Source organism: Procambarus clarkii, chromosome 78, assembly GCF_040958095.1.
Source record: "Procambarus clarkii isolate CNS0578487 chromosome 78, FALCON_Pclarkii_2.0, whole genome shotgun sequence".
Classification (NCBI taxonomy): Eukaryota; Metazoa; Arthropoda; class Malacostraca; order Decapoda; family Cambaridae; genus Procambarus; species Procambarus clarkii.
Genome location: NC_091227.1, coordinates 3,735,224 through 3,879,402, shown reverse-complemented (window position 1 = coordinate 3,879,402; position 144,179 = coordinate 3,735,224). Strand labels below are relative to the sequence as shown.

At 42.1% G+C, this 144,179-nt stretch overlaps 1 protein-coding gene across 1 annotated transcript; it reads right to left on the bottom strand.

The window, feature by feature from the left end:
- Positions 1-49,513: 49,513 nt before the first annotated feature.
- On the bottom strand, positions 49,514-140,835 carry LOC138357425 (caldesmon-like). The gene is made up of 2 exons (XM_069314275.1): positions 139,951-140,835; positions 49,514-49,702 (listed from the first exon to the last, which is right to left on the bottom strand). The coding sequence occupies exons 1-2, from the start codon at positions 140,833-140,835 to the stop codon at positions 49,514-49,516; spliced, it is 1,074 nt and encodes a 357-aa protein (XP_069170376.1).
- Positions 140,836-144,179: the final 3,344 nt, after the last annotated feature.

The following is a 144,179-nucleotide window of genomic DNA, read 5'->3' as shown; positions in this document are numbered from 1 at the left end:
ACACCGAACCTGTCCCCAGAGGCCCACATCAAAAGGATATCATCAGCGGCATATGCTAGACTGGCCAACATAAGAACTGCCTTTAGAAACTTCTGTAAGGAATCGTTCAGGACCCTGTATATTACTTATGTCATACCAATCCTGGAATATGCAGCTCCAGCCTGGAGTACATACCTAGTTAAACACAAGACAAAGTTAGAAAAGATTCAGCGGTTTGCCACCAGGCTCGTCCCGGAACTGAGAGGAATGAGCTACGAGGAAAGGCTAAAGGAGCTGAACCTCACACACACACACACATAGAGCCTAGGGGAGCCGGTGGCCGAGCAGACAGCACGCTGGACATGTGATCCTGTGGTCCCGGGTTTGATCCCAGGCGCCGGCGAGAAACGATGGGTAGAGTTTCTTTCACCCTATGCCCCTGTTACCTAGCAGAAAATAGGTACCTGGGAGTTAGTAAGCTGTCACAGGCTGCTCTCTGGTGTGTGTGTGTGTGTGGTGTGGGGAGAAAAACATAGTAGTAGAAACAGTTGATTGACAGTTGAGAGGCAGACCGAAAGAGCAGAGCTCAACCCCCGCAAGCACAACTAGGTGAATACACACACACTGAGGAGGTGTGTGTGGAAGGGGAGGGGTGAGAGAGAGAGAAGGTCCAAAGGTATACTACTAGACAAGTCCCAGAACTAAGAAGCATGAGTTATGAAGAATGGCTATGGGAATTGCACCTCATGTCGCTGGAAGACAGACGAGTTTGAGGAGACATGATCATCACATACAAAATTCTCATGGGAACTGATAGGTTGGATAAAGAAAGACTATTTAGCACGGATGGTACACACACAAGGGAGACGCAGGTGGAAGATGAGTACCCAAATGAGCCAGAGACATTAGACTTTTTCTGTGTCAGAGTAGTTAGTAAATGGAATGTGTTATGATCCCAGGTAGCTGAGAAACGAGTCTACCTTGAGAGTTATTCTGCAAGACCTGACCTAAATAGGAGGTCACAGAAATATAGAAATGAAGATACATACGTAAAACAATTGGGTAAATTTAACAGACAGTTTAAGGGTATGGGCAGTGATCAAGAATAGAAATGAAGGACTTGACATGAGATGTCGAGAGTTTGTGAAGAAGGTAGGAGGCTCAAGGCAGGGGTCCTGACCTCACTCGAGCAGCTGATGTTGTGGGAGCAAGATGCAGTGTCTGTGAGCTCCTGGTAACAGAGGAAGAATCTCATGTTACGTGCTCCGCCAAGAGAAGAATTAGCCAGGCATTCTTGTATGAAGCCTGGGGACGACTTAGTGCTCGAACCAGCAGGGAAAGAAACCCAGTAAAGGAGTTTAAATAGCGATTTTGTGGGCTGAGCAGCGCGCTAACGTCCGACGCTGGGGTCAGGGCGTGCCCCTATACATCTAACTCTGTGGTAAGCTCATTTTAAGCCAGTTTACAGTGATTACCTATAGTTGGTCATGTGCCCAGCGATTGTAATAAGTGTCTGTTGATATGTTAGGCATGTTTTGATAAGGTAGAAGGCCTAAATAAGAGAGTAAAGATGGAGGAACTATCTGGAGGGGGGAGCGACGTCCATCCACTCCGACTACTGGTGGGCGACTGAGCGAGAGGGCCGCCTGCAGGGTTGCCAGATCCAAATTGCTAAAAGTAGCGAGCTGACGGTCTAAAAGTAGCGAATTTGTAATAAGAGTAGCCCAATTTTTTGTTTAGTGACTGATACGGATTTCAAAGTAATCTATTTTGATATATAGAGTCAACCCGTTCACACACAAGACAGCACATATATGACTTAATGCTTAAAGTCAATATGTTGAATATGAATTAGTAAATATGTGATATATTCCCAGTTACTTTTTTTACCAAGGCCCAAACTCTTCCTCACGTACCAATTTACGTCTCACAGTACCCGTCCGTCAACATAGATAGCAGAAAATTAGTGATTGGTTCAATTATAAGGACAATTGTAGTTTTCAGGTCCCACATGGGTTGTGAAATTTACCTACTATTGTCCATGCTCTTAGAATATTACAGATCAGCTACTTCCTATTGAAGGCTCGTAGTTTTGTCTTGAGAAATATTAGTTGTTCTTAGTAAATTATAATAAGCACTAAAAATTATTACATAGAATAACAGTCCTTCACCAATCAATATTATATACCATAGTTTGTGCTTTACAAATCTTTAAAGGATGTTTTGTAGGAACGCTAACAGAAAACGATGTTACATTTGAATGTCTATAGGGTAAACTACTGCAAACAGGACGGTATTGTGTCTACTATACCAACTATAGCTAGGATGGGTATATTGTCACCTACCGCCTGTTAGGTGGGAAAGGGGTTCAATACCACCCACAAGATGGGTATGAGGGTCACATCCACCCACAGGATGAGTATGGGGATCACATCCACCCACAGGAAGGGTATGGGATCCAATACCACCCACAGGATGAGTATGGCGTCCACTACAACCCACAGGATGGGTATGGGGCTCCAACCACCCATAGAATGGGTATGGGGCTCCAACCACCCATAGAATGGGTATGGGGCACCAACCACCCATAAAATGGGTATAGGGTCCAATAACACCCACTGGATGTGTATGGCGTCCATTGCCGCGCATCGAGCTCGAAAACCGCAGCATTCATCTCAGAACCATGCCTATTTCGCACAGATTCCTTAATAAACGTAAGAGTTTTATATGTCACAAGAAAGATAGAAATATGAGCTTCATTCTAAATACCTTACCATGGGCATATTTAAATTTAAAGCGAAGATACGTGTACTTTTATAATAGCCGAGCTTTAACCCCGGACAGATTGATCGACCGAGCAACTCTCTCTCAGAACAATGTTTATTTCACGTGAATTCGTTAATAAACATATATGTTTTATATGTCTCAAGAAAGGCAGACATATAAGCTTCACTTTAAACACTTTACCATAGACATATTTAAAGTTCTAATGAAGATACATGTATTTTAAAAATAACGGAGCTCCCACCTCGTACAGACTGAACGACAGAGCAACTCGCTGTTAGATCAATGTTTATTTCACGTAAATTCGTTAATAAACACAAATGTTTTATATGTCTTAAGCAAGATAGAAATAAGAGCTTCATTTTAAATACATTACAATAGACATATTTATAGCTCAAGTGAAGATACATATGTTTTTATAGTAGCGCTCAGTAGCTTGTCGGGCATGGAGTGCAGACGCCTACGCATTTGCCGATATATTGTATAATTAACAAAGATACGCTAATAAAGCCTAAAATCTTATATGCCTCCAGAAAGTCCGAGATATGAACATTATTATGATTGCACCAAATGAAATATATCATGTTCGAGAACAAAGATATATCAATTTTAAATTAAGTTTCGACTCTCTCTCGGGTGAGACAGATGGGGCGACTCTCGCCCCATCTATTGGAGATTCTGTGCACTAAAGACCCAAAGCTACTCAAACCCTCCTAGCATTATTTAAGTAATGACGTAATATGGTATATTTACTCACTATAATGTGGGTGCTGAATGCAGAACATGAAAAAACATATATTTACTCCAAACTAATATAATTTATTATGAAATAAGTAAATAAGTAGCATCAAAGGAAGTCGACGGTCCAAGCGTCAATGTTGTGGAACGACTTATCCAAGATATATCGTTGTTTGGAAAGTGTTTGTTGGCATATCCAGTTGTCGCACTTCTCTGCACAAATTATCACAAATTTAAATTATAATGTTAACAAGTAGAATACGTATTTTTAATAAAATCTAACATAACTAGCCAGAAAACATTTAACATTTATTAAAAAAATATATGTTTGGAAGTTAAATCAACTTCATAGGACAATATATGCCCGAAACGCTTTGCGTAATAGTGGCTTTAGGCATTGTATGTACTAGCTCTACCTATAAGTCAACCAATCCTTGTAAAAATTTATTGTATGTATGTACCTTACCTAAATAAAATTGTATTGTATAAAATTGTATTGTATTGTATAGTTTTGTTATATATACTCGTTATTCGTTGACATGCGTTCGCTACCTAAACTACCATGTACTGTACTTATGTAAAATCTCCCATGTCTCTTCGCTCATCTCACCGAACCCTACAGGCTCTGTGATATATTGTTTAATTAATTGAGATTCACAAATAAAGCTAATAATTGTATATGTTATCAAAAAGGCAGAGCTTATTTTAGTTCATTTATTATGCACCCCATACCCATCCTATGAGCGATAGTGGAGTGTTACAGAGGCACATAATGGGCTCAGGGACTGAGCCCCACAATTCATATAGCCAAGCAAGTTATAATCTTGATAAGCTAGTTACAAAAGTCAATGCACATTGTCACATCAACAATGGGCTCGAGTCCGACCACAAGTACAGTTTATAATTTAAGCAACTGACATATATGGAGGGCTAGTGTCACAATTGATATGTTTATCCTACACATAACCCCCTCTCCCCCATCCAATGGGCAGCGGTGGATAGGTTACAATCAAGTCGTTTTTTGCGTTTTATTCAGAGATTAGATCTTATTGGGTGAGGAAAGATATTCATATTTTAAAGAAGGCTTCTTGGCTGATGCTCTCCATTGATGGAAAATATACAACCTTTTGAAAATCAATGTTAGTTTGATCTAGATATTGTAATAAACGAAAGTATTTATGTCATCTGAAAGGTAGAAATATAGGCTACATTTAAAATCCTTTGTCATAAATATAACTGAAGTGAAAACGAAGATATATGCGTTTTGATAGTTACTTGATGGCTAGCTCTGAGAGTGTGAAGCCCTGCACACCAGCCAATAAATTGTATAATTAGTTTCCATATATTTTAATTAATCTTAAAAATCTATATGTCAGAAGAAAGGAAGATGTAGCCGTTAATGTGACAACATTTAAAAAAATATATATCTCTTAAGTTAAATAAATAATACCACCTTATCGCCGGTGTCCGGACACATGAAAACTACCTAGGTATCAGTATCCAGCCAGGCGGGGATCACAGGCTGCACAATACTGATAAATTATGTAATGCACTACTTGTGGTCGATCTCGAACCCATTTATGATGTGACGACTTATAGTGAATTTTGTAACAAGCTCACCAAGATTGTAACTTGATTAGCTAAATGAATTGTGGGGTTCGGTCCATTCATTTTCTTTCTTTATTATGCACCCCATAATACACATCCCGTGGGCGGTGGTGTAAAGGATTACAGAGGCACATAATCGGTTCAGGAACTGAACCCTCTAGTTCGTTTAGCTAAGCAAATAACAATCTTTTGACGCTAGTTACAAAATTATTAATGTACACATACTTATGCATACATGTACATATTCATACGTATACATATATACATACACATACATATTTAATCACCCCCACAAATACACACATCAGTAATCTTTTGTGTCACAAGTAATTCAACAAGAGGCTCACAACAGTCACTATACAAGGCACTTTACATTTATGAGGAGTCGCACAGTTACTAGTCTTGCTCCACACCCACCCAACTGGGCGGCAGCTTTACAGTCATGTGCTCCACACCCACCCAACTGGGCGGCAGCTTTACAGTCATGTGCTCCACACCCACCCAACTGGGCGGCAGCTTTACAGTCATGTGCTCCACACCCACCCAACTGGGCGGCTGCTTTACAGTCATGTGCTCCATACCCACCCAACTGGGCGGCAGCTTTACAGTCATGTGCATGCATTACCTACAGTAAGCAAATTTTGGATACTTCGCTAAGATTTCGGGCAGCACATCATTATGAATGACGTACTTACACATTTCATGGACACTATTGATGTTGTTATCTTTAAATTCAGCGATTTTTCACATTCCATTATATAATGACGCAAAGTATGCAAATAGTTCTGCTGACAGAGTTTACATTTAGTCAAATCTACATCATCAGATGTTACAAACTTCCAGAGGTACTTGTAGCCGAGCCTAAACCTAGCAGTGGTAACATCTAGAAGTCTTTTGCCTCAAGAGCTTTGCCTCAAGACGAAGCTTGGGCTGATCTCTAATTTCTTAAGCCATATTGATGCTCTGTCCACAGAGCATTCTCTCTCTCAAATTATATACACTGATGGTTCCCTACACCGCACCACGGGTGCAGCTGGAAGTGCAGTTGTCCTGACAATGGGCGATGGCCTATACTTTGAGTGGGGAGTCCGTATAAACAACTGGGCCTCTACCCTTCAGACTGAACTATTTGCCTTGATCCTTGCACTGAAATGTGTACAAGTCTCAAAACTTGATACATTAATTGTAAGTGACTCCTTATCATCCTTAAATGCTCTCAACTCTTTAAGACATAACTGTAACATGCTCGTGTCCGAAGCTAGACACAAATACAACAAAATTATTAAGGATGGTAACAGAGTCCATTTCATGTGGTCTCCATCTCATGTTGGCCTCCGAATGCATGATAGAGCTGATAAGATAGCCAAAGAATCTGCCTTTAAAGGAGCCGTTGAGTGTAACCTTGGATTGTCAATGAGCAATCTGAGAGCAGCAGTACACCGAGAACTTCAACAAGATCTTGTAGATCTGAGGCAAAGTGAAATTGACACCAGTAATTCCATCTATCATCATACTATCATGCAAGAGGAGCCACACATCTATGGATCATCCAATAAAATCAGCAGACTTCTAGATGTTACTACTGCTCGGCTTAGACTCGGTTACAAGTATCTCTGGGAATTCTCATTATCTGCTGATGTAGACCTGACCAAATGTAAACTGTGTCAACAAAATTATTCGCACACCCTCCTTCACTATGTGATGGAGTGCGAAAAGATACGTGAATTTAGAGACAATTCTATAACCAATGTTCCAGCGATGTGTCAATATTTCATTCAAAATGATCTGCTACCAGAAATTTTAGCCAAATATCCCCAGTTTGCTAACTGTAGGTAGTAACTAAGTGATTGTAACCTATCCACCGCTGCCCACTGGATGGGGGGCGGTGTGCAGGACAAACATATAAATTTTGACACTAGCTCTCCACATATGTCAGTTGCTTAATTTAGAACCTGTACTTGAGGTCGATCTCGAACCCATTGTTGATGTGATGACTTATATTGAATTTTGTAACTAGCTCATCAAGATTGTAACTTGCTTAGCTAAATGAATTGTGGGGTTCAGTCCCTGAGCCCATTATGTGCCTCTGTAACCCTTTCCAATACCGCCCACAAGATGGGTATGGGGTGCATAATAAATGAACTAAACTAACTAACCCATAGACGAGCGATTCATCAAAGTTTATACAATATTGTGAAATTGAGAGTCAGTGTAGTAACATAAATTGGTAAATCATAAATATTGTAAGTTAAGAATCTGATGCATGTGTGTGTGTTGGGGAGGGGGAGGGGGTTATACCCTTGGTAAGCGAGAGTGGAACGTAACCTTAGACGTACTGCGGTCAATGTGGGGGGGAGGGAGGGTGGTAGAGTCAAATTCACCCTCCAACATCTGGGCATAGTACCACCAGCCTCCACAACACTCCATCAGCCTCCAGCTGATGCTTGTAGATGCTTCATCTAACCTCACCTATGTCACACATTAACCTACAGTTCCTGTGATATTTAAACTCCTCATCACAGTGGCGTCTCACCAATATAAATTGTATTGGATTTTGTCCCGAAATAGCTATATGCTGACTGGACGTGTATGTATGTATGTATGTATGTATGCATGTATGTATGTATGTATGTATGTATGTATGTATGTATGTATGTATGTACGTATGTATGTATGTATGTATGGATGGATGGATGGATGTATGTATGTACGCATGCATGTATGTATGGATGTATGCATGTATGCATGTATGTATGTATGTATGTATGTATGTATGTATGTATGGATGGATGGATGGATGTATGTATGTACGCATGCATGTATGTATATTGACAATCGACTTGAGAATTGTCCAGGACGGACCGAAACGTCGTCGTCCCTTCAATTTCTAGTGTGTGGTCTGGTCAACATACTTCAGCCACGTTATTGTGACTCATCGCCTGCATATGTATGTATAGATGTATGTATGTATGCATGTATGCATGTATGTATGTATGTATGGATGGATGGATGGATGTATGTATGTACGCATGCTTGTATGTATGGATGTATGTATGTATGCATGTATGCATGTATGTATGTATGTATGTATGTATGTATGTATGTATGTATGTATGTATGTATGTATGTATGTATGTATGTATGTATGTATGTATGTATGTATGTATATACGCATGTATATACGCATGTATGTATGTATGTATGTATGTATGTATGTATGTATGTATGTATGTATGTATGTATGTATGTATGTATGTATGTATGTATGTATGCATGCATGCATGTATGCATGTATGTATGTATGCATGCATGTATGCATGTATGTATGTATGTATGTATGTATGTATGTATGTATGTATGTATGTATGTATGTATGTATGTATGTATGGATGGATGGATGGATGGATGTATGTATGTACGCATGCATGTATGTATATTGACAATCGACTTGAGAATTGTCCAGGACGGACCGAAACGTCGTCGTCCCTTCAATTTCTAGTGTGTGGTCTGGTCAACATACTTCAGCCACGTTATTGTGACTCATCGCCTGCATATGTATGTATAGATGTATGTATGTATGTATGTATGCATGTATGTATGTATGTATGGATGGATGGATGGATGTATGTATGTACGCATGCTTGTATGTATGGATGTATGTATGTATGCATGTATGCATGTATGTATGTATGTATGTATGTATGTATGTATGTATGTATGTATGTATGTATGTATGTATGTATGTATGTATGTATGTATGTATGTATGTATATACGCATGTATATACGCATGTATGTATGTATGTATGTATGTATGTATGTATGTATGTATGTATGTATGTATGTATGTATGTATGTATGTATGTATGTATGTATGTATGCATGCATGCATGTATGCATGTATGTATGTATGCATGCATGTATGCATGTATGTATGTATGTATGTATGTATGTATGTATGTATGTATGTATGTATGTATGTATGTATGTATGTATGTATGTATGTATGTATGGATGGATGGATGGATGGATGTATGTATGTACGCATGCATGTATGTATGGATGTATGTATGTATGTACGCATGTATGTATGTATGTATGTATGTATGTATGTATGTATGTATGTATGTATGTATGTATGTATGTATGTATGTACGTATTTATGTATGTATGTACGTATTTATGTATGTATGTATGTATGTATGTATGTATGTATGTATGTATGTATGTATGTATGTATGTATGTATGTATGTATGTATGTATGTATGTATGTGTGTATGTATGTATTCCCAATCACGTTAAAGACTCCCCCTCTATCATCCAATTAAAGAGAAAAACAACTATGTACTAAATAATCAACTCCTTGTAACTTTAATTATGCTGACCTTCCTATCTGTATTCAGACTGTGCCTACCATCATTATAGGTGATTATAACGCTAGACATAGGAATATGGGTAATTCGCAGTTCAATAATCGTAACGGCAACCAACTGGTGTCACTATTAGGTAGTCACGTGATGCACAGATTGTGGGTGACCTTGAACCGACGAATATCTACGGAGGTATTCTTGATCTATGTCTGGGTGTCAACGTCTCCCACACCGTGTGCGCCTAGTCAATAGTGCCAGATATGGCGTCTGATCATCTGGGCATATTAGCCACTGTAAGCATTGGAAGCTCTCTCCTCCCCGGTGGAGTGTTCAAGCGGAAGAGGCTGGTTGTGCCCATCGATTAACGAGACAATTTTGTTGCTCATGTGTCAGATTGGTACAGTTCATCTGAGCCTTCATCAGTTGAAGATTTTAACAATGAGCTCACAGATACTATCAAGCAGTTTATAGAATCACTTGATCCATCGTCCAGGCCACGTAACCCAAATTACACTGGTCATAGCACTTATGCTTATTATAATGATTCTAAATTGCATACACTAAAACGCACTGCCAGAATAATTGGACTAGCTTATAGAAGGACCCGCACTGCTGAAATGCTTCGGCTCTTTCAAGCGGCTCTGGCTAAGGCCAGGGACCGTATGGTGGAGCTGAGGCAGACAGACTGGGAAACTTTTGTCTGTGGTCTCACTCTCACACGCCACTAAGTCGGGCATGGAAGGATATCAACAAGATCAAAGGAAAAAATGCAGAGATCGCGCACCCTAATCCTCTGCACAGAGCAAATGAGCTTGTTGGTGCTTGGGCCACGACTTCCAGCTTTGACAGTCTTCCTCTACCCTCAAAGAATGAATTAAATGATAGATATACTGATAGGGCAAGGCTCCTTGACTTCATGCGTCATCAAGAGGATGACTAAAACATGCTTTTTACTGAATACAAACTAGATTCTGCTCTACATAAAGGCAAAGCTACATCACCCGGGGAGGATGGAGTTACTGACGGCATACTGCATATGCTTCTGTTAGTTCCAGGGAATACCTTTCTTCAATTGTATAATATGAGCTATGTAACTGGGGAGCTTCCTAAGTCATGGACCAACAGTGTTATTATTCCCATTCCTAAACCTCACCAGCCGAGTGCTTTTCGCCCAATCTCCCTCACTAGTTGTCTCTATAAGTGTCTTGAGAGGATGGTTCTCAACCGTCTCCTTTACAAAATTAATAATATGTTGTCTCCCCAGATATATGGCTTTATGCATGAAAAGAGTGTACATCACTGTATTACCACATTCCTCACCCTGCATACTGATAGGTCATATACCACTTTCCTAGATCTTAAGTCAGCCTTTGACAATGCTAACCCACACGTCATTCTGAGAGAACTTGCTAAAATGAATGTTGGAATGTTAATGTTAAAAATTGTTCAAACTGAAATAAATATATAACACTGTATGGTACAGTTGTGTTTAATTATGTTTTGCGATTCCTTTGGAAAAGGTATTTGTGCACCAAGTACTACTAGGTCATTATGAGATATGCTGAATGTTGTCAATATACCATCTGAATACGCTTCACTTTGCGTTAATCATTGGACGTCCTAATGATTAAGGTCCCCAAAAGGACTTAAACAGACCTCAGTGGATATTTTTACTCTCCCTCTCTCTCTCTCTCTCAGAGCATCCCTTTATGTGTTGTATGTGGGTGCTGAAGTTCAGTCTCTTGTCTATGTATAGGTGAAGGAACTTTCCATAATTGTTATTGCTAATGTTTACTTGTAATACTGGGTATACATCCGGTGTTCTTACCCTCGACGGCGGCGAGGGTAAGCCTCGGTCGTATGGTCTGAAACCCACAAATATTTACAAAGTGGGGGGGGGGGGGGGGGATAAAATTTCCTCTTCAAGCACGCGCACACAAATGAACTATGTTACTTAACTGGAAGCACTCGTACAACATAATTTACACGATTTTTCAGGATTATTATACTTCTTACCAGTATATATACAGTATAGTACCTAGGAGGTTCTCTTCAATGATATCTAAGATAATTAAAAGAACCCAAGCAAACTACTGTGGAAATGTGCAGGACAAACATATCAATTGTGACACTAGCTCTCCACATATGGCATTTGCTTAATTTAGAAACTGTACTTGTGGTCGATCTCGAACACATGTTGTTGATGTGACGATGTGTTATGAATTTTGTGCCTAGCTCCTCAAGATTGTAACTTGCTTAGATAAATAAATTGTGTGTTCAGTCCCTGAACCCATTATGTGATAAATTAACTAAACTAAAAACTATAGTATGGCGACGAAACCTGAACTGCATAATGTAAATAGGGATTAACCAGAAAAAGATATAGGTGAAGAATAACACCAGTTAACTGTAAAGCTGCCGCCCAGTTGGGTGGGTGTGGAGCAATTAGACTAGTAACTGTGCGACTCCTCATGGATGTAAAGTGCCTTGTATAGTGACTGTTGTGAGCCTCTTGTTGAATCACTTGTGACACAAAAGATTACTGATGTGTGTATTTGTGTGGGTGATTAAATATGTATGTGTATTTATATATGTATACGTATGTATATGTACATGTATGCATAAGTATGTGTACATTAATAATTTTGTAACTAGCGTCAAAAGATTGTTATTTGCTTAGCTAAACGAACTAGAGGGTTCACTTCCTGAACCAATTATGTGCCTCTGTAATCCTTTACACCACCGCCCACGGGATGTGTATTATGGGGTGCATAATAAAGAAAGAAAATGAATGGACCGAACCCCACAATTCATTTAGCTAAGCAAGTTACAATCTTGGTGAGCTTGTTACAAAATTCACTATAAGTCGTCACATCATAAATGGGTTCGAGATCGACCACAAGTAGTGCATTACATAATTTATCAGTATTGTGCAGCCTGTGATCCCCGCCTGGCTGGATACTGATACCTAGGTAGTTTTCATGTGTCCGGACACCAGCGATAAGGTGGTATTATTTATTTAACTTAAGAGATATATATTTTTAAATGTTGTCACATTAACGACTACATCTTCCTTTCTTCGGACATATAGATTTTTAAGATTAATTAAAATATATGGAAACTAATTATACAATTTATTGGCTGGTGTGCAGGGCTTCACACTCTCAGAGCAAGCCATCAAGTAACTATCAAAAACGCATATATCTTCGTTTTCACTTCAGTTATATTTATGACAAAGGATTTTAAATGTAGCCTATATTTCTACCTTTCTGATGACAAATACTTTCGTTAATTACAATATCTAGATCAAACTAATATTGATTTTCAAAAGGTTGTATATTTTCCATCAATGGAGAGCATCAGCCAAGAAGCCTTCTTTAAAATATGAATATCTTTCCTCACCTAATAAGACCTAATCTCTGAATAAAACGCAAAAAAAAATGACTTGATTGTAACCTATCCACCGCTGCCTATTGGATGGGGGAGAGGGGGTTATGTGTAGGATAAACATATCAATTGTGACACTAGCCCTCCATATAAATCAGTTGCTTAAATTATAAACTGTACTTGTGGTCGGACTCGAGCCCATTGTTGATGTGGCAATGTGTATTGACTTTTGTAACTAGCCTATCAAGATTAAAACTTGCTTGGCTATATGAATTGTGGGGCTCAGTCCCTGAGCCCATTATGTGCCTCTGTAACACTCCACTATCGTCCATAGGATGGGTATGGGGTGCATAATAAATGAACTAAACTAAGCTCTGCCTTTTTGATAACATATACAATTATTAGCTTTATTTGTGAATCTCAATTAATTAAACAATATATCACAGAGCCTGTAGGGTTCGGTGAGATGAGTGAAGAGACATGGGAGATTTTACATAAGTACAGTACATGGTAGTTTAAGTAGCGAACGCATGTCAACGAATAACGAGTATATATAACAAAACCATTGTCCTATGAAGTCGATTTAACTTCCAAACATATATTTTTTAATAAATGTTAAATGTTTTCTAGCTAGTTATGTTAGATTTTATTAAAAATACGTATTCTACTTGTTAACATTATAATTTAAATTTGTGATAATTTGTGCAGAGAAGTGCGACAACTGGATATGCCAACAAACACTTACCAAACAACGATATATCTTGGATAAGTCGCTCCACAACATTGCCGCTTGGACCATCGACTTCCTTTGATGCTACTTATTTCATAATGAAATTATATTAGTGTGGAGTAAATATATGTTTTCTCATGTTCTGCATTCAGCACCCACATTATAGTGAGTAAATATACCATATTACGTCATTACTTAAATAATGCTAGGAGGGTTTGAGTAGCTTTGGGTCTTTAGTGCACAGAATCTCCAATAGATGGGGCGAGAGTGGCCCCATCTGTCTCAACCAAGAGAGAGTCGAAACTTAAATTAAAATTGATATATCTTTGTTCTCGAACATGATATATTTCATTTGGTGCAATTATAATAATGTTCATATCTCGGTCTTTCTGGAGGCATATAAGATTTTAGGCTTTATTAACGTATCTTTGTTAATTATACAATATATCTGCAAGTGCGTAGGCGTCTGCACTCCATGCCCGACAAGCTACTGAGCGCTACTATAAAAACATATGCATCTTCACTTGAGCTATAAATATGTCTATTGTAATGTATTTAAAATGAAGCTCTTATTTCTATCTTGCTTAAGACATATAAAACATTTGTGTTTATTAACGAATTTACGTGATATAAACATTGATCTGAGAGAGAGTTGCTCTGTAGTTCAGTCTGTACGGGGTGGGAGCTCCGTAATTTTTAAAATACATGAATCTTCATTAGAACTTTAAATATGTCTATAGTAAAGTGTTTAAAGTGAAGCTTATATGTCTGCCTTTCTTGAGACATATAAAACATATATGTTTACTAAAGAATTCACGTGAAATAAACATTTTTCTGAGAGAGAGTTGCTCGGTCGATCGATCTGTCCGGGGTCGGAGCTCGGCTATTATAAAAGTACACGTATCTTCGCTTTAAATTTAAATATGCCCATGGTAAGGTATTTAGAATGAAGCTTATATTTCTATCTTTCTTGTGACATATAAAACTCTTACGTTTATTATGGAATCTGTGTGAAATAGGCATGGTTCTGAGATGAATGCTGCGGTTTTCGAGCTCGACGCGCGGCAATGGACGCCATACACATCCAGTGGGTGTTATTGGACCCCATACCCATTTTATGGGTGGTTGGAGCCCCATACCCATTCTATGGGTGGTTGGAGCCCCATACCCATCCTGTGGATTGTAGTGGACGCCATGCTCATCCTGTGGGTGGTATTGGACCCCATACCCTTCCTGTGGGTGGATGTGATCCCCATACTCATCCTCTGGGTGGATGTGACCCTCATACCCATCCTGTGGGTGGTATTGCACCCCTTACTCACCTAACAGGTGGTAGTGGACAATATACCGATCCTGTAGTTGGTATAGTAGACACAATACCATCCTGCTACAGTAGTTTACCCCATAGACATTCCAATGTACCATCGTTTTCTGTTAGCGTTCCTACAAAACATCCTTTAAAGATTTGTAAAGCACAAACTATGGTATATAATAATATTAATTGGTGAAGGACTGTTATTCTATGTAATCTTTTTTAGTGCTTATTATAATTTACTAAGAACAACTAATATTTCTCAAAACAAAACTACGAGCCTTCAATAGGAAGTAGCTGATCTATAATATTCTAAGAGTATGGACAATAGTAGGTAAATTTCACAACCCATGTGGGACCTGAAAACTACAATTTTCCTTATAATTGAACCAATCACGACTATTCTGCTATCTAGGTTGACGGACGGGTACTGTGAGACGTAAATTGGTACACGAGGAAGAGTTTGGGCCTTGAAAAAAAAGTAACTGGGAATATATCACATATTTACTAATTCATATTCAACATATTGACTTAAAGCATTAAGTCATATATGTGCTGTCTTGTGTGAGAACGGGTTGATAGAGTACATTAAACGATTTTAATTGTTTTGTTAATATTATCTCTGCATATATATATATATATATATATATATATATATATATATATATATATATATATATATATATATATATATATATATATATATATTTAACCAATATGATAATAGGATAACTTACCAATATTTACTGTTTGAAGCTTAATGGGTGTGGAGTCCTTCCACGTCTTTACAGTTGAAGATTACCAAGATCTTGATCTGCATCCACAACCTCGTTCTTGTATATTGCAGACTCATATTTAAGCATTGACATGAGTGGTTCAGATGACTTGCAACAAGTTACATTGTCTTCAGGGTATGTTTTGATTCTCAAGACTGATGTCAAAAGCTCAAGTCCCATTCCCATTCAAGATTTCTCAGTTTAGTTTTCACAGATGTTACTCTCGAAATATCCGTTCAACCAGGGCATTACTGATTGGCAAGCTGTATATTTTCAATGCAAACTCAGCGAGGTCGATCAGTATGGGATCGTCAGCAGTGTTCTTGACAGTTATTGTCTTGGTCTAAAATGACGATTCAGATATAGGAATTTTTCCCTTACAAATGTTGTACTAGTCAATGGTTAACATTAGGCGCCACTGACTTTCAATTTCACTAAGCTTAGATTGGTCAGCTAATACTAATGGAAGTTCTGAAAATGGTGGCCATGTGTGCCTAAGGTATATGACTGGTAACAGATTTTTCACCTTTTTTAAAGTTTCAACATTACTAAGAATACGAGAAAGAAGCTATTTGCAAGCTTTCATTAAAAAATTATCGCATCTTTCTTGAATATTTTGAAACTTTTCCTGGGTTATAAAATTGTTTTGTCTGTTAGTGGCCCGAAGTGTTGAAAATTCGTAACCAAAGTCAACTTTTTCCAGGGGCAGATACATAGAATTGTATTCCAAATTAACATGAAGCTTTCATGATGAGGACGAATGATTCTTCTGAGTATTCCAAGAGTGAAGTTTTCTAAGACAGTGTGAGGGCTATACTGATCTGCTTCATCTTTTTGATAAAGTCAATTCATACTTTCAAAATAATTTAGGATTTGTTTGAGACATGTGAAATATAGCTGATTGGAGGGATCAGCGTACATTGAAAATAGTTGCTTTGCAACATATTTATCACAAGAGGAAAAGGCTAGTTGGTAATGAGTTGTTAGAGAATCCCACTGATCTAACAGCCGCTCTACATTACCACTCCTTACCAACCGTCGTCTTCCTGATGAAGGTACTAACTGTAAGGGATCTTTCCCATCATTTATCAATCTGGAAATTTCTAGATAACTTTCTCCCCTTAATGAAGATCTGTGGAACCAGGTGTAGCTTTTGGGATGATTAATGACGTATTAATGAAGTATTATTATTGAAGTATAATTAATGAAGTATTAATGACAATTAAGGTTGGGAAATCTATGGCCCCTGGGGAGGATTACCTTGCCTTGCGGTTACTTTTTCTTTCAAAGGTTCCTAGGATCAACGTCCCCCGGGGCCGGTCTCTGACCAGGGCTCCTGCGGTAAGTGGTCTAGTCAATCAAGGCTGTTGGACGCGGCTGTGATTTGTACAGATTATATTATTAAAGCATAAATATTCATCATTGAGTTTCTTAATATTAATAGCCCAAAGTAGCCCAACTTGCTTTTAAACTAGCCCAAAAAGTCGCAAGTAGCGAAATTAAACAGTTGGGAGCGTGGGGCTCTCAAAAGTAGCCAAATTCGCTACTTGTAGCCCAATCTGGCAACCCTGGACCTAGATTCTGGAAGCTCTGTGTATTTCTTCGTAAGTGGGTTTGCTACGAAGGTTCCTAAGTATGCCCTAAGAAGATGCTTAGGTGCAATTCAATAAGGTCCACTTAGGAAGAAATTTGTTGGTTCACCTGCGTGCCGATAGAGGTCACTACTGTGTTTCGTTTGGCCAATCAGAGAGCAGCAACATTCTTCATATTGAAGATTTAGCGCTGGTTTATCGGAGCTCTACTGCCTCCTATTTACGTCGAATTTTCTTATAAAGTTAGTATATTTCGAAGTAAAACAATGTTTTTTCAACTTCTACAGCCAGCACCGACATTGTAGTAAACAAATATGTTACATATGTTGTTTACCTACGTAATTCTAAGAGATACTGTGTAGCTGTCCTTGTTGCTCGGAAGATGCGCTGACAATTATTGTATACATTTACTGAATTTACCCAAGGGCCACTAACTATCTGGTGGCCTCGAAGAGGACAGAAAGCTGGCGGCTTGTTAAAGGGCCCGCCAATTGTCTTAATGATATTTTTTACCTGGAATTTGGCATTTACGGCTTCAGCGGGTAGGCGGTTCCATGGGGTTATAGCCCTATTGGTGGAAAAAAACATCTGTTTTCAGTCCTACTTGAGAGAACATACTCTCCAACACTATATCTGTGATTGTCCTGTTATCAGTGACTTCATACCAAATGGTATGAGGTATTTTGAGCTCTGTAATTACTTCATACACTCAGGAATATTGGAAGATATTCTTGTGCTGCACCCAGATTTTGCCAGTGGAGGCTAATAGATCAGCATTAAGTATTTTGTTCTCTCCTAATTCCATGTATGACTGGCCATCCTGTGAGGTGAGGATGTTGGATGAGCTTGTAGCTGGTTTTTGATCTACACTGAGTGGTCCTTTATACAGAATAGGGAAGCAGCACATTGCTGTGTATACCTAAACATGTTTAACCCTTAAATGGCGCATGGCTATATACTGATTGACACCCACAGGCGCAAACAAAAAAAAAAACAAAAAACAAAAAAATTTTTCTTCCTAACCTGTTAAGTCGTGTTCCCTGATCACGGGAAAAAAATTCATTTGTACTTACCGGCGATGTAATTGAGCCGAGAATATTGATGATGACGTCATAGTTTGCATGTTCGCTCATGCACGGTGCGTCCCGGAGGCATTGCGTGCGGTCTTCAAGCAGCCACAGTTGCCACGAATTTATTTTCGCGTCATTATTTACGGTGTTTACGCATGTATTCTTTGCAATATTAGTCACTAATTATGTTGCACATAATGTCACTTGACAGTTATTGTCAATATATGTTGCACACATCGAGTATACACATGCGCACACAATCGTTTTCCATTATGGCATTGTATTATGTACAGTAATCACAATGTTCATTATTTTATATATACTTCTTATTTGTGCATAAATGGTTTCGTAGTTCGATACCCACTTACCAGTTTCTTTCCTTGGCCTGTTCTTTTATATATACACACTAGCACGCACTATGTACAGGTTTTTGCACTATTATTGCACATTTAGAAGTCTTGGAGTGAGTGGTAGTCGTTGAAGCAGTCGACAGCACACAATGCAACTCCACCCTTCACACCATGTTTGCACCATTTTACGTTTTTGCTCTCTTCGTTTTATTGTTTTACATACTACGCATGCACGTTGGCCTATTGCATGCTTTCCACCTGCTGGCAAATTCTTTAGTCTGTGTTGCTGAAAGGCATCTATGTGAGCGAGCCTGGGTGTTGCAGCATGCTGCAACACTGGGTTCATGATTGGTCTTCGTATGCCAGGGACTTCTTGACCAAACTTTGCTAATAACTGTGTTGCAAGTGTAAAGCAAATGAACGCAACACAGGTTTACGTCCAGTTTTCACCAGGTACAAATTATAGCAGTTCAACATGCTCATGTCAACAAGATGGAAAAACACTTTTTTCGTCCACCTCAATGTTTTCCGCACACACTCGATAGTGCCAATCATCATGTCAGCCTTATCAATCAAACGCATGTTGATGTTGTAGTCAAAAACACAATCTGGCTTATATACTGGTTCTCTCTTTACACGGTGCACCTTGCCACTGTTCAACATTGTACCTTCATGAACGGTTGTCAGCAGGTTCACTTCTCTCTTGTCTTTCCACCGTACTGAGATAATTTCATCACATTTCCGTACCTGGCACTCACCAACTGCAAGTCTACCGACAAACACTGGCATTTCCCTTCTTAGTGGCTTTACTGTGCCAACCAACCCGGTTCTATTTTCAATCAAGAACTTAGCTAGCAATGGACTTGTATAGTAATTATCTGTGTATAGGATGTGGCCCTTGTTCATCCATGGTGCCATCAGTGACTTCACCACACTACCCGAGAATCCATGTTCGTCGTTACCGGGAATGTCTACATCGCTAGCTGAATACAGAATCATGTGTAACACGTATCCTGTTTCACAGTCACACAGTACAAAGAATTTCAAGCCAAATCTGTTTCGTTTTGAGGGAATATACTATTTGAATGAAACACGTCCTTTGAATAGAATAAGGGATTCGTCAATAACCAGCTTCTGTGCTGGTACGTAAAATCTCTGAAAATCCAATCACCTCATTCATATAGTGCCTCACTCGCCAAAGTCTATCCTCCTCAGTTCGGTCCTCATTAGTTGCAAAATGCACACACTTGAGGAGTATCTGAAATCTGTCTCTGGACATATATTTCCCAAAGAAAGGTGTTGGAATAGATCTTTGCTCCAGTAATTTGTGATAGCGTGTTTGACAGTGTTTCATCAATATACATATTGCAAGAAACAAATACATTTCACCTATATTGGTGTTTTTCCAACGTTGCAAGCGTGAAAATTCTGTTATATCTTTTCTAATGAGATGAGCCGCATGAAGGTTCGTTTGGTGTACAATATATTCCATGAGCGGCTCATCATAGAATGCGGTAAAATAATCACATTCACTCATATCATCACCATTATCAGGGAAAAGATCTGTAATCCCAATGTCTTTATCGTCAAAGGCAGGAATTCGGGGAAAAAAACCAGCACCATCACTCCACACTAGTACACCTGGTGTCCTGCGAGACGCAGGGGACGCAGCAGGGGACGCAGCAGAGGCACTATGGCGAGGAAGCGATGCACCCCGTGGACCAGGAGCTGAAGCCGGTCTACGCACAGTATGGCCGCTACCTGCACGTGAGGTAGAGGCACGTGCACGTGAGGTAAAGGCACGTGCACGTGAGGTAGAGGCACGTGAACATGAGGCTCTTGGTGCCACATGTTGTTCCATGCGGTGGCGCTTGGCAGGGCGAGATGCTGCTGACGCGACAAAATCTCGCCCAGTAACACCACTGGTACTGGCACCAGGCTCGGTAACACTATATTCTGATTCCACTTCACTAAAATCAGAAAAAGTCACCTTCCTCTGACTCGTCACCAAAAATATCCTCAGACTCTAAATAATCACAAGAACTGTGTGGCCGAGGGAGAATTGGGGTAGAGGCTGGCCGAGGCGGCATCGGTGAGCGTATAGGCCTCGCCATGGGAGGCGGCTGTATCTTATATTCACTGTCCGTGCTATCAACATCGGTCAATTGTGTGTAGTCTTTATCAAGATCAGAGTCATCAAAGTCACTTTCCTCACCATTGGAAAATAATTCACTGGTTATTTACTCTTAGGTGAGTGATTACGTGGGGCGTGCCCGGGAAGCGTTCGGCCGTGCGCTCGACATGGTGGCTGCTGGGTAACTGAGGCCTCCCAAGCGATGGTAGCGTGAGCTGGATTTTTTTCAAAATGGCAGCTATTAACTACAGCCCCTGGGCAGCGTATGGGGACCCCCTCTACCCCACAGGCCTTTCAAATCATGCTCGGTACGCCCGCACATCATATGATGCGATGCGCAATTTACTGCAAAATGGGCAAAGCATCATATGATGCGATGCGCAATTGAAGGGTTAAAAATACATTGTTTGAGAGAAGTCTTGTAGAAACTGGTAAGAGTAATTATAATATAATGTTTCCATGATTCAGTGCTTACCTCGTGTGAAAATTGCTTAGAGTTGTTTAGTCAGAGTTGATTTGTTTTTTGTATTGAGGCTGGTATTTTCTAAATTGATTCCATGTACAGTATGTCTAACCATCCTGTGAGATGGGAGTATTAGGTAAACATATAGCTAGTTTTTTATCTACACTGTGTAATATTCCATATAGAATAGGGTAGTAGTACATTGCTGTGTATATCTAATCTTCTTAATAAAAAAATTCAGTAATAAAGATTTTATATTATAGTTTGTATTATTACAAATTCAGTACTGTATTATCCTTATTAAATCATGTTGAACATGGATCATTAAGATCTCATGTTGATATGTAATAGTCATATTTCTTTTGAACTGCTAATCCATGCTAATCATTCATTAAATTGTGCATTATGTCTCAATTTTTCACTTCCTTGGATATACTATACAGTACAAAAAGATAGGATAAAAATAAACCAGTAATATTTCTTTCATTATATTTTTCATTTAAATAACTGCATCAATATTTTTACAGCTGGCAGGATTTGTTTTACCATACAGGTGAATTATTTGTTAAAAAAAAATTTGGTTTATTGTTACACACAATGGTGCTACATAGCCTTCCCAGCTTGGTGCCTTCTTTTAATACTTACTGATTAAAAAATATTTAATATATACATTTTATTCAGGAAAAGTACATACAGTTGATTTACAAACATAATGTTGGATTTATAGACAGAGCTAGTACATACAATACCTAAAGCCACTAATATTCATAGCATTTCTGGCAAGGTGTGGGGGAATGTTACGAACCCGGATTCAACGTCCGAGCCTGGAGCAGTGACAAACACGCCATCTGTGGGTCAGCTCCCGAAACCCCCGCCAAACGAACGACGACACCTAGTGAGGACAGCGTGTACTGGCCTCAAGGACCAGTTTCCAGTCTGGTTCAGCGCTCAACACCGCCGCTCCTGACCTCTGGTGAAGTGGTGCTCCGACGACAGCGCCATCTATGGAGTGGATATGTCGGGCGTTTGTATCTGAGCCTGTGAGTGTGGTGTATTAGTGTCCCGGTTATTAATGACGTGTCTGCTTACAGAGCCGACCTGGGACCACTGTGTTGAAGGTGTAGTCAGTCTACCCGAGGCAGCCAGTCTCCATACAGTGAAGTTTGCTGCAGCTGTCTTGACGTCGTCCCCCCGGAAGAACACTGTGGTGTGTTAAGCCTGCCAGTGGAGTGGCAGTGGAAGGATTTACCCGGGACCGACGGTTGGAGACGATAATCCACTGGGGTATTGAGGACAGGAGGGTGATTGGTGATATCACACGAGACTCCTGTCTAGGGCGTACCCCTTTTATCGTTCGTGGAGTGGCCGTACCAGCCTTGGTGGCTCAGTACCTGCCAGCAGACCTGCTGGACGTGTGGTTGACGGCCTCCACGACGGTGCCCCCAGTGGACCTGTGTTGTGGCTGACCTGTGGCCAGGGTAGACTCGGCGTTCTCAGAGGACACGTCTTGAGGCCACGAAGGAAGCACCGCGGACTCAGCACCTAGCTTCGAGGATCCATAGTCTCCAGCAGAAGACTACAGTGTTGATCCCCCTTGTATAGTGTTAATACCCTCCCCCTGTGCACGTTTGATTTTTATATATTTAAATGGTGAAGGTTATATTATATTATATTAAGTTCTTACCTTTCTTTCCCTACTCCCTTTAAGTTACTTGCGTCACGGATCGCATCCCTTGATAGCCTCTACTGGCTTGGGGCCGGATATATATATCTTCCTCTAACTACATCAGAGTAAGAACCCCGTTGCGTCCCGAGAGGGCCGTAACAGGGAAAAAAAAAACAGACTAAAACTTAATAGTAATCGGGATTAGGTATAAATTGTGTTGAAAGAAGGAATAAAAAATACAAAAAGGGGGGGTTAACATAGCATAAATCAGCAATTGCACATGTTGGTGAACAGCGTTGTTTAAAAAATAGCAAGACATGGGTTGACATTTAGGAGGTAAGTTAGGTTACATGGAGTTAATTAGGCAGTACTTGGTTTAACTCTTAAACTGGTTGAGAGAGGTACAACCTTTGACATGATTCGGGAGGTCATTCCACATTCTGGGTCCCTTGATTTGTAGAGCACTTCTAGTTTGGTTACACACAGCCAAATTGAGTAACAGGAAGAGGTCTTGGACACAAATTTGTTCCATGCTAAATGTAGAAGAATCAGCTGAGTATTCCTCAAATAAAATAAGTTGCCTCAGCTTATAAGGTAAATAAAATAAGCATTTCTCAAATAAGTAGCTGCCTCACCTCACTGCCTTACTGCTACATAGCCTTCCCGGCATGGTGCCTTCTTTTGATAATTACTTGTTCCAAGACCAAACTGTATAACAGGGGTCTTGGACCCCTACTTCCCTCTCTCTTTTTTAATAATCTATATAGTCATAATTATAGCTTTAAGTATTCAATGAATAAAGTTTTTGACATTTTTACCCTTCTCCTTACCTAACATCATTTGTGCAGCATATTTTTATTTTATGTCTCACCCAGATTTAATTTCAAAATAAAACCAAACTAAATAAATTAGAAATGGGTTTGTATAGCTAAGGTACACCCTTACTACTAGGTGAACAGGGGCATTTGGTGATAGTAAATGATCCCACCAGCTATAATATTTTGGTCATGTTCCAATATAATAAATCGATCCCAGTGTTATGTAGTAGAGAAAAAATGACTTATATCCAGTTTACGTAAAGCTATGAGTGGTCGAAACCACACTTAAATCCCGGAATGAACTTACGAAGGTTTTTCCACTTAGTGTAGCTACTTGAATACGGACGTAGCCGCCACGAAGGCGCTAAGAGGGAAAACGTTCTTAGCTAAGAGGAAAAACCTTCGTAAGTACCTTCCTGAATCCGGCTCCTGGCCGCCTGGGAAGCGGAGGGCTCCCAGGGAGGGCAGAAAACGGACCAGCCCAAACATGGGGGAAGTCACCTCACAGCATGTAGAAAGCAGGAAGATGTCAAGTGAAACATTTATTGTGTGTGATTCATTTTGTTTATGTGTTTATAGAGGAACATTTTTATTGGCGTGTCGATGGGTTGCAGGTTTGTCTAGGGAAGGAGTTGGTGTGAACTTATAGCCAGCAGAGGAGGAGTAGTTGATGAGACTCCAAGGTTGTGGAAGGTACTAAGCTCTGTGGAAGAGCAGGCATATAGTGAGGAAAAGAACCTCAAGCTGTGAGAAGAGGAGCAGTGGAATGAAGTTTCACATGCTTCTGTGATACCAGTGGTGAAGCACCCTTGTTGCTCAAGGAAAACTTCATGGTGTAGCAGCCTGGAGAACTGTGGAGGACCCTGGTAGACGGGTACCAAAGCTCCTCTTGGTCGTGGAACATAAGCAGGTATCAATGCTCCTTAACATCACGGAGCGTCGGCAGGTGTTCGTGTTATTGTTACGTTACATTTCTTTATAAACAGGTAGTGCCCTGGAATCCGGGCCTGAGGCCGAATGCATGGCCATATTGTACATTTTTTTAACAAAAGTCTCCCGTGTTTCAATATATATCCATTATTCTCTCTATGTTGTGTCTCAATCTTCCACCTTCTAGTTCCCTAGACAATATTTAAAAATTTCATCCCCACCCCCCTAACAGAAATGGGTGGCCTGTCCAAAAGCAGCCAGATAAAACTGGGTTGCCTGTATGGGAAACCTGACATAAAAATTGTGTAGCCTATTTCTTCACTTTGACTTGTGTAGAAATTTAGATTATTTGTAATATTGGTATAATACGAGTTTATGTATTTTATTACTTATTTATGTACATTTTATTAATCTTTATGAAGAGTGTCCCCCTCCCCGCTCAGCTCGTTGTCGCCGTGTGGGGGCTTGGTGGGCGGCTGCCGGAGTGTGATGCTCCTTGGGACAGTCCTGTCCTTTTCTAGCCTTGTGCTCCTGCTGCCGTCCTCTCCAATTCTGCTGGGCATCTTTTCCTTTTCCTTCTGTTTCGTTTTTCTCCCCCCTCTTCTCCTATCTGCTTGCCGTTTCCTGCCGACCTTTTGCTCGTTCTGGTTCTTCCCTTGGACTTCTTCTATTTTGACGCCCGGGTGCTTGAGGAGGCATACTCTTGCACCCGTAGAACTGCAGTACCCGACGTCGAGAGCGAGGGGAACCTTTTATTGTCAATCCCCACTTCGTCACTGAACCCGATCTCGATGGACTGTCGGTTTCTTAAGGTGGCGTTTGTGGGGCGTATACTCACGACGCACCCCTAGGAGGCCCCGACAAGATCGGCGATAGCTTCTTGTTGGGTGTCCTGCCTCTAATTGTGGCTCCATGGTGGGTGTGGGGGCACATTCGTGAGTGAATTCTTCTTTCGTCAAGATGATTACCCCTGCTTCGGCTTCTTCTGGTTTACCTTCTCAGGCTCGTGGGGTGGGCGACCAAGCCCCCGAGTCGGTCCGTATTGGAAGACCGGGCTCTGTAGCCTCCGCTGCATTGGGCCCCGACCTTGCTCCTCCTTTGGCCTCTCTGACTCCTTCCCCTGGCTCCCCTCCCTCCTCTGTGGTTGGGTCGAGCCCCAAGCCCCCAGTGGTGACTACCTCGTCCCCTGGCGCGGCTCCTTCTCTCGTTGTTACTACTGCGCCTTTTAACCCCTCTCTCTCTGGGGGTTCTCACCGCCGTTCTCGTCACGGCCGCCCTCGCTCGATTCCTTCCAGTTCTGCTACCTATCAAGCCTTGTTTGGTCCCGCTTCGTGGGCCAAATATTTTGATCTCCTCCCTCTTGATTCTGCACCTCCTGACGATTTCTCCCTTCATCGACATCTCATTGATTCCGTGGATGCCTCCATTACTTTTAACCCCACTCGTCTCGGTACGCGTGTCGTTGCTGCTCCTTCTCAGGATGCTGCTTCCCGCTTGGCTGCCTTATCCTGCCTTGGCGAGACCCCCGTTCGGGTCTCGAAGAACGTCCAGTTGAATGCCAGTGTTGGCACTATTTTGCTCCCGCCCCATGTTGCGACCGGTGTTCGGGACCTACGCGACTGCCACGACGATATTCGACATATCCTCGCTGCCCAGGGCCATTCTATTCTCCAGGTGGACACGTTTACTCGTCCCCCTCGTGGTAGTCGCCGTCAACCCCTCCGGGTTGTGAAGATTACCTTTGATGGTAGGACCCTTCCACCCTCTGTCATTCTTGCTGGTGCCAGGTGCTCTGTCCAGGAGTACATTCCTTCTCCTCGGCTCTGCAACAAGTGCTGGAGGTTTGGGCATGGTGCCCTCCGCTGCTCCGGGACTGTCTCTCTCTGTCCTTTGTGTGGTGGCGAAGGTCACTCTAAGTCGGAGTGCGCTTCTCCCCAGGCTCGTTGCCTCAACTGCGGTGAGGCCCATCCTACCTTCTCCCGTGCGTGTGTCCATTACAAGCTTGAGGCAGCCGTCCTCAACTTGAAGCACCGGGAGCGTTTATCTTTTCCTGAGGCGAGGCGCCAGGTTCGCCGGCTCCCGCCTTATGCTAATATCTCTTATGCTCGCGTGTTGCGCTCTTCCTCTCCTCGTCCTTCCCGCCTTCCTCAGACTCACAACCGTTTCCGGGCCTTGGACCCTGATGCGCCCACTGCCCCCTCCTCTGTCCCTTTGGGTTCTCTCCCGAAGGATCCTCCTCCTGGTCCTCTGTCTGGGGTTCCCCTTCCTTCTACCCGGTCTGTCGTGTCTTCTGTGTCTCCTTCCTCGTCCCCCTCCGATCCTCCTTCCCATCCTCTTCCTCCATCTATCGGCTCTCCCCGCCGCCTGTCGGTGCGGGCGGATGTCCATCGCTCTCCTAACGGCCGTCGTGTGTGCTCTCGTTCGGCTTCTCCTGTTGAGACACTGGAATCCGTTGCCCGGTACGTAGTTGCTGGGACACCGGTCTCTTTAAGTCAGAAGCGTAAGCCTGGCTCCTCTCCTTCCTCTTCCCCGGCGGGTAAGAAGGCTTCGCTTTCTTCCTCAGCTCCTCCTTCTGGCTCTGTTGCTCCTTCCACTCCCGTTTCAGTGCTTGCGCCCCCTGTTCCTGCTATGGAGGTTTCTTTGGCCCCTGCTTCCCTTTCGGTTGCTGCTCTTGCTGGGGTGCTCTCCTCTCTTTCTACTCCCCCTCTTCCTGCTGCTGTCCTTGACTGCTCCTCTCCGTTGTCTCCTCCTCCTCCTCCTCCTCCTCCGGACCCTGCCCGCCCACCTCTGATCTGTTCTCCCGTTTCCTTCCCTCCGTCTTTGCTCAGTTTACCCATGCCCCCTAACCCTGACTTTGCTGACCCTGATCCCGACCCTGATATTCTTTAACGTGCTCTGTTGGTCTTTCGCCTTTGTTTCTTCCTTGTTCTCTGTTTTTGTCCTTTCTCTTCTCGTCGTTGTCCATTCTTCAATGGAACGTTCGAGGTTATTACGCCAATTTCCTCGAACTCCAACTTCTGGTTTCGCGGTTTTCGCCCCTTTGTGTCTGTCTCCAGGAGCCGATGCTTGGTGCTCGTCCTGGTCGTTTTCGTGGCTATTCCTTTCTCTCCCCCCCCCCAGCCATTGCTGGGGCTTCTAATTCTTCTGCTCTCTTGATTCGGGCTGATGTTCCCTTTGTTCCTTTACTTTTTCCTTCGCCTCTCCATTGTTCTGCTGCTCGTATCTTTGTGGGGAAATGGTACACAGTTTGTTCCATTTATCTCCCCCCGAGTGTCCCGCTCTCTCTTCCTGATTTGAAACACCTCCTAGACTCCTTGCCGGAGCCTGTGCTCCTGCTGGGTGACTTCAATTGTCGTCATTCTCTTTGGGGTGACGTTCTGACGAATACCCGGGGTCGCCTCCTTGAGCCGTTTCTCCTCTCTTCTTCCCTGTCTCTTCTGAATTCTGGTGAGCCCACTCATTTGGACTCTCGAACTCGCACCCTTTCTTGTCTTGATCTTTCTCTCTGCTCTTCTTCTCTTTACTTAGATTTCACATGGCAGGTTCTTGATGACCTCCATGGAAGTGATCATTTCCCCATCCTTGTTTCCTTTTTCTCTTTTCGCCCTTCCCTCTCTTTCCCTAGATGGCAGTTTGCTAAGGCGGACTGGACCCTGTTTTCCCTCAGTGCTACTCTCTCTGACCTCTCCCTTCTGCCCCTCTCTCGCGCTCTCCTCCTTTTTCATGACACTGTCTTCGACGCTGCCCTCCGCTCTATTCCTCGCTCTTCCTCTCGGGGTCCACGGAAGTGCGTTCCCTGGTGGAATGCGGACTGTGCTCGGGCTGTCCGCTGTAAGCGTGCAGCCTGGAAGAAGCACCGCCGTAGGCAGACGACCGATTCTTTTCTTTTCTTTCGGAAAGCGAGTGCGGTGGCCCGTAGGGCCATCCGTACGGCTAAACGTGAATGTTGGGCTTCTTATGTCTCGACAATTACGTCCGAAACCCCTCTGGCCCAGATCTGGAAGCGTATCCGCAAGATAGCGGGTAAGTTCGTTCCCGATGTTTCACCGGTCCTTCACCTCCATGATACTCTTGTGGCGGACCCGTTGCAGGTCGCTTCCGAACTGGGTTCCCACTTTTCTTCTGTTAGCTCTGGTCTTCATCTTCCCCAATCTTTCCTTCTTCGTAAACCTGTCCTTGAGTCTCGTCCTTTAGATTTCTGCACTCATCTTCAGCTTCCCTATAATGATCCCTTCTCTCTCTCTGAACTTCGTTCTGCCCTGGCCCTCTGCGGTTCTACGGCGGCGGGCTCCGATGGTATTCATTATGAGATGCTTCGCCATCTCCCTCCGAGCACGTCTCAGTATTTACTGAGTCTGTATAATCGGATCTGGGAGTCGTCGTCAGTCCCTGAGGACTGGCTCGATGCCGTTGTCCTCCCTGTTCGCAAACCAGGGTCTCTGGGTACTTCCCCTAAGGACTTTCGCCCTATTGCTCTCACAAGTTGTGTCTGCAAACTCTTTGAACGTATGGTTAACGTTCGTCTGATGTGGTTCCTGGAACACCATCACCTCCTCTCCCCTTCTCAATTTGGTTTCCGCAAGTGCCGCAGCACGACAGATGTCCTGGTGAACTTGGAGGTCTATATACGTACTGCTTTTGCTGCGAAGACCTCCGTTGTTGCCGTCCTTTTTGACCTAGAAAAGGCTTACGGCACCACTTGGCGTTATCATATCCTATCTCAACTTCATTCTTTTGGCCTTCGTGGTCATCTCCCTCTCTTTCTCCGCAGCTTCCTCTCTCGTCGTTCCTTTCGGGTGCGCCTTGGTACCGCTCTCTCTCCCCCTTTTCAGCAATACGAAGGTGTGCCCCAGGGTAGTGTTCTGAGCACTACTCTTTTTCTGGTTGCCCTCAATGGTCTTCTTTCCTCTCTTCCTTCTGGTGTCTTCTCCGCTCTCTATGTCGATGATCTTACCCTTTGTTGTCAGGGTGATGATTCGCCTCTCCTTCAACGCCGGCTTCAACTTGCGATTGATGCCGTGTCGTCTTGGGCCACAGGTCATGGCTTCAAGTTCTCTACTTCTAAGACTTGTGCCATGACTTTTACGCGGAAACGGGTTGTTCTTCGTCCCTCTTTGTCACTTTATGGTCATCCCCTTGAATACAAAGATTCCGCGAAGCTTTTGGGGTTATTCCTTGACACTCGTTTGTCTTGGTCTCCCCATGTCTCTTACCTCCGTGTTGAGTGCTCTAAGTCCCTTACCCTCCTTCGGGTCTTGTCCCATACTTCTTGGGGGGCAGATAGGCGCACTCTCCTTGCTTTACATTCCTCTCTCGTCCTGTCTAAGCTCGATTATGGTTGCCCTGCTTACTCGTCTGCTTCTCCTTCTACTCTTCGCCGTCTTGATGCTTTGCACCATACTGGGTTGCGCCTCAGTTCTGGTGCCTTTCGTTCGACTCCCGTCCTTAGCTTGTATGTTGACACTGGCTTCCTGTCTCTCCAGGACCGCCGTGATCGCTACTGTCTTCGGTATCTTGCGCGGTCCTTGCAACATCCTTCCTCTCGTCTCTGTCGTGCTTTAACTTTTACCCCTCCTGCGGTTCCTGTTCCTCTTCACCACCTCCCTCTTTCTGTCCGGTTATCTCGCCTGCAGGATTCTCTTTCCGTTCGTATTTCTGATGTTTCTCCTCATGTTGTTCCTTCTTTGCCCCCGTGGAGGGTCCCTCTTCCGCGGTTTTGTACATCCTTGACTCGCATCACTAAAGCTTTTACCCCTCCTACAGTTCTCAAACGCCTTTTCCTCGAGCACTTTTCTTCTCACTCCCGCTCCGTTTCTGTCTTCACCGATGGGTCTAAGTCAGCGGACGGTGTTGGCTACTCTGTTGTTTTTCCTGATCGCACTTATATGTGTCGCTTGCCTCCGGAGACTAGCATCTTTACAGCGGAACTTTATGCTATTCTCTATGCTCTTCGTCTCCTGCTTTCTCGTTGTCAGTCTTCCTTTGTGGTTGTTGTTGACTCTCGTAGTGCCCTCATGGCTCTCGGGTGCTTTAATCCAGTTCATCCGGTAGTTGTCGAGATCCAGCATTGGCTGTTTCTCGTTCACAGTAAATTTAAGTCGGTTGAGTTTTGTTGGGTTCCCAGCCATATTGGCGTGTCTTTAAATGAGCGTGCGGATGCTGCCGCTAAGGAAGCTGTCCGCTCTTGTCCCATCTCTCGTAAAGGCATTCCGTATTCCGACTTTTACCCGGTTATCCATTCCTCAGTCCTTACCCGTTGGCAGGCTTCTTGGTTGTCTGTTACTGGTAACAAGCTACGTACTCTTAAATGTTGTGTTTCCTCGTGGCCGTCCTCCTTCCACCGTAACCGGCGGTGGGAAACAGCTCTAGCGAGGTTGCGTATTGGCCATACTCGCTTAACCCATGGTCACTTGATGGAGCGCCGCCCTGCTCCTTATTGTCCTAGTTGCATTGTCCCTCTTACGGTCGTGCATGTCCTTCTTGAATGTCCTGACTTCCAGGACGAGCGTGTGTCTTGCTTTCCGACCGCCCCTCGCGGTCACCTGTCCCTCGATAGGATTCTTGGTGACTCGGATACTTTTGATATCGTTCGCCTTATGCGTTTTTGTTCTCGTATTGGCATCCTTGGTGATATTTAGCGCCCTCTGATTATTTTGCGTATTTGATGGTGCTACATAGCCTTCCCGGTTTGGTGCCTTCTTTTGATAATTACTTACTTACTTATGAAGAGTGTTTTAAATTTTGTTGTTCTCGAGTGCAAAAATTTTCCAGTTGACAGGGCAGTCGAATAAACTAAGCACTGTCCTTATCAGTTTTCCTAAATAATTCTCAGCCTAAAAGTGAAAGTGTTGGAGTCTGCTGTATCTTAGCACACTAAAAATGGATTTGGTAGCACAACAATTTGTCGACAATCCAAGTGTTGAGGCTTTAAAAGCGGCAAAAAAGTCTTATCCTAGTGGCTGTTGGCATGCACTATGGACTATCATTGCACATGGGAATAGTGAAGACGGAACTGTTAAGAGAGATAATGATGCACTGGGTAGATGAGCAAATTCTCCCACCGGAAATATTAGAGCAGTACCCGTCCACCAGTGGTGCAAAAGTTGTAACTACAGGAAAGGTGGAGACTCAGATGGTGCAGGCAGAATTGGGACTAAAGAAGTTGCAGTTGTAGGCTGAACAAGCTCAGAAGAAGCTGGAGACAGAGCAAGGTCAGAAGAAATTAGAAATAGAACTAGCAATGAAGAGGTTAGAAGTGGAGCAAGCTCAGAAAAAAATTGAGTCAGAGACTAGGCTAACAGTATTGGGAATTCGATTAGTAAACACTGGTGTTGTTGACTTAGGAACACCTGGGCAGTTAAAGGTTAACAAAAAATGTCAACTTTCTTCTATTCTGTGAGACAGACTCAGACCAGTTCTTCAATCATTTTGAAAAGTTGGCACAGAGTATGGAGTGGCATGAAACACAATGGGTATCTCTTCTGCAGGGTCAGTTGGTGGGAAAGGCACAGAGGATATTTGCAGCTGTGTCTTTGAGTGACAGTTTTGACTATGACAAGGTAAAGACAGCCATCCTTACTGCTTATCAACTTGTTTCTGAGGCTTATAGGCAAAAGTTTAGACAACTGAGACGAGACCCAAGTCAAACTTTGGTAGAATTTGTACAAGAGAAATATAATATGTTTAATAAATGGATAGATGCTGAAAATTTGGGATCTAGACTCTCTTAAAAATTTATTCTTAGTAGAAGAATTTTTATCTTGTATACCTTCTAATGTGGCTTTATATTTGGCAGAGAAAAAACCCAGAGATATTTATGAGTTGGCTAAATTAGCAGATGAATATGAGTTGATGCATAAAGTAACTTTAAAAAAAAAATAATTCAAATAGACAAGGTCGAACACTAAACTCCTCCGTTAGATTTGGGACCCAAATGTACCCAACAGCAGGTCAAGGAAACACTTTTTCAAAGGTGCCAGGTGGTAAAGAGAGTAATGTAAAACCCAAAGAGGATCACACTAGTAATAAGCCTCACCCAGAGTTGAAACAGTGTTCCTACTGCCATAGGAAGGGTCATGTTGTTAAGAGTTGTTGGTTTCTCCACCCAGAAAAGAGGCCTATGGCACTCACAGTGTGTGATGGGATGAAAACCAAATGTGTAACAAAAATAATGGGAAAAAAGCTCCTGCTATTAATCATTTTGGAGAATTTATATCAAATAGGAAATTATAGTGTGCAAATGGTTTGTGGCATGATGATAAAATTTTGAGGGATACAGGAGCATCCCAATCTTTACTTGTAGAGAGTGTTTTACAATATATGCAGACTATAGAGACTGGGGAGGTAATAATTATACAGGGAATCACTGGAGAAAGATGTCATCCAGGATTGTGTTGAATGTCCTGTGTGTGTAAAAACTGGCAAACCAAACCAGGTAATACCAAAAGCCCCTTTACAGCCATTGTGGTGGCTAAGGAACCCCTTTATACATATTATAGTTGATGTAGTAGGCCCATTGCCTAGAACGAAGAGTGGTAATATGTATAACATCACCATGATGTGTCAGACTACACACTTTCCTGAGGCATTCCCTGTGAGAAATACTAGAACGAAAGTGGTAGTAAGGCACATAATGATTTTTTTTTATTTTTGGTTCACCAAAAGTAATACAGACAGATAATGGGGGGTAATTTTACTTCCAAAGATTTTCAGCAGTTGTGTGGGGAGTTTGAAATCCTCCATAAGACATCCACTACTTACCATCCTGAGAGCCAAGGTGCTATGGAAAGGATGCACCAAACCCTTAAACAAATGCTGAGAACCAGTTGCATGGAGACTGGGATGATGGTCTTTCACTGATGCCAAGTTTTTGGCCATGAGGTTAGAAACACACTAACCATCTTAAGATATAAGTTGCACATATGCAGCTCCTTTGACAAACTTGCAATGTAAAAATGAGAGGTTTAGATGGTCTCAGGAATGTCAGGATGCATTTAGTAAATTAAAAGGAATGTTGTCATCTGGTCCAGTGTTAGCTACATTGGAGATCAGAACTCCTGACTACTCTAAGCCATTCAAACAATTTATAGATGCTTCGAATTGAGGTGCTGGTTCTGTACCAATGCATGAGGATAATGATAGTATTAATTATCCGATACATTGTTATTCTAAAAAGTTTATCAAATGTTAACAGAATTACTCCACAGTAGAGAAAGAGGCATTGTCATTATTACTAGCTGTTAAAAAAGTTGACATTTATGTATCAGCCAATAATGTTCAAGTATTTACTGACCACAACCCCTTAACATTTATTGCTAGCATAAAGAATTCCAATCAGAGTATATTAAGGTGGTCTTTACTGTTACAGAAGTCATCTGGTCATCTAACATATTCCAGGTAAATTAAATGTAGTAGCAGATGCACTTTCTAGATTGCGAAAACCTGGGGTCACTTAGGGTTGTACCACTGCACTGAATTGTATATATTATTGTGTAAATGTGTTCATTAGTTGTAATATACCATAAACTGTTTATTGACAATGTTGAAATAAATGTGCAGGGGGAGGGGGCCACGAGTGACTATTATTACACTGCCAGTAGAGTTGTATCCTTCAGCTGGAGATTGTTTAGGAATAACTTGTATTGGAATAGCAAAACTATGTGAAAGAAAAATGGACTCAATCAAACAACCTGTATGAAGAATATGATAAATGAAGTCAATAAAGGAAATTATTGGAAATGTTAAAGAATAGAGTATTAAGGGACAATGACGCAACAGAGACGGATGCCATTTTTGACCTGACATTGAGCACCATCTGTCTGACTGGTCCTTGTTTCCTGAGGGTTTTCTCCGGCCTTACAATCAGATAAGCCACAGGGTTGTATTCACAGGGTTTCAAGGAAGGGTAGAGTATGCTGACAGTCGTCTGAACAGTTTTTTTTTTTTTAGAGAGAGTCCAGGTTTCCTAGTGATTTATATATGTGTGTCTACGGCTAACAGGTGTGGTGGCTGAGTGCCCAGCTCCTGTTTTGGACTAAGAGCCATAGGGAAACCAGGGCCCATTTGGGACATTATTATTCAATGTTGTTACCTTCAGAATGACCTTGAATTGTAAGGAGAGAATTTATGCCATGTAATATGTAGTGTGTCTTATACATATAAATCTTTGTCCTTTATCTACTCAGCTGTTTTCCCTACTCCTTGAATTCCCCTTGGTTCAAGAAAAATCATTATTTCTCTAGACAACATTAAAATACATGACACCCTCACCCACCCGTGACAGGCTTCTCCCCAAACAAAGGGTTCATCTTTTCTTTGTAACCTGTAAAGTGGAGCGGCTATGATAGAAAAGCCAGCAATAAATGAACGATAAAATCCTACAAGACCTGTAAACTGCCTCACGGCTTGTACTGTACGAAAATCACGGGCAGCAATAATGTTATTCATTCAAGGTGATGCTTGAAGGGGTGACTGTATGACCTAAGAAATTGATCTTTTCCTTTAAAAATTAGCACTTTGAGGGTTTTATTTGTAAATTTGCTTCTGCAAACTTTGCAAGTACTTTCTCAAGGTTGTGCAAGTGAGTCTGAACATCTTACAACATGATTATGAGATCATTAAGGTACACCAGAAGAGTACTACCTATCAGTCTATGAAATTGGATTGTCATGAGCCTTGAAAAGGTTATTCGCCTACTCCGCAGTTCAAATGCCATTCTTTTGAAATGAAAATGACCATAGGGAGTAAGGCTGTCAACTGTTCACTTTCCTCATCAAGGGGGATTTGCCAGGTTCCCTGCAACAAATCTAAAGTTGAGAGTACTTTGTTACGACCTATGCTTTGCAACAAAACTTTTAAGACTGAAAGTGGGGAAACTGTCAGGTATAGTTTGTCTGTTAAGCTTCCGGTAGTCGATTACCGGTCTCCATGTTCCATCTCGCTTTGGTACAAGAATCAATGGAGCGTTCCATGCAAAATATTTGACTCAATCACATCACTCTGTAACATTTTCTCTATAATTGTATCATCTTCTGCTCTCTGCGAATGCAGTAAATGGTAAGTTTTTACATTAATTGGTGTAGTTTCTTGCTCAAGGGGAATTTTATACATAATAAGTGGAGTGAGACTTAACTTTTCTCCTGGTAGAGCTACAACTTTTCTCCTGGTAGAGCAATAAAATACACATTCTATTTTTATTCAAAATTTTAAAAAGTTGAGCCAAGTGGACAGGGAAATCAGTAGGACTAAGGTGTTGCGCTTACACCTGTCTGTGATCCACATTTTCCTGTGGGGACATTTGAGTGCACATTTAAGTGCACACACACAGTGTGTTCCATGGAGACATCATCCACCATTCGCATTGGTAATGAGTAATGAGCTAAATCTACAACGAAGGTGCAAGACTGGAGATGGATGTCAGCACTGCTAGTGTTTGCAACATACAATGTGAGGGTACCATCCTGCACTGTGTGCCAGGAGGGTTCAACAAATGTACCGTTCACTTTACACGTTTCACTTTCCGCAATGACATCCAATAACTTAGGCACTACCTGAACCTAAACTCTTTTTCTGGTGAGAGAATGAATGTGCAGCACAGTGTCAGTGGCTGTGGAACCACTGTCTTCAGAGATGGAAGCTGCTAGGCGAGCAAGACAACGAGAATCCGTAAGGGCGTCACCGTCCAGAAAGTCTCGATTCTCATTCTCCTGAACAACTGCACAACTACGATGCTTCAAGTGAGTACCTGTTTTCTCGGGTATGCTACTGCAGCAAGGAACTGACAAACCAATGCTAGCAAGTCGGCTGTCGACAAAATGAGCATAATCCCTCTGACGGTTGAACTCATGACCCATTCTAAACATACTACATAAAGGTATGACCGTGTCCTTAACACTGATATTCCAACGATGGGGGAAACAATGCAATATTTTCATCCATCATGGTGTACAAACCCAGTAATATATCACCTGGAAAGTGGATACTGTCGACAACTAAGCATGTTACAAAAATCGTGATGTCCTTTAACTTGAGTGGGAGGTCGATTTCCCCCATGACTGTAACTTTATTTCCAGAAACACCACTCAGAAAAGATATGGGGTGACTTTCTTACTGTGACATAGTGCTTACTTGCAATATCTATAAGAGCTGCCGGCTTGACAATATTTATTTCAGCACCTAAATCTATGAAGAGTTTTAAAACGCTACCATGCACTAGGGGCCGATACTAAAGGACCATGTGCCGACGAGGAGTCACAATAACATGGCTGAAATTATTTGACCAAACCACACACTAGAAAGTGAAGGAACGATGACGTTTCGGTCTGTCCTGGACCATACTCAATCAACTCAATCGACCTTTCCAGGTGGTTAGTCTTACCACAATGCCAACAGGAGGCAGTGGTTGGTCGTGGACTATAGCGTCTCGGCAACTTATGAGAAGGGGTATTTGACAGCAGGCGATGACTATTCTGCGACTGTTACGGTATCGGCACCATTGTCTGAGTGTGGCATGGCAATTCCAGGGCCATCTATGAGTCTGCATTCAAACTCCCCTGGTATTGGATGCTATGTGGACAATGCCATCTATTGGTGGTGGCGTGGCAGCGATTAATGGCTCCTGTTTCCTGCCCTAGTCAGAAAGAGAGGTCGACGTGGACGACATCTGGTGGATGGCTTGTCACGATCAGCGCCATCTGTTGTGCTACAGAGCATAATGTCAACTCCCAGGTGAATGAGTAGTACCTCATGGTTTTCCCAGTGTACAGTTGCCGTAGTGTTCTGCGTGAAAGCGACACTACTGTATATACGAGTAGTCATAGTCTATTTATTCTAATATATATTTTTTAATGGTGAAAGTATAAATATATTGGTGAAGGGAACAGTGTATTGTTCATCCCCCTTTCTCTTTATTACACTATACAAAAATTTCTTGCAAGCATACTACCGACTTGGGGTCGGATACTATAAGAGGTTACAACATCATGAACCCGGTTACTAGTCCTAAGTGGCCGTAACATAATTGGCATCCCCAGCGGGATCCGACCTCTTGTCAAGTGAGTTTGATAGGAGTGATAAAGTATTGCAACCCCTGTGACATTCCGAACACAGCGATTACACAACACATAACACCTTGCCTCAGCAACCGTTACTACCACCGTGTACTCCTACACACACCAGACCCTTGAGGCGTACCACTAGGTTTGTACTGGAACACAATGAGTGAACATATGGAAGGTATTTAAAGGCCGTCGGGTTTTGTCATTTAATTACAAAGAATAGGCTCTGACAAATAATAACATATTAACATACTCTATTAGGTCAATACACTTCCAATACCCATAGACCACTTGACCTCCGCGGTCACCACCCACACTCGTAACTTCCGCCTAAGTCCCTAATACGAAATGATTACTACAACGCTCCACACCCGGTTAGTCTTTCATTCAATACTCACATACTGCAGACTTAACTTGGTCCCTAAGATCACATCAGGTTCTCGCATAGCTGTCTGCTACACTTCGCTGCTGCCACAAACGGGGATCCAGAGGACTTCTCAGTTCAACTCCCACAATCAGACTGGCTCCAATCAGCCATCTACCTCAACCATTTCACCGTGCCTCTCAAGGAAGGTATAATCCGATTAACCTTATCTCTAGAAGCGGTAATCTTGTTCCTAGAAGCCTGAAGAAGAATAATTCCTCTTTCCAGGAATTATTAATTTGGCTAAACAGCTTCGGTCTTAATCCATTGATCTTTCTTAGATATGTGATTCATAGTCTGTCTACTTAACATGTACTTCCAATCATCATTCGTTAAGTGTTGTAATAATGATCCTCTAGCTAATAATTCCTACTAACTTGTGGATTACAACAAACTCCCCCTTTCCGTTTTTGTGTGTGTTAGGAAGTGGAATGTTAAGTGCAGTGTTGTGTGCTCGTGCTCAACATAAAGTGTAAAATGGCAGAGAAAAAGACCATCGACATCCTGGATGATGTTCAGGAATTGCTGAACCAGGAAGACTCCCCGTCAGAACTGAAGTACCTGGGAAAGCCTGAACTCGTGTTGATAAGTGCTTATTTAGGGATCAAGGTGAGTGATCGGGATTCCCGCGTTGAGATCCTCTCGATGGTCCTTAAGCTTTTAAAGACCGACAAAAAGCAGGAAAGCGAGGTACAGAGTAAAATGAAAAGTAGTATGGCTACCACTGTAAAGGAAGACCAAGGAAGTGACGGTAAGAGTGACACGAGTGAACTGAATATAAGTATACCTCTGTAAAAATGCGTGAGTTGGAAATCCATCGGGAAATAGAATGGGAAAGCTAGAACTAGATAGAGAGAGAGAAGAGAAAGCAAGGGAGAGAGAAGAGAAAAAGCTGCACTTTGAAAGAGAGAGATGAAAAAAAAGTTAGTACTAGAAAGAGAAAGACAGGAGAAGAAATTGGAAATGAAGCGTTTAGAATTACAAGAAAAGGAGAAGGAAAGACAATAAAGAGAAGGAAAGAGTAGAAAGGAAAGAAAGGGAAAAGCGAGAAAGACAAGAAAAAGAGCAAGATTGACAACATGAATTGGAAGTGCTAAGATTAGGTGGTAGGAGGGAAATAAGTAGTTACGACCCAGTGAGGAACATTAAATTGGTTCCTAAGTTTCATGAAAAGGAAGTCTCAAAGTTCTTTGCCGCTTTCGAGAAAGTAGCAGCATCATTGGATTGGCCAAGAGAAAATTGGGCTATTATGATCCAATCCGTTCCGACGGGAAAGGCCCAAATCGCATACTCCATATCGTCGGTGGATGATTCCAGTGATTACGACGCTGTTAAGAAGGTGGTGCTGATGGTTTACCAGTTGGTGCTAATCAGCAATCAGTGCCAATAAGCAGCCGTAACAACGACCAATAATTTTGTGAGTTTTGGGAGGTCGCTGAGGGCTTGTTACTACATTTACATTGTCAGAGGGTGTCAAAAGTTGAGCAGTTCGGGGACATAATTTATCTGCAGCATTATTCATAGCCTCAAACACTTCCACAATTTCGTGTTGAGACCACCAATTTTGCTGTTCAAGGATAGGTTTGGTGTGTTCCAGGACAAAATGCATTAATGTCTCAAAAGCTTTCATTTTAGTCATTGCCACCGGGGTCAGAGATTAATTTTTATCCACCTATGATGAACTCAACATCGCAGTCTCTAAAGCGTACAAATACTGTTCTAGACGGCTAGTAAATGCATTATACAATTCACCACGTTGCATGGTGGCAATAGCAATTTTCTTAACTAATCCCTATGGGTCCAGGTCTCCTTTGTTAACAAAATGATGGGGAATTTTTTTTAAATTCTGTCCATGACTGGAGGCTAACAATGGCTTCCTCATCGACAACAACACGTACATCACCTTTAGTGTTGCTCATAGAAGACCAGCAAATGCTAAATAATCATCATTAGAAGCCTCGGAAAAATGAGCTTTGGCTTTCTCTTCAACTTTGCTAAACCATGATTCCATTAAGTGAGATTCTCCAGCAAAAGTGCAATAGCCATCTCCTGCACTGAACGCTGGACATTATTACGAGCAACTGCTCCATTTGAGTCAGAAGGAGCTGCAACAGGGTTAGACATTGTCACTATAGTGGAATTTACTTGTGAATGTAGATTTTAATTAGCCACACTAGGCATGAGAAGAACAATTACAAAATACAGTATAACACAACACTCATAAATGGCAAAACTAGGCTCGAGTAAGTAAATGGCAAAAATAAAAATTTAAAATGTACTTAGGAAAACACACTATTGGAAATTAAACTAAATTGTAAATTAAATTTTCAAAATGGTATGAATATGACCAGTAAAAGTTTGAATCAAATGGACTGTTGAAAAGAATGAATTACTTTGCAATATTATAACTGTTGTAATTAGCAAGCAAAAATACTAGAACACAAGTAATTTGTGGAACACTTAAATTGGTAACATATTCAAGTCACATTTAATGTAAAATACTGAAAGAATTAATTTCAAATTAAGGTCTGGGGAGAGTATAAAAAATTATATAGTACACTTCCTACTGCTGGAAAACAATTATGTTTTACTTAATGGACTTAATCAGAATTTTCTTGAAATACTGTATATCGCTAATAATATACAATGGAATTGTTGGGAGAAGAAATGTTGAAAAACACCACAGAAAAGCTGTGTGAGGTGGGCAGCCAACTCCTCTGTTATCAAGTCACTTAAGGTGGCAATACATTCTATACAGGGTTATTTCCCTCTTAAAACACTGTTATTGTATTCCAAACTAAGTACCAGCTATCATCTACTTAACTCGGGGGTGCAGGATATGCAGTTCAACAGTAGCGAATTAGGAGAACGGCGTCGAAGTGTGTAGAGTAGATACTCGGATGGTTTTTTATATGTGGAGCGACAGTAGCGCACCTTGCGGTAGTGATACGAAGCTTCGATTGATGACACAGGAGTGGAGATGAAGTTGACAAGGATTGACGATGTTGCAGAGACGATGATGTTACAATGATAACGGCAAAGAGAAGCACAGGTGACACTCACTAGATAGGCAAAGTTCACTAATGGGTGATGGAGAAGTAGCGATGGTAATGGCGGGGCTGGTGACGTAGCTGTTCAAGCCGCAGGTTAACACAGAATTGTTCTTAATTAAAAAACTGGACAACACATCCGGAGATGAGTTGGAGCCGGAGGCGATGGTTGATGACGATGACACTAGCTGGAGCAGTACAGACGAGCACACACAAGGCGTGTGGTGGGTGGCCCAGGAGGTTCGAGAATGGCACTTGAAATTCAAAATGGCTGGCGCAGGAATTCTCCTCTCCCCTCACTGATGAGAAATTGTGCTTGCTGCAAAATATCGTGCCTAACTTTATGAGAACGTTGACCTACAGCAGTGGATGATGGTAGGACCCCGGACTGGTACAATATGATGAATATTGACGATGCATGAGTTTAGCTGTGGCGGGTGGCGGCTTTAGCTGTGATGAGATAGGTGGGCATTTGAGTTTCTGGCTCAGAAAAAAAATTCTGATATCCCAGTGCTGCTACCAGTATTTGTACCAGTATTCGTTCCTGCTTGGTTGTTAAAGAGGTACACACTGTAGATCCCTACAAGGACTTTATTGAGTAAGGTAACTAAGATAGATCCCTCCACGCCGGCACATCTGGAGAGTGTTTTGGGAGTGCTTCTATTCCCTGAGCCTGGCATGGAGCCCGGCTCAACTTACGATAACTAGTTCAACAGGCTGTTGTTTGAACGGCCCACAGGCCTACATAACCACTACAGCCTGGTTAGTCTGGCACGTCTTGTAAGAATCTGTCCAAATTCTTTTGAATACATCCACCTTTGTTCCGGCAAAATTCCTAATGCTTGCTAAAAGGGTTTTGAACAGCCGTGGCCCCCTGATGATAAGACAGTCCTCTCTGATTGTGCCTAATGCACCTCTATTCCTCAATGGCTCTATTTTAAATTTCCTACCGTATCTTTCGCTTTAGTACGTTTTAATTCTACTGTTCATATTTGGTACCTGTCTATTCAATATCTTCCACGTATATATTATTTAACATCTTTCTCGTCTCGTTTACAGAGAGTACATTTTGAGAGCTTTGAGAGGGTTTCGGTAATTCAGATGTTTTATCGTTTCTATGTGTGCCATATATATGTTCTCGGTAGTTCCTCAAATTCAGAGATCTCTACTGCTCTGAAAAAGGGGAAAGTGAATACCGAGCATTACTCAAGATAGGACAGCACCAGTGATTTAAATAATGCTTGCATTGTTGTGGAATCCCTGGATTTGAACGTTCTCCTAATCCATCCATTCATTTTCCTACCCACCGCTATATTTGTTCGGTTATGTTCACTAAATGACAGGTCGTCATGCGTCATAATTCCCAGATCTTTTACATGTTGCTTTCCTTCTATGAGTAGGCATGATTGTGTCTTGTACCCTGTGTTTCATTTAACCCTTAAACTGTGCACATTATATATATATAATCTGAGAAACTGTCACCAAATCGCACACATTGTATAGATACGATTATGGGTGCCGCACATGATTTAAAAGTCCCATGCAGTAAAGAGAGCACCCATACACTAGCCAGAGGCAGTAGTAAACAGACGTAATCTTGGAACAAAATCCAGCGTAGGCCGCCATTGTGTGGAAGCCTCAGTTACCCAACAGAAATCATGGCGAGCACATTACGTTCCAGCAGCCGACGTGCGTCAGACGCATCAGCAGCATCTCGCCCAGCCAAGCACCGCCGCATGGCACCACGTGGTGACAATGAAGAACTCTTATCTACAAGTAAATTTCCATCATCGCCGGTTCCCACCCCTACTGGACATAGATCACCTTCAGTTCGTGGTCCATGGATTCCTCACCGTCGTGCCAGTGTTGGGTCTCGCAAGACACCAGGTATATTTGTCTGGAGTGATAGTCAAGATTTTGTACTCCGGCCTTAGATAATGCAGATGTTGGGATTACAGACGTTTCCCGGGATACAGGTGACGACATCAGTAAAATGTAATTCTTTACTGCTTATTTTGATGAGGCGCTCATGAAACATATTGTTTAATAATTATTGTTTATATATAATTATGTTTATTATTGTTCATGTCAATAATAATGACATGATGGTGGGTGCTGTAGAGTGTGTACGTAAAACAATAAAGCAGGCCAAGATTTTTTCCACCTTGACGTAACAATGCTGAATAGTTACAATATGTATCTTGTCAAAACAGGTACTAAACCAAATTACCGTGCGTTCAGTTTTGTTGTAGTGACACAATTACTAGAAAAGTTTGGCAATCCAGTTCCTGACATACAGAGGTCCATTGTGAACCCATTATTGCTTCATGCTCCTTACATGCTGACTTTCAGACAGACAAATGCAATTCCTCGAAAAGGACGACGATCCTGATGGTACCAAACTACCGAGGTGGCTCTGTTCAGATATAAAGCGTCGCTTTGCATATTACACTGCAACCTAGCGACTAAGCGTCCTGCGGGCCATAAACTGCGAGCCACCATGAAGACCCCATCCATCCACAGATCTCTGGTATCAGCTGTTGATACTGGTAATAGCTCCAAAAGGCTTCCACTTACGGGCTATTCATGCCGTGCCACCTTTTGGGTGGTTTAATCTTTATCAATCAATCAATCTGCTGACATTCAGGTACATGCAGTAAGGAATTTACTACCAACTGGAAAGCGTGCAGTTGGCCAGCGTGAGTACATTGTGTGTACTTCATTTTCTCATGAAGCTGTGACCAGTATTTTTTGTAATTATCACAGATACAAATGGGAAGTACCAGTGTTGCAAGGACTGTGCCCTGGTGTACAGAGCTTTTCACTGCACTTGGGCTTGATCATATTTGATTCACCATCACTCTCTGCATTGTGTTTGAGAGAAAGTTTAAAATGCAATACCCCACTTTACCCGTTTTTACTATTGAGCTCATTTTATGGACTATCATTCCATGGTCCTATATGTCGTATGCCTTTACAATATTTGTGTATTCTACAATATCTGTGTATTCAACATTTGCATTTTGCTTTTCCTCTAAGGCTTTTGAGATTCTGTCATGGTGGTTGAGTAGCTGTGGCAGACAGGATCTTCTCGCTCTAAATCCATCTTGTCCTAGGTTGTGAAGTTCATTATTTTTCATAAAACTGGAAATTTTATTCTTAATCTCTCCTTCAAAAACTTTGATGTGTGATGTTAGTGCAACTGGGATATAATTTTTGCCAAAGCTTTTCTACCTCCCTTGTGCAGAAAAGCTGTCTACTGATTGAAGTGCTGCTGGTATCTCCCCAGTATCCAGGCTCGTTCACCATATTACACTGAATTACTACTGGTATTTTACATTTCTTTATGAAAATTGAATTCCACGAGTCAAGACATGGGGCTGAGGGCATATTGTTAATTTCTCTTTCAAAGTTTTCTGAGTTCTTGTTAATATCGGTTATATTATCTGCATCTTGGAAGTCATTTATAAAGAAACTATCCAGATCCTCAACTTTCATGTTGTTTATGGGGGGTGCGAAACATAGCCTCATACTGGCCTTTCAGAATTTCAAAAATATCTTTGTTGTCCTCTTTGTATGAACCTTCATTTGTAAGTAAAGGTCCAATACTGTTGGAGGGGATATTTTATTTTTATTTATCTCTTGTATAGATTATCCCCAATAAGATTCCCTGTCACCCCTCCCCACCCCCCCAAGGAGAGGCATGGCCCCAAACAGGACCCCTCTGGGGCCCCCGTGTGTTGCATGATAACACCGCAGGAAGATGTGTGTGTTGCCATCGCTTGTGTTGCAGTGAGTGATATGAAGGGTGACAGGGACGCTGGTTTCTTACGGCGCTGCTTCGTCACGGATACCAGATGACGCCCAGGACTCTCTCTCTCTATCATGTGTTTGTGTGTGTATTCACTTAATTGTTCTTGCGGGGGTTGAGCTTTACTCTTTCGGCCCGCCTCTCAACTGTCAATCAATCAACTATAACAAACTACTAACTAACTAATTAGTTTTTCCCGCACACACACACACACACACACCCGGGAAGGAGCTCCGTAACACCTGTCTAACTCCCAAGTATCTATTTACTGCTAGGTAACAGGAGCATTAGGGTGAAAGAAACTTTGCCCATTGGTTCTGAGGGAATCGAACCCGGGTCACAGAATTACGAGTCCTGCGCGCTGTCCACTCAGCTACCAGACACCTGTCAGTTAGCGTGTGTGTGTACTCACCTAATTGTGCTTGTGGGGCATTGAGCTCTGGCTCTTTGGTCCCGCCTCTCAACTGTCAATCAACTGATGTACAGATTCCTGAACCTACTGGGCCCTATCATATCTACATTTGAAAATATGTATGAAGTCAGCCTCCACCACATCACTGCCTAATGCATTCCATCTGTTAGTACCCTGACACTGAAAAAGTTCTTTCTAACGTCCCTGTGGCTCACTTGGGTACTAAGTTTCCACCTGTGTCCCCTTGTTCGTGTTCCACCCGTGTTAAACAGTTTATCTTTATGTACCTTGTCAATTCCTCTGAGAATTTTGTAGGTAGTGATTATGCCTCCCCTTACTCTTGTGTCTTCGAGTGTCGTGAGGTACATTCCCGCAGCCTTTCTTCGTAACTCATGCCTCTTAGTTCTCGGACTAGCCTTGTTGCATATCTCTGAACTTATTAAAGCTTCGCCTTGTGATGGACAAGCTGGGACCGAATACTCCAGGATTGGTCTGACAAATGTGGTATACAAGGTTTTGAATGATTCCTTACACAGGTTCCTGAAAGCAGTTCTGATGTTAGCCAGCCTCGCACACGCCGCCGATGTTATACTTTTGACGTGGGCATTAGGAGACAGGTTTGGTGTGATATCAACTCCTAGATCCTTCTCCCTGTCCGTTTGATGAAAGACTTCATCTCCAATTCTGTATCCTGCGTCTGGCCTCCTGTTTCCACTGCCTAATTTCATTACCTTACATTTTCTCGGGTTGAACTTTAGTAGACATTTGTTGGGCCGTTCATTCAGTCTGTCTAGGTCATCTTACGGCCTCATACTGTCTTCCTCCATCTTAATCCTCCTCATAATTTTGGCATCATCAGCAAACAATGAGAGGAATGATTCTATACCATTTGGAAAATCATTTACACATATAAAAAAAGTATGGGGTCAAAGGACTTAATTCTGCTGGACCCCACTGGTGACGTCTCGCCAATCTGAGACCTCACCCCTCACAGTGACTCGCTGTCTTCTGTTACTTAGGTACTCCCTTATCCAATGGAGTACCTTCCCTTTCTCTTCTGTCTGCATCTCCAGCTTTCGCACTAGTCTCTGGTGTGGCACTGTGTCAAAGGCTTTCTGGCAATCCAAAAATATGCAGTCTGCCCACCCCTCTCTTTCTTGTCTGATTCTTGTTGCCTGATCGTAGAATTTAATTAATCCTGTGAGGCATAACTTGCCATCCCTGAAACCATGTTGATGTTGTGTCACAAAGTTCCTTCGCTCCAGATGTTCCACTAACTTTTTTCGCATAATTTTCTCCATGAGCTTGCAAGGTATGCAAGTTAGGGACATTCGCCTGTAGTTCAGTGCCTCCTGTCTATCCCCCTTCTTGTATATCGGGACTACCTATGCTGTCTTCCAAATTTTTGGCAGTTAACCTGTTACCAGTGATTTGTAATACACCATGGAGAGTGGCAGGTACAGTGCGTCCACTCCTTCCTTTAGTATCCAACTCTAGCAAAAGCTTCCTTACATCCCCACTGGTAATCTCAAATTCTTCTAGTGGTGCCTGATTAACTATTCCTGCTCTTATCTCTGGAACTTCTTCTTGCTCTAATGTTAAAACTTCCTGGAATTTCTGATTGAGTTCCTCGCACACTTCTTTGTCGTCAGTAGCGAATCTATCTGCCCCATCCTCAGCTTCATTACCTGTTTCTTCATGGTTGTCTTTCTCCTGATGTGACTGTGCAGGAATTTGAGTTGAGTCTTAGCCTTGCTTGCTATGTCATTTTCATATTGCCCTTCTGCCTCTATTCTCATCCTGACGTATTCATTCCTGGCTCTCTAGTATCCTTCTCTGTTCTCAAGTGCCCTGTTATTTCTATAGTTTCTCCATGCTCTTTTACTTTGTTGTTTAGCTAGCCTACATCTCTGATTAAACCATGGATTTCTCATCTGCAATTAATTTTTTACCTTTAGGGCCAAGATAAACTTTTCTGCGGTCTCCTTGCACTTCTGCATGATGTATTCCATCATATCGTGGTCTGTCTTTCCCCTTAGCTCTGTTTCCTATGTTATAATTATTATAAATTTTCTCATCTCCTCGTAATTTCCCTTATGGAATTCTAGCCTTTTCCTTTCAGTTCCCTTTCTCAAGTACTTTAACCCTTCTTCGACCAGATACTCGAAGAAGAGTTATACCATAGTACACGGTGGTCGTAGTACATAGTACACTACACTCGACCATAGTACACTGTGGTCGTTCATTCCTACCGGGGCCTTGAAGTTATTTTCCCTTATGTCGGAGTCATTCAGATTGAAGACTAGGTTGAGTGTCGCTGGCTCATCATTTCCCTTCATTTTTGTGGGTTCCCTGACATGCTGGCTTAAAACGTTTTTAGTTGCCACATCCAGTACTTTAGCTCTCCACATTTCCTCTCCTCCATGCAGTTCCTTGTTCTCCCAGTCTATCCTTCCGTAATTGAAGTCCCCCATGAAGAGCAGATGGGATCGATTTCTACAGGCAGCAGAGGCTGCCCTCTTAATTATGTTGTTAACTGCCATATTGTTTCTGCCATACTTTTGCCTGGGTCTTCTGTCATTAGGTGGAGGATTATATATCACTGTTACTGCTACTCTTGGTTCTCCATTCGTTATGGTGCCTATTATGTAGTCTCTAAACCGTTCACAGCCTGGGATAACCATCTCCTTGAAACTCCATTCCTTTCTCATGAGTAGGGCCACTCTGCCTCCTCTACTACCCTCTCTCTCTTTCCTTATTACAGTGTAATCCTGGGAACACCACATTCTTTATGATTCCTGAGAGTTTTGTTTTCGTGAGTCCAATTACATCTGGGTTTACTTCTTGTGCTCTTTCGCTAAGTTCACTTGCCTTGCTTATAATCCCGTCTATGTTCGAGTACATCACCTTGAAGCTGACTCTTTTCTGTCCATCCTCCGCTTCTCTTGATTCCACAGGAGTAGGTAAACATGGAGGGTCTGGGATGGGGAGGGGGAAGGGGGGCCCTAGGTTGTGAGGGAGGGCTGAGGGTGAGGGGGACCTGGGATTGAGGGGACTGGGAGGATCCAGTTTGGAGAGGGAAGGGGCGAAGTGAGGGCTTGTAGGGGTGGGGGAGAAGGGAGGGCTTGGGTGGTTGGGAAAAGAGGGGGGTTTGGGGGGAAGAGCTGGAGGGAGGGCTTGGGGAGGTGGGGGAGAAATGAGGGCTTGGGAAGAGGGGAAGAAAAGAGGGCTTGTGGGGGCAGAAGAGGAGGGAGAGCTTGGGGAGGGTTAGGGAGAAGGAAGGGATTAGGGTGGTGGGGGAGCGTAGGGGCTTCCTGGTCATATCTCTCTGCAGGAATACCTTTTTGAACTTCAGTACATTGAGTAGGCTGCTCTTCTTTGCTAAAATTTCTTCTTTTGTGTCCTTGCTTTTGAAAACCACTTTTATCAATCGATCTTTGTTCTTGTTGTACCGGCCAAGCCTGAAAACCTTTTCTATATTCTGTTCTTCTCTCTCCATCTGCACCCCTTCAAGGATCTCTTTGACTGTGGCTTTGTCCATATCTCCCTTCTCCTCTGGCGTGGCCCCTATTTGCTCCTTAATACCTACTACGATTACTGCTCTTTTCCTCTCTATCAGTCAGCTAGTGCATCTTGCTGCTTCCTGAGAATCTTCTCGAGTTTATCTTGAGTTGATTTCGGGGCTTTGATTTTAGTGTCCCCGCGGCCCGGTCCTTGACCAGGCCTCCATCCCCAGGAAGCAGCTCGTGACAGCTGACTAACTCCCAGGTACCTATTTACTGCTAGGTAACAGGGGCATAGGGTGAAAGAAACTCAGCCCATCGTTTCTCGCTGGCGCCCTTGATCGAACCTGGGACCGTAGGATCACAAGTCCAGTGTACTGTCCTCTCGGCCGACCAGCTCCCCAGAAGCAACTAGCAGAAGTAGCAACTTTCATGACAATTTCCTGTTCTGCAGAGACAACTTCCGGGGTCCTTCTAAGTATGTCTGCAAATGAGAGTTGTAATGTAGAAGTCCCTTCTATAGATACCTTACCATCTTCCTGAGGGATGGTTCATGTCTGATATTCGGGATTCTCTTTCAGGATTTTAATCTCCTCCCTTGCCTCAATCAGCTCATCCTGCAGGTTGGCTACCTTTTCCCTCATTACCTGTAGTTCCACCCTGATTTCACTCAACATTTGAAGGAGTGCATCCTCAAGCGAGACATCGTGTCCTCCTCCTCCCTCTGTGTTATGTCTGCTCTGTGCCATGTTTATTTTCAATTCCAGTTCTCCAATCCAATGTGTGTGTGTGTGTGCTCACCTAATTGTACTCACCTAATTGTGCTTGCGGGGGCTGAGCTTTGGCTCTTTGGTCCCGCCTCTCAACCGTCAATCAACTGGTGTACAGATTCCTGAGCCTACTGGGCTCTATCATATCTACATTTGAAACTGTGCATGGAGTCAGCCTCCACCACATCACTTCCTAGTGCATTCCATTTACTAACTACTCTGACACTGAAAAAGTTCTTTCTAATGTATCTGTGGCTCATTTGGGTACTCAGTTTCCACCTGTGTCCCCTTGTTCGCGTCCCTCCAGTGTTGAATAGTTCATCTTTGTTTACCCGGTCGATTCCCCTGAGAATTTTGTAGGTTGTGATCATGTCCCCCCTTACTCTTCTGTCTTCCAGTGTCGTAAGGTGCATTTCCCGCAGCCTTTCCTCATAACTCATGCCTCTTAGTTCTGGGACTAGTCTAGTAGCATACCTTTGGACTTTTTCCAGCTTCGTCTTGTGCTTGACAAGGTACGGGCTTCATGCTGGGGCCGCATACTCCAGGATTGGTCTTACATATGTGGTGTACAAGATTCTGAATGATTCCTTACACAGGTTCCTGAACGCCGTTCTGATGTTAGCCAGTCGTGTGTGTGTGTGTGTGTGTGTGTGTGTGTGTGTGTGTGTGTATTCACCTAGTTGTGTTTGCGGGGGTTGAGCTTTGCTCTTTCGGCCTGCCTCTGAACTGTCAATCAACTGTTTACTAACTGCTACTTTTATTTTTTTTCACACTACACTCACACACACCCCAGGAAGCAGCCCATGACAGCTGACTAACTCCCAGGTACCTATTTACTCCTAGGTAACAGGGGGCATTGAGGGTGAAAGAAACTTTGCCCATTTGTTTCTGCCTAGTGCAGGAATCGAACCCGCGCCACAGAATTACGAGTCCTGCGCGCTGTCCACCCCTCTACCAGGACCCCCCTGGTAGGGGGGGGGCTGGTAAGGGGGAATTGTGTGTGTGTGTGTGCGTGCATGCGTGTGTGCATGTGTGCGTGTGTACTCACCGATTTGTACTCAGCTATTTGTGCTTGCAGGGATTGAGCTCTGGCTCTTTAGTCCCGCCTCTCAACTGTCAATCTGTACAGATTCCTGAGCCTACTGGGCTCTATCATATCTACATTTAAAACTGTGTATAGAGTCAGCCTCCACCACATCACTGCCTAATGCATTCCATCTGTTAACTACTCAGACACTGAAAAAGTTCTTTCTAACGTCCCTGTGGCTCATTTGGGTACTAAGTTTCCACCTGTTTCCCCGTGTTCATGTACCACAAGTGTTGAATAGTTTATCCTTGTCCACCCTGTCAATACCCCTGAGGATTTTGTAGGGTTGTGATCATGTCTCCCCTTACTCTTCTGTCTTCCAGTGGCGTCAGGTGCAACTCTCTCCCCTCCGTGGTGCCTCCTTGCCTTGGTGAGGGGCTCACGTACACTTCCCTGGGACCAGTGTGGGTTGCCTTTGCCCCCTCTTTGGTTGGTGTACGTGCTGAAGGGCACCATATAGGGGCCTTGTGAGCCATCGGACCACCCGCTGGAGGGGTCGCCTGTGAGGGGGCCGCCCTGAGTGGATGGTTGGGTGACCAGGCTGGGGCGATAGGGGGGGATGGGGTCTTAGCAATAGTGTGGGAAAATGGACGATGTAGTAGGACTCCCCTGATGAAAAGGGGAAGCACCGCTGGGGACGACGCACCCTTCCTTCACTGGCCTGTGCTTGGCCTCCCTGGCTGCCCTGGTAGGTGGTATCCCTTGGTTCCAGGTCCCAAACTTTTGATATTGTTTGCTGCATGTAAGACGACACGACTTCTCTTACCCAGGCTCATGGGGTGGGCGACCAGGCCCCTGAGTCGGACCATCCTGGAAGACCGGGATCTGTAGTCCCCACTACAGAGGCCCGGTTTAGGCCCAGACCGGACTCTTCCTCCATGCTCCCCTCCCTCTTCTGTGGTTGGGTCGAGCCCCAAGCCTGCTGTGGTGACCGCCTAGTCCCCTTGCACGGCTCCATCTCTTATTGTGACTACTGCGCCTTTTGACCTGTCTCTCTCTAAAGGTTCTCATAGCTGTCCCCGCCACGGCTGCTCTCGTATGCTCTTGGTCCTGCTATGTGGACTAAGTACTTTGACCTCCATCCTTTAGATTCAACTCCTGACGATTTTTCCCTTCATAAGCATCTTGTAGATTCCGTAGATGCCTCTGTTACCTTCAACCCCACCTGTCTCAGTACCTGTGTAGTTGCTGCTCCTTCTCAGGATGCAGTCACCCGCTTGGCTGCCTTATCCTACCTTGGCGAGACCCCTGCTCGGGTCTCAAAGAACGCTCGGTTAAATGCTAGTGTTGGCACTGTTCTCCTTTTGCACCATGTTGCAATCGGTGTTAGGAATCTAAAAGACTGCCACCAGGATATCAAGCATATCCTCGAGGCCCAGGGTCATTCTGTCCTCCAGGTGGATACGTTTACTCTTCACCCTCGTGGTCATTGCATCTGCTCCTTCGGGTTGTGAAGATTACCTTTAATGGTAGGACCCTTCCACCCTCCGTCATTCTTGCTGGTGCCAGATGCTCCATTCTGGAGTATATTCCGTCTCCTCGGCTCTGCAATAAGTGCTGGAGGTTTGGGCATGGTACCCTCAAATGCTCAAGTCCTGTCTCTCTCTTTCCCATGTGTGTAGGCGAGGGTCACTTTTAGTTGGAGTGCACTTCTCCCCCAGTTCGCTGCCTCAATTGTGGTGAGGGTCCACCCTACCTTCTCCCGTGCGTGTATACGTTACAAACTTGAGGCGGCTGTCCTCTACTTGAAGCACCGGGACCGTTTGTCTTTTCATGGTCCCCCCTCCTGGTTCTCTGTCTAGGGTTCCCTTTCTTTCTACCCAGACTGTCATGTCTCCTGTGTCTTCTTTCTCCTCTCCCTCTGGTCCCCTTCCCGTCATTCGCCTCCGTCTCTTGGCTCTCCACGCCGCCTGACTGTGCGGGCCGATGTCCATCGCTCTCCTGGTGGTCGTGTTGTTCGCTCTCGCTCTTCTCCTATTATGACGCTGGAGTCTGTTGCCCAGTACATTGCTGCTAAGACACCTGTCTCTTTGAGTCAGAAGCGAAAACCTGGCTCCTCTCCTTCCTCCTCCTCCTCGGTAGGTAAGAAGGCTTCTCTTTCTGCTTCACCCCCTATCTCTGATTCTATCGTTCCTTCCCCTCCCGCTTCGGTGGTAGAGCCCCCCTGTTCCTACTGTGGGTGTTCTTTAGCCCCCAGTTCCGTCTCATTTACTGCTCATGCTGAGGTGTGCTCCCCTCTCTCTGCCCCTCCTCCTCCTCCTCTTCCTTCTCCTACTCTAGACCCTGCTCATCCACCTCTGGTCCGTCCTCCCGCTTCTTTCCCTCCTTCTTTACTCAGTTTACCCATGCCCCCTAACCCTGACTTCGCTGACCCTGATCCTGATCCTGACCCTGTGCTTCTTTAACGTATTGTGTTACTTTTTCACCTCTGTTTCTTCTTTGCTCTCTGAAGCTATCCTTTCTCTTTTTGCAGATGTCTATTCTTCAATGGAACACCCATGGATATCATGCCAAATTCCTTGACCTCCAACTTCTAATTTCACAGTTTTCGCCCCTTTGTGTCTGTCTCCAGGAGCCGATGCTTGGTGCTTGTCCCAGTTGCTTCCGTGGCTATTCTTTTCTCTCCCCCTCCCCCCCTCTCACAGCTGTTGCTGGGGCCCATAACTCTTCTGCTCTCTTGATTCGCTCAGACGTTCCCTTCATCCCCTTACTTTTTTCCTCGCCTCTACACTGTTTTGCTGCCCGTGTCTTTGTGCGTAAAGGTACATGGTTTGTTCCATTTATCTCCCCCCCCCCCCACTGTCCCACTTTCTCTTCCCGATCTTAAACACCTCCTAGACTCCTTGTCTGAGCCTGTGCTCCTGCTGGGTGATTTCAATTGTCATAATGCCCTTCGGGGTAATGTGCTGACAAACACCCGGAGTTGCCTCCTTGAACCTTTCATCCTCTCTTCTTCCCTGTCCTTTCTTAATTCTGGTGAGCCCACTCATTTGGACTCTTGGACTCGCTCCCTTTCCTGTCTCGATCTTTCTCTGTGCTCCTCACCACTTTCGTTAGATTTCGGGTGGCGGGTCCTTGATGACCTCCATGGCAGTGACCATTTTCCTATCCTTGTTTCTTTTTCTCTCTTTTCACCCTCCTCTCTCCTTCCCTAGGTGGTGGTTTGCCAAGGCTGACTGGCGCCTCTTTTCTCTCCGTGCTACTATTTCCGACCTCTCCATTCTGACTCTCCCTCGCACTCTCCTTCTTTTTCATGACACTGTCTTCGACGTTGCCCTCCTCTCTATTCCTCGCTCTTCCTCTCTTGGGACGTGGAAGTGCGTTCCCTGGTGGAATGTGGACTGTGCTCGGGCTGTCTGCTGTAAGCGTGCAGTCTGGAAGAGACATCGCCACCGGCAGACTGTTGGGTCTTTTCATTTTTTTCGGAAGGCAAGTGCGGTGGCCCGTAGGACCATCCGTGCGGCTAAACGTTCTTGCTGGATATCTTATGTCTCCACCGTTACGTCCGAGACTCCTCTACCACTGATCTGGAAACGTATCCACAACATTGCAGGTAAGTTCGTTCCCGATGTCTCGCCGGTCCTTTGCCTCCGTGGTGCTCTTGTGGCAGACCCGTTGCAGGTCGCGACTGAACTGGATTCCCACTTTTCATCTGTGAGTTCTGGTTCTCATCTTCTCCAATCCTTCCTTCTTTGTAAGCCTATTCTTGAATCTCGTCCTTTAAATTTCTGTACTCATCTTCGCCTTCCCTATAATGATCCCTTCTCTCTTTCTCTGAGCTTCAGTCTGCGGTTCTATAGCGGTGGGCTTCGCTGGCATTCATTATGAAATGCTTCGCCATTTCCCTCTGTGCACGTCTCAGTATTTACTGAGTCTGTACAATCGGGTGTGGGAGTCGTCGTCAGTCCCTGAAGACTGGCTCGATGCTGTTGTCCTCCCTGTTCGGAAACCATGGTCTCTCGGGTCATCTCCCAAGGATTTCCATCCTATTGCCCTCACGAGTTGTGTCTGCAAGCTTTTTGAACGTATGGTTAACGCTCTTTTGATGTGGTTGTTAGAACTCTATCACCACCTCTCCCATTCTTATTTGGTTTTCGCAAGTGCCGCAGCACAACGGATGTCCTGGTGAACTTGGAGGTCTATATTCGTACTGCTTTTGCTGTGAAGACCTCCGTAGTTGCCGTCCTTTTTGACCTGGAAAAGGCTTACGACACTATCTGGCGGTATCATATTCTGTCTTAACTTCATTCTTTTGGCCTTCGTGGGAATCTCCCTATCTTCCTCCAGAGTTTCCTCTTGTGTCGTTCCTTTCGTGTGCGGCTTGGTACCACTCTCTCTGCCCCTTTTAGGCGGTATGAGGGTGTACCCCAGAGTAGTGTTCTGAGTACTACTCTTTTTCTAGTGGCCCCTCAACGGTCTTCTTTCCTCTCTGCCTTCTGGTGTCTTCTCCGCTCTCTATCTTGACAATCTTACCCTTTGCTGTCAGGGTGATGATTCGCCTCTCCTTCAACGGCGGCTTCAACTTGCGATTGATGCCATGTCATCTTGGGCCACCGATCATGGCTTCAAGTTCTCTGCGCCTAAGACTTGTGCTATGACTTTTACTCGGAAGCATGTCGTTCTTCGTCCCTCTTTGTCGCTTTATGGTCATTCCCTTGTGTACAGGAATTCTGCTAACCTTTTGGGGTTAGTCTTTGACACTTATTTGTCTTGGTCAGCCCATATCTCTTACCTCCAAGTTGAATGCTCTAAGGCCCTTAACCTACTTAAGGTTTTGTCCCATACTTCTTGGGGAGCAGATAGACGCAAACTCCTCTATTTGCAGTCCTCTCTCATCCTGTCTAAACTCGATTATGGTTGCCCTGCATACTCTTCTGCTTCTCCTTCTTCTGTTCACTATCTTGATGCTCTGCACCATGCTGGATTGCGTCTCAGCTCTGGTGCATTTCGTTCGATTCCCACCCTCAGTTTGTATGTTGACACTGGCTTCCTCTCTCTCCAGGACTGCCGTGATCGCTATTGTCTTCGCTATCTTGCGCGGTCCTTACAACATCCTTCCTCTCGCTTCTGTCGTGCTTTAACTATTACCCCTCCTGCGGTTCCTGTTCCTCTTCATCGTCTCCCTCTTTCTGTCCCGTTATCTCGCTTACAGGTTTCTCTTTCTGTTCATATTTCTAATGTTTCTCCTCGTATTGTTCCTTCCTTGCCTCCGTGGAGATTCCCCTTCCAAAGTTTTGTACGTCCTTGACTCGCTTCAATAAAGCTTTTATCCCTCCTACGGTTCTGAAACGCCTTTTCCTTGAGCACTTTTCTTCGCACTCCCACTCTATTTCCGTCTTCACCGATGGGTCTAAGTCTGCGGAAGGTGTGGGCGACTCTGTTGTTTTTCCTGACCACACTTATGTGTCGCCTCCCTTCGGAGGCTAGCATCTTCACAGCAGAACTTTATGCTATTATCTATGCTCTCTGTCTCTTGCTTTCTCATTGTCGTTCCTCCTTTGTGGTTGTAGTTGACTCTTGTAGTACCCTCATCGCTCTAGGGTCCTTTAATCCTGTCCATCCGGTGATCATCGAAATTCATCATTGGTTGTTTCTTATTTCTAGTAAATTTAAATCAGTAGAGTCTTGCTGGGTTCCCAGCCATATTGGCGTTTCTTTAAATAAGCGTGCAGATGCTGCCGTTAGGAAAGCTATCCGTTCTTGTCCCATCTCCTGTAAATGTATTCGTTATTCCGGCTATTATCCTGTTATTCATTCCTCCACCCTTGCCCGTAGGCAGGATTGTTGATCCTCTGTAGTTAGTAACAAGCTGCGTACTCTCAAACGCAGTGTGTGCCCGTGGCATTCCTCCTACCACCATAACCGGCGGTGGGAAACTGTTTTGGCAAGGCTGCAGATTGGCTATACTCGCTTAACCCACAGTCACTTAATGGAGCACCACCCTGTTCCTTATTGTCAAAATTGCGTTGTCCCTCTTACAGTTGTGCATATCCTTGTTGAATGTTCTGACTTCCAGGACGAGCGTATGTCTTGCTTTTCAACCGTCACTCGGGGTCACTTGTCCCTTGATAGAATTCTTGGTGAATCGGATACTTTTCATATTGTTCACCTTATGAGTTTCTGTTCTCATAATGGCATTCGTGGTGATATTTAGCGCCCTCTGATTATTTCGCACTTTGATGGTGCTACATAGCCTTCCTGCTTTGGTGCCTTCTTTTGATAATTACCTTAGGTGCATCTCTCATATCCTTTCCTCGTAACTCATGCCTCTTCGTTCTGGGAAGGTATGCACCTGGCATACCTCTGAAACTTTTCCAACTTTGTCTTGTGCTTAACAATGTACGGGCTCCATGCTGGGGCTGCATACTCCAGGATTGGTCTTACATATGTGGTATACAAGATTCTAAATGATTCCTTACACAGGTTCCTGATTGCTGATCTGATGTTAGCCAGCCTCGCACGTAGTTCTTTTTATGTGGGCTTCAGGAGACAGGTTTGGTGTGATATCAATCCCTAGATCTTTTACTCTGTCCGTTTCATTGAGTACTTCCTTTCCTATTCTGTATCCTGTGTCTGGCCTTCTGTTTCCGCCGCCTAGATCCATTACTTTGCATTTACTCGGGTTGAACTTGAGCAGCCATTTGTTTGACCATTCATTCAATCTGATCAGGTCATGATAGCCTCCTACTACCATCCTCTGTTTCAATCCTCTTTATAATTTTTGCATCAGCAAACATTGAGAAAAACGAGTCTATACCCTCTGGGAGATCATTTACATATATCAGAAAAGTATAGGTCCAAGGACTGACCCCTGTGGGACTCCACTCGTAACGTCTCAAAAATCTGAGACCTCACCCCTCACAGTGACTCATTGTCTTCTGTTGCATAGGTACTCCCTTATCCAATGGAGTACCTTCCCTTTCACTCCAGCCTGCATCTCCATCTTTTTCACTAGCCTCTTGCGTGTGGTACTGTATCAAAGGCTTTCTGGCAATCCCAAAATATGCAGTCTGTCCATCCCTCTCTTTCTTGCCTGATTTTTGTTGCCTGGTCGTAGAATTTAGTTAACCCTGTGAGGCAGGACTTGCCATCCCTGAACCCATGTTGATGCTGTGTTACAAAGTCGACTTCACTCCAAATGTTCCATTAGCTTCCTTCGCACAATCTTCTCCATCAGCTTGCATGGTATGCAGGTTAGGGACACTGGCCTGTAGTTCAGTGTCTCCTGTCTATCCCCTTTCTTGTATATCCGGTCTACATTAGCTGTTTTCCAAATTTCTCGCAGCTTCCCTGTTGCCAGTGATTTGTTACACACTATGGAGAGTGGCAAGCACAGTGCTTCTGCTCCTTCCTTTAGTATCCAAGGGGAGATTCCATCTGGGCCTATAGCCTTTGTCACATCCAACTCTAGTAACAACTTCCTTACTTCTCCACTGGTAATCTCAAACTCTTCTTGTGGTTCCTGGTTAACTATTCCCTCTCTTATCTCTGGAAATTCTCCTTGTTCTGAGGTGAAGACCTCCTGGAATTTCTTATTCAGGTCCTCACACACTTCCTTGTCGTTTGTAGTGAAACCTTCTGCCCCTATCCTTATTTTCTTTACCTGTTCCTTTACTGTTGTTTTTCTCCTTATGTGGCTGTGCAGCAATTTAGGCAGAGTCTTTGCCTTGCACGTGATGTTATTTTCATATTTTCTTTCTGCCTCTCTTCTCATCCTGATATATTCATTCCTGGCACTCTGGTATCTTTCTCGGCTCTCAAGTGTCCTGTTATTCCTGTAGTGTCTCCATGCCCTTTTACTTTGGTGCTTAGCTAGTCTACATCTCTGATTAAACCATGGGTTTCTCATCTTCATGTCGTTGTTTTCCTTTTGGACTGGGACAAACTTGTTTGCTGCCTCCTTGCACTTCTGCGTGATGTGGTCCAGTCTGATGTAGTCTTGGGCCGTCATACCCCTGAGCTCTGTTTCCCATGTAATATCTGTTAGAAATCTTCTTAGCTCCTCATAGTTTCCCTTACAGAAAGCCAGCCTTTTGTTTTCAGTGCTGCTCCTCAAGTTCATTAACCCTTCTTCAACCAGATACTCAAACACCAGTGTACTGTGGTCGCTCATTCCTACTGGGGCCTCAGAACCGATTTCCCTTATGGGGGCATTAGGGTGGTGTTGGAAAAGTTGTTCAATATCAATCAATATTATTTGACTAGTTGTATATGAAAAGTGCTGAAATTGTCCCAAGTTTCAGTACTGCAGCGTAAATAGAAAGGGAGATTTTTTTGTTTTTTCAACGTTTTTTACACATTTTCAAGTCTACACTTCAGAACACACGTTTCAGATATAATTATTCTGTGACACTTTTCTAACACATTAGCATATAATAAAGGATTGTGTGCTTTAGAATTTCCAAAACATCTTTAGTTTTCCTAATACAAATGTTCAAAGTTCCCCCCAAAAATTATGCAAATATGGCATGTTTATTTCTATTATAAAATCAATAAATGAACTTAGAGAAAAATGAAAACAAACAAATGTAGAGACATGCCCTCCACATATACTGTGTAAGTTTCATGTAAACTGAATAAAAAATGAATCAGTTTTGTAAACGTTTGTGTCAATTGAAAAAAAAAAAGAATAAAGTCTAAGGTTCTAAAATCTGTGGCTGAGGTTAACATCAACCAATTTTCTCCAAAATTGGCATCCTTACAGATAGGCTTACGTACAGTCAGGTGTGTAAGTTTGATGCAAATCGCCCAAAAAAAAAATGAAAAAAAAATACATTTTTTTTCTTAAATTTTTTTTACAATTAAACTAATTATAATATTTGTTTAATATATGCTATTGTGATAGCAAAGAATCATAGCTATGATTTCAGTTGACACTTTTGATTGATAATCGATTTTGACCATTTTGGCATAATTTTCACAACTACTTCAATATTTTTTTCCCCTTCCTATTTATGCTACGGTGCTGCACCTTGGACCAGATGAAACACTTTTCATATAGAACGTATCAAAAAAGTTTGATTGAAATTGAACGAGTTTTCATTTCGTGTTTTCATTTCGGTGTGCGTGCGTGTGCTTGTCCGTGCATGTGCGTGCTTGTTTGTGTGTGTGTGTGTGTGTGTGTGTGTGTGTGTGTGTGTGTGTGTACGTGCTTGTATATGAGTTCGTGTGTGTGTGTGTGTATGTGTGCTCACCTAATTGTGCTTGCGGGGGTTGAGCTTTGGCTCTTTGGTTCCGCCTCTCAACTGTCAATCAACTGGTGTACAGATTCCTGAGTTTACTGGGCTCCATGTACTCACCTAGTTGTACTCACCTAGTTGTGTTTGCGGGGGTTGAGCTCTGGCTCTTTGGTCCCGCCTCTCAACCGTCAATCAACAGGTGTACAGGTTCCTGAGCCTATTGGGCTCTATCATATTTACACTTGAAACTGTGTATGGAGTAAGCCTCCACCACATTACTTCCTAATGCATTCCATTTGTCAACCACTCTGACACTAAAAACGTTCTTTCTATTATCTGTGTGTGTGTGTGTGTGTGTGTGTGTGTGTGTGTGTGTGTGTGTGTGCGTGTGCGTGCGTGTGCTTGTCCGTGCATGTGCGTGCTTGTTTGTGTGTGTGTGTGTGTGTGTGTGTGTGTACGTGCTTGTATGAGTTCGTGTGTGTGTGTGTGTTTGTGTGCTCACCTAATTGTGCTTGCAGGGGTTGAGCTTTGGCTCTTTGGTCCCGCCTCTCAACTGTCAATCAACTGGTGTACAGATTCCTGGGCCTACTGGGCTCCATGTACTCACCTAGTTGTACTCACCTAGTTGTGTTTGCGGGGGTTGAGCTCTGGCACTTTGGTCCCGCCTCTCAACCGTCAATCAACAGGTGTACAGATTCCTGAGCCTATTGGGCTCTATCATATCTTCCTTTGAAACGGTGTATGGAGTCAGCCTCCACCACATCACTTCCTAGTGCATTCCATTTGTCAACCACTCTGACACTAAAAAAGTTCTTTCTAATATCTCTGTGGCTCATTTGGGCACTCAGTTTCCACCTGTGTCCCCTTGTGCGTGTTCCCCCTTGTGTTAAATAGACTGTCTCCATCTAACCTATCAATTCCCTTCAGAATCTTGAAAGTGGTGACCATGTCTCCCCTAACTCTTCTGTCTTCCAGCGAAGTGAGGTTTAATTCCCGTAGTCTCTCCTCGTAGCTCATACCTCTCAGCTCGGGTACTAGTCCTAGTGTGTATGTGTGTGTGTGTGTGTGTGTGTGTGTGTGTGTGTGTGTGTGTGTGTGTGTGTGTGTGTGTGTGTGTGTGTGTGTGTGTGTGTGTGTACTCACCTATTTGTGTTTGCGGGGATTGAGCTTTGGCTCTTTGGTCCCGCCTCTCAACTGTCAATCAACTGGTGTACAGATTCCTGAGCCTACTGGGCTCTATCATATCTACATTTGAAACTGTGTATGGAGTCAGCCTCCACCACATTACTGCCTAATGCCTTCCATCCGTTAACTACTCTGACACTGTAAAAGTTCCTTCTTACGTCCCTGTGGCTCATGTGGGTACTCAGTTTCCACCTGTGTCCCCTTGTTCGCGTACCACTAGTGTTGAATAGTTTATCCTTGCTTACCCGGTCGATTCCTCTGAGGATTTTGTAGGTTGTGATCATGTCTCCCCTTACTCTTCTGTCTTCCAGTGTCGTAAGGTGCATTTCCCGCAGCCTTTCCTCGTAACTCCTGCCTCTTAGTTCTGAGACTGGCCTAGTGGCATATCTTTGGACTTTTTCCAGCTTCGTCTTGTGCTTGACAAGGTACGGGCTCCATGCTGGGGCCGCATACTCCAGGATTGGTCTTACATATGTGGTGTACAAGATTCTGAATGATTCCTTACTCAGGTTCCTGAACGCTGTTCTGATGTTAGCCAGCCTCGCATATGCCGCAGACGTTATTCTTTTAATGTGGGCTTCAGGAGACAGGTTTGGTGTGATATCAACTCCTAGATCTTTCTCTCTGTCCGTTTCAATAAGTACTTCATCTCCTATTCTGTATCCTGTGTCTGGCCTCCTGTTTCCGCTGCCTAGTTTCATTACTTTGCATTTACTCGGGTTGAACTTGAGCAGCCATTTGTTTGACCATTCACTCAGTCTGTCTAGATCGTCCTGTAGCCTACTACTATCCTCCTCTCTTTCAATCCTCCTCATAATTTTTTCATCATCGGCAAACATTGAGGGAAACGAGTTTATACCCTCTGGGAGATCATTTACATATATCAGAAACTGTATAGGTTCAAGGACTGACCCCTGCGGGACTCCACTGGTGACGTCTCGCCAATCTGAGACCTCACCTCTCACACTGACTCGTTGTCTCCTGTTGCTTAGGCACTCCTTAATCCAATGGAGTACCTTACCTTTCATTCCAGTGTGTGTGTGTACTCACCTAGTTGTGTTTGCGGGGGTTGAGCTCTGGCTCTTTGGTCCCGCCTCTCAAGCGTCAATCAACAGGTGTACAGATTCCTGAGCCTATTGGGTTCTATCATATCTACACTTGAACCTGTGTATAGAGTCAGCCTCCACCACATCACTTCCTAATGCATTCCATTTGTCAACCACTCTGACACTAAAAAAGTTCTTTCTAATATCTCTGTGGCTCATTTGGGCACTCAGTTTCCACCTGTGTCCCCTTGTGCGTGTTCCCCTTGTTTTAAATAGACTGTCTTTATCTACTCTATCAATTCCCTTCAGAATCTTGAATGTGGTGATCATGTCCCCCCTAACTCTTCTGTCTTCCAGCGAAGTGAGGTTTAATTCCCGTAGTCTCTCCTCGTAGATTTCCCATGGTTGTGTGAGACGCTATCGTTGTGTGCGTCACCTGGGTATGAACGCTTCACTTCACCGGTGGGTCGAGGGTGCGAACCGAGCCGTGTTTTGAGTGGGAGGGGTTCGAGTGTGCGCCAATTGTACGTAAAATACCACGTGAGGTACTATCACCGTCTACGCCACCTACTACTGCCGTGAGCGAGCCAGCCACCCGTAGCGGGGTGCCTGATGTATGGGAATGGTGTGTAAGCCGGCAGTATGAATGAGTAAGTACCTATGTGTGTATTTCTGGTGATCAGTTGGTCTCTAAAAGCTTGAATTCGAGGTCAAGTGTTCCGTCACATTGTCACGCAGCACCTGTGAGGTGAAGTGAAGTGTGGACGAGGAGATAATCACCCTTTATTGTCATCTTGTCAGTCCAGAGGGACTTACGTCTTGTGTACACAGACGTACAGAGTGTGTGTGTGTGTGGGTACACACGGGAACAGAGTATACATAGATTAGCCAAGGACTGTGAGGATGTCCATGTAATAATTATATTATTCCATTGTGGTAATTAAATAATTTTTGATTGTGTGTGGGATGGAGTGATATCATTTTCATGTGTAGTCTTGCAGGTGTGGAATACCAAAACTGAGCGCTCAGGTATGTGTGTAACGCCAGTGATTCCTGGCAATGATTATTGAGGAGTGTACTGCAGTGTGGTCTTAATTTCTTGTATTGTTCCCAGGGCCGTGACAAGTGTGATTTATATATATATGTATTGTGGTTGCAGTATTAAAGTAATTTTGGTAGAATTTGGTGAGTGACGAGGCTGTCTGGAGAGACCGTCATCGCTCTGTCGAGTAACGTAACTCTCGAGAGTGTTTATCGGCATGCGTGATCGATAAATCACTCACCCATGTGATTTAAGGAGTGCGAGATCTCCTTAGTGTTCCCAATAACGTTTGATAGCTGTAGGCTACATGTATCAGCAGTAATTATATATATATATATATATATATATATATATATATATATATATATATATATATATATATATATATATGCGAACAAGCCTGAATGGTCCCCAGGACAATATGCAACTGAAAACTCACACCCCAGAAGTGACTCGAACCCATACTCCCAGGAGCAACGCAACTGGTATGTACAAGACGCCTTAATCCACTTGACCATCACGACCGGACATAATGAGGTGATAGCCGAAGCTATTTGAACCACCCCACCGCCGGCACTCGGATGGTAATCTTGGGCATAGCATTTTACCAAATCACCTCATTCTTTGGGGCACACGTGAGGAACACAAATCATTTGTGTTCCTCACGTGTGCCCCAAAGAATGAGGTGATTTGGTAAAATGCTATGCCCAAGATTACCATCCGAGTGCCGGCGGTGGGGTGGTTCAAATAGCTTCGGCTATCACCTCATTATGTCCGGTCGTGATGGTCAAGTGGATTAAGGCGTCTTGTACATACCAGTTGCGTTGCTCCTGGGAGTATGGGTTCGAGTCACTTCTGGGGTGTGAGTTTTCAGTTATATATATATATATATATATATATATATATATATATATATATATATATATATATATATATATATGTCGTACCTAGTAGCCAGAACGCACTTCTCAGCCTACTATGCAAGGCCCGATTTGTCTAATAAGCCAAGTTTTCCTGAATTAATATATTTTCTCTAATTTTTTTCTTATGAAATAAAAAAGTTACCCATTTCATTATGTATGAGGTCAAAAATTTTTTATTGGAGTTAAAATTAACATAGATATATGACCGAACCTAACCAACCCTACCTAACCTAACCTATCTTTATAGGTTAGGTTCGGTTAGGTAGTAGAAAAAGTTAGGTTAGGTTAGGTTAGGTAGGTTAGGTAGTCGAAAAAACATTAATTCAAAAAAACTTGGCTTATTAGGCAAATCGGGCCTTGCATAGTAGGCTGAGAAGTGTGTTCTGGCTACTAGGTACGACATATATATATATATATATATATATATATATATATATATATATATATATATGTCGTACCTAGTAGCCAGAACGCACTTCTCAGCCTAATATGCAAGGCCCAATTTGCCTAATAAGCCAAGTTTTCATGAATTAATTGTTTTTCGACTACCTAACCTACCTAACCTAACCTAACCTAACTTTTTCGGCTACCTAACCTAACCTAACCTACAAAGATAGGTTAGGTTAGGTTAGGTAGGGTTGGTTAGGTTCGGTCATATATCTACGTTAATTTTAACTCCAGTAAAAAAAATTGACCTCATACATAATGAAATGGGTAGCTTTATCTTTTCATAGGAAAAAAATTAGAGAAAATATAATATTTCAGGAAAACTTTGCTTATTAGGCAAATCGGGCCTTGCATAGTAGGCTGAGAAGTGCGTTCTGGCTACTAGGTACGACATATATATATATATATATATATATATATATATATATATATATATATATATATATATATATATATATATATATATATATATATGTCGTACCTAGTAGCCAGAACGCACTTTTCAGCCTACTATGCAAGGCCCGATTTGCCTAATAAGCCAAGTTTTCATGAATTAATTGTTTTTCGACTACTTAACCTACCTAACCTAACCTAACCTAACTTTTTCGGCTACCTAACCTAACCTAACCAATGTAGATAGGTTAGGTTAGGTTAGGTAGGGTTGGTTAGGTTCTGTCATATACCTACGTTAATTTTAACTCCAATAAAAAAAACTGACCTCATACGTAATGAAATGGGTAGCTTTATCATTTCATAAGAAACAAATTAGAGAAAATATAATAATTCAGGAAAACTTGGTTTATTAGGCAAATTGTGCCTTGCACAGTAGGCCGAGAAGTGTGTTCTGGCTACTAGGTACGACATATATATATATATATATATATATATATATATATATATATATATATATATATATATATATATATATATATATATATATATATATATATATGTCGTACCTAGTAGCCAGAACGCACTTCTCAGCCTACTATGCAAAGCCCGATTTGCCTAATAAGCCAAATTTTCCTCAAATAATATATTTTCTCTAATTTTTTTCTTATGAAATGATAAAGCTACCCATTTCATTATGTATGAGGTAAATTTTTTGTTAATGGAGTTAAAATTAACGTAGATATATGACCGAACCTAACCAACCCTACCTAACCTAACCTAACCTATCTTTATAGGTTAGGTTAGGTTAGGTACCCGAAAAAGTTAGGTTAGGTTAGGTTAGGTAGGTTAGGTAGTCGAAAAAACATTAATTCATGAAAACTTGGCTTAATAGGCAAATCGGGCCTTTCATAGTAGGCTGAGAAGTGCGTTCTGGCTACATATATATATATATATATATATATATATATATATATATATATATATATGTATATATATATATATATATATATATATATATATATATATATATATGCGAACAAGCCTGAATGGTCCCCAGGACATATGCAACTGAAAACTCACACCCCAGAAGTGACTCGAACCCATACTCCCAGAAGCAACGCAACTGGTATGTACAAGACGCCTTAATCCACTTGACCATCACGACCGGACATAATGAGGTGATAGCCGAGGCTATATGAACCACCCCACCGCCGGCACTCGGATAGTTATCTTGGGCATAGCATTTTACCAAATCACCTCATTCTTTGGGGCACACGTGAGGAACACAAATGCGAACAAGCCTGAATGGTCCCCAGGACATATGCAACTGAAAACTCACACCCCAGAAGTGACTCGAACCCATACTCCCAGAAGCAACGCAACTGGTATGTACAAGACGCCTTAATCCACTTGACCATCACGACCGGACATAATGAGGTGATAGCCGAGGCTATATGAACCACCCCACCGCCGGCACTCGGATAGTTATCTTGGGCATAGCATTTTACCAAATCACCTCATTCTTTGGGGCACACGTGAGGAACACAAATGCGAACAAGCCTGAATGGTCCCCAGGACATATGCAACTGAAAACTCACACCCCAGAAGTGACTCGAACCCATACTCCCAGAAGCAACGCAACTGGTATGTACAAGACGCCTTAATCCACTTGACCATCACGACCGGACATAATGAGGTGATAGCCGAGGCTATATGAACCACCCCACCGCCGGCACTCGGATAGTTATCTTGGGCATAGCATTTTACCAAATCACCTCATTCTTTGGGGCACACGTGAGGAACACAAATGCGAACAAGCCTGAATGGTCCCCAGGACATATGCAACTGAAAACTCACACCCCAGAAGTGACTCGAACCCATACTCCCAGAAGCAACGCAACTGGTATGTACAAGACGCCTTAATCCACTTGACCATCACGACCGGACATAATGAGGTGATAGCCGAGGCTATATGAACCACCCCACCGCCGGCACTCGGATAGTTATCTTGGGCATAGCATTTTACCAAATCACCTCATTCTTTGGGGCACACGTGAGGAACACAAATGCGAACAAGCCTGAATGGTCCCCAGGACATATGCAACTGAAAACTCACACCCCAGAAGTGACTCGAACCCATACTCCCAGAAGCAACGCAACTGGTATGTACAAGACGCCTTAATCCACTTGACCATCACGACCGGACATAATGAGGTGATAGCCGAGGCTATATGAACCACCCCACCGCCGGCACTCGGATAGTTATCTTGGGCATAGCATTTTACCAAATCACCTCATTCTTTGGGGCACACGTGAGGAACACAAATGCGAACAAGCCTGAATGGTCCCCAGGACATATGCAACTGAAAACTCACACCCCAGAAGTGACTCGAACCCATACTCCCAGAAGCAACGCAACTGGTATGTACAAGACGCCTTAATCCACTTGACCATCACGACCGGACATAATGAGGTGATAGCCGAGGCTATATGAACCACCCCACCGCCGGCACTCGGATAGTTATCTTGGGCATAGCATTTTACCAAATCACCTCATTCTTTGGGGCACACGTGAGGAACACAAATGCGAACAAGCCTGAATGGTCCCCAGGACATATGCAACTGAAAACTCACACCCCAGAAGTGACTCGAACCCATACTCCCAGAAGCAACGCAACTGGTATGTACAAGACGCCTTAATCCACTTGACCATCACGACCAGACATAATGAGGTGATAGCTGAGGCTATATGAACCACCCCACCGCCGGCACTCGGATAGTTATCTTGGGCATAGCATTTTGCCAAATCACCTCATTCTTTGGGGCACACGTGAGGAACACAAATGCGAACAAGCCTGAATGGTCCCCAGGACATATGCAACTGAAAACTCACACCCCAGAAGTGACTCGAACCCATACTCCCAGAAGCAACGCAACTGGTATGTACAAGACGCCTTAATCCACTTGACCATCACGACCGGACATAATGAGGTGATAGCCGAGGCTATATGAACCACCCCACCGCCGGCACTCGGATAGTTATCTTGGGCATAGCATTTTACCAAATCACCTCATTCTTTGGGGCACACGTGCCGGCGGTGGGGTGGTTCATATAGCCTCGGCTATATGCCGAGTATATATAATATATATATATATATATATATATATATATATATATATATATATATATATATATTAGTATATTTTGGTAGCAGTCTTTCCTGTAGACATATATTATTAAATATGACCGAAAAAGTAAGATTAATAATTCTAACACGAATTTTCTCAATCTTTCGTACATTACGCTTCACTGTTGGAGGTAAATCAAAAATCACTTCTCCAAAATTCATTTTTATTTCTAGTCTGACGCGACACGGGCGCGTTTCGTAAAACTTATTACATTTTCAAAGACTTCACAAATACACAACTGATTAAAACTTACGTCTCTCTGATATTATATCTACATTTGAGTGAGGTGGGAAGGGTGATGTGGCATTAACACAAGACAGAACAGGAGGGGATATTAATAGGGTATTAAAAGTATCAACACAAGACAGAACAGAAACAATGGGTATTGAATAGAAGTGTTTGTAGAAAGCCTATTGGTCCATATTTCTTGATGCTTCTATATTGGAGCGGAGTCTTGAGGTGGGTAGAATATAGTTGTGCAATAATTGGCTGTTGATTGCTGGTGTTGACTTCTTGATGTGTAGTGCCTCGCAAACGTCAAGCCGCCTGCTATCGCTGTATCTATCGATGATTTCTGTGTTGTTTACTAGGATTTCTCTGGCGATGGTTTGGTTATGGGAAGAGATTATATGTTCCTTAATGGAGCCCTGTTGCTTATGCATCGTTAAACGCCTAGAAAGAGATGTTGTTGTCTTGCCTATATACTGGGTTTTTTGGAGCTTACAGTCCCCAAGTGGGCATTTGAAGGCATAGACGACGTTAGTCTCTTTTAAAGCGTTCTGTTTTGTGTCTGGAGAGTTTCTCATGAGTAGGCTGGCCGTTTTTCTGGTTTTATAGTAAATCGTCAGTTGTATCCTCTGATTTTTGTCTGTAGGGATAACGTTTCTATTAACAATATCTTTCAGGACCCTTTCCTCCGTTTTATGAGCTGTGGAAAAGAAGTTCCTGTAAAATAGTCTAATAGGGGGTATAGGTGTTGTGTTAGTTGTCTCTTCAGAGGTTGCATGGCTTTTCACTTTCCTTCTTATGATGTCTTCGATGAAACCATTGGAGAAGCCGTTATTGACTAGGACCTGCCTTACCCTACAGAGTTCTTCGTCGACTTGCTTCCATTCTGAGCTGTGGCTGAGAGCACGGTCGACGTATGCGTTAACAACACTCCTCTTGTACCTGTCGGGGCAGTCGCTGTTGGCATTTAGGCACATTCCTATGTTTGTTTCCTTAGTGTAGACTGCAGTGTGGAAACCTCCGCCCTTTTCCATGACTGTTACATCTAGAAAAGGCAGCTTCCCATCCTTTTCCGTCTCGTAAGTGAAACGCAGCACGGAACTCTGCTCAAATGCCTCCTTCAGCTCCTGCAGATGTCTGACATCAGGTACCTGTGTAAAAATGTCGTCAACATACCTGCAGTATATGGCCGGTTTCAAGTTCATGTCGACTAAGACTTTTTGCTCGATGGTACCCATGTAGAAGTTTGCAAACAGGACACCTAGGGGAGAACCCATGGCGACCCCATCTACTTGCTTATACAAGTGCCCATCCGGGCTCAAGAAGGGTGCCTCTTTAGTACAAGCTTGGAGTAGTTTCCTCAGAATACTTTCTGGCATGTCAAGAGGACGACACATTCGACCTCGAGACACAAAAGAAGGTCACTACCAAAGATACCTTACAAGCAGAACTTATTGCAGAAGGAGGAAAGAATCGAGGCAACTACAGAAGCACCATACTGTCCCCCGAGCTTAAAGCGGCAGCTAAAAGCCTTCGTGAGAACAAGGAGATAGTTGTCAGGAGAGGTGACAAGTCGCCAATATATGTCATTCTTAAAAAAGACGAATATCTGGCGAAAATGAACATCATACTCTCTGACCAAACTAAGTTCCAAAGGGTAACGAAGGACACTACAGCCGAATTAAAAGCAAAGGTCAACAAACTGATCGAAACTGTGAACGCCAAGAAATCCGGACTCCACATGCCAAAGATCATTGGGGAATATAAACCTGGATATGCGTATGGAAATGTCAAGACGCACAAGCCTGGAAACCCACTTCGGCCAATCATTAGCCAGATACCCACACCCACGTACAGACTGCCGAAGCGACTCAACGGCCTGCTGACTCCTTATGTTCCTTGCGCCTTCAGCCTGAAGTCTCCAAAGGAATTTGTGGACTTACTGCGGGGCACACGGGCCACAGGGATAAGACCCTCGTTGGACGAAGAATCGCTGTTTACCAACGTACCTGTGGACGAGACAATCGGAATGATAGCCGACAGAGTGTATCGTGATCCAGCCTGTACTCCTCTTGACATGCCAGAAAGTATTCTGAGGAAACTACTCCAAGCTTGTACTAAAGAGGCACCCTTCTTGAGCCCGGATGGGCACATGTATAAGCAAGTAGATGGGGTCGCCATGGGTTCTCCCCTAGGTGTCCTGTTTGCAAACTTCTACATGGGTACCATCGAGCAAAAAGTCTTAGTCGACATGAACTTGAAACCGGCCATATACTGCAGGTATGTTGACGACATTTTTACACAGGTACCTGATGTCAGACATCTGCAGGAGCTGAAGGAGGCATTTGAGCAGAGTTCCGTGCTGCGTTTCACTTACGAGACGGAAAAGGATGGGAAGCTGCCTTTTCTAGATGTAACAGTCATGGAAAAGGGCGGAGGTTTCCACACTGCAGTCTACACTAAGGAAACAAACATAGGAATGTGCCTAAATGCCAACAGCGACTGCCCCGACAGGTACAAGAGGAGTGTTGTTAACGCATACGTCGACCGTGCTCTCAGCCACAGCTCAGAATGGAAGCAAGTCGACGAAGAACTCTGTAGGGTAAGGCAGGTCCTAGTCAATAACGGCTTCTCCAATGGTTTCATCGAAGACATCATAAGAAGGAAAGTGAAAAGCCATGCAACCTCTGAAGAGACAACTAACACAACACCTATACCCCCTATTAGACTATTTTACAGGAACTTCTTTTCCACAGCTCATAAAACGGAGGAAAGGGTCCTGAAAGATATTGTTAATAGAAACGTTATCCCTACAGACAAAAATCAGAGGATACAACTGACGATTTACTATAAAACCAGAAAAACGGCCAGCCTACTCATGAGAAACTCTCCAGACACAAAACAGAACGCTTTAAAAGAGACTAACGTCGTCTATGCCTTCAAATGCCCACTTGGGGACTGTAAGCTCCAAAAAACCCAGTATATAGGCAAGACAACAACATCTCTTTCTAGGCGTTTAACGATGCATAAGCAACAGGGCTCCATTAAGGAACATATAATCTCTTCCCATAACCAAACCATCGCCAGAGAAATCCTAGTAAACAACACAGAAATCATCGATAGATACAGCGATAGCAGGCGGCTTGACGTTTGCGAGGCACTACACACCAAGAAGTCAACACCAGCAATCAACAGCCAATTATTGCACAACTATATTCTACCCACCTCAAGACTCCGCTCCAATATAGAAGCATCAAGAAATATGGACCAATAGGCTTTCTACAAACACTTCTATTCAATACCCATTGTTTCTGTTCTGTCTTGTGTTGATACTTTTAATACCCTATTAATATCCCCTCCTGTTCTGTCTTGTGTTAATGCCACATCACCCTTCCCACCTCACTCAAATGTAGATATAATATCAGAGAGACGTAAGTTCTAATCAGTTGTGTATTTGTGAAGTCTTTGAAAATGTAATAAGTTTTACGAAACGCGCCCGTGTCGCGTCAGACTAGAAATAAAAATGAATTTTGGAGAAGTGATTTTTGATTTACCTCCAACAGTGAAGCGTAATGTACGAAAGATTGAGAAAATTCGTGTTAGAATTATTAATCTTACTTTTTCGGTCATATTTAATAATATATATATATATATATATATATATATATATATATATATATATATATATATATATATATATATATATATATATATATATATATATATATATATATAATATAATCGTAGTGTCACGGTGCCCAGTGTTATTGTGTTATTTACTGTGTGGTGAGGTTATCTTGAGATGATTTCGGGGCTTTTTAGTGTCCCCGCGGCCCGGTCCTCGACCAGGCCTCCACCCCCAGGAAGCAGCCCGTGACAGCTGACTAACACCCAGGTACCTATTTTACTGATTTTACTTTTGCATTGTGAGTGCAATATTTTGACCTGTGTTCTAGGGGTTATAGAGAGCACTGGGGTCATTTGCAACAGTAAGTAAGTAAGTGTGTGCAGTATTCTAATACTTGGAAATTAGAGTACTTGCCGTGTGTGTTATTGCAGAGGGGTTGTTATTTCATGGTGATTGTTGCTAGTGTTGAGCATCACCGTATGTGATTGCAGTTCAGTAAAGTCATTGTGGGGCAGTGTTCTAGAGGGTTCATGTCCTGTATGTTATTTTACTAGGTTCTGTAGTATTGTCATTGCAACCGGATTGTAACGTAAATCACTGTGATTTGTTAGTGTGATTTGTCATTGTCGTGGGTGAACTCGGCTGTAGACGAGTACTTGGGTACACATATATTCTCCTGTTATTTGGTAGGACATCGAAGTCCAGTATTCAGTGAGGTGATTGCGAGGCAATTAATATAACGTAACCAAGGGAACGCCCATTGCTTTAAGAGAATTTGTTCTTTGACAATTTGAGTAACGTAGAATACGTTTGGGTTAATTCACTTTCCTGCAAGCAGCTACGGTAGTCTCAAGGAGCCTAGCTATCAGCCGGATAAGAATTAGAGTATTGTCTGTCGTAATTAACGGTCAGTGGGCCGGGTAATTGACGTGTTTCAGGAAGTCAAAGTAATTAACCTCGATCCTTGTTTGATCGACTCACACGAAGGCTCCATTGTTCCATTAACGTAACGTCGTTATTTATCTGCCCGGATGTACCGGCACTTGATTGACTCGTGGGAAGAGTAACGTCATTTTAGAATAACGTAAACGTGGTGCTAATTACTGTTATTAGCCACCTGAATTGGTCTGAGTATGGAAGGCTTAGACGGAATTCATACCTTAATGTAAATTGCTGAGCCAGTGTGAAAGGTTGCGTATTTTAATTGTTTAATTATTGATCTTGAGGATAGTAATTAATTACTCTAAAGGTAATCACGAGTGATTACCGTTCTCTTAGCACTTTGGACATTGTAAATCAGAGTTTACCATCGCTGAGTGATTAGTAACCGATTAACGTAAATTAACGTAACTAGTAAAGAGATTAATCAGCTGTCTGGTAGTACAGGGATTAATGGGATTTTCTCACTGAATGCTCGACGGGTAGAGTGTTGTGTAATTTCCGCTTTACTAGTGACAGTTGTAAGAGTTATTAATTTAACGTAAATGTTATTGTGTTGTTAACGTAAATCAATTGTTATTGATTGTTGATCGTCCGTGGGACGGAGTGTTAACATAAGGATTAATTTGAGGAAGGGTGCTGGAGTTGCCAGTGAACCCATTAGTTATTGTTGTCATTGAAAGACTACTGATTTGATTGCATTGCAACCGCCATTGCAGGTGTAGACTGCACTGAGGCGTAGAACAGTTAGGAGGTTACTGGAGACGTGTTTCAGAACCTACTGTGTCATTTGTTGTAATTGTGATTATAGATCTGTTAGTTCTTGTTTCTTGTTGATTCCTCTGTGGTCACGCTTATGTTCGAGTTAGTTCATTATGCAGTCCGAGGGTCTGGTGTCTAGCTGTCATTGATAGTGTCACAGGAAGGATTTCGAGTAACGTCATTGATATTTCTTTTTGTTTTGTTGTAGTGGTTAGTACTTTATTGAATAAACTAAGTTGTTATGGTTAACACTGTCTTTTCGTAACACCCCACACATTATTATTGTTATGCAAGTGTTCTTCACACTCGACTAATAAAATTGAGACTGATTCTAAGTTTTGGACCAAATATACGGCACCACACAACAATAAATTATTGTTGTGAGAGCCCTTGACCTACTCGCTAGATTCGCTTCGGCGAATGGCGAAGGTCGTCGGCCCAAGTGGAGGGGATTTCAATTTTCATTGTGGTCTCGGCGTTTGCTCGCGCCAAGTCAAAAGTTCATACCTGGTCCCAAAGTGAGGAATGAGCTGCTTACTGCACTGGTGTGTTAGCTAAGCATGTCCTTCCTCAGGCGACCTAATTGAATATCACGACAGGAATAAAGGTTAAAGAATATAGAAAATTCTTAGAAATTTTCCGAGCTCAATTCCTTATACCAATTTCATTTTATTCCAACTCACAAGTAATCAAACTCTCACAGTGGAGTCCATAAACATCCTGTGATTTTTTGTGGACACTAGATCTATCCGGTTTTCATTAGTGTACCCCCCATAGACATTTCAACTTAACATCGTTTTCTAATGACGTTCCTGCAATTCACTCTCCCTAGATTTTCAAAGCATATACTATTATATATAAAAATTATTTCCGAGAACTCTACAATTACATGTAATAATTTATATTGCTTATTATAATTTACTTCAATTGGATGTAGCGTATCCATGATACTTGAATAACATGAAAAATAGTACGTAAATTTCACATCAGAAATTTCACTGTAAAAATACAATTATCATTTAAAATTGGAGCAAACGGACCCTTATACAATACAATTTTATTTAGGTAAGGTACATACATACAATAAATATTTACAAGGATTGTTTAACTTATAGGTATAGCTAGTACATACAATGCCTAAACCCACTATTACGCAAAGCGTTTCGGGCATGATAAACTTAAATGACAAGCTTAATACTAATTGAGCATAATGAGTAGAATGAAAACAAGAAATGAAAACATAGATGAAAAAGCAGCACAAATACAATTATGTCGACAAACAGCGCTCTTTAAAGAAAAAAACAGACATTGGTTGACAATAGAAGGGTAAGGAAGGTTACAGGGAATTTATTAGGTATAGCTTCGCTTCTAACTTAAACTGGTTGAGAGAGGTACAGTCTTTAACATGGTTGGGAAGGTCATTCCACATTCTGGGCCCCTTGATTTGTAGAGCATTTCTAGTTTGATTAAGTCGTACTCTAGGAATATCAAAACTGTATTTATTTCTGGTGTGATGCTCATGGGTTCTGATACAACCTTCTATGAAGCTTTTGAGATCAGGATTGGCATTATAGTTTAGCGTTTTATATAATGCCAATCCTGATCTCAAAAGCTTCATAGAAGGTTGTGCTCTCTACAGTGATGTGACGGGTACTATGAGACAGACTATGGTGCGTGAGGAAGGGTTGGTGCCTGGTGATAGGGAAATAATTGGAAATCTACCACAGATAAACTATAAACATTAGCAGCTTAGGAACTATGAGCCTTTGGCCACAGTGATACTATGTTATAGCGAGAGCGGGTTGCACTAACAGAGAGGGAGCACAGAGCACACACAGCTGGCCCAGTGGTGTGTGATAGATATCTCCACAGCTGGCCCAGTAGTGTGTGATAGATATCTCCACAGCTGGCCCAGTAGTGTGTGATAGATATCTCTACAGCTGGCCCAGTAGTGTGTGATAGATATCTCCACAGCTGGCCCAGTAGTATGTGATAGATATCTCCACAGCCGGCCCAGTAGTGTGTGATAGATATCACCACAGCTGGCCCAGTAGTGTGTGATAGATATCGCCACAGCTGGCCCAGTAGTGTGTGATAGATATCACCAGTAACACAAAGGGAGCACAGAGTACACACAGACTGGTAATGTGTGATAAATATCACCAGTAACATAGCAGAGAGCATAGACCACACAGCTGTGCTATTAGTGTGGAAGATAATCTAGAAAGGAAAGTCACATTTTTGTCACTGGTATCGCTTTTTGTCGCTCAACGTTCCGTCCACCTCGATATGGATACTGCGTAGCGGTGACATGTTTGCCCTTATTTGGTGTCACCGTTGACGCCAGTGTATTTGTGAGTAGTGTACTGTTAACAGTTCTCGTGTGTCACCGTTGACGCTAGTGTAGTTGTGAGTAGTGTACTGTTAACAGTTCTCGTGTGTCACCGTTGACGCTAGTGTAGTTGTGAGTAGTGTACTGTTAACAGATCTCGTGTGTAGTGAAGTGTCTTGCTTTGGGTTTTACCAGCATTTATTGATTTTAACTGTTGTGAAGACTGTACATGGTGTCCTGAAGGTACTGACCATAGTGTGACCACAGGGCCTTGTCCTGAGTGTGACAGTTGGTTACATTGAGAGTGTGGCCTGGTGTGCTGTGATAAGTAATTAGAGACAAACTATCCTTAGCCACTCTCCTGCCTACAGCTTTTGGTAAACCAGTGAGCCATATGGTTTTGGTAAAACAAACAGCAAATAGCTTTTGGTTTAACAGCCAGTTTAGCGCTAGTGGTACATCAAACATCATCCGACAATTGTCGTCTAACAAAAGGTCTGTGATAATCTAATTTTTGTTATTTCTTACACAAATTATTATAAAAGTTCAAAATAAGATTAATAGTTTTTCAAGTTTTTATTTATTTTTTTTTTATTTATATATATATACAAGAAGGTACATTGGGTTTGTGAGAATACATTGGATAGTACAGTATTTATACTCTTGTAAAGCCACTAGTACGCGCAGCGTTTCGGGCAGGTCCTTAATCTAACAGATAATTTTAAGTAGGTAATTTCTATCAGAATTCATAAATGATAAAGATACATTGCAAGAGAGAAATGAGATGAGAAAGCTTAGTAAGTATATTAAAGCACATTGTTATATTAAAGCTCTGATTGATTACATTGACAGCTTGATTAGTAATTTAAACAAGATTAATAGACACCATACAGCAGATTGACAGCACATATAAGACAGTAATGATCACAATGGTAAAGATGTTCAGATTGGGTACATCAAGATTGGGAGACTGGGTAGCAATAGATACAGATAAACAAGATTAATAAACACCACACAGCAGATTGGCAGCACATTTATTTATTTATTTATTTATTTATTTATTTATGCATATACAAGAATGTACATAAGGAATGTGAGGATACAATTATGGTAATTACAGTCTTGTAAAGCCACTAGCACGCGCAGCGTTTCGGGCAGGTCCTTAATCTAAGAAAATTTTAAGGAGGTAAATACTTGCAAAATTTATAGACAAAAAAATGATAACAGATTACATGGAGAAAAAAAAAAAAAAAAAAAAAAAAAAAAAAAAAAAAAAAAAAAAAGATGAGTATATATTGTGAAAGTATATATTCAATACTTATATGAGTATATAAGTGAAAGTATATATTCAATATGTGACCAGTCTGCTTAGAATTTTCATGTGCCAGTCCATAGGTAATGTATTTAACGTCTGCCAAAGGGGACAAAGGTGTTCCTACACTCATTTGTAGACGTCGGCCACAGATATATAGTCTCCTCCACAATAGTGTCCAGGGTTTTTCATATATTACAGACTACTGCTGTTCTTTGTAAATGATGTTGAACTTCCGACATTTCACACAATTATTAACCACATGTCTAACCCTACTTTGGGGTTGTAACAACTACAACCACCACACCAGTGTAAACTACCACAAATATCAACACTCCAGCAACCAGGACCACAAGGTTCACCACGCCAGCATACATGACCACAAGGTTCACCACACCACCATACATGACCACAAGGTTCACCACACCAGTGTTACATGACCACAAGGTTCACCACACCACCATACATGACCACAAGGTTCACCACACCACCATACATGACCACAAGGTTCACCACACCACCATACATGACCACAAGGTTCACCACACCAGCATACATGGCCACAAGGTTCGCCACACCACCATACATGACCACAAGATTCACCACACCAGCATACATGGCCACAAGGTTCACCACACCACCATACATGACCACAAGTTTCACCACACCACTATACATGACCACAAGGTTCACCACACCACCATACATGACCACAAGGTTCACCACACCACCATACATGACCACAAGGTTCACCACACTACCATACATGACCACAAGGTTCACCACACCACTATACAACCCGCTCTCGCACAAGACGGCACAAATATGACTTATTGCTAATAGTTAATATTTTCCTTATGAATTAGTACATATGTGGTATATTCCCAGTTATATTTTTTTCAAGGCCCAAACTCTTCCTCACGTACCAATTGACGTCTCACAGTACCCGTCCATCGCCATAGACAGCAGAATAGTCGGGATTGGTTCAATTATAATGAAAATTGTAGTTTTCAGGTCCCACATGGGTTGTGAAATTGACCTGCTATTGTCCATTCTCCTAGAATATTACAGATCAGCTACATCCTATTGAAGGCTCGTAGTTTTGTTATGAGAAATATTAGTTGATCTTAGTAAATTATAATAAGCACTAAAATTCATTACATAAAATAAAAGTGCTTCAACAATCATTATTATTTACACTAGTTTGTGCTTTAAAAATCTTTAAAGAAAGTATTGTAGAATCGTGAACAGAAAACGATGTTACGTTGGAATGTTTATGGGGTAAACTACTGCAAACAGGATGGTATTGTGTCTACTACCTACTGTAGGATGCGTATAGGGTCCACTACGACCTGTTAGGTGGGTAAGGGGCCCATACTTCTTGTAGGATAGGTCTGGGCCCATGAGCCGCCCATAGGATGGGTATGGGGACCACTATGGGCAACAGCTATGAAAGCAGCTACCTCACAGGAAGCTGCAAAATGCACTGAGCAAATGCTGGAAAGGAAACGAACAATTATAGTTGTAGGAGTACAGGAACCAGAGGGATCCAATCGGGAGGAGTGGAGGAGGAGGGACCGAGTAACCATGACAGATATCTTGGAGGGACTGGATATGGAGGAGGCAAATAGCAACACAGAGAAGATTTTCAGGCTGGGCATCTACAAGAAGGAAATGAAACGATTGATAAAGGTAGCGCTCATGAACGAGGCAACAAAGGAGAAAATCCTATCCAGGAAGAGCAGACTTGTGAGGTTAGGGTAATACAAGGACGTCTTTCTGCAAAGGGACATGACAAGGGAGGAGAGAAGGAAGGCTGCAGAAGCATCAACTTCAGCACCCACATTCAACACATAACTAAGAAAGTCTCTAAGACAGTTGGTATACTCTCCAAAATCAGATATTATGTTCCTAACTCTGCTCTCCTCTCACTATATTATGCACTAATCTACCCCTATCTTAATTATGGTATCTGTGCATGGGGGTCTACCACTGCAAACCACCTTAAGCCCATCATCACACAGCAAAAATCTGCTATCAGAATAATAACTAACTCTGCTTTCAGACAACACTCAGCTCCCTTGTTTAAATCTCTAAACTTGCTAAATATTAACTCCCTCCACACATTCTCTTGTGTCAACTACATTTACAAAACCCTGTTCTTAAATGCAAACCATGCTCTGAAACTCTCCCTGGACAGATGTAATAGGACCCATTATCACCACACCAGAAATAAATATCTCTTTGATATCCCCAGGGTCAAACTTAATCTGTGTAAACACTCTATGCAAATTAAGGGACCTAGTCTATGGAACTCACTCCCTAGTGAATTGAAAAACTGTAAAACTTTTGCCTTATTTAAAAGCAAAACCAAAAAGTACCTAACTTCATCTATTTAGTTTCCTACACTGAGCTTTAAATTTGCTCTGTACCTAGTGGTACCCAATCTCCTAATTTTTATGTAATATCAAACAACCTTATCATTGTGTTCATTGCTGTCTTCTTTTATGTGCTAGCCATATGCTGTATTGTGACTACCAATTTTTGTCAACTACCATTCATGCTGTCATTGCAATCAATCTTATATTGTTTCTGCTGTATTGTGCCTACCAATTTGTTGTCAACTACCATTTTAAGCTGTCATTGCAATCAATCATAGCTACCTGTGTGCTTTAATATACTGTACCTATAATTTTCTCTCATCTTTTTTTTTTTTCATTCCATGTAATCTGTTATCATTTTTTTGTCTATAAATTTTGCAAGTATTTACCTCCTTAAAATTTTCTTAGATTAAGGACCTGCCCGAAACGCTGCGCGTGCTAGTGGCTTTACAAGACTGTAATTACCATAATTGTATCCTCACATTCCTTATGTACATTCTTGTATATGCATAAATAAATAAATAAATAAATAAATAAATAAATAAATAAATAAATAAATAAATAAATAAATGAGGAGACGCAGAGAAAGGAGTGGGGATATGGGAGCCACAGGTCTCAGCTCAGTGTCTCGAGGAACCTCAGAGGGGAGTGGGAATCCCCCCACCAGTAGGCCAGTACCCATAGGGAGAATTGTAACAGAAGCTTCCCACCAACCAACCCCTCAACCATCTCACACCAATTACTTGCACCTCCCCAGACAGTACAGTCCCCCTTCAGATCATGCCCACATGTTCCCTGACCCCAGATCCCCCATGCCCCTTTTCATCCCCAACCCCTACCCCAGACCCTCACTGTTCCTGCACCCCATGCCCTTCCCTGTTTCTCCAGCCTGTGTCCTTCCCATTAACCGCACCCCAACCTCTCCTCCCTACCCCACCCCCCTCCCTCATGGCCCCCCCTCCCCAGGCACCCCTCCCCTCCACAACCCCTGACCACCCTGTTAACTCACCCCAGTCTACCCTGCATACTCCAACCCATGACCTTCCACCACACCACCACATGCCCCTCCAGCTCCCCCATCCCTTGCCCCAACTAACCCCGCAACCCCGGATCCCCTCAGCCACATCACGTCAGACCCCTAGCCCCCCCCCCCCCGTTCCAGATCCTCCCAGCCCCCCTCACACCCCAGACCCCCCAGGCTCTCCTTCCTAGGTTCACCCTTCCCAGGCATCCCTTACCCCCCAACTCCAGTGGAATCAACAGAAACTGAGAATGGACAGAAGAGTCAGGTTATGTACTCGAAAATAGATGGGATTAAAAACAAGGCAAGAAGTAAACCCAGATGTAATTGGACTTACAGAAACAAAACTCTCAGGAATCATAATGAATGCGGTGTTTCCCCCAGGAAACCCCCCAGGAAATTATTCCCACTGTAATAAGGAAAGAGAGGGAAGGAAGGGGAGAAGGCGGAGTGGCTCTACTGATGAGAAAGGAATGGAGTTTCGAGGAGATGGTTATTCCGGGCTGCGAAGTGTTCTGAGACTTCATAACAGGCACCATGACGATGGGAGGACAAAGAGTAGTAGTAGCAGTGATATATAACCCACCACCAAATGAAAGAAGACCCAGGCAAAAGTATGACAGAAACAACATGACAGTTAACATTATCATTGAGAGAGCAGCCGCTGCTGCCTGTAGAAACCGATCCCATCTGCTCATCATGGGGGACTTTAATCATGGAAGGATAGACTGGGAAAACGGAGAACCACATGGAGGTGAGGAAACATGGGGAGCGAAACTGTTAGAGGTGACGACTAGAAACTTTTTAAGTCAGCATGTCAAGGGTCCCACGAGAATGAGAGGCAATGATGAACCAGCAAAACTCGACCTAGTATTCACTCTGAACGATTCAGACATAAATGAAATCGGTCTGGAAGCCCCCGTGGGTATGAGTGATCACAGTGTACTGTTGTTTGAATATTTGGTCGAAGAAGGGTTAATGTACTCAAGGAAGGGACCAGAAAACAAGAGGCCGGCATTCCGGAAGAGAAACTATGAAATGAGAAAATTCCTAACTGAAATAGCTTGGGAAACAGAGCTCAGAGGAAAAACGGTTCAAGACATGATGGACTACATTACACAGAAGTGTAAGGCGGCAGCAGACAAGTTCGTCCCAGTCCAAAAGGAAAAAAATGAAATAGAGATGAAAAGCCTATGGTTTAATCAGAGTTGCAAGCTAGCAAAGCAGTTAAGAAAAAAGGGCGTGAAGAAACTATAAAAACAACAGAACACTAGAGAGCAGAGAAAGATACCAGAGCGCCAGCAATGAATACGTCAGGGTGAGAAGAGAGGCAGGAGAGGCAATATGAAAATGACACAGCGAGCAAGGCAAAGACTCAACCCAAACCGCTGCATAGCCACATCAGGGGGAAAACAATAGTGAAGGAACAGGTGATGAAACTGAGGATAGGGGCAGAAAGATTCACTAAAAAGGACAAGGAAGTGTGCGAGGAACTCAATAAGAAATTCCAGGAAATCTTCACCTCAGAGCAAGGGGAAGTCCCCGAGATAAGGGAAGGAACATCAACCCAGACACCACTAGAGGAGTTTGTGATTACCAGTGGGGAGATGAGGAAGCATCTGCTAGATTTGGATGTGACAAAGGCTATAGGCCCGGATGGAATCTCACCATGGATTCTAAAGGAAGGAGCAGATGCTCTGTGCCTACCACTCTCCATGGTGTACAAGAAGTCACTGGTAACAGGTGAACTGCCAAAAACTTTGAAGACGGCCAACGTAGTCCCAATATACAAGAAGGGTGATAGGCAGGAGGCACTGAACTACAGGCCAGTGTCCCTAACTTGCATTCCACGCAAGATGATAGAAAAGATTGTGCGAAAGAAGCTAGTGGAACATCTGGAGCAAAAGAACATGAAACACAACATCAGCATGGGTTCAGAGATTGCAAATCATGCCTAACAGGATTGAGTTCTATGACCAGACAACAAAAATCAGGCAAGAGAGAGAGAGGGCTGGGCAGACTGCATATTTCTGGACTGCCAGAAAACTTTTGACACAGCATCACATAAGAGACAAGTGCACAAACTGGAGATGCAGGCAGGAGTGAAAGGAAAGGTACCCCACTGGATAAGAGAGTACCTAAGCAACAGGAGACAGCGAGTTACCGTGAGGGGTGAGGTCTCGGAATTACGGGGAGTCACCAGTGGAGTCCCACAGTGATCAGTCCCTGGAACTATACGGTTTCAGATATACGTAAGTTATCTCACAGAAGGAATTGACTCGTTCGATCCTCTCGATGTTTGCTGATGATGCAAAAATTATGAGGAGGATCAGGACAGAGGAGGATAGTATGAGGCTACAAGATGACCTAGACAAACTGAAGGAATGGTCCGACAAATGGCTACTAAAGTTCAACCCAAGTAAATGTAAGGTAATTAAACTAGGAGGAGGAACTAGAAGGCCAGTCACTGGATACCGAATGGGAGATGAAGTCCTTCACGAAACGGACAGAGAAAAAATCTGGGAGTTGACATCACGCCGAACATGTCTCCCGAAGTCCACATCAAAGGAATAACATCAGCGGCCTATGCGAGGCTGGCTAGCATCAGAACTGCTTTTAGAAACCTGTGTAAGGAATCCTTCAGAACCTTGTATACCACATATGTAAGGCCAATCCTGGAGTATGCAGCCCCAGCATGGAACCCGTATCTAGTCAAGCACAAGACGAAGCTGGAAAAAGTTCAGAGGTATGCCACTAAACAAGTCCTAGAACTAAGAGGCATGAGTAATGAGGACGGACTACGTGACCTGCATCTCACGTCGCTGGAAGACAGAAGAGCTAGTGGAGACATGATCACCACATACAAAATTCTCAGGGTAATTGACAGGGGTGGACAAGGATGGATTATTTAACACGGGTGGCACACGCACATGGGGACACAGGTGGAAGCTGAGTACCTAAATCAGCCGCAGAGACATTAGAAAAAACTTTTTCATTGTCAGAATAGATAGTAAATGGAATGCACTAGGAAGTGATGTGGTGGAGGCTGACTCCATACACAGTTTCATATATAGATATGATAGAGCCCAGTAGGCTCAGGAATCTGTACATCAGTTGGTTGACGGTTGAGAGGCGGGACCAAAGAGCCAGAGCCCAATCCCCACAAGCACAATTAGGTGAGTACTATCATCAACAGGATGGGTATGGGGGTCCACTACCGCCAACTGAATGGGTACATGGTCCTCTACCACCCACAGGATGAGTATTTATTTATTTATTTATTTATATACAACAAGGTACATTGGGTTTGTGAGGATACATAGCTTGGTATTTACAATCTTGTAAAGCCACTAGTACGCGCAGCGTTTCGGGCAGGTCCTTAATCTAACAGATAATTTCAAGTAGGTAAATTCAAGCAGAATTAATAAAATGATAAAAGATACATTGCAAGAAAAAAGAAAAATGAGATAGAGGACATTAGTAGGTATACTAAGTAGTATACTAGTAGTAATATATACTAAGTAATACTATACTAGTAGCACATTGGTAGCTGTGATTGATTGCATTGACAGCTTGATTGGTAGTTTAGACAAGATTAATAAGCACCATACACCATAGTATCGCGTCTACTACCGCCCACAGGATAGGTAAGGGGTTAACTACTACCCATAGGACCCGTATGGGGTCCACTAACACCCTCAGGGTGGGTATTAGGCTCATTACCGCCCACAATTTGCTTATAGGGTCAAGTACCGTCCACAGGATGGGTATGGGGTCCATTATCGCCCAAAGGATGTGTATGGGGTCCACTGCCACCAACAGGATGAGTATATTGGGTACACTACCAACCACAAGATGGGTATGGGGTCCACTACGACTCACAGGATAGGTATGGGGTCCACTACCACCCAAAGGACGTGTGTGGGGTCCGGGGTCCACTACCACCCACAGGATGGGAATGGGGTCCACTACCCACCCACAAGATGGGTATGGGGTCCATTACCACCTACAAGATGGGTATGGAGTTCACTACCACCCGCAGGATGGGTATGGGGTCTACTACCAGAACAAGATGGGTATGGGGTCCCCTACCACCCACAATATGGGGATGGGGTCCACTTCCCCATACAAGATGGGTATGGGGTTCACTACCACCCACAAGATGGGTATTGGGGTCCACTACCACCCGCAGGATGGGTATGGGGTCCACTACCACCAACAAAATGGGTATGGGGTCCACTACCACCCTCAAGATGGGTATGGGGTCCACTAACACCCACAAGATGGGTATGGGGTCCACTACGTCCCACAATATGGGTATGGGGTCCACTTCCCAATAAAAGATGGGTATTGGGTCAACTAACACTCCACAAGAGTGGTATGGGGTCCACTACCACCCGCAGGATGGGTATGGGGGTCCCCTCAACAGGATGGATATGGGGTCCACTACCACCCACAATATGGGTATGGGTCCACTTCCCCATACAAGATGGTTATGGGGGTCCACTATCACCCTCAAGATGGGTATGGGGTCCACTATCACCCTCAAGATGGGTATGGGGTCCACTACCACCCACAATATGGGTATGGGTCCACTTTCCCATACAAGATGGATATGGGGTCCACTACCACCCACAAGATGGGTATGGGGGTCCACTACCACCCGCAAGATGGGTATGGGGTCCACTACCACCCACAAGATGGGTATGAGGTCCACTACCACCCACAAGATGGGTATGGGGGTCCACTACCACCCGCAGGATGGGTATGGGGTCCACTACCACCCGCAGGATGGGTATGGGGTTCACTACCCCCCACAACATGGGTATGGGGTCCACTACCACCCACAAGACGGGTATGGGGGTCCACTACCACCTGCAGGATGGGTATGGGGGTCCACTACCACCCACAAGATGGGTATGGGGGTCCATTACCACCCGCAGGATGGGTATGGGGGTCCACTACCCCCCACAGGATGGGTATGGGGTCCACTACCACCCACATGATGGGTATGGGGGTCCACTACAGTAGTAGGGTTGGCAGTCCACAGGGGATTTTTTTTTTTGGGCGGAGGACCCCTGTGGACTGCGCAGTCCACAGGGGATTTTTTTTTCTGGGAGAAAAATCCCCTGTGGACTGCCATGGTTTTCAGGTGAATTTGGGGATTCACAGATTTGGAATTAGGGAATTCTTATAATGAAAAATAATGTCATACGAGTTTGTTAAAGTTCTTATGAGAAAAATAATTTCCGAGACATAGAAGTTTGTTAAGGCCTTATGGGACAAATTCAAGTATCGTATGTAGCGCTTAGGGTTTCCAGGAGAAATCTACGGACATATTTTACATGTTTTCAACTTACAAAATCGTCTATGTAAGCCTTAGTTATTCATATAAATTTAGAAAATCACCTGTGTAAGTCATGGTTTTCAGGGTTTCGTACATCACACCCCCCTCCCTCCCCCCTTACCTCATAATCTCTCGCGTCACCTTTATTTACTTTACGCCCGGCCAGCCAGACCTCTTATCATATCTTATCTTCTCCATAATATCTCGACCGTCCCTCCTCTCTCTCTCTCTCCTTTCAGTTCAGTTCAACTATTTTCCAACATCGTATGTTTTCTCCTTTTCATTAAGCAAGTCAGTTTTACACAAATAAATCATGTTAGTAAGCATGTTCTAGCTCACGTTCCCCCACCTTAGTCCCCTGTCGTATAATGAATACTATCATTCCAATCCCTCTAAAATTTAAAAATAATCATATTTCAAATGTAGTTCAATACAGTAATTTAGTTACCAAGCTCCAGCGCTTGTCCTCCGCCTTAGTTCTCCTTCGTATCTTTGTAAATAACCCGTCAATTTCCCTGAAATTTTTACCCTCTGTATTTCAGACATAGTAAATATGAAGTAAACAATTATAAAACTCTAGCTCTTGTCCTCTGTCCAAGTTCACTCCGGTAAATTCACTACTCTCAGTCCAAATCCCCCTGAGATTTAAACACCCAACTACATTTTCAGACATAGTAAATAAAAACCAGTTCAGTTATCAAGTTTCAACTCTTGTGCCCCGGCTTAGTTCATTTTGTACAAGTTCTTTATTTCCAACTAAATCATCCTAAGATTTAAGATCACCTTATTTTCTAACGTAGTAAAATTAATCAGGGCATTAACCAAGCTCCATTCCCTCAGCTTTAGATCATCAGACATAAATATTTTCGATCAAGTCCGTCTCCAGCTTAACTCTTACCCTTTCCCTCCCTTACCTTCTCATCCCCAACTTATCCAAACCTTCAATAATCGTACTGTATTTGCATATTTTCTCTATATTCACTGTGTTCTTCGTATTCTCATCCGTGTTCACTCCATGTTCTTCAAATGTTCACAGTCCCATTCAGTTCATATTTTCACAAGTATCTCCATTTTTTATGTAATATTTCTCTTAGTCTCATTATGTTCTCTACAAATTCTAGTCATATTTTCTATGTTTTCATATTCATCACATGTTCTCTTTACAACTTTTATACTCAATATTCATGCTAACTTCCATATTTTGTGTTCTTTGTCAATATTCATGTTCCTCTACAAGTTCATGTTCCTCACAAGATCACTTCGTTTCTCACCTTCACTTACATGTTTTCTACATTCTTTGTCATATTCTCCATGTTCTTCACAAGTCCATTGTTCATTCTTTGTAATCCCTATTCTCCTTATCATGTTTTCATGTTCTCTGTAAGTTCATATTCCCAGCATGTTCACTGTATTCATCAACTTTTCTTACATGTGTTCTTTGCCATGTTCTCCATATGTTCTCTGGGGTTTTCCCCTTACATGTTATTTAACGTTCCTTAACTAAAAAAATCTTTCGCCAATCAACTAAAACATAGTCACTTTCGTCATTTCTCAACTAAACCTATTATCCAGTCAACTAAAAATAGTCAGAAATAGCCTCGTTCAACACTGTTCTTAACTAAACAACCTTTCTCTTAGCTAAAAATTGTCAAAGGAAACTTTTTTCAGCACTTTCTTAACAGGCGCTATGTTTCATCAAGAAAAATTGTCAAAGGAAACTTTCCAAAACTGTTCATAACTAGCTTTTATCCATCGTCAATCAACTAAAAATAATAACTTTCATCATTTCTTAACTAAACTTATTCCCCAGTCATCAGAAAATAACCGTGTTCATCATGTTTCATTGTCATTTCATAACTAAAATTATCTGCCAATCATCAGAAAAAGTCATGTTCATCATGTTTTGGCTTTTGCTCAACTAAAAGTATTCATCGGTCAACTAAAAATAGTTACTTCATCATGTTTCCTTGTCATTTCTTAACTGAAATATCACTTCTCTCATCTGAAAATAGTCAGGATTAATCTCTTTCAACACCGTTCTTAACTAAAAACAACCTTTCGCTTAGCTAAAAATTGTCAAAGGAAACTTCTTTCATCATTTCGTAACAGCCATTATCCATCGTCAAGTAAGAAAATATAGTCAAAGATATCTATCATCGTCGTTCTTAACTGACATTTATACTTTGTGGAGCACTAAAAATAGTCAAATGTAACTTTTTCAACACTTTCGTAACTAAAATTATATGTCGCTAAGTAAGAAAAATAGTCAAATGTAACTTTTTCAGCACTTTCGTAAAAAAAATTATATGTCGTCAAGTACGAAAAATAGTCAAAGGTGCTCTCCGTGACACCAAAGTTACTCTTCGAGAAATCAAAGACACTCTTCAATACATCAAGGACTTACTCAAAGATACCAAAGTTACACTCTAAGACATCCTTCGAGACATCAAAGACATCCTTTAAGACTTCAAGGACACTCTTCGAGATATCAAAAGACACTCTCAAACACTCAAAATTTACTCGCATCCTCAAAGTTATTCTCAGAGTCATCAAAAAGTTAATCTCAGTCATCAAAATGCTATTCTCTAAGTAGCCTTTCGTTCATCAGAGAAACTTTCTAAGACATCTTCGTTCATTAAAGTTAATCTCAGAGGCATAAAAGTTATTCTCGGAGCTATCAAAATTAATCTCTAAAACAACAAAAGTTAATCTCTGTCATCAAAGTTGATCTGCAAGATATCTTCGAGACGTCAAAGTTACTTTTCATTACATCAAAGACGCATTCAAATACTACCCATGTTCTCTAAGACATCAATCTTGTTCTCTAAGTCATCAAAGTTATTCAAAGAGCTAACAAAAGTTATTCTCAGAGTCACCTTCGTTCTTCAGAGAAACTTTCCAAAACATCTTTGTTCATCAAAGTTATTCTCAGAGTTAACAAAGGTAATCTCTAACTCACTCTCAGTCATCAAAGTTATTCCAAGAGACGTCAAAGTTAATCCAAGACATCATCTTTCATCAAAGATATTCTCTGTAAGCCATCAATGTTCTTCTCTAAGACATAAAAGTTATTCTCTATGTCAACAAAAGTTATTCTCTGAGCTAACAAAATACTACTCATGTTCTCACAGACATTCTCCAATTCATCAATGTTGTTTCAAAGACATCAAAGTTAATCTCAGAGTTATCCAAAGACATTCTCAAAGTCATCTAAAGTTATTCTCTAAGACATCAAAGTTATTCTAAGAGTTATCAAAAGTTATTCTCAGTCATGTTATGTTATTCTCTAACTCACTTCCATTCATCAAAGACATTCTTTAAGCCCTCAAAGTTATTCTCAGAGATATCTAAAGTCATTCCCAGAGTCATCAAAAAGTTATTCTTCGAAACATAAAATTTGCTCTGTAAGATATCTTCGTTCATCAAACTTATTCTCAGAGATATCTAAAGTTATTCTCAGAACAATCAAAAGTTATTCTAAGACAACAAAAGTTATTCTCAGAGCTACCCAAAGCTATTCTCAGAGTCACCTTCGTTCGTCAGAGAAACTTTCAAAACATCTTTGTTCATCAAACTTGTTTTCAAAGTCATCAAAAGTTAATCTAAGACATCTTCTTTCATCAAAGTTATTTCAGAGACATCTAAAGTTATTCTCAGAGTCATCAAAGTAATCTCTAATTCACCTTTGTTCTCCCAAAGTTGTTCTCTAAGACACCTTCGTTCATCAAAGAAACTCTCCTTCTTCCATCATGTTATTCTTTAAGACATCTTCAGTCATAAAATTTCTCTCCAAAATGTAACTAGTTCAGCTTTTCATACCAAACCTGCATTTCTGTTAAAACATATTTTCTTAGTTGCTTTACCCTAAAACTGTTCTCTGAACTACACTGTTCAAACCTACGTAACCTATCCTCTCCACCCAATGTTACTTAGTTAACGTAACGTTCCTAAACCTAACTTTACCTATCCTAACTTATTTAACTTATCTTACCTATCCTAACCTAACTTGCTTTACCTAACTTAATCTGCATAACCTAACTTTACCTATGTTACCTTACCTTACCTATCTTACCTAACCTAACCTAACTCTACCTATGTTACCTTACCTTACCTACCTTTCCTAACTTAACCTGCTTAACCTATCTTACCTAACTTTACCTATGTTACCTTACCTTACCTACCTTTCCTAACTTAACCTGCTTAACCTATCTTACCTAACTTTTACCTATCTTACCTACCTTTCCTAACTTAACCTATGTTGCCTTACCTTACCTATCTTACCTAACTTTACCTATCTTACCTTACCTTACCTACCTTTCCTAACTTAACCTGCTTAACCTATCTTACCTATCTTACCTAACTTTACCTATCTTACCTAACTTAACTTTCATAACCTAACTTTACCTATCCTAACATAACTTACCTTACCTTCCCTATGTTACCTTACCTTACCTACCTTTCCTAACTTTACCTATCTTACCTAACTTACCTACATTACCTAACTTAACTTAACCTGCTTAACCTAACTTACCTTACCTAACTTATATAACTTATCTTACCTATCCTAACCTAACTTGCTTTACCTAACTTAATCTTACATTCCCAAACTGATGTATCCTAACTTATCTAGTCAAACCAGACATGATCTAACTTAAGTATTCCTTCTTGTCTTTGTGTTTCGTCAATCATTGTCTCATATTCATTTACTCATTTCATTAGTTAATTTCTCAAATGGTCACTAATGGATTTCAAGTGCTATTTGTTAGAGATTTGATATTTAAGCATTTCAAAGAATTTTTGTTATATATGGGCATTTACTCATTTCAAGGGATAATTTCTCAAATGGACGTTTTTGCATTTCAAGTGTTATTTGTTTAAGATTGGGTATTTAACCATTTCAAAGGATTTTTGTTATATATGGGAACTTACTCGTTTCAAGGGCTAATTTCTCAAATGGTCATTTTTGCAGATCAAGGGTTATTTGTTAAAGTTCATCAAGTTGCCCATAAGTTGTATTTATTATGTTTGTTATCATATGTTCTTATTCCCCAACCCTTTAACCTAACCTCTTGTAATCTTAGTGTATTTAGTAGGTTCTATCTTATGTTCTTATTCCCCAACCCTTTAACCTAACCTTTCAGATGTAGTTTGTTGAATATATTATCCTTTTCCTAACCTTTCAGATGTAGTTTTGTTTCTCCTTTTTGTATATTTTTACCCAAACCATCTTTCCTTCTTTACTTTGATTCTCCTACTCCTTCTAACCCTCCTTTTCTATCTCTCTCCCTTATTCTCTCTCTCCCTCATTTGCTCAAATGCTCTCTTGTTTCTCAAATTCAAGTCTTATTGCTCCCATTCTCACACCCTCATTCTCATTCACTTAGTTTTTCTTTTTCTCAATTCAAGTCTTAGTGCTCCCATGCCCACACTCTCTCTCATTCTCTCTTCTTTGGTCCCATTTTCTTCCGCCCCCTCTCTCTTACTCCTTGCTCTTCTTTCATGCTCTCACTCCCTTGAGCTCTTGTTTCTCAATTTCAAGTCTTAGTAGATCTGATTCTTTACTATTGTAATTTTTATTATTACTATGATAAAGAATGAACTTATATGTGAAAACAAAGTAAAGAAGGAAAGAAGGTTAAGTGGGATGGTGGGTTTGGGTAAAAATATACAAAAAGGAGAAACAAAACTACATCTGAAAGGTTAGGAAAAGGATAATATATTCAACAAACTACATCTGAAAGGTTAGGTTAAAGGGTTGGGGAATAAGAACATAAGATAGAACCTACTAAATACACTAAGATTACAAGAGGTTAGGTTAAAGGGTTGGGGAATAAGAACATATGATAACAAACATAATAAATACAACTTATGGGCAACTTGATGAACTTTAACAAATAACCCTTGATCTGCAAAAATGACCATTTGAGAAATTAGCCCTTGAAACGAGTAAGTTCCCATATATAACAAAAATCCTTTGAAATGGTTAAATACCCAATCTTAAACAAATAACACTTGAAATGCAAAAACGTCCATTTGAGAAATTATCCCTTGAAATGAGTAAATGCCCATATATAACAAAAATTCTTTGAAATGCTTAAATATCAAATCTCTAACAAATAGCACTTGAAATCCATAAGTGACCATTTGAGAAATTAACTAATGAAATGAGTAAATGAATATGAGACAATGATTGACGAAACACAAAGACAAGAAGGAATACTTAAGTTAGATCATGTCTGGTTTGACTAGATAAGTTAGGATACATCAGTTTGGGAATGTAAGATTAAGTTATGTAAAGCAAGTTAGGTTAGGATAGGTAAGATAAGTTATATAAGTTAGGTAAGGTAAGTTAGGTTAAGCAGGTTAAGTTAAGTTAGGTAATGTAGGTAAGTTAGGTAAGATAGGTAAAGTTAGGAAAGGTAGGTAAGGTAAGGTAACATAGGGAAGGTAAGGTAAGTTATGTTAGGATAGGTAAAGTTAGGTTATGAAAGTTAAGTTAGGTAAGATAGGTAAAGTTAGGTAAGATAGGTAAGATAGGTTAAGCAGGTTAAGTTAGGAAAGGTAGGTAAGGTAAGGTAAGATAGGTAAAGTTAGGTAAGATAGGTAAGGTAAGGCAACATAGGTTAAGTTAGGAAAGGTAGGTAAGATAGGTAAAAGTTAGGTAAGATAGGTAAGATAGGTTAAGCAGGTTAAGTTAGGAAAGGTAGGTAAGGTAAGGTAACATAGGTAAAGTTAGGTAAGATAGGTAAGATAGGTTAAGCAGGTTAAGTTAGGAAAGGTAGGTAAGGTAAGGTAACATAGGTAGAGTTAGGTTAGGTTAGGTAAGATAGGTAAGGTAAGGTAACATAGGTAAAGTTAGGTTATGCAGATTAAGTTAGGTAAAGCAAGTTAGGTTAGGATAGGTAAGATAAGTTAAATAAGTTAGGATAGGTAAAGTTAGGTTTAGGAACGTTACGTTAACTAAGTAACATTGGGTGGAGAGGATAGGTTACGTAGGTTTGAACAGTGTAGTTCAGAGAACAGTTTTAGGGTAAAGCAACTAAGAAAATATGTTTTAACAGAAATGCAGGTTTGGTATGAAAAGCTGAACTAGTTACATTTTGGAGAGAAATTTTATGACTGAAGATGTCTTAAAGAATAACATGATGGATGAAGGAGAGTTTCTTTGATGAACGAAGGTGTCTTAGAGAACAACTTTGGGAGAACAAAGGTGAATTAGAGATTACTTTGATGACTCTGAGAATAACTTTAGATGTCTCTGAAATAACTTTGATGAAAGAAGATGTCTTAGATTAACTTTTGATGACTTTGAAAACAAGTTTGATGAACAAAGATGTTTTGAAAGTTTCTCTGACGAACGAAGGTGACTCTGAGAATAGCTTTGGGTAGCTCTGAGAATAACTTTTGTTGTCTTAGAATAACTTTTGATTGTTCTGAGAATAACTTTAGATATCTCTGAGAATAAGTTTGATGAACGAAGATATCTTACAGAGCAAATTTTATGTTTCGAAGAATAACTTTTTGATGACTCTGGGAATGACTTTAGATATCTCTGAGAATAACTTTGAGGGCTTAGAGAATGTCTTTGATGAATGGAAGTGAGTTAGAGAATAACATAACATGACTGAGAATAACTTTTGATAACTCTTAGAATAACTTTGATGTCTTAGAGAATAACTTTAGATGACTTTGAGAATGTCTTTGGATAACTCTGAGATTAACTTTGATGTCTTTGAAACAACATTGATGAATTGGAGAATGTCTGTGAGAACATGAGTAGTATTTTGTTAGCTCAGAGAATAACTTTTGTTGACATAGAGAATAACTTTTATGTCTTAGAGAAGAACATTGATGGCTTACAGAGAATATCTTTGATGAAAGATGATGTCTTGGATTAACTTTGACGTCTCTTGGAATAACTTTGATGACTGAGAGTGAGTTAGAGATTACCTTTGTTAACTCTGAGAATAACTTTGATGAACAAAGATGTTTTGGAAAGTTTCTCTGAAGAACGAAGGTGACTCTGAGAATAACTTTTGTTAGCTCTTTGAATAACTTTGATGACTTAGAGAACAAGATTGATGTCTTAGAGAACATGGGTAGTATTTGAATGCGTCTTTGATGTAATGAAAAGTAACTTTGATGACTCGAAGATATCTTGCAGATCAACTTTGATGACAGAGATTAACTTTTGTTGTTTTAGAGATTAATTTTGATAGCTCCGAGAATAACTTTTATGCCTCTGAGATTAACTTTAATGAACGAAGATGTCTTAGAAAGTTCTCTGATGAATGAAAGGCTACTTGGAGAATAGCATTTTGATAACTGAGATTAACTTTTTGATGACTCTGAGAATAACTTTGAGGATGCGAGTAAATTTTTGAGTGTTTGAGAGCGTCTTTTTGTTATCTCGAAGAGTAACTTTGGTGTTACGGAGAGCACCTTTGACTATTTTTCTTACTTAACGACATATAATTTTTACGAAAGTGCTGAAAAAAGTTACATTTGACTATTTTTTCTTACTTAGCGACATATAATTTTAGTTACGAAAGTGTTGAAAAAGTTACATTTGACTCTTTTAGTTGAGGAAAAAGACAAAATATGACGACAGTGACTATTTTAGTGCTCCACAAAGTATAATGCCAGTTAAGAACGACGATGATAGATATCTTTGACTATATTTTCTTACTTGACTATGGATAAAGTTAGTTATGAACAGTGCTGAAAAGATTCCTTTGACAATTTTTAGCTAAGCGAAAGGCTGTTTTAGTTAAGAACGGTGTTGAATGAGGTTAATCCTGACTATTTTCAGATGAGAGAAGTGATATTTCAGTTAAGAAATGACAAGGAAACATGATGAAGTAACTATTTTTAGTTGACCGATGAATACTTTTAGTTGAGCAAAAGCCAAAACATGATGAACATGACTTTTTCTGATGATTGGCAGATAATTTCAGTTATGAAATGACAATGAAACATGATGAACACGGTTATTTTCTGATGAATGGGGAATATGTTTAGTTAAGAAATGATGAAAGTTATTATTTTTAGTTGATTGACGATGGATAAAAGCTAGTTATGAACAGTTTTGGAAAGTTTCCTTTGACAATTTTTTCTTGATGAAACATAGCGCCTGTTAAGAAAGTGCTGAAAAAAGTTTCCTTTGACAATTTTTAGCTAAGAGAAAGGTTGTTTAGTTAAGAACAGTGTTGAACGAGGCTATTTCTGACTATTTTTAGTTGACTGGATAATAAGTTTAGTTGAGAAATGACGAAAGTGACTATGTTTTTAGTTGATTGGTGAAAGATTTTTTAGTTAAGGATCGTTAGATAACATGTAAGGGGAAAAACCCAGAGAACATATGGGGAACATGGCAAAGAACATATGTAAGAAAAGTTGATGAATACAGTGAACATGCTGGGAATATGAACTTGTAGAGGAACATGAATATTGACAAAGAACACAACATATGGAAGTTAGCATGAATATTGAGTATAAAAGTTGTAAAGAGAACATGTGATGAACATGAAAACATAGAAAATATGACTAGAATTTGTAGAGAAAGTAATGAGACTAAGAGAAAGATTATAGAAAAAAATGGAGATACTTGTGAAAATATGAACTGAATGGGACTGTGAACATTTGTAGAACATGGAATGAACACAGAAAACACGGACAAAAAGTGAAGAACACAGCTGAATATAGAGAAAATATGCAAATACAGGGGGACAAGAGCTGGAGCTCGGTAACTGACTTGATCTTATTTACTATGTCTGAAAAAGTAGTTGAGTGTTTAAATCTCAGGGGGATTTGGACTGATAGTAATGAATTTACATGAGTGAACTTGGACAGAGGACAAGAGCTAGAGTTTTATATTTGTTACTTCATATTTACTATGTCTGAAATACAGAGGGTAAAAATTTCGGGGAAATTGATGGTTTATTTACAAAGACTTGAGGGTGGAAGAGGGTGGGGGACAAGAGCTGGAGCTCAGTAACTGACTTGATCTTATTTTACTACGTCTGAAATATGACTGTTTAAAATTTCAGGGGGATTGGACTGCTAGTAGCGAAAATGTGGTCTCTGTCAAATTTGGGTCTTTAATTGGACTCTGATTAATTTCGATCATGAACTGGACTCTGAATATTTGGCACAAAGTAGACTCTGGCGAATTTTCGGTAAAAACTGGACTCTGATGAATTTCGATCAAGAACTGGACTCTGTCAAATTTTCACAGATTACAGGACACTGATGAAATTTGCTAGAAAACTGGACTCTGATGAATTTTGCTATTAAAGTAGACTCTGGCGAATTTGAGCATAAACTGGACTCTGACGAAAATTGGGTATAAAATGGTCTCTGTCAAATTTTCACAGATTACAGGACACTGATGAAATTTGCTCTCAAAGTAGACTCTGGCGAATTTCTGTTGATAATTGGACTCTGATGAAATATGAGCTTAAAACTGTCTCTGACTAATTTTGCTCTCAAAGTAGACTCTGTTCATTTTTAGGTATAAATTGGACTCTGATGAAATATGAGCTAAATACTGTCTCTGACTAATTTTGCTCTCAAAGTAGACTCTGGTGAATTTCTGTTGATAATTGGACTCTGATGAAATATGAGCTTAAAACTGTCTCTGACTAATTTTGCTCTCAAAGTAGACTCTGGCGAATTTGAGCATAAACTGGACTCTGCCGAAATTGGGTATAAAATGGACTCTGTCAAGTTTTCACAGATTACAGGCGAAATAGCCGTAAATGGATATAAAACTAAATGTTATGGATAAGTGGTCTGTTTTCCTTAACAAAACATCTAAGACAATATTCTCTGAAAATGGTCCTTTTACAAATTCGGTCATAAACATATAAATAAACTTCTATGATTATTTGAAACTCTGAAAATAGTTGTAAGGAAATAGGAGGAGGAGAGAGAGAGAGAGGAGGGACGGTCGAGATATTATGGAGAAGATAAGATAAGATTAAGAGATGACCTGGCGGGCAGGGCGTAAGGTAAATAAAAGTGACGCGAGAGATTGGGAGGTAAGGGGGAGGGAGGGGGGTGTGAGGTACGAGACTTGAAAACACCGACTTATACAGATAACTTTCTAAATTTACATGAATAACTAAGGCTTACATAGACGGATTTTGTAAGTTGAAAATATGTAAAACATGTCCGTAGAGTTCTCCTGGAAGCCCTAAAGAGCTACGTACGTTACTTGAATTTGTCCCATAAGGCCTTAACAAACTTCTATGTCTCGGAAATTATTTTTCTCATAAGAACTTTAACAAACTCGTATGACATTATTTTTCTCATAAGAAATCCTTACTTTAAAAATCTGTGACTGACAAAATTTACCTGAAAACCCTGGCTCCCACAGGTAACTTTCTCTCCTTTGGACCTGAAAACCATGGCAGTCCACAGGGGATTTTTCTCCCAGAAAAAAAAATCCCCTGTGGACTGCGCAGTCCACAGGGGTCCGCCGCCCAAAAAAAAAAATCCCCTGTGGACTGCCAACCCTACTACTCACTACCCCCCACAGGATGGGTATGGGGGTCCACTACCACCCACAAGATGGGTATGGGGTCCACTACGACTCACAGGATAGGTATGGGGTCCACTACCACCCAAAGGACGTGTGTGGGGTCCGGGGTCCACTACCACCCACAGGATGGGAATGGGGTCCACTACCCACCCACAAGATGGGTATGGGGTCCATTACCACCTACAAGATGGGTATGGAGTTCACTACCACCCGCAGGACGGGTATGGGGTCTACTACCAGAACAAGATGGGTATGGGGTCCCCTACCACCCACAATATGGGGATGGGGTCCACTTCCCCATACAAGATGGGTATGGGGTTCACTACCACCCACAAGATGGGTATGGGGTCCACTACCACCCACAAGATGGGTATGGGGTCCACTACCACCCACAGGATGGGTATGGGGTCCACTACCACCCACAAGATGGGTATGGGGTCCACTACCACCCACAAGATGGGTATGTGGGTCCACTACCCCCCGCAGGATGGGTATGGGGTCCACTACCACCCACAAGATGGGTATGGGGTCCACTACCACCCGCAGGATGGGTATGGGGGTCCACTACCCCCCACAGGATGGGTATGGGGTCCACTACCCCCCACAGGATGGGTATGGGGTCCACTACCGCAATATAAACAATTGAAACAGACAAATATGGACTGGAGAAGCAGATGTACCAGCTTAAAGCTTCAGAGTCCATTAACAATGCTGGAATATTGTAACAAAAAAAGACTATATAGTAGCTAATATTAATGTGAAAATATATAATTGAATAAATTAATGATTAATTGATAATTAACAAAGTTTTCAATTTATAAAACAGATTGACAAATTTTAAGTTCCAAGTTTATACAATATTGTGAAACTGAGAGTCTATGTAGTAACACAAATTGGTAAATCATAAATGTTGTAAGCTAAGAATCTGATGCATGTGTACTCACCTAATTGTACTCACCTAATTGTGCTTGCGGGGGTTGAGCTCTGGCTCTTTGGTCCCGCCTCTCAACCGTCAATCAACTGGTGTACAGATTCCTGAGCCTACTGGGCTCTATCATATCTACATTTTAAACTGTGTATGGAGTCAGCATCCACCACATCACTTCCTAGTGCATTCCATTTACTAACTACTCTGACACTGAAAAAGTTCTTTCTAACATCTCTGTGGCTCATTTGGGTACTCAGCTTCCACCTGTGTCCCCTTGTTCGCGTCCCACCAGTGTTGAATAGTTCATCCTTGTTTACCCGGTCGATTCCCCTGAGGATTTTGTAGGTTGTGATCATGTCCCCCCTTACTCTTCTGTCTTCCAGTGTCGTAAGGTGCATTTCCCGCAGCCTTTCCTCATAACTCATGCCTCTTAGTTCTGGGACTAGTCTAGTAGCATACCTTTGGACTTTTTCCAGCTTCGTCTTGTGCTTGATTAGGTACGGGCTCCATGCTGGGGCCGCATTCTCCAGGATTGGTCTTACATATGTGGTGTACAAGATTCTGAATGATTCCTTACACAGGTTCCTGAACGCCGTTCTGATGTTAGCCAGCCTCACATATGCCGCAGACGTTATTCTCTTTATGTGGGCTTCAAGAGACAGGTTTGGTGTGATATCAACTCCTAGATCTTTCTCTCTGTCTGTTTCATTAAGTACTTCATCTCCTATTCTGTATCCTGTGCCTGGCCTCCTGTTTCCACTGCCTAGTTTCATTACTTTGCATTTACTCGGGTTGAACTTCACCAGCCATTTGTTGGACCATTCACTCAGTCTATCCAGGTCATCTTGTAGCCTCCTACTATCATCCTCTGTTTCAATCCTCCTCATAATTTTTGCATCGTCGGCAAACATTGAGAGGAATGAATCTATACCCTCTGGGAGATCTTTTTCATATACCAGAAACAGTATAGGTCCAAGGACTGACCCCTGCGGGACTCCACTTGTGACGTCTCGCCAATCTGAGACCTCACCCCTCACACAGACTCGTTGTCTCCTGTTGCTTAGGTACTCCTCTATCCACCAGAGTACCTTCCCTTTCACTCCAGCCTGCATCTCCAACTTTCGCACTAGCCTCTTGTGTGGCACTGTATCAAAGGCTTTCTGGCAATCCAAAAATATGCAGTCTGCCCACCCTTCTCTTTCTTGCCTTATTTTTGTTGCCTGGTCGTAGAATTCAAGTAACACTGTGAGGCAAGACCTGCCATTTCTGAACCCATGTTGATGCTGTGTTACAAAGTTTCTTCGCTCCAGATGCTCCACTAGTTTTTTTCGCACAATCTTCTCCATCAGCTTGCATGGTATGCACGTTAGGGACACTGGCCTGTAGTTCAATGCCTCCTGTCTATCCCCTTTCTTGTATATCGGGACTACGTTAGCTGCTTTCCAAATATCTGGCAGTTCCCCTGTTGCCAGTGATTTGTTATACACTATGGAGAGTGGTAGGCACAGTTCTCTTGCTCCTTCCTTTAGAACCCAAGGGGAGATTCCATCTGGGCCTATAGCCTTCGTCACGTCCAACTATAGTAAACACTTCCTTACTTCCCCACTGGTAATCTCAAACTCTTCCAGTGGTTCCTCCTGGTTAGCTATTCCCTCACTTACCTCTGGAATTTCTCCTTGCTCTTAGGTGAAGACCTCCTGGAATTTCTTATTCAATTCCTCACACACTTCCTTGTCATTTGTAGTGAATCCTTCCGCCCCTATCCTTAATTTCATAACCTGTTCCTTTACTGTTGTTTTTCTCCTAATATGGCTATGCAACAATTTAGGCTGAGCCTTTGCCTTGCTTGCGATGTCATTTTCGCATTGTCCTTTTGCCTCTCTTCTCATCCTGACGTATTCATTCCTGGCATTCTGGTATCTTTCTCTGCTCTCCAGAGTCCTGTTATTCCTATAGTTTCTCTATGCCCTTTTACTTTGCTGCTTAGCTAGCCTACATCTCTGATTAAACCATGGGTTTCTCATTTTCATTTCTCTGTTTTTCTTTTGGACTGGGACAAACTTGTTTGCTGCGTCCTTGCACTTCTGCGTGATGTAATCCATCATATCTTGGGCCGTCTTTCCCCTGAGCTCTGTTTCCCATGCTATATCTGTTAGGAATTTTCTTATCCCCTCATAGTTTCCCTTTCGGTATGCTAACCTTTTGGTTTCGGTATCCCTCCTCGAGTTCAATAACCCTTCTTCAATCAAGTACTCAAACACCAGTACACTGTGGTCGCTCATTCCTACTGGGTCCTCAAAACCGATTTCTCTTATGTCGGAGTCGTTCAGAGTGAAGACTAGGTCGAGTCTTGCTGGTTCGTCATTGCCTCTCATCCTTGTGGGTTCTCCGACATGCTGGGTTAAAATGTTGCTTGTCACCACCTCCAATAGTTTGGCTCTCCACGTATCCTCGCCTCCATGCGGTTCCTTGTTCTCCCAGTCAATCTTTCCGTGATTGAAGTCGTCCATGATGAGCAGGTGGGATCTATTTCTACAGGCAGCAGAGGCTGCCCTCTCAATTATAGTGTTGTTTATAGCCATGTTGTTTTCATACTCTTGACTGGGTCTTCTGTCATTTGGTGGAGGGTTGTATATTACTGCTACTACTATTCTTGGTCCTCCCATTGTTATGGTGCCTGCTATGTAGTCTCTGAACTCCTCACAGCCCGGGATGGCCATCTCCTTAAAACTCCATTCCCTTCTCATGAGTAGGGCCACTCCGCCTCCTCCCCTACCTTCCCTCTCTTTCCTTATTACTGTGTACTCCTGGGGAAACACGGCATTCGTTATGATTCCAAAGAGTTTTGTTTCAGTGAGTCCGATTACATCTGGGTTAACTTCTTGTGCTCTTTCCCTTAGTTCACTTGTGTTGCTTGTGATCCCATCTATGTTCGAGTACATCACCCTGAAACTGACTCTCTTCTGTTTCTTCTCTGGGGGGGACCTTTGGGATCTGGGGTGAGTGGGAGGTGGGGGGACCTGGCACGGGGAGATTGGTGGAGGAGGGAGGGCTTGGGGTGGTGGGGGAGAGGGGGAGGGTACAGGGGGTGGGTAAGAGGGGGAGGGTACAGGGGGTGGGTAAGAGGGTGATGGTACAGGGGGTGGGTAAGAGAGGAAGGGTTGGGGAAGCATGGGGGGAGGAAAGGCTGTGGGGGATAGGGGAAATGGGGGGGCTTGGGGGGGAGAGAAAAGGGTGGAGGGCTTGGGGGGCGTGGGGGAAAAGGGAGGGCTGAGGTGAGTGAGGAGGAGGGGATGGTTTAGGGGAGTGGGGGAGAGGGGAAGACTTAGGTGGGGTGGGGGAGAGTGGGGGCTTAGGGGGGAGGGGGAAACGGAGAGCATGGGGGTGGGAGAGATGGGAAGGCATGTGGGAGAAGGGAGGGCATGGGGGAGAAGGGAGGTCCTGAGGAGAGGGGTGAGGGGGAGAAGGGGGGGTGAGTGGGAGGAGAGGGGTGGGTGGGGGAGGGTGCCCTAGGTGGGTACTTAGTGGGGGGCTGACAGTGGATGGGGCAGGTTGGGTGTCTGTTGGGTAGAATGTGGGGGTGGTGCCCCAATCCCTGTGGCTGTTGCACTGTTTGAGGAGGGTTCTCCACTTTCCTCTGGGATTGTAGGGTTCTGGGTTGTGGAACTCTGATTTCCTTCTCTCTCCCTGCGCTCCTTCCTCGCGTCTGCTGTCCGTATTCTCTCTTCCCTTGTCATATCCCTCTGCAGGAATATTTTTTTGAACTTCTCTACACCTGCTAGACAGCACTTCCTTGCTAACAGTTCCTCTTTCGCGATTTCGCTCATGAAAACCACCTTTATCATTCGGTCTCTGTCCTTGTTGTACTTTCCAAGCCTGAAAACCTTTTCAACATTTTGCTCAGCTCCCTCCATCCTTACCTCTTTAAGGATCTCTTTAATCATGTTTTTGTTCTTGTCTCTCCGCTCCTTTGGTCTGGTCCCTGTTTGCTCTTTAATGCCTGTTACTACTGCCATATTTCTCTCTATGTGTGTGTGTGTGTGTGTGTGTGTGTGTGTGTGTGTGTGTGTGTGTGTGTGTGTGTGTGTGTGTGTGTGTGTGTGTGTGTGTGTGTGTGTGTGTGTGGGTGGGTGGGTGGGTGTGTGTGTGTGTGTGGGTGTTTGTGTATTCACCTAGTTTTATTCACCTAGTTGTGCTTGCGGGGCTTGAGCTCTGCTCTTTCGGCCCACCTTTCAACTGTCAATCAACTGTTTCTACTACTATTTCTCTCTCTCTCTCTCTCTCTCTCTCTCTCTCTCTCTCTCTCTCTCTCTCTCTCTCTCTCTCTCTCTCTCTCTCTCTCTCTCTCTCTCTCTCTCTCTCTCTCTCTCTCTCTCTCTCTCTCTCTCTCTCTCTCTCTCTCTCTCTCTCTCTCTCTCTCTCTCTCTCTCTCTCTCTCTCTCTCTCTCTCTCTCTCTCTCTCTCTCTCTCTCTCTCTCTCTTTCTCTCTCTCTCTCTCTCTCTCTCTCTCTACACCACACACACTCACCCCAAGAAGCAGTCCGTGACAGCTGACTAACTCCCAGGTACCTATTTACGACTAGGTAACAGGGGCATAGGGTGAAAGAAATTCTGCCCATCGTTTTCGCCGGCGCCTGGATTCGAGCCCGGGAACACAGGATCACGTGTACAGCGTGCTGTCCGCTCGGCCGGCCGGCTCCCTGTTTGTGTACTCACCTAGTTGTGCTTGCGGGGGTTGAGCTCTGGCTCTTTGGTCCCGCCTCTCAACCGTCAATCAACAGGTGTACAGGTTCCTGAGCCTAATGGGCTCTATCATATCTACACCTGAAACTGTGTATGGAGTCAGCCTCCACCACATTGCTTCCTAATGCATTCCATTTGTCAACCACTCTGACACTAAAAAAGTTCTTTCTAATATCTTTGTGGCTCATTTGGGCACTCAGTTTCCACCTGTGTCCCCTAGTGCGTGTGCCCCTTGTGTTAAATAGCCTATCTTTATCAACCCTGTCGATTCCCTTGAGAATCTTTAATGTGGTGATCATGTCCCCCCTAACTCTTCTGTCTTCCAACGAAGTGAGGTTCAATTCCCGTAGTCTCTCCTCGTAACTCATACCTGTGTGTGTGTGTGTGTGGGATAAACTTTGTAAGCGAGAGTGGCAGGTAACCTTAGACATTCTGCGGTCAACGTGGGGGTGTGGGAGCCTGTCAATTCCCCTGAGAATTTTGTATGTGGTGATCATGTCTCCCCTAGCTCTTTTGTCTTCCAGCGACGTGAGGTGCAGGTCACGTAGTCTGTCCTCATAACTCATGGCTCTTAGTTTGGCACTAGTCTAGTGGCATACCTCTGAACTTTTTCCAGCTTCGTATGTATGTATGTGTATGCATGCATGTACGTACGTATGTATGTATGTATGTATGTATGTATGTATGTATGTATGTATGTATGTATGTATGTATGTATGTATGTATGTATGTATGTATGTATGTATGTATGAATGTATGTATGTATGTATGTATGTATGTATGTATGTATGTATGTATGTATGTATGTATGTATGTATGTATGTATGTATGTATGTATGTATGTATATATGTATGTATATATGTATGTATGTATGTATGTATGTATGTATGTATGTATGTATGTATGTATGTATGTATGTATGTATGTATGTATGTATGTATGTATGTATGTATGTATGTATGTATGTATGTATATGACTCAACTTCAAGAGATACACCAAGAGACTCGACAAGAGACTCATCTTCAGCACCTACATTCAATACATAACTAAGAAAGTCTCCAACACAGATGGTATACTCTTGAAAATCAAATATTATGTTCCTAATTCTGCTCTCCTCTCACTATATTATGCACTAATCTATCCCTATCTTAATTATGATATCTGTGCATGGGGGTCAACCACTGCAAACCACCTCAAGCCCTTCATCACCCAGCAAAAATCTGCTATCAGAATAATAACAAACTCTGCTTTCAGACAACACTTAGTCCCTTTGTTTAAATCCCTTAACATGCTATAAATATTAACTCCCTCCACACATTCTCTTGTGTCAACTACATTTACAAAACCCTGTTCTTAAATGCAAACCATGCTCTGAAACTCTCCCTGGACAGATGTAATAGGACCCATTATCACCACACCAGAAATAAATATCTCTTTAATATCCCCAGGGTCAAACTTAATCTGTGTAAACACTTTATGCAAAAAAAGGGGACCTAGTCTATGGAACTCACTCCCTAGTGAATTGAAAAGCTGTCAAACTTTTGCCTCATTCAAAAACAAAACCAAAAAGTACCAAATTTCATCTTCGTAGTTTGCTACACTGAGCTTTAAATTTGCTCTGTATCTAGTGTTACCTAATCTTCCAATCTTTATGTACTTAACCCAAACAACTTTATCATTGTGTTCATTGCTGTCTTCTTTTATGTGCTAGCCATATGCTGTATTGTGCCTATTAATTTCTGTTAAACTACCATTCAAGCTGTCATTGCAATCAAACTGAGCTACCCATGTGCTTTCATATACCAACTAATTTCTCTCATCTTTTATTTTTTTTTTCATGCTATGTACCTGTTATAATTTATATAAATTTTGTAAGTATTTTCCAACTTAAAATTTTCTTAGATTAAGGACCTGCCTGTAACGCTGCACGTACTAGTGGTTTTACTAGAATGTAATTACTATGCTATGTATCCTCACAATCCCAATGTACCTTCTTGTATATATATAAATAAATATATATATGTATTTATAAGTAAGTATGTATGTATGTGATTATGTATTCCTAATCACGTTAAAGACTTCCCCCTCTATCATCCAGTATAAAAGAAAAGCAACTAAGTTATACATAATCAACTCTTGTAACTTAACTTATCTCCAAAATGTCAACATACGTCAGTTCAGTTAATGCTGTTCATCTCAATCAGTCTTAATTCTTAGTCTTTAAGGTTTTTCCCAGATCTTGACCAAACTAAAGCGTATTAGTGTTTTAGGCAGAAAATAAACTTGTTTTATCTCGAAACCCAACATTCTACTTGTAACTCCCAACCCCTTCCAACATCAACACCAACACCACTCCGAACACCACAACCACTCCCAACACCAACACCACTCCCAACACCACAACCACTCCCAACACCAACACCACTCCCAACACCACCACCACTCCCAACACCAACACCACTCCGAACACCACAACCACTCCCAACACCAACACCACTCCCAACACCACCACCACTCCCAACACCAACACCACTCCGAACACCACAACCACTCCCAACACCAACACCACTCCCAACACCACCACCACAACCACTCCCAACACCAACACCACTCCCAACACCACCACCACTCCCAACACCACCACCACTCCCATCAACACCACCACTCCCAACACCAATACCACTCCCCACACCACCACCACTCCCAACACCACACCCACTCCCAACACCAACACCACTCCGAACACCACCACCACTCCCAACACCACCACCACTCCCATCATCACCACCACCACCACTCCCAACACCATCACCACTCCCAACACCACCACCACTCCCATCATCACCACCACCACCACTGCCAACACCACCACCACTCCCAACACCACCACCACTCCCAACACCACAACCACTCCCAACACCACAACCACTCCCAACACCACCACCACTCCCAACACCACCACCACTCCCAACACCACCACCACTCCCAACACCAACACCACTCCCAACACCAACACCACTCCCAACACCACCACCACTCCCAACACCACCACTACTCCCAACACCACCACCAGTAGTGTAAAGTACGCCTAGACCGCGCGCAGCACCTGAAAAGGTGAGCTCATTAGGCCCCCCCCCCCTGCTCAGGTGGTGCGCAGATGTCTAGTCGTACAGTGTCCTGGGGGGTTCCCCGGGTGTGTGGCGCGTGCCGGGCGCGTGACGTCCAGCCGCACGGCACTTGAGAGAGGGTCATGTTGGAGTCGGGGCTGTGGTGGAGGTATGTGGTCATGTAGGGTAAGTATAGATGAGCAGGTGAAGAGTAGAGGAATAGTAGTAGATGAATATGTATGAGTATGTGGCGTAGAGTTAATCCTGAGGATATATAGATCGATAGATAGATAGATAGATGTGAGTATGTACCTTATGTAGAGGATGGAGGGGCCCCCCCCCTACGTGGCAAGGATATGTTGAGGACGGAGGGGCCCCCCTACCTGGCAAGGATATGTTGAGGAGGGAGGGGCCCCCCTACCTGGCAAGGATATGTAGAGGAGGGAGGGGCCCCCCTACTTGGGAGGGTAGGAGACCAGGCTCTTAAGATGGGTACGGGGGAGAGAAAGAGGGGAAAGGGGGAGAGGGGATTAGGTGGCGGCTTTGTGTGATAGTGGAGGGAGCCATTATTTTTTCTTAAAGAATGTCTGTTTTATGTAAGGAAAAGAAACGTTTAACTTTCTTACCCAAATGTGTTTGTGTCGGTGGTGTTCAATGACGGTGATTAGTTAGACGTCAGACAGGGTTGTGTTGGCGTCTCACCAGCGAATGGGGTGTGTCAATGGCTGGGTCTCTCTCTCTCTCTCTCCCCTCACTCCCACACGTAGCTTGCTTGCTTCTGGCTCGCTTCTCGAGCGGAGCATACTCAACAGCATATAATGTCCACATAAACATGAGGTTCTCACCACATACCAGCAGACCACATAGGAGCATTGTACCTCCATGAGGTCACCGTGTGGACCCTTTTGCGCCCCCCAGCCCCGTGTGGACCCTTTGGTGTCCCACGCTTGAGTGACCTGTGTTGGCATTAGCTGCTGGGGTCGTATATCGCTCCCCCTCCTCCCCCTCCCCCCCCCCCCCCCTCCTATGCAGGTGACTGGCATCATCAATTACTTGACAATTCCACACACTCCACATTTCCTCAGTCCGTGCGTCTGGAGGAAGGCTAAGGGGTGTTGGCTATACTCTTGAGAGTTTGACATAAGTGTACTGAACTGCAACCCCATTCTCTGCTTCCAGAGTGCTACGGATATGCGGGTCACACCCACCACATAGATCTGTGGAGTGTCACCCACATGACCACATGGGGTCCCCTCTTAGAAGATTGAGGCCTAACTGTTGTGAATGTCAACATCTGCCTCTACCATAGTCACTCCTGTCCCTCCCGTTCCCCCTTCAACCACATAGCAGGCCACACCACATACCACCACCACAGGCTGGCAGGTGAGCCATGACCACAACATACAAATTCCAAGCATTGAGGTGTTAGCAAAGTACACATATCATCTCCCCCCTCAAGCCTCGCCTCCAAGGAGGAGTGCATAGTGGACCACATAGGTATGTAGTCCTCCATATCGCGCATACCTGGGCGGGGAGCGAGCCATCGTGGCCGGCTATCCTCTTTGGAGTTTGACGCTTAATTGGTTAAATGAAGCGTTACCGCACACCTTACCCACGCTCAAGCAGCAACCTGTCCTTTTAAAAAGAAGTCGATTTTGGCCGTTTGCCCGTATGGCCGAAAGTGGACGTAATATGAAAATGAAAAAAATGAAAATAAATTTGGTATTTTTTTTTCAACAACAGTAAGTTAAGGGTTCTCTGATAGGTTAGGTGGGCAGGAAATTCTCATCAAGTTTCAAAACGTTAATTGAAAGTCACCTATTCTAACCTTATAGAGTCGGCCGGACGACTCAAACAGAAAACGGAACAGTACGTCACTTTTGTGAGTCAATTTCATTTCAAATTACGTCCAAATTTGGCATAGCGCACATACGAGCCAAAAGTGACGTTATTTTTAAGAGGACGGGTTGCCCCCCTACATCTAGTACTCAAGTCTGTTCACTTTCCCTCCTCCAAGGTTGTGGGGCTTACATGCGTGTCCCAGTATTCATAACAGTTACTCAGGTAAAGTCAGTACACATTTTTACTGAATGTGGGAAACATAATTTATCTAGGTAGCAGGTAGGTGTTTTCCACTACTGAATGAATATATGCAATTTTAAGTCAATCCCAGGAACTTCACCAATACACACATCTGGGGTGGTGGTCTGAGGTGTACTGAGATCGGCGAGGTATTGGGGATGACCTTACCTTCACCCCCATCCAACCCCCCCCCCTCCCCCCAGCCCATACCATCAAGTATCACTTCACCCTTCCCAGACCGGATGTTCTATGCAAAGCCTTTAGTATTATTATTTCTGATCATATGTAGAGTAGTGACCCAGTTCACAAACACACAGATGCCATCCCACTCCACACATGCTCACCAGAGGACATAACACGCTGGAAGACAGAAGAATTTGGGAAGACGTGATCACTACCTACAAATTCTAATATTTTTTGTTAACTGTGTGATCACAACATATACTTCATGGTCACTTGTTCTGCCTCTCATTAGTCAATAAACACATTTTTTTTTACCATTTATTGATTAAAATAGCACTCCGAAACATCTTTGCACATTTTAATTTTTCATTGACACGTGCAAAGCCATCAAAGGGAATCTCACTACTGCATGGATGGTGTGTTAATTAAACCATCCTTACCTAGCTTATAATTTTCTTTGAGAAACTTATATGTGGTGATCATATCTCCCGAGTCCACACAAATAATCCTCACATCACCCAACTTCTTGAGGTTATCTTGAGAGCAAATCTTCTTCAGAGAGCGTTATCTTCTGTTTTCAAATCATAGCTCGCATCTAATTTACTGTTTTTTTTTTTTGCACAAACTAAATTTTGAGATTATGCACAAAATCATCATTTACTATTCGTATCATCAAAGTTATCATAACGCAACGTGACCAACATGGTAACATCATTCTTTGCTCATATATAATTTTTAAGAGTAACGAGTATCGTAAGGTGGTCTTCAATCTTATTATTATAACAAATCATAATTTTTTTTAATTACTGTGTGCCAGTTATAGCCCCTGTAACACATTGTAACGGAACGCGGAAATCCTCTTTCTGCAGTCCAAAATAACATTTTGAAATGAAAATTATGTCTTAGATCATCTCCATTACATCTCTTACTATATAAATATTGCTGTGTGCCAGTTTTAGCCCCTGTAACACATTGTAACGTAATGCGGAAATCATCCTGTAACACAATGTAACGTAACGCGGAAATCATCCTGTAACACAATGTAACGTAATGCGGAAATCATCCTGTAACACAATGTAACATAACGCAGAAATCATTCTGTAACACAATGTAACATAACGCGGAAATCATCCTGTAACACAATGTAACGTAACATGGAAAACCTGTTTCTGCTGTCCAAATATACCACATGACTGCGGGAGCAAGCATTCGAGCGGTGTACCTCTTGTTGTCTGTCTATTGCATGACTGGGTTAATGACCACAATATCCTTACACTTAGTAACGTAACGTGGAAATCAACTTTCTGTTTGATGACCAAATAACATTTTTGAAAATGTGAAGCTTTGTATATTTAATTTTAAACAAAGGTGCGCCACTAGGCAACGAACCAAGAGTGGTGAGTTAGGAAGAAAGACTCTGTGAAATATGCACAGAAGAGTTTTGGGAGACATGATCACTACCTACAAATTCTAATATTTTTTGTTAACTGTGTGATCACAACATATACCTCATGGTCACTTGTTCTGCCTCTCACTAGTCAATTAACACAATTTTTGCAATATTTCTTGACTAAAATAGCACTCTGAAACATCTTTGCACATTTTAATTTTTCATTGACATTTTTCATTTTTCATTTTTAAATTTATACTTTAATCTCAGTTTGTATTAATCTTTAGTGTAAGGGGTATTTCTCCCCACACCTTACCCGAAACGCTGTGAGTATTAGTTACCTTTAGGTATTATATGTACTAACTCTATCTATAAATCCAATTATATTTGTAACTCATCTTCTATGAATGTATTTTTACCTGAATAAATATTTTGATTTTGATTTTGATTTTAGTGTACCCCATAGACATTCCAATGTTACATCGTTTTCTGTTGACTTTCCTACAATCCATTCTCTTTTTTCTTTTCAAAGATTTTTTAAAGCATACACTATTGTATATATTGTTGATTTGGGAAGCACCATTATTATATGTAATAACTATTTATTTATTTATTTATATATATACAAGAAGGTACATTGGGAATGTGAGGATCCATAGCATTGTGTAAAGCTACTAGTACGCTCAGCGTTTCGGGCAGGTCCTTACTCTAACTGAAAATTTTAAGTAGGTAAATAGAAGCAAAATTGATAAATAATAATAATAATAATAATTTATTTAGGAAAAGTACATACAAAGTTGCAGACTTACAGTACAAAGATTGTTTGATTAAAAGATAGAGATAGTACATACAATACCTAAAGCCACTAGTACGCATAGCGTTTCGGGCAACATAAATAAAATAATAACAAGTACATTGCAAGAAAAAAATGAGATGAGAGAGATTTGTATGTATATTAATTTAAAGCACATCGGTAGCTCAGATAGATTGCATTGACAGCTTGAATGGTAATTTAACAAAGATTAATAGGCACAATAAAGCATATTGCTAGCACATATAATAAGACAGCAATGATCACAATGGTAAAGTTGATTGGATTAAGTACATAAAGATTGGGAGATTGGGTAACACTAGATACAAAACAATTTTAAAGCACAGAGTAAGAAACTATGAAGATGAAATTAGGTGCTTAATTATAATAATTAAGTAGTAATAATAAACTTATAAATAAAAATAAACTTAATAAACTAATAGTGTTTATAATAATGATTAATCCCATACCCATCCTGTGGGCGGTCGTGGACCCCAATCCCGTCCTGTTGGTGGTAGTGGACCCCATACTCATTTTCTGGGCGGTAGTGGCGCATATACCCACCCTGTGGACGGCAGTGGACCCCCATACCCATCCTGTGGATGACAGTGGTCCCCAAACCCATTCTGTGGGCGGTTGTGGACCCCATACCTATCCTGTGGGCGGTACTTGACCTTATAAGCATATTGTGGGCGGTAATGGACCCATGCCCATCCCGTGGGCATTACTGGACCCTATACGCATCCTGTATGCGGCAGTGGAGGCCATACCCATCTTTTGGGCGGTAGTGGACACCACACTTATTATGTGGGCGGCAGTGGGTGCCATACCCATCCTGTGGGCTCTAGTGGACCCACTACGCACCCTGAGGGCGATAGTGGACCCCATACCTATCCTGTGGGCGGTATAGTGAACGACAAACACATTCTTTGGGCGGAAGTGGAACATATACCCTTCCAGTGGGCTGTAGTGAACCCCATGCCCATCCTGCATGGGGTAGTGGACGCTATATTCATCCTGTGGGTGGTAGAGGACGATATACCCATCCAGTAGGCGGTAGTGGATCCCCATACTCATCCTGTGGATGATAGTGGGCCCCATACCCATCCTATGGACAGTTGTTGGGCACAGACCCATCCTACAAGTGGTATGGGCCCCATACCCACCTAACAGGTGGTAGTGGACCCTACATCCATCCTACAGTACCCCAGTAAAAGTACAGTACCCCATAAAAGGCTGTTACAAAAGTTGGAGAAACAGGTAAGGTGCTCCAGTGGATAAGGGAGTATCTAAGAAACGGGAAACAACGAGTAACTGTGAGGGGAGAGACATCCGGGTGGCGAGATGTCACCAACGGAGTCCCAGGGGGCTCTGTACTTGGACCCATCCTGTTTCTAATATATGTAAATGATCTTCCAGAGGGTATAGACTCATTCCTCTCGATGTTTGCTGATGATGCAAAAACTTGAGAAGAATCACGACGGATGAAGATAGACAGAGACTACAGGGTGACCTAGACAAACTGGAGGAATGGTCTAGAAAATGGCTGCTAAAGTTCAACTCTGGAAAGTGTAAATAGATGAAATTTGGCGAAGGGAGCAGAAGTCTGAACACAAAGTACCATCTGGGAGGTAAAATACTGCAAGAGTCAAATAGAGAAAGATCTGGGGGATGATATCACACCGAACCTGTCCCCAGAAGCCCACATCAAAAGGATATCATCAGCGGCATATGCTACGTTGGCTAACATAGGAACTGCCTTTAGAAACTTGTGTAAGGAATCGTTCAGGACCCTGTATACCACTTATGTCAGACCAATCCAAGAATATGCAGCTCCTGCCTGGAGTCCATATCAAGTTAAACACAAGGCAAAGTTAAAGAAGATTCAGTGGTATGCCACCAGACTTGTCCCAGAACTGAGAGGTATGAGCTACGAGGAAAGGCTGAAGGAGCTGAACCTCACGTCCCTGGAAAACAGAAGAGAACCAGTCTCGGTGGTGTAGTGGTAAGACACTCGCCTGGCGTTCCGCGAGCGTTTTGTGATGGGTTCGTATCCTGGCTGGGAGGATTTTGTAACGTACGATTATGTTACGTTGTTGGGTTGATTAGATACACAGTGTTTAGTGAGTCTCATATTTATTTAGTAGTCCTGGATACAGCAGTGTCGTAGACGTTGAGACGAAGCCTGGAGCAGAGCAGAGAGCTGAGTGAGGCCGGAGTCGTGGAGCTCTATGTGGGAGAGCGTGGCGGCTGGATTGAGAATTGTGAGTGTCTGAACTCGGGGAGCGAGAGCGTGGCGGCTCGATGCGGTCGTAGTCTGCTGTCTGCTCTATGTCGAAGCTGTAGCGTCTTGGGTCGATTAGGACTGTACACGCCGAGTGCTACATTATTGACTGTGGAAATTGAACTGTCTTCTATTCATCAAATCGTTGCTTATGTGGTGATTACACCTCAGCTTCCTCCAACAAGGTGAGAAGAGTATTACCTGTAATTGGGGAAAGGATTGTAGCTTCTGTAATTAGTTATGCTAATAAGATAATGAGATAATGGAGCGAGTATAAGATTAACTCGCTACAATTTACTGGGTGCAAATCCTTAACTGTAGCTTCTGTTTAACTCAACAGTAAAATGGGTACTTGGTTGTAAAAACGATTCTTCGCGGCGGGGATCGTATTCCAGAGACCTGCCCGAAACGCTACGCGTACTAGTGGCAAAAATGTAACAACTCTTGTATATATCTATATAGAAAGGGGAGACATGATAACCACCTACAAAATTCTCAGGGGAATTGACAGAATGAACAAGGGACAAACTCTTCAGCACGGGTGGGACACGAACAAGGGAACACAGGTGGAAACTTAGTGACTAAATGAGCCGCAGAGACATTAGAAAGAATTTTTTCAGTGAAAGAGTATTTAGTAAATGGAATGCACTAGGAAGTGATGTGGTGGAGGCTGACTCCATACACAGTTTCAAATGTAGATCTGATAGAGCCCAGTAGGCTCAGGAATCTGTACACCAGTTGATTGACAGTTGAAAGGCGGGACCAAAGAGACAAAGCTCAACCCCCGCAAACACAAATAGGTGAGTACAGTAGGTAGGAGACACTAGACTATCCTGTTTGCAGTAGTTTACCCGATAGACATTCCAATGTAATACCGTTTTCTGTGAACGTTCTTACAATTCACGCTTTAAAGATTTTTGAAGCACAAACTAGTGTATATAATGTTGATTGGTGAAGCACTTATTTTATGTAATAAATTATTATGCTTATTATAATTTACTAAGAACAATTAATATTTCTCAAAACAAAACTACGAGCCTACAATAGGATGTAGCTGATTTGTAATATTCTAAGAGCATGGACAATAGTAGGTCAATTTCACAACCCATGTGGGACCTGAAAACTACAATTTTCATTATACTTCAACCAATCACGACTAATTCTGCTGTCTACGTCAATGGACGGGTACTATAAGACGTAAATTGGTACGTGAGGAAGAGTTTGGGCCTTGAAAAATATATAACTGGGAATATACCACATATGTACTAATTCATAAGAAAAATATTGACTATAAGCAATAAGTCATATTTGTGCTGTCTTGTGCGAGAGCGGGTTGCAACATACATGACCACAAGGTTCACCACACCATCATACATGACCACAAGGTTCACCACACCACCATACATGACCACAAGGTTCACCACACCACCATACATGACCACAAGGTTCACCACACCACCATACATGACCACAAGGTTCACCACACCACCATACATGACCACAAGCTTCACCACACCACCATACATGACCACAAGGTTCACCACACCACCATACATGACCACAAGGTTCACCACACCACCATACATGACCACAAGGTTCACCACACCACCATACATGACCACAAGGTTCACCACACCAGCATACATGACCACAAGGTTCACCACACCACCATACATGACCACAAGGTTCACCACACCAGAATACATGACCACAAGGTTCACCACACCAGCATACATGACCACAAGGTTCACCACACCACCATATATGACCACAAGGTTCACCACACCACCATACATGACCACAAGGTTCATTACACCAGCATACATGACCACAAGGTTCACCACGCCACCATACATGACCACAAGGTTCACCACACCACCATATATGACCACAAGGTTCACCACGCTAGCATACACGAGCACAAGGTTCACCACACTTGAATGGTGATTATACTTGATAATAATACTCTTATTATTGCATTATCGCATTATCTCACTTAATACTGGTACTTATTATCGATCCTGAGATCGATATTGACTCCTGAGAATTACGTTACTCGACTGAGCGGTCAGCTGTCAATCCCGACAGCCTTGTCACTCACCTCAAAAATCTATCATAATTTTCGTTAACTCGTCAGCCATGAACCTACATATATATACAAACACACTTGTCACAACCTTGGGGAACACAACATGAGAAATAACCACACTCTGTTATCACTCCACAATAATCAAATGCCAGGAATCCCTGGTGTTACACACGGACACTATTACCTGTGCACTTATGATGACCAGTACTGGATTTCCACACCTGGAAGAGATTACATCACATGGAACATGATAAACATCATGAATGAATTACTATAATTCTACCAGAGTGGAATATAAATACTACTTGGACATCCCTCACTGTCCTTGGCTAATCTATGTAAACTTTGTTCCCGTGTGTACTCACTAACACACACATACAGGGGACACCTGTCTACACCAGTCTAAATCCGGCTGGACTGACATGAATGTCAATAAGGGTGAAAATCACACACGTTCCCACTTCACCTCACCCAACCGGGTGTTTGGAGACCATGGGACAGCACACCTGACCTCGAATTCAGGCTAAAAGTTAAAACCACCAAAAACACACACAAGGTATTTACTCTCATTTACACAGCCGGAGTAGTGAATAAGGAGACGAATTGAGGTAAAAATTTTCAGAAACGGTTGGGCACTTCCATGCCGACTTGACCCTGGCGGGCCAGATCGTCCAACCCTCTTGTTTTGGGTGGTTAGGTTAGGGCACAGTCAGTGCGCTCCTGGCTGGCTGGCGGGGGTGGGGTGGTGGTCCCCCCTGGGGTCCCGGGGGGACCACCACCCATGGTGTACCTGAGGAACTGGTGCCCTATCCTAACCTGTTTTCTTGCACGATTTGTCTCGAGCTTTTAAGATAAGTCTAGGGCCTCAAGAAGGGGGTCTCTACTTATGAGAGGTACCGAGGATGAATGTTCAATAGTTGGAAACCAAAAAATACACTGGTGAAAGGCATATAAACGTTTTTGGAGTATTTTAATGGCATGAGAAAAATGCACGATTTGTCCCGGGGGTGTTACGAGAGTACTACGGTATCAATTTGGGGGCCCTTACTTTTGAATGGATCAGAGGGTGAATGTTCAATAGATTCAAACCAAGAAACACAGTTGAAAGCGAATATAGAAGTTTTTGGAGTACTTTAATGAGGCTATGACTGAATAGTATAGAGAGCCCTTGGGCACAGCTCCATTTTCTGTAATGGTCAGAGGTGGATAACCCCAGTGGGGATCAAGCATACAAGGGGGGGTCAAGATTCCTTACAAAGACCCAGTTGGATATATAGGTGTAGTAAGCCTTATCTTGAATTTGCATGATACTGTGGGGTACATTGACATGAAGGGCGAGTCATAGAACAGGATCTGCATGTGAGATGGGTCATATTGGGGTTTTAAAGAAGTTAAGATAGCTTTAAAGAGTCCTGTGTGCTTGATAGTGGGGAAATGTTCAGTCAATAATTCTCGTGTTTTGAATCTGAATGAGGGGTCCTAGTTTGCATTCTAGACGTAAAATGAGTTCCTTAGTATATTTGCTATGGAAAATGAGCTTTCAGTACTCTATATAATTTGAAATGAGGTCAAGAAAGACATGTTTATGTGCGAGAAGAGTCAGGTTGGAAACTGTTTATTCCAGTCATCCCCCCTTGGCTTTGCTCCGTTTTCTGTAGCTAAAGTAAAGATTCCATTTTCTGTGGCATTCAGTTGAATACTGGTGAAAAAGGCATACTTGCATTTGTATGGTTCTAACCTGTTTATAGATTTTATAGATACATTTTTCGGGCCTCAAATTAGATTTTAATATGAAAAATAGCATCAAATGTATGTCTATCTTTTGTAATAAACGTTACAAGCATTAACAATACCTGTGATATTTCATAGAATACGAAAAGAAGTTTAAATAGTGGGGCCTCAGCCATATTGTGTTGGGTTTGACACTCCAAACATTAACTTGACACTCGTAAATATACTATAAAGGAAATTTGTTGAGTGGTTTAAGCAATTTAATACGTACTGGGAATCTGTTCGTATTCTGTATTAAATTTCATTTTTTAACATCTATATCAAGCACAAAGGTTTTCAGGAAATGTTACACTTCCACCTTTCAAAAAGTGAAAAGATGAATTCATTTTGGCATTACTGTCATTACTTTGGAAGTTTTATAATTATAGCACATGCTTAAACAAACTCGCTCGCAAAAACAAACTAATTTTTTTTTGTTTAACTTACACAAATAAACCCAGGGCTTTCACATTCGCGCAAAATACTTAGTCCCCCTAAACTTAAAACAGTTGCACAATCTTACTTAAACACATTGCTAAACTCTTATACACAAACAAAAACTCAATTTTTAACTTACACAAATAAACCCAGGGCTTTCACATTCGCGCAAAATACTTGGTCCCCCCTAAACTTAAAACAGTTGCACAATCTTACTTAAACACATTGCTAAACTCTTATACACAAACAAAAACTCAATTTTTAACTTACACAAATAAACCCAGGGCTTTCACATTCGCGCAAAATACTTAGTCCCCCTCCAAACTTAAAACAGTTGCACAATCTTACTTAAAAAGATTGCTAAACTCTTATACACAAACAAAAACTCAATTTTTAACTTACACAAATAAACCCAGGGCTTTCACATTCGCGCAAAATACTTAGTCCCCCCTAAACTTAAAACAGTTGCACAATCTTACTTAAAGACATTGCTAAACTCTTATACACAAACAAAAACTCAATTTTTAACTTACACAAATAAACCCAGGGCTTTCACATTCGCGCAAAATACTTAGTCCCCCCTAAACTTAAAACAGTTGCACAATCTTACTTAAACACATTGCTAAACTCTTATACACAAACAAAAACTCAATTTTTAACTTACACAAATAAACCCAGGGCTTTCACATTCGCGCAAAATACTTAGCCCCCCCCCCCAAACTTAAAACAGTTGCACAATCTTACTTAAACACATTGCTAAACTCTTATACACAAACAAAAACTCAATTTTTACAATACAATACAATACAATACAATTTTATTTAGGTAAGGTACATACATACAATAAATTTTTACAAGGATTGGTAGACTTATAGGTAGAGCTAGTACATACAATGCCTAAAGCCACTATTACGCAAAGCGTTTCGGGCATGATAAACTTAAATGACAAGCTTAATACTACAGTAATTGAGCATAATGAGTAGAATGAAAACAAGAAATGAAAGCATAGATGAAAAAGCAGCACAAATACAATTATGTCGACAAACAGCGCTCTTTAAAGAAAAAACACAGACATTGGTTGACAATAGAAGGGTAAGGTAGGTTACAGGGAATTTATTAGGTATAGCTTCGCTTTTAACTTAAACTGGTTGAGAGAGGTACAGTCTTTAACATGGTTGGGAAGGTCATTCCACATTCTGGGCCCCTTGATTTGTAGAGCATTTCTAGTTTGATTAAGACGTACTCTAGGAATATCAAAACTGTATTTATTTCAACCCGTTCTCACACAAGACAGCACATATATGACTTAATGCTTAAAGTCAATATGTTGAATATGAATTAGTAAATATGTGATATATTCCCAGTTACTTTTTTTACCAAGGCCCAAACTCTTCCTCACGTACCAATTTACGTGTCACAGTACCCGTCCGTCAACATAGATAGCAGAATATTCGTGATTGGCTCAATTATAAGGAAAATTGTAGTTTTCAGGTCCCACATGGGTTGTGAAATTTACCTACTATTGTCCATGCTCTTAGAATATTACAGATCAGCTACTTCCTATTGAAGGCTCGTAGTTTTGTTTTGAGAAATATTAGTTGTTCTTAGTAAATTATAATAAGCACTAAAAATTATTACATAGAATAACAGTCCTTCACCAATCAATATTATATACCATAGTTTGTGCTTTACAAATCTTTAAAGGATGTTTTGTAGGAACGCTAACAGAAAACGATGTTACGTTGGAATGTCTATGGGGTAAACTACTGCAAACAGGACGGTATTGTGTCTACTATACCAACTATAGCTAGGATGGGTATATTGTCACCTACCGCCTGTTAGGTGGGAAAGGGGTCCAATACCACCCACAGGATGGGTATGAGGGTCACATCCACCCACAGGATGAGTATGGGGATCTCATCCACCCACAGGAAGGGTATGGGGTCCAATACCACCCACAGGATGAGTATGGCGTCCACTACAACCCACAGGATGGGTATGGGGCTCCAACCACCCATAGAATGGGTATGGGGCTCTAACCACCCATAGAATGGGTATGGGGCTCCAACCACAAATAAAATGGGTATAGGGTCCAATAACACCCACTGGATGTGTATTGCGTCCATTGCCGCGCGTCGAGCTCGAAAACCGCAGCATTCATCTCAGAACCATGCCTATTTCACACAGATTCCTTAATAAACGTAAGAGTTTTATATGTCACAAGAAAGATATAAATATAAGCTTCATTCTAAATACCTTACCATGGGCATATTTAAATTTAAAGCGAAGATACGTGTACTTTTATAATAGCCGAGCTTTAACCCCGGACAGATTGATCGACCGAGCAACTCTCTCTCAGAACAATGTTTATTTCACGTGAATTCGTTAATAAACATATATGTTTTATATGTCTCAAGAAAGGCAGACATATAAGCTTCACTTTAAACACTTTACCATGGACATATTTAAAGTTCTAATGAAGATACATGTATTTTAAAAATTACGGAGCTCCCACCCCGTACAGACTGAACGACAGAGCAACTCTCTCAGATCAATGTTTATTTCACGTAAATTCGTTAATAAACACAAATGTTTTATGTCTTAAGCAAGATAGAAATAAGAGCTTCATTTTAAATACATTACAATAGACATATTTATAGCTCAAGTGAAGATACATATGTTTTTATAGTAGCGCTCAGTAGCTTGTCGGGCATGGAGTGCAGACGCCTACGCACTTGCCGATATATTGTATAATTAACAAAGATACGCTAATAAAGCCTAAAATCTTATATGCCTCCAGAAAGATCGAGATATGAACATTATTATGATTTCACCAAATGAAATATATCATGTTCGAGAACAAAGATATATCAATTTTAAATTAAGTTTCGACTCTTGCTCGGGCGAGAGAGAGGGAGCGACTCTCGCCCCATCTATTGGAGATTCTGTCCACTAAAGACCCAAAGCAACTTAAACCCTCCTAGCATTATTTAAGTAATGAAATAATATGGTATATTTACTATAATGTGGGTGCTGAATGCAGAACATGAGAACATATATTTACTCCAAACTAATATAATTTCATTATGAAATAAGTAGCATCAAAGGAAGTCGACGGTCCAAGCGTCAATGTTGTGGAGCGACTTATCCAAGATATATCGTTGTTTGGAAAGTGTTTGTTGGCATATCCAGTTGTCGCACTTCTCTGCACAAATTATCACAAATTTAAATTATAATGTTAACAAGTAGAATACGTATTTTTAATAAAATCTAACATAACTAGCCAGAAAACATTTAACATTTATTAAAAAAATATATGTTTGGAAGTTAAATCGACTTCATAGGACAATTGTTTTGTTATATCAACCAATATATCTTTGTTATATTGTTTTTGTTATATCAACCAATCCTTGTAAAAATTTATTGTATGTATGTACCTTACCTAAATAAAATTGTATTGTATTGTATTGTATTGTATATATACTCGTTATTCGTTGACATGCATTCGCTACTTAAACTACCATGTACTGTACTTATTTAAAATCTCCCATGTCTCTTCGCTCATCTCACCGAACCCTACAGGCTCTGTGATATATTGTTTAATTAATTGAGCTTCACAAATAAAGCTTATAATTGTATATGTTATCAAAAAGGCAGAGCTTATTTTAGTTCATTTATTATGCACCCCATACCCATCCTATGAGCGATAGTGGAGTGTTACAGAGGCACATAATGGGCTCAGGGACTGAGCCCCACAATTCATATAGCCAAGCAAGTTATAATCTTGATAAGCTAGTTACAAAAGTCAATGCACATTGTCACATCAACAATGGGCTCGAGACCGACCACAAGTACAGTTTATAATTTAAGCAACTGACATATATGGAGGGCTAGTGTCACAATTGATATGTTTATCCTACACATAACCCCCTCTCCCCCATCCAATGGGCAGCGGTGGATAGGTTACAATCAAGTCGTTTTTTGCTTTTTATTTAGAGATTAGATCTTATTGGGTGCGGAAAGATATTCATATTTTAAAGAAGGCTTCTTGGCTGATGCACTCCATTGATGGAAAATATACAACCTTTTGAAAATCAATGTTAGTTTGATCTAGATATTGTAATTAACAAAAGTATTTATGTCATCTGAAAGGTAGAAATATAGGCTACATTTAAAATCCTTTGTCATAAATATAACTGAAGTGAAAACGAAGATATATGCGTTTTGATAGTTACTTGATGGCTAGCTCTGAGAGTGTGAAGCCCTGCACACCAGCCAATAAATTGTATAATTAGTTTCCATATATTTTAATTAATCTTAAAAATCTATATGTCAGAAGAAAGGAAGATGTAGCCGTTAATGTGACAACATTTAAAAATATATATATCTTAAGTTAAATAAATAATACCACCTTATTGCCGGTGTCCGGACACATGAAAATTACCTAGTTATCAGTATCCAGCCAGGCGGGGATCACAGGCTGCACAATACTGATAAATTATGTAATGCACTACTTGTGGTCCATCTCGAACCCATTTATGATGTGACGACTTATAGTGAATTTTGTAACTAGCTCATCAAGATTGTAACTTGCTTAGCTAAATGAATTGTGGGGTTCGGTCCATTCATTTTCTTTCTTTATTATGCACCCCATAATACACATCCCGTGGGCGGTGGTGTAAAGGATTACAGAGGCACATAATCGGTTCAGGAACTGAACCCTCTAGTTCGTTTAGCTAAGCAAATAACAATTTTTTGACGCTAGTTACAAAATTATTAATGTACACATACTTATGCATACATGTACATATTCATACGTATACATATATACATACACATACATATTTAATCACCACCACAAATACACACATCAGTAATCTTTTGTCACAAGTGATTCAACAAGAGGCTCACAACAGTCACTATACAAGGCACTTTACATTTATGGTGAGTCACACAGTTACTAGTCTTGCTGCACACCCACCCAACTGGGCGGCAGCTTTACAGTCATGTGCTCCACACCCACCCAACTGGGCGGCAGCTTTACAGTCATGTGCTCCACACCCACCCAACTGGGCGGCTGCTTTACAGTCATGTGCTCCACACCCACCCAACTGGGCGGCAGCTTTACAGTCATGTGCTCCACACCCACCCAACTGGGCGGCAGCTTTACAGTCATGTGCTCCACACCCACCCAACTGGGCGGCAGCTTTACAGTCATGTGTATGCATTACCTACAGTAAGCAAATTTTGGATACTTCGCTAAGATTTCGGGCAGCACATCATTATGAATGAAGCACTTACACATTTCATGGACACTATTGATGTTGTTATCTTTAAATTCCGCGATTTTTCACATTCCATTATATAATGACTCAAAGTATGCGAATAGTTCTGCTGACAGAGTTTACATTTAGTCAAATCTACATCATCAGATGTTACAAACTCCCAGAGGTACTTGTAGCTGAGCCTAAACCTAGCAGTGGTAACATCTAGAAGTCTGTTAACATTATTGGATGACCCATAGACGAGCGATTCATCAAAGTTTATACAATATTGTGAAATTGAGAGTCAGTGTAGTAACATAAATTGGTAAATCATAAATATTGTAAGTTAAGAATCTGATGCATGTGTGTGTGTTGGGGGGGGGGGGCGGGGGTTATACCCTTGGTAAGCGAGAGTGGAAAGTAACCTTAGACGTACTGCGGTCAATGTGGGGGGAAGGGGGGAGTTGTAGGGAGGGTGGGAGAGTCAAATCTACCCTCCAACATCTGGGCATAGTACCAGCAGCCTCCACAACACTCCATCAGCCTCCAACTGAAGCTTGTAGATGCTTCATCTAACCTCACCTATGTCACACATTAACCTACAGTTCCTGTGATATTTAAACTCCTCATCACAGTGGCGTCTCACCAATATAAACTGTATTGGATTTTGTCCCGAAATAGCTATATGCTGACTGGACGTGTATGTATGTATGTATGTATGTATGTATGTATGTATGTATGTATGTATGCATGCATGTATGTATGTATGTATGTATGTATGTATGTATGTATGTATGTATGTATGTATGTATGTATGTATGTATGGATGTATGTATGTATGTATGTATGTATGTATGTATGTATGTATGTATGTATGTATGTATGTATGCATGCATGCATGTATGTATGTATGTATGTATGTATGTATGCATGCATGCATGTATGTATGTATGTATGTATGTATGTATGTATGTATGTATGTATGCATGCATGTATGTATGTATGTATGTATGTATGTATGTATGTATGTATGTATGTATGTATGTATGTATGCATGCATGCATGTATGTATGTATGTATGTATGTATGTATGTATGTATGTATGTATGTATGCATGTATGAATGGATAGATGGATGGATGGATGTATGTACGCATGCATGCATGTATGTATGTATGTATGTATGTATGTATGTATGTATGTATGTATGTATGTATGTATGCATGTATGTATGTATGTATGTATGTATGTATGTATGTATGTATGTATGTATGTATGTATGTATGTATGTATGTATGTATGGATAGATGGATGGATGTATGTATGTACGCATGCATGCATGTATGTATGTAATGTATGTATGTATGTATGTATTTATATACGCATGTATATACGCATGTATTTATATACGCATGTATGTATGTATGTACTCACCTAATTGTACTCACCTAATTGTGCTTGCGGGGTTGAGCTTTGGCTCTTTGGTCCCGCCTCTCAACTGTCAATCAACTGGTGTACAGATTCCTGAGCCTACTGGGCTCTATCATATCTACATTTGAAACTGTGTATGGAGTCAGCCTCCACCACATCACTTCCTAGTGCATTCCATTTATTAACTACTCTGACACTGAAAAAATTCTTTCTAACGTCTCTGTGGCTCATCTGGGTTCTAAGTTTCCACCTGTGTCCCCTTGTTCGTGTCCCACCCGTGCTGAAGAGTTTGTCTTTGTCCACCCTGTCAATTCCCCTGAGAATTTTGTAGGTGGTTATCATGTCTCCCCTTACTCTTCTGTTTTCCAGGGATGTGAGGTTCAGCTCCTTTAGCCTTTCCTCGTAGCTCAATTCTCTCAGTTCCGGGACGAGCCTGGTGGCATACCGCTGAATCTTCTCTAACTTTGTCTTGTGTTTAACTAGGTATGGACTCCAGGCTGGAGCTGCATACTCCAGGATTGGTCTTACATAAGTGGTATACAGGGTTCTGAAAGATTCCTTACACAAGTTTCTGAAGGCAGTTCTTATGTTGGCCAGTCTAGCATATGCCGCTGATGATATTCTTTTGATGTGGGCCTCTGGGGACAGGTTCGGTGTGATATCAACCCCCAGATCCTTCTCTCTATTTGATTCTTGCAGGATTTCCCCTCCCAGATGATACCTTGTGTTCAGCCTCCTGCTCCCTTCGCCTAATTTCATCACCTTACACTTTCCAGAGTTGAACTTCAGCAGCCATTTTCTAGACCATTCCTCCAGTTTATCCAGGTCATCCTGTAGTCTCTGTCTATCTTCATCCGTCTTGATTCTTCTCATAATTTTTGCATCATCAGCAAACATCGAGAGGAATGAGTCTATACCCTCTGGAAGATCGTTCACATATATTAGAAACAGGATGGGTCCAAGTACTGAGCCCTGTGGGACTCCGCTGGTGACATCTCGCCACTCTGATGTCTTCCCCCTCACAGTTACTCGCTGTTTCCTGTTGCTTAAGTACTCCCTTATCCACTGGAGCACCTTCCCTTTTACTCCTGCCTGTTGCTCCAACTTTTTTAACAGCCTTTTATGGGGTACTGTGTCAAAGGCTTTTTGGCAATCCAGGAAAATGCAGTCGGCCCACCCTTCTCTTTCCTGCCTAATTTTCGTTGCCTGGTCATAAAATTCTATTAAACCTGTGAGGCACGATCTACCATCTCTGAACCCATGTTGGTGGTGCGTTACAAAGTTATTTCCCTCCAGATGCTCTACGAGCCTTTTCCTCACGATCTTCTCCAGCACCTTGCATGGTATACAAGTTAAGGAAACTGGCCTGTAATTCAGTGCCTCTTGCCTGTCACCCTTTTTGTATATTGGGACCACGTTAGCTGTCTTCCAACTTTCTGGTAAGTCTCCTGTTTCCAGTGACCTGTTATACACCATAGAGAGTGGCACACTTAGTGCTTCTGCACCTTCCTTTAGTATCCATGGTGAGATTCTATCAGGCCCAACAGCCTTTGTCACATCTAGCTCCAGCAGACACCTTTTGACCTCATCACTGGTGAGGTCAAATTCCTCCAAGGTTGCTTGGTTTGCCGCCTCCTCATTTAGTGCAGGGGCTTCTCCTTGTTCTATTGTGAAGACCTCCTGGAATCTCTTGTTGAGTTCTTCACACACCTCCTTGTCATTCTCTGTGTATCTGTTCTCCCCTTTCCGCAGCTTCATCACTTGTTCCTTCACTGCTGTTTTCCTCCTGATATGGCTGTGGAGCAGCTTTGGTTGGGTCTTGGCTTTACTCGCGATGTCATTTTCAAACTGTCTCTCTGCTTCCCTCCTCACTCTGATGTACTCATTTCTGGCCCTCTGGTATCTCTCCCTGCTCTCTGGTGTTCTGTTATTTCTGTAGTTTCTCCATGTTCTTTTGCTCAGTTGTTTCGCTACCTTACATTCCTGGTTGAACCATGGGTTTTTCTGTTGTTTTTCGTTTTTCTCCTTTTGGACGGGGATAAACCTGTCTGCAGCTTCCTGGCACTTTTGGGTGACAAAATCCATCATGACCTGCACATTCTTGTCTCTAAGTTTTGTTTCCCATAGTATTCCCCTGAGGAAGTTCCTCATCTCGTCATATTTTCCTCTTCGGTAATTCAGTCTTTTCCCCTCCACTCCCATCCTTGGATAGGTTATCCCTACCTCCACCAAGTACTCAAAGGTCAGTACACTGCGGTCACTCATTCCTATGGGGGCTTCAACTTTGACTTCCCTTATTTCTGACTCATTCAGGGTGAATATTAAGTCGAGTCTAGCTGGTTCATCATTGCCTCTCATTCTTGTGGGTTCCTTGACATGCTGGCTCAGAAAATTCCTTGTTGCCACTTCCAAGAGTTTAGCTCGCCACGTATCTGCACCACCATGTGGGTCCCCATTCTCCCATGTATGTATGTATGTATGCATGCATGTATGCATGTATGTATGTATGTATGTATGTATGTATGTATGTATGTATGTATGTATGTATGTATGTATGTATGTATGTATGCATGTATGTATGTATGTATGTATGTATGTATGTATGTATGTATGTATGTATGTATGTATGTATGTATGTATGTATGTATGTATGTATGGATGGATGGATGTACGCATGCATGTATGTATGTATGTATGTATGTATGTATGTATGTATGTATGTATGTATGTATGTATGTATGTATGTACGCATGTATGTATGTATGTATGTACGTATGTATGTACGTATGTATGTATGTATGTATGTATGTATGTATGTATGTATGTATGTATGTATGTATGTATGTATGTATGTATGTATTCCCAATCACGTTAAAGACTCCCCCTCTATCATCCAGTTTAAGAGAAAAACAACTATGTACTAAATAATCGACTCCTTGTAACTTTAATTATGCTGACCTTCCTATCTGTATTCAGACTGAGCCTACCATCATTAAAGGTGATTATAACGCTAGACATAGGAACATTGGTAATTCGCAGTTCAGTAATCGTAACGGCAACCAACTGGTGTCACTATTAGGTAGTCACGATGATGCACAGATTGTGGGTGACCTTGAACCGACGAATATCTATGGGGGTATTCTTGATCTATGTCTCGGTGTCAACGTCTCCCACACCGTGTGCGCCTCGTCAATAGTGCCAGATATGGCGTCTGATCATCTGGCCATATTAGCAACTGTAAGCATTGGCAGCTCTATCCTCCCTGGTGGAGTGTTCAAGCGGAAGAGGCTGGCTGTGCCCATCGATCAACGAGACAATCTTGTTGCTCATGTGTCAGATTGGTGCAGTTCATCTGAGCCTTCATCAGTTGAAGATTTTAACAATGAGCTCACAGGTACTATCGAACAGTTTATAGAATCACTTGATTCATCGTCCAGGCCACGTAACCCAAATTACACTGGTCATAGCACTTATGTTTATTATAATGATTCTAAATTGCAGACACTAAAACGCACTGCCAGAATAATTGGACTAGCTTGTAGAAGGACCCGCACTGCTGAAATGCTTCGGCTCTTTCAAGCGGCTCTGGCTAAGGCCAGGGAACGTATGGTGGAGCTGAGGCAGACAGACTGGGAAACTTTTGTCCGTGGTCTCAATTCTCACACGCCACTAAGTCGGGCATGGAAGGATATCAACAAGATCAAAGGGAAAAATGCTGCAGAGATCTCGTACCCTAATCCTCTGCACAGAGCAAATGAGCTTGTTGATGCTTGGGCCACGACTTCCAGCTTTGACAGTCTTCCTCTACCCTCACAGAATGAATTAAATGATAGATATACTGATAGGGCAAGGTTCCTTGACTTCATGCTTCATCAAGAGGATGACTGTGACATGCTTTTACTGAATACGAACTAGATTCTGCTCTACATAAAGGCAAAGCTACATCACCCGGGGAGGATGGAGTTACTGACGGCATACTGCATATGCTTCTGCTAGTTCCAGGGAATACCTTTCTTCAATTGTATAATATGTGCTATGTAACTGGGGAGCTTCCTAAGTCATGGACCAACAGTGTTATTATTCCCATTCCTAAACCTCACCAGCCGAGTGCTTTTCGCCCAATCTCCCTCACTAGTTGTCTCTATAAGTGTCTTGAGAGGATGGTTCTCAACCGTCTCCTTTACAAAATTATTAATATGTTGTCTCCCCAGATATATGGCTTCATGCATGGAAAGAGTGTACATCATTGTATTACCACATTCCTCACCCTGCATACTGATAGGTCATATACCACTTTCCTAGATCTTAAGTCAGCCTTTGACATTGCTAACCCACACGTCATTCTGAGAGAACTTGCTAAAATGAATGTTGGAATGTTAATGTTAAAAATTGTTCAAACTGAAATAAATATATAACACTGTACGGTACAGTTGTGTTTAATTATGTTTTGCGATTCCTTTGCAAAAGGTATTTGTGCACCAAGTACTACTAGGTCATTATGAGATATGCTGAATGTTGTCAATATACCATCTGAATACGCTTCACTTTGCGTTAATCATTGGACGTCCTAATGATTAAGGTCCCCAAAAGGACTTAATCAGACCTCAGTGGATAATTTTACTCTCCCTCTCTCTCTCTCTCTCTCTCTCTCTCTCTCTCTCAGAGCATCCCCTTATGTGTTGTATGTGGGTGCTGAAGTTCAGTCTCTTGTCTATGTATAGGTGAAGGAACTTTCCATAATTGTTATTGCTAATGTATACTTGTAATACTGGGTATACATCCGGTGTTCTTACCCTCGACCGCGGCGAGGGTAAGCCGTGGTCGTATGGTCTGAAACCCACAAATATTTACAATGGGGTGGGGGGGGGATAACATTTCCTCTTCAAGCACGCGCACACAAATGAACTATGTTACTTAACTGGAAGCACTCGTACAACATAATTTACACGATTTCTCAGGATAATTATACTTCTTACCAGCATATATACACTATAGTACCTAGGAGGTTCTCTTCAATGGTATCTAAGATAATTAAAAGAACCCAAGCAAACCACTGTGGAAATGTGCAGGACAATCATATCAATTGTGACACTACCTCTCCACATATGGCATTTGCTTAATTTAGAAACTGTACTTGTGGTCGATCTCGAACCCACGTTGTTGATGTGACGATGTGTTATGAATTTTGTGGCTAGCTCCTCAAGATTGTAACTTGCTTAGATAAATATATTGTGTGTGTTCAGTCCCTGAACCCATTATGTGATAAATTAACTAAACTAAAAACTATAGTCTGGCGACGAAACCTGAACTGCATAATGTAAATAGGGATTAACCAGAAAAAGATATAGGTGAAGAATAACACAAGGTAACTGCGTTAATTACAATATCTAGATCAAACTAACATTGATTTTCAAAGGTTGTATATTTTCCATCAATGGAGAGCATCAGCCAAGAAGCCTTCTTTAAAATATGAATATCTTTCCGCACCCAATAAGATCTAATCTCTAAATAAAAAGCAAAAAACGACTTGATTGTAACCTATCCACCGCTGCCCATTGGATGGGGGAGAGGGGGTTATGTGTAGGATAAACATATCAATTGTGACACTAGCCCTCCATATATGTCAGTTGCTTAAATTATAAACTGTACTTGTGGTCGGTCTCGAGCCCATTGTTGATGTGACAATGTGCATTGACTTTTGTAACTAGCTTATCAAGATTATAACTTGCTTGGCTATATGAATTGTGGGGCTCAGTCCCTGAGCCCATTATGTGCCTCTGTAACACTCCACTATCGCTCATAGGATGGGTATGGGGTGCATAATAAATGAACTAAAATAAGCTCTGCCTTTTTGTTAACAGATACAATTATCAGCTTTATTTGTGAATCTCAATTAATTAAACAATATATCACAGAGCCTGTAGGGTTCGGTGAGATGAGCGAAGAGACATGGGAGATTAAATGGGATTCTTGTAATGTTATTTGTCTATTTGTACTCACTGAATTTGTGCGCCCCTTGAGGGACTTGAAGTAGAGGGGGGGTAGAAATAGCCTAAGCTACTCTATCCCTTTGAGATGTATTTATTGCTTATCTCAATAAACATACTTGACATGGGAGATTTTACATAAGTACAGTACATGGTAGTTTAAGTAGCGAATGCATGTCAACGAATAACGAGTATATATACAATACAATACAATACAATTTTATTTAGGTAAGGTACATACATACAATAAATTTTTACAAGGATTGGTTGATATAACAAAAACAATATAACAAAGATATATTGGTTGATATAACAAAACAATTGTCCTATGAAGTCGATTTAACTTCCAAACATATATTTTTTTAATAAATGTTAAATGTTTTCTGGCTAGTTATGTTAGATTTTATTAAAAATACGTATTCTACTTGTTAACATTATAATTTAAATTTGTGATAATTTGTGCAGAGAAGTGCGACAACTGGATATGCCAACAAACACTTTCCAAACAACGATATATCTTGGATAAGTCGCTCCACAACATTGACGCTTGGACCGTCGACTTCCTTTGATGCTACTTATTTACTTATTTCATAATGAAATTATATTAGTTTGGAGTAAATATATGTTTTCTCATGTTCTGCATTCAGCACCCACATTATAGTAAATATACCATATTACTTCATTACTTAAATAATGCTAGGAGGGTTTGAGTTGCTTTGGGTCTTTAGTGGACAGAATCTCCAATAGATGGGGCGAGAGTCGCTCCCTCTCTCTCGCCCAAGCAAGAGTCGAAACTTAATTTAAAATTCATATATCTTTGTTCTCGAACATGATATATTTCATTTGGTGAAATCATAACAATGTTCATATCTCGATCTTTCTGGAGGCATATAAGATTTTAGGCTTTATTAGCGTATCTTTGTTAATTATACAATATATCGGCAAGTGCGTAGGCGTCTGCACTCCATGCCCGACAAGCTACTGAGCGCTACTATAAAAACATATGTATCTTCACTTGAGCTATAAATATGTCTATTGTAATGTATTTAAAATGAAGCTCTTATTTCTATCTTGCTTAAGACATAAAACATTTGTGTTTATTAACGAATTTACGTGAAATAAACATTGATCTGAGAGAGTTGCTCTGTCGTTCAGTCTGTACGGGGTGGGAGCTCCGTAATTTTTAAAATACATGTATCTTCATTAGAACTTTAAATATGTCCATGGTAAAGTGTTTAAAGTGAAGCTTATATGTCTGCCTTTCTTGAGACATATAAAACATATATGTTTATTAACGAATTCACGTGAAATAAACATTGTTCTGAGAGAGAGTTGCTCGGTCGATCAATCTGTCCGGGGTTAAAGCTCGGCTATTATAAAAGTACACGTATCTTCGCTTTAAATTTAAATATGCCCATGGTAAGGTATTTAGAATGAAGCTTATATTTATATCTTTCTTGTGACATATAAAACTCTTACGTTTATTAAGGAATCTGTGTGAAATAGGCATGGTTCTGAGATGAATGCTGCGGTTTTCGAGCTCGACGCGCGGCAATGGACGCAATACACATCCAGTGGGTGTTATTGGACCCTATACCCATTTTATTTGTGGTTGGAGCCCCATACCCGTTCTATGGGTGGTTAGAGCCCCATACCCATTCTATGGGTGGTTGGAGCCCCATACCCATCCTGTGGGTTGTAGTGGACGCCATACTCATCCTGTGGGTGGTATTGGACCCCATACCCTTCCTGTGGGTGGATGTGATCCCCATACTCATCCTGTGGGTGGATGTGACCCTCATACCCATCCTGTGGGTGGTATTGGACCCCTTTCCCACCTAACAGGCGGTAGGTGACAATATACCCATCCTAGCTATAGTTGGTATAGTAGACACAATGCCGTCCTGTTTGCAGTAGTTTACCCCATAGACATTCCAACGTAACATCGTTTTCTGTTAGCGTTCCTACAAAACATCCTTTAAAGATTTGTAAAGCACAAACTATGGTATATAATATTGATTGGTGAAGGACTGTTATTCTATGTAATAATTTTTAGTGCTTATTATAATTTACTAAGAACAACTAATATTTCTCAAAACAAAACTACGAGCCTTCAATAGGAAGTAGCTGATCTGTAATATTCTAAGAGCATGGACAATAGTAGGTAAATTTCACAACCCATGTGGGACCTGAAAACTACAATTTTCCTTATAATTGAGCCAATCACGAATATTCTGCTATCTATGTTGACGGACGGGTACTGTGACACGTAAATTGGTACGTGAGGAAGAGTTTGGGCCTTGGTAAAAAAAGTAACTGGGAATATATCACATATTTACTAATTCATATTCAACATATTGACTTTAAGCATTAAGTCATATATGTGCTGTCTTGTGTGAGAACGGGTTGATTTATTTCTGGTGTGATGCTCATGGTTTCTGTTACAACCTTCTATGAAGCTTTTGAGATCAGGATTGGCATTATAGTTTAGCGTTTTATATATGTATACTACACATGAGAGAATGTGCAGTGACTTAATGTCTAACATATTCAGAGATTTGAGTAGGGGTACCGAGTGATGTCTGGGGCCAGAATTGGATATTGTCCTAATAGCAGCTTTGTGTTGAGTAATTAGAGGACGTAAGTGATTTTGGGTAGTAGAGCCCCAAGCACAAATACCATAGTTGAGATATGGATAGATAAGGGAGTAATAGAGAGTCACCAGGGCAGGGCGTGGTACATAATATCTGATCTTAGAAAGAATGCCCACAGTTTTTGAAACTTTTTTTGATATGTTTAGTATGTGTCCCTGGAAATTCAGCTTGTGGTCAATGAGAATGCCAAGGAATTTGCCATCTAATTTGTTACAAATTTGGGTATTGTTTATTTTGAGATTTATTTGATTAGAGGATTTATTGCCAAACAGAATATAGAAGGTTTTGTCAATGTTAAGGGTGAGTTTGTTGGCAGTTAGCCACAGATGGACTTTATTTAGCTCAGTATTTACTGTGGCATTTAGAGCAAGGGGATCAGGACTGGAGTAAATGAAGGTTGTGTCGTCAGCAAATAGAATTGGTTTGAGGTGTTGTGAGGCATTTGGAAGGTCATTAATGTAGATGAGAAAGAGGAGAGGGCCAAGCATGCTGCCCTGGGGAACACCAATGTTGATGGGTAGGGTGGGAGAAATTGTATTATTCACAGAAACATATTGGAGCCTGTCAGTAAGGTAGGATTTGAGGTATTGTAGGGAGTGTCCTCTGACTCCATAATGATGTAATTTAAGAAGAAGGTTTTGGTGGTTGACAGTATCAAAAGCTTTACGCAGGTCCACAAACAACCCAACAGGGAACTCATTTTTATCAAGAGCTGTATGAATCGAGTTAAGCATACTAATAAGTGCATCGTTAGTGCTTTTTTGGGGTCTGAAGCCATATTGGCAAGGGCTAAGTATATTGAGTTTGGCTAGATATGAGTAAAGCTGCTTATAGATTAGTTTTTCAAAAATTTTTGACAAGTTTGGCAGGATAGATATAGGTCTGTAGTTGTTAACATCTGTGAGATTACCACATTTGTGGACAGGCGTACAACTTACATTAACTTATTTTAACTTACACAAATAAACCCAGGGCTTTCTCATTTGCGCAAAATACTTAGTCCCCCCCAAAACTTAAAACAGTTGCACAATCTTACTTAAACACATTGCTAAACTCTTATACACAAACAAAAACTACATTTTTAACTTACACAAATAAACCCAGGGCTTTCACATTCGCGCAAAATACTTAGTCCCCCCTAAACTTAAAACAGTTGCACAATCTTACTTAAACACATTGCTAAACTCTTATACACAAACAAAAACTCAATTTTTAACTTACACAAATAAACCCAGGGCTTTCACATTCGCGCAAAATACTTAGTCCCCCCTAAACTTAAAACAGTTGCACAATCTTACTTTAACACATTGCTAAACTCTTATACACAAACAAAAACTCAATTTTTAACTTACACAAATAAACCCAGGGCTTTCACATTCGCGCAAAATACTTAGTCCCCCCTAAACTTAAAACAGTTGCACAATCTTACTTAAAGACATTGCTAAACTCTTATACACAAACAAAAACTCAATTTTTAACTTACACAAATAAACCCAGGGCTTTCACATTCGTGCAAAATACTTAGTCCCCCCTAAACTTAAAACAGTTGCACAATCTTACTTAAACACATTGCTAAACTCTTATACACAAACAAAAACTCAATTTTTAACTTACACAAATAAACCCAGGGCTTTCACATTCGCGCAAAATACTTAGTCCCCCCTAAACTTAAAACAGTTGCACAATCTTACTTTAACACATTGCTAAACTCTTATACACAAACAAAAACTCAATTTTTAACTTACACAAATAAACCCAGGGCTTTCACATTCGCGCAAAATACTTAGTCCCCCCTAAACTTAAAACAGTTGCACAATCTTACTTAAAGACATTGCTAAACTCTTATACACAAACAAAAACTCAATTTTTAACTTACACAAATAAACCCAGGGCTTTCACATTCGCGCAAAATACTTAGTCCCCCTAAACTTAAAACAGTTGCACAATCTTACTTAAACACATTGCTAAACTCTTATACACAAACAAAAACTCAATTTTTAACTTACACAAATAAACCCAGGGCTTTCACATTTGCGCAAAATACTTAGTCCCCCCCCCAAACTTAAAACAGTTGCACAATCTTACTTAAACACATTGCTAAACTCTTATACACAAACAAAAACTCAATTTTTAATTGAGTTGAGTTTTTAATTTTTAATTTTTTTAGCAATTTTTAACTTACACAAATAAACACGGGCTTTGCACATTCACACACAAAAAATGCTTAGTCCCCCCAAGACTTGAACACTCACAATCTTACGGTGCTTTAATTTCCAAAGCCTTCCAAACCTGCACTGGGTCCTGCCCAGCAGACTGCGGCTGGATGGGTTACAATTGAGCCAAAAAACAGTTGTTCAGGGCGAGCTACGGCCTCATTTTTAGAGACATTTACTATAGCAAAAGCTTGAACGTCGAGAACTGAATGCGGGCCTGCACGAGAGTTGTTCTTGGCACTCAAATGTTTAGAGATTAAAATACATAGAATCTGCAAGAGCCCACCCAAGTCGCTCACGTGGGCAATAGACATGTTTTTCGCCCAAGTGTATTTAAAATAAAAACACTTCAGATAGAAAGAGTTTCGCATTGCTATTATATTTACCTTTATTATAGACTGTGGGTTGGTTGGTGTTGTCGTTGATCCTTCTCTATAGCTAACCCAACCCACAACTCGGTAGAGTGCTTATACTAGGAGATCACCCTTGGCGCTTCTGGCTCTTGGAGAAGGGCTCAACGTCACACGTTTAGGGGATGCGGCTCCAACACTTAGCCTCGTTGTCACGTGCACACACCCACTCGAGCCGCTGTGACTCCCCACTCTCTCCTTAGGTGATATGATCTCCTCAATCCCCTTTTTGACTTATTAGTATTACCTTTTACCCTGTCCACGGCAGTGGTTCTTGGTTCTTTCTCTCTCTCTCTCTCCTTCTTTACTACCTCCTGGGAAGCCTCACTAGGACAAGGGCAAACACCAGCAAATTGGGATACATTTACTGGACAAAGCACATACACGATACATACACACATATAATAATAATGAATCCTATACTCTATAATATCACAATCAGGTTGCACTCCAACACCATCAGAACTCTATTATCAGCTTATCAAGTGGTATCCTATCTCCTGGTTCACCACCTGATACTATCAACCTCCTCAAGTTGATCAAGTCTACATACGCTGTTGCACTATCTCCTCAATCCCCTTTTTGACTTATTAGTATTACCTTTTACCCTGTCCACGGCAGTGGTTCTTGGTTCTTTCTCTCTCTCTCTCCTTCTTTACTACCTCCTGGGAAGCCTCACTAGGACAAGGGCAAACACCAGCAAATTGGGATACATTTACTGGACAAAGCACATACACGATACATACACACATATAATAATAATGAATCCTATACTCTATAATATCACAATCAGGTTGCACTCCAACACCATCAGAACTCTATTATCAGCTTATCAAGTGGTATCCTATCTCCTGGTTCACCACCTGATACTATCAACCTCCTCAAGTTGATCAAGTCTACATACGCTGTTGCACTATCAGCAAGATAATGTATATATAGAAAACCAGCATTTGAATGCAATAACATATATCAGTATAAATGTTCATTGATACACAACAATGATTAATCGATCAATATCAGTCCTAGAACGCATACATCTGTAGGTAATCCAGCCTACGACTGTAACTCTAAACTTCAGTATAAAAAACTCCTTGACATAAGAATGCCAACAGTCACTCACCTCTCACTGCGTCTTGCACGCTAATGACAACCAAACACTATCAACTCCCTATAAGTAATCCACCAGAACTTCCCCTTCCACCTCTGGAAGTTCACTACCCTAATATCCTTAGGTTCTTCCGGGCTTCACTACCAGGATCCTCTGCAGCTCCTCCAGGCTGCTATCATGAAGTTTCCTTGTGCAACTACGGTGCTTCACCCTTCTGCTAGGGTCCTCCACAGCTCTCTTGGCTGCTACACCATGAAGTTTCCCCGAGCAACTATGGTACTTCTCCACCTCTACAGAAGCACGTGACACTCCTCTTCACTGCTGCTTCTCCTCACAGCTCGAGGTCTTCTGCTCCACTACCTTGGAGTCTCATCAGCTACTTCATCTGCTGGCTTCGAAGTTCTCAGCAACTTCTTCCCCAAAGAACAAACCTGCAACCCATCGACACTCCAATAAAATGTTCCCCTTTAACACATAAACAAAAAATATTCACACAATATGTTTGCCTCAAACCTCTATCTGTTCTCTACATACAGTGAGAGTGGACTCCCCCGTTTTGGGCGGGTCCATACTCCACCTCGCCTGGCGGCGGTCCTCACTCGCTGGGAGGGTCTTCCTCCGTCAGGAGCCGGCTCCCTCAGTCGTCCGTCAGAGCTCAGAGGGGACGGACGTCGCTCCGTGCTCCTCCCTCTTCACTCTCCTATTTCAGGCTTTCTGCCTTATTAAAACATGTCTAACTTATAAATAAACATTGCTACTGTCGCTGGGCACACGACCAACTACAAGCAATCACTATGAACTGGCGTATATCGTGCTTACCACAGATTAACTGATCGAGGGCGCTTTCCCTCTGACGGCTTCTGGTCAGGGCGCTCCACACAGCCCACGAAAATGCCTCTGAGTAGCTTATTAAACTCTGCTCGTCGTCCAAGACTTGACACCACAACGTTCTCAGCTCAATTCCACAGCTGGCACGTCTGCACACTTCTCTTCTCTTAGAGATATATCACTAGGGGTTCCCTTCTGGCGGGAGCTCAAACGGAGCGCGGCTTCCCCCTGCGATGTCTGGCACTCAAGTGAGGTCAAGTTCCTCCGGAAGCGAGCCTTACGCCTCCAGCAAAATGTCCACATCTCCTCGCCAGTCATTTATCTGTTTTCTTCTTCATTGCCCATAATCTCAAATTGCTCATTGAATCCACCATACTATTTTTTATATGGGTTATCACCTCAATATATGCTAGACTTTCTAATCAGGTCAGGCTTGCTGAATAACTCTCAAGGAGGGAGACTCGTTTCTCCTGTAGGCTGAGATCATAACACTCCCCTCCCCTTATTTTTGAGAGTTATTCCAGTGGCAAAGCTCGGGATAATACTTCCGCCACCACACTGTCTCGTTCTTCACCCCATATACTCCCTTAGGAGTCTACAATTAGTTCGATGCTCCTTGCAACATCTGGCTCAGAACTCGCCAGAAATATGATCTTCTCACAAACGATTTGACTTCTCTGGCGCCTCTTGGCTAGGCTGTCCTCCTTGGACGCCTGCACTCCATCGGTACACTCTACTTATTGTTTCCACCCTCCATTTCCTCGTCTTCCTCTCTTCACGTCCAGAGTCAGACATCTACTGTCTGTACCTCCTCTGTCGTCTTCACTCTTCCATCTACTGCCATTATACTTTTGTCTACTGTCATCATACTTCACTCCCTCGTCTTCACCGACTATCCTCCCTTTTGTCTCCTCATTTATCCGAGACCTCATCCTGTTTGACTTCCATCGAGTCCTCGGCTTTCTTCTATTCCTCCATGCTTGCATCATCATCCTCTTTTCACATTTTTCACTTCTATACCACTCCATTTCTTCTCCTTCAACTCTTCTTCGTTCCCTAAAAGTTTCTTCCAGCACTGCACTACATCCAACAGCACTCGACCATACATGTCGCTTTGCCTCTCCCAAAGTGCTCGTAAGCATCTCTCCACACATACTGTCTCTTCTCCTCTCATTTTCTCGGCTATCACTCTTCTTCATTATTTCTCCTCCACGTTGTCTGTGAAACATGCCAACTCTTGGCATCTCAAACAACTTAACTCCACTTTCCCTATGCCTCTGTGCTCGTGGACCACTTGACGCTCTATTTCCGTCCTCAGTATGTCCACATCTTTCCTCATTCCTACTCAGCACAGTTGCATTCACCTTCCGACCCTTAATTTCAGCAGTCTGCGCTCTACTCAGGTCCGCTCTCTTCACAGTATTCTTCTTCGGCTGGGTCATCCTCACTTTTGACCTCACCGAGACTTCATTTTTCTGGGCTGGACCTTCATCAAACAGCCATGCTATATCTACATCGATATCTTCTACCGGTTTAATCGACACTGTCTCATCTTCTCCAGCGTCTTCCTCGTCGGCCACCTCTGCCTTCGTCACTACCGAGACAGGGTTTTCAATGGCTTGGCGGTCTCCTGACTCATCTTCTCGGATGTCAGTCAGGTTCACACTCTCAGGTGTCCCACCCGTGCCGTGGCCTTCTGGGCTCTCCTCTGGCACAGTCTCCGCCATGACTCTTGTCAACACCTTTGTCCCGCACAAGTCATTTCCCAGGATCACTTGGACTCCTGGAATAGGTATGTCGGGGCACACTCCCAACATCACCTCTGCCGACACATATTCCGACCTTAGCTGGACAGTACATACGGGCAGGTCACTCTCCGACAATAACCCATATACTTTCATCTTCCCACTGTCAGCTAACCGTCGACCATTCCCAATCAGGCTTCTCGCAATCAAGCTCTGATTAGCTCCGGTATCTCTTAAGATACCAACTTCTACCTCAGGTTGGCCTCTTATACTGATCCAACCTTTACTCATGAACGGCCTATACCTCTCATTCACTAAGTTCATCTTCTGTGGTTTGTCTCGGAACACATTAGTATATTTACTTCCGGGGTCACACATGGCCAGGGTCACAACTCTCTTCCCCTGTCTACAATCTCGCATCACGTGACCCAATCCGTTACAATTGTAACATCTCACCTGGGAAAAATCTCTTCTATATGTACCAGCTCTGACTCTGCCAACTCGTATTGGAGTTCCTCGGGCCAGACGTACTACTCGTACTCTGTGGAGCTTTACTGGATTCTTGATTCCCTGGATCACGATTTGTTTCTCGCTTAGCCCCTCCATCCTCACTTTCAGATGAAGTGCGCGACCTACTCTTCTGAGTTTTAGGGTACTTACTTTTATCTGCCCATTTATCAAAATTTTTCTCACCCCAGACTCTTCTGGGTCTTTCATAATTTCTTCCTCCCCAGACTCCACTGGGTCTGCCATTGCTGCGTCTCACCTCGTTCTTCACTCTGTTCTCCCTTCGTGCCGTCTTAATTCTCTCTTGTTCTGCTTTAGCGGCCTCCATCTTTATCATAGTCAGTTCAGCCTTGGCCGTTTCTTGTTCGGCCTTGGCTCTCTCTTGTCCGACTTTAAGCTTTTCCTGTTCAGCTTTAGCTTTTTCCTGTTCGGCTTTAGCTTTTTCCTGTTCGGCTTTAGCTTTCTCTTGCTCAGCTTTAGCTCGCTCCTGCTCGGCTTTGGCTTTCTCTTGCTCAAGCCGAGCCTGCCTCTCTTCACGTTGCAGCTGTACCTCATTGTCTCCTGGTTCCAACTTTGGTTCCATCTCGCGCCTCTCAAGGCTGCTTTCCCTGCTGCTACTTGAGTTTACATTAATTCCTTCGTCACTTGGCGCATCATCCGTTTCCTCTGAAATTTCTTCCAACCTATCGGGTTCTTCATTCTGAGGCAGGGCTTCAGCTCCTCCTTGCTGGCACTGTGTTTCCTCTTGTTCACATTGGCGTTTCGCTTCCTTCTCTTCTTCTGCTTTTTGTTCCCTTAACCAAGTCCGCAGCGCCTCGCGTCCATCCTCTATCTTATCTTGCCCACCCTTTAGGCCGAAATGGTCTTCCAACATCCTTATCTGCCTCCTAGTGCACATGTCTAGAATCTTCTCGTCATGAGTTTTGCAGAACATGCTTACTCTGTCTATCTGCGTTATTGCCTTGATTTCCTTTCGTTTACTAGACGCCCTGTTTGACTTCAACCTAACACCATACATTTTACCGATCAACCAAAGTTGTTCCTGGGTACAATTTTGCAAGATTTCATCATCTCCTGTATCAATGTACTTCTGGGCTCTCGCAAGGTCTTTCTCCGAACCTCTAAAATTCAGGACTGCTGTCATCCTGTCCTGTGAGTTTTTCCAAGAGAGAGAGTATACACCTGCGGTCACACAGTTTATCTATTTCAGCAAGGGTGTACAAATCCACTCTTGGACAGGGTGTGGGTGTGTCAGTTCACTCTCCCGGACACAGGCCCCCAATTTATTATAGACTGTGGGTTGGTTGGTGTTGTCGTTGATCCTTCTCTATGGACAACCCAACCCACAACTCGGTAGAGTGCTTATACTAGGAGATCACCCTTGGCGCTTCTGGCTCTTGGAGAAGGGCTCAACGTCACACGTTTAGGGGATGCGGCTCCAACACTTAGCCTCGTTGTCACGAGCACACACCCACTCGAGCCGCTGTGACTCCCCACTCTCTCCTTAGGTGATATGATCTCCTCAATCCCCTTTTTGACTTATTTGTATTACCTTTTACCCTGTCCACGGCAGTGGTTCTTGGTTCTTTCTCTCTCTCTCTCCTTCTTTACTACCTCCTGGGAAGCCTCACTAGGACAAGGGCAAACACCAGCAAATTGGGATACATTTACTGGACAAAGCACATACACGATACATACACACATATAATAATAATGAATCCTATACTCTATAATATCACAATCAGGTTGCACTCCAACACCATCAGAACTCTATTATCAGCTTATCAAGTGGTATCCTATCTCCTGGTTCACCACCTGATACTATCAACCTCCTCAAGTTGATCAAGTCTACATACGCTGTTGCACTATCAGCAAGATAATGTATATATAGAAAACCAGCATTTGAATGCAATAACATATATCAGTATAAATGTTCATTGATACACAACAATGATTAATCGATCAATATCAGTCCTAGAACGCATACATCTGTAGGTAATCCAGCCTACGACTGTAACTCTAAACTTCAGTATAAAAAACTCCTTGACATAAGAATGCCAACAGTCACTCACCTCTCACTGCGTCTTGCACGCTAATGACAACCAAACACTATCAACTCCCTATAAGTAATCCACCAGAACTTCCCCTTCCACCTCTGGAAGTTCACTACCCTAATATCCTTAGGTTCTTCCGGGCTTCACTGCCAGGATCCTCTGCAGCTCCTCCAGGCTGCTATCATGAAGTTTCCTTGTGCAACTACGGTGCTTCACCCTTCTGCTAGGGTCCTCCACAGCTCTCTTGGCTGCTACACCATGAAGTTTCCCCGAGCAACTATGGTGCTTCTCCACCTCTACAGAAGCACGTGACACTCCTCTTCACTGCTGCTTCTCCTCACAGCTCGAGGTCTTCTGCTCCACTACCTTGGAGTCTCATCAGCTACTTCATCTGCTGGCTTCGAAGTTCTCAGCAACTTCTTCCCCAAAGAACAAACCTGCAACCCATCGACACTCCAATAAAATGTTCCCCTTTAACACATAAACAAAAAATATTCACACAATATGTTTGCCTCAAACCTCTATCTGTTCTCTACATACAGTGAGAGTGGACTCCCCCGTTTTGGGCGGGTCCATACTCCACCTCGCCTGGCGGCGGTCCTCACTTGCTGGGAGGGTCTTCCTCCGTCAGGAGCCGGGCTCCCTCAGTCGTCCGTCAGAGCTCAGAAGGGACGGACGTCGCTCCGTGCTCCTCCCTCTTCACTCTCCTATTTCAGGCTTTCTGCCTTATTAAAACATGTCTAACTTATAAATAAACATTGCTACTGTCGCTGGGCACACGACCAACTACAAGCAAATTAACTGATTAATGTTACCACAGATTAACTGATCGAGGGCGCTTTCCCTCTGACGGCTTCTGGTCAGGGCGCTCCACACAGCCCACGAAAATGCCTCTGAGTAGCTTATTAAACTCTGCTCGTCGTCCAAGACTTGACACCACAACGTTCTCAGCTCAATTCCACAGCTGGCACGTCTGCACATTTCTCTTCTCTTAGAGATATATCACTAGGGGTTCCCTTCTGGCGGGAGCTCAAACGGAGCGCGGCTTCCCCCTGCGATGTCTGGCACTCAAGTGAGGTCAAGGTCCTCCGGAAGCGAGCCTCACGCCTCCAGCAAAATGTCCACATCTCCTCGCCAGTCATTTATCTGTTTTCTTCTTCATTGCCCATAATCTCAAATTGCTCATTGAATCCACCATACTATTTTTTATATGGGTTATCACCTCAATATATGCTAGACTTTCTAATCAGGTCAGGCTTGCTGAATAACTCTCAAGGAGGGAGACTCGTTTCTCCTGTAGGCTGAGATCATAACACCTTATAAAGCTTCTTTATAAAAATGATATGCCACTGCGTAATATGATTGTTTTATAATAATTATTGCATAAATACTTACACGATTTCATAAACAAAAAATTATTTTAATGAGCCATGTTAGGAAGGCATCATCATTACAATAAATGCAAACTTTTAAACTAACTAAAAAGATATATCTCATAGAGGAAGATTTATTCTTCAAGATATATGTTATTGTTTAAGAGTTTCATTCTGTATCTAAAGGTTGCCAATGTTTTCAAATCTCTGGCCTACAAATTTTTTTTTAATGTTTTCCGAGGGAGTAAATCTTGCTTACTCTTGGACCGGATGCAGAGTAACCTTCGTGCAAGTCCTGACTCAGTTCCCCAACGTCCAAACTATTGGACATTGCAAAATTTCACTAAATAATGTGGTATTTTAGTTGCCCCCTCTAATTATAGAGATTTTAATCTCTAAACATTTGAGTGTCAAGAACAACTCTCGTGCAGGCCCGCGTTCAGTCCCCGACGTTCAAGCTTTTTCTATAGTAAATGTCTCTAAAATGAGGCCGTATCTCGCCCTGACCAACTGTTTTTGGCTCAATTGTAACCCATCCAGCAGCAGTCTGCTGGATAGAAGGGCAGTGGGCCTGATAAAAAAAAAAAAAAATAAACATAAATTGTTAGACTAGCTCTTTACATATGCTAGTTGTTTAATTTATTAACTGCTACTAATGCGATGATGATGCAAGAGGAGCCAGTACACATCTATGTATCAACCAATAGAAGCAGCAGACTTCTAGATGTTACTACTGCTCGGCTCAGCCCCCCCCTCTCCCGTAGCAAGATGGGAATAGGGGGGGGGGGCTGCATTAATAAAATGAATTAAAACTAACATTCAATTATATATTCTCAAAATTATGCAAAAAAAAACTTTACAATCACATTTGCAAAACTTGCACAAATTAATTTTGGCAATTTCGTTTACCCATTATTTGTTTGTTTTTCTTGCTTGAGCCAAAAATGAATTGTTGGGTTCATTACCAGAGTCCATTTCCCACCGTGGTAACCCTTCCCACTACCCGCCCCACATGATGAGATTCATAATAAATGAACTAAACTAGCATTCAATTATATTCT

Excerpts from the sequence above, each read along its gene's own strand:
- LOC138357425 (XM_069314275.1), bottom strand. The coding sequence starts at position 140,835 with ATGACAGCAGTCCTGAATTTTAGAGGTTCGGAGAAAGACCTTGCGAGA. Across the intron at positions 49,703-139,950 it reads AGAACAGAGTGAAGAACGAG|AGCAGACATAACACAGAGGG; the intron begins GTGAGACGCAGC and ends AACATGGCACAG.